We start from the raw sequence: 126,284 nt of genomic DNA on the forward strand, positions 1-126,284 counted from the left end.
TGTCTGGCCAAGCAAGCAGAGTGTGAAAGTGCTGAGATTATTTTTGTCATTACAGCCCGTTCTTCATCTTTATGCAACACTGACAGAGACTGGGTCCAATGGAGATCTCTGGGACCCACAGTGCCACTTGTTTTCTATTGTGCAAGGTAATTAAATGCATTCTCCTGGTATCTAGTGTCTATTCATTCCTCATTAAACAGCTTGAATGAAAACCATCAGTACTCCAGCTCCAGAGAACCAGAGCTAAATTCATGAGGTGGGAAATTCCCCACCAGAAATGTACAAATATATCTTAAAGCAGCAAAATACAGCAATATGTGGTGTGGGGGAGTATGCTTCCTTCTACTGGTTCCACAGGAACAGCATTACTTCAAAATTACCAAGTGCACTGACTTCCATTTATCAAGGCTATCCACAATTGGTCCACAGGGTGAGCGGCAGTCAACCATACATCTAGAAATGTCAGATGAGGCCGCATATACAGCACTTCTCTTACCAATTAGATCTTATTGAGCTTAGATACATACAGTATACGGGCAAGTCAAAGCAAAAAAGTAATCATGAAGCAGCCCCAGTTTCACACTGATCTCAACAGCCTCTGCAGAGAGTTTCAGCACAGCAGGGCCTCAAACTGATCTGGTTGGAAGGAATCTCTCCATCTCAAGCAGGATGGAGCTTAGTCATGAGACTGGAGTGGCTTCCTTTTTTATGTTGAGCAGTCTGTAAGGATCTCCTTTGCATTATAAATCCCGGTGTAGTTTTTGGGCATATATGGGGCTGAAATAAGAGGATCACAAACATGTGTCTGCTCCACAGCCACAGCAGGAAACTCAGAGAATGGAGCGTAACAGCTTTGTTTCCCCGCTGAGACTTTTGCAACTCCTCAAGAAATCCATATTTATCCTGTGTTCTTGTGACTGCATGTATGCAACCATGAGAGGATGGAAGGAGCATCAGGAAAGATGTCGACAAATCATATAGTGCCAAATGTAAAATACAGACATGACTAGAGTGTGTTTATGTTTCTGATAGCATGGATGCCTCATAGACCCAGGAGGGGCTGGAGGGAGGGTGATTTGCTTGTAAAGAGCGCCATCAGGTGGTTATAGGTGGTGCTTGCAGCGAGAAAACAATTATAATCTGATATTCAGCTAATAATAGTCGGGTGGAGCCATGGACAGCTGGGCGGACCTCCCGGTGTCGGTGTGTTAGCTGGATTTCCGTTGCTACACGCGTGTATTTGTGTGTGGCCAAAACAAACCATCTGTCACAATTTCCTTGCAGAAAAAAGCGATTTTACGCGACTTTTGTCCACACTTGTGACGCGTAAACTGAAATAAACGGAATATATATCACTGATCGGCGTACAAAGAAGGTAAGACGTTTAAAGTGTATCATTCTGACTTCTTCTTAAGTTTCAGTTATTTACCCATGTTGCACAGGATGAAGTTGTTAGTGAAAGTATGCACAGTGTGGTTGCTTCTCAGCCATGAGTATCCTGTCCTGGAAGTGCACATGGTCTGAGAGGAGGAATAACCCGTCCAGCTGATGCAATATAAGGCATGGTCGAGCTGCTGCTGTACTTCAGAGCAGAAGTTAAAGTAGCCCAGTGCGGCTCGAAGATCTTCACTAATGAAACATAGAATATATAAATGGATCAGGAGTCGTTCTGTGTGGATGTTAGCAGTTTGAAAAGCCTGAGCGGTGAGCCTAGGAGAGCATTGCCTTTGATAGAGAGTGCCATTTCCACTGCTGCTGTGCGTGAACTCACATGAACCCGCAGTGTAAATAAAGGACATGTAGTGCAGATTTTTCATCATCCTTCTTAGCAAGTTTCCTCTGGTTAAATAAACAGTTGAATTAGGGAAAGACGGAATTAAAGTCGGTTAAAAGACTTTGATTACATTATGTTTAAAATGCATTTAGTCACTATGAGGAGCTGTGAGTGTGTATCAACCTAGAGCAGTTGGCATTTTATTGCTCCAAACATCTTTCAAAATTGTAAAACTTCATGCAAGCCTATAGTTATGATTTGTACGTTTTGAAACATATGTCTTTATATAAGTTTAGCATGAATTGTGCAGAGTTAAGGGAACATACTACAGGTGAGTATGCCATGGTAAACATTTTAACTTATCACTATAACTTCCCTTTTTATTTGATTAAGGCACTTATTTGTTGTATTACAGGCTATACATTCAAATAAGAAATGTGGATATGTCGGACTCCTTAAACTACTTTCAACAGCCATAAAAGGTCAATTTGATCAATACTTGTTAAGAATAAAATGCTATATAAATCAGGCTATGGAAAATGTATACAAATACCCCCTCTGTAAAAGGACCTTTAGTATAGATGGGAATGCAACTGGATAGTTTAGTGCATATGTGCTACTGAAGTGGAGATATATGGCTCTGCAAATAAGACACAAACTAATTTTAAGAAAACTACATACATATGATTTTGCTTAACACAATGGTGACGTAGTGTAAAACAATGACCTAGGCTATCCCCATGTTCCTTCCACAGCTTAATGCCTATATTAAGACAATTATTTTTCGTCTATTTTCTGAAATGTTTCTTTTTTTCATGTGCAAACCACACATTGTGTAACTCTAATGTCTGGACTTAGGATAATTCTACTGAGACAAAGTGTAGTAGAATCAACTCAACTTAATGAAAACACGTTGTGAAGCAAAATATCCCAAACTCTCAAAATGATGTGCAATGCATTCAAAACGTATATTTTACTGTAGTGTCTCACCTTAGAAACAAACTAAATCCAATGAATTATTCTAATCAGTTAGTCATAAGAACCCTGAGTATCTTCATTCAATATTATGATTAATGTATGCTTTTACAAAGCTGATGTTAGGGATTAGTTTGCATTCATATTTTCCTCTTAAACAGTGTGACATGTTGATCGCTGTAAATAGTTTCCCCGTCTATCCTGGCTAAAAAGAGATATGTTTCTAATGCGATTACAATGTAAGACCCATACTTAAAGTCTGCATGCCTTGCTGTTGCTAAAGGCAAGTCAATAAATAAATAAACAAACACAGCAGGTACAGAACACATGAATAAAAGGCATACTGCAGTGTGAGTATGAACAGCTCAATTAAAAGCAGCGGCAAATAGATATGTTTTTAGTCTGGATTTGAAAATAGGAAGTGTTTCAGCGGACAAGATTCGGGCAGTTTGTTCCAGATTGTCGGGGCATAATAGCTAAACGCTGCATTTCCAGGTTTAGTTCTTATTCTTGGAACAGAGAGCAGACCCGACCTAGAGGACTTGAGACTCCTGGTGGATGGTTCATAGTTATGCAGGAGGTCGTCTATATACCTCGGTCCTAAGCCATTTAGTGATTTAAAAACTAGCAATAGTATTTTTAAATCAATTATTTGGTCGACTGGAAGCCAGTGTAAAGACTTCAGAACTGGACTGATGTGATCCACTCTCTTAGTGTTTGTGAGGACTCGAGCAGCATCGTTCTAAATCAGCTGAAGCTTTCTGATGGATTTTTTAGTGAGCCCTGTGAATACACTATTGCAGTAGTCGAGTCTACTGAAAATCAATCAATCAATGAATGTTTATTTATATAGCCCAATATCACAAATGTTACATTTGTCTCAGTGGACTTCACAGTTTGTACAGAATATCAGTATGACAATACGACACCCTCTGTCCTTAGACCCTCACATCGTACAAGGAAAAACTTCCGGAGAAAACCCACAGTTTAAAGGGAAAATGGGAGAAACCTCAGGGAGAGCAACAGAGGAGGGATCCCTCTCCCAGGACGGACAGACGTGCAATAGATGCCGTGTGTAAATTGAAAAGATAATACATTTGCAACATAGGTAGTCCAAATGTTTGGAAATGCATGTGTGTATAATAGGAAGATGACTCCACGAGGATATCCATCCAGGACTTATGATCCAGGAACACAGCCACGACTCAAGATCCAGGGCTCGCGATACAGGACACAGGACCGCAGCAACAGGATCATCCATGACTCCGGATCCCGGCGTATATAGACACCAAAAATAAAGACATTTGGGGAAGCTGGGTTAATCGGAACATGAGAGTACACAGGTATAGACAGAGAGAAGGAAGAAGTAAAATGTCCCCCGACAAACTAAGCCTATATCAGCAAAACTAGGGGCTGAATCTAATCAGCCCTAACTATAAGCTTTATCAAAAAGGAAGGTCTTAAGCGCACTCTTAAAAACGGATAGGGTGTCTGCCGCCCGAACACAAACTGGAAGCTGATTCCACAAATGTGGAGCTTGATAAGAAAAGGCTCTGGCTCCCATTGTACTTTTAGAGACTCTAGGAACAACAACAACCCTGCATTCTTGGAACGCAATGCCCTAGTAGGACAGTAGGGTATAATGAGTTATTTAAGGTAAGATGGCGCCTGCCCATTAAGGGCTTTGTAGGCGAGAAGAAGAATTTTAAATTCTATCCTGTGTTCTATAGGGAGCCAGTGTAAGGCAGCCAGAACAGGAGTAATGTGGTCCCTTTTCCTAACTCTGGTTAGTCCACGAGCTGCAGCATTTTGAATCAGCTGAAGCGACTTGACTGACTTCTTGGTACACCCTGATAATAAGGAGTTACAATAATCCAGCCTTGAAGTAACAAATGCATGGACTAGTTTCTCTGCATCGTTTTGAGACAAGATATGCCTGATTTTTGCAATGTTACGTAGATGGAAGTAGGCTGTCCTTGAAATTGATTTTATGTGAGCGTTAAAGGATTAAATCCTGATCAAATATAACACCAAGATTCCTTACAGTCTCACTGGAGGCCAAATTAATGCCATCCATAGTTAGTATATCTTTAGATAATTTGTTTCGTAGATTCTTCGGGCCAAGTACAATAACTTCAGTTTTGGTTGTGTTTAACATAAAAAAGTGTAAGGTCATCCACGTTTTTAAGTCCTTGAGGCAGTCTTGAATTTTATTTAGATGATTAATTTCATCAGGCTTGATTGATAAATATAGTTGAGTATCATCCGCATAACAATGAAAATGTACAGAATGATTCCTTATAATATTGCCTAACGGAAGCATATATAATGTGAACAAAATAGGTCCGAGCACTGAGCCCTGTGGCACTCCATGGCTAACTTTGGTTTGCGTGGAAGATTCATCGTTGACACGTACAAACTGAGAGCGTTCAGATAGATAGGACCTAAAGCAGTTCCCTGTATGCCAACTAAGTACTCTAGTCTTTGCAATAAGATATCATGGTCGATAGTATCAAATGCAGCACTGAGATCGAGCAAAACAAGAATAGAGACAAGGCCCTTGTCAGAGGCTATTAGAATGTCATTTGTGACTTTAACCAGAGCTGTCTCTGTGCTAAGATGTGTTCTAAAGCCAGACTGAAAATCTTCAAATAAATCATTGTTTTTTAACACAACTGTTTTGCGACTGCTTTCTCAATAATTTTTGAGAGGAACGGAAGATTAGAAATAGGTCTATAGTTGGCTGAAACCTCTGGATCGAGGTTGTGCTTTTTAAGAAGCAGTTTTATCACTGCTACTTTGAATGATTGTGGAACTTGGCCTGATAATAAAGACATATTCATAATATTTAATAAATAAGTGCTAATTAATGGAAAAACTTCCTTCAACAGCTTAGTTGAAATTGGGTCTAACATACACGTTGATGGTTTAGAAGAGAGAATCATTGAATTTAATTGTTCAAGGTTTATGGCTGAAAAGCATTCTAGTTTACTATCTAGTGTAATATTAGAACTTACTTTTCCGGGAGCTGTTGATAACACTATACTGGTCAAAGGCAAGAGGTCGTTAATTTTGTTTCTAAGAGTAACAATTTTATCGTTAAAAAAGCACATAAAATCATTACTACTGAGTGCTATGGGAATAGAAGGCTCAATCGAGCTATGGCTCTCTGTCAGCCTGGCTACAGTGCTGAAAAGAAATCTTGCATTATTCTTATTCTCATCTATTAATGAAGAGTAGTAGGCTGCTCTTGCTTTACGTAGTGCTTTCTTATATTCATTGAGAGTAATATGCCAAATTAAACAAGATTCTTCAAGTTTAGTAGAACGCCATATCCTTTCAAGTTGTCTCGACTTTTGCTTTATTTTGCAGGTTTCGGCATTATGCCATGGAGCTAATCTATGTTGTTTTATTTTCTTCTTTTTCAAAGGAGCAACAGAGTCTAATTTATTTCACAGCGCATCTGTAGCACTATCAACAACATGATCAATTTGGGGTGGTGTACATTTTGTATACGTTTCCTCCCTTACATGCAGACATGCTATCGAGTTAAGTATTGGTGGAATCTCTTCCTTAAATTTGACTAATGCTTTGTAGTCTAGTAACAGTACTTCAAAAGTTACTAAGAAATGGTCGGATAAAGCAGGATTATGCGGTTCGACTAATAGTTGCTCAATTTCAATACCATAAGTCAGAACAAGGTCGAGAGTGTGATTATAGCGGTTTATTTACACTGACGAAAACCAACATAATCTAATATAGAGTTAAATGCAACAGTAAGGCTATTTTTATCATCGTCAACATGAATATTAAAGTCACCTACGATAATTACTTTATCTGTTTTAAGTACCAAAGTTGATAAAAACTCAGAGAATTCTGATAAGAATTCTGAATAAGGTACACTGTAACAAATAAGATTGGCTGCAAAGTTTTCCAGACTAAAAACGAAGCTTTCAAAGGAGGTATAATTTAATTTTGGTAGTATTAGTATTGATAAGTAAACTTGAGTCAAAGATTGCTGTAACTCCACCTCCTCGGCCTGTGCCTCGGGCAATATGAGTATTGATATGGCTGGGTGGAGTGGCCTCATTTATGCTGACATATTCTTCATGTCTCAACCAAGTTTCAGTGAGACAGCATATATCAATATTATAATCTGATATTAAATCATTTACCAATATTGCTTTAGATGCTAGAGATCTTATGTTTAAGATACCACATTTAATCTTCCTGTTTTGTTGCACTGTATTTGTTGTTACATTTACTTTTATTAGGTTATTATGTATGACACCTCTATTAGGTTTTACCTTAAATTGTCCTTGGGCAGACACACACACCGTTAATATTGGGTATTTTATTGGGTTCGGGATTCCTATAGACAGGGGTGCACATAACTTTTTTGCCCTGGTTCTCAAAGGAGCACCTGGAGATGTTGCTTGGTGCTCATCCTTAAAATGAAATAAACCGTAACTTTTGAGGGGGTCTGGACTTTATTTGCCAGACACACGCGCTGAACACACATGCAGAGGTGAACACAGAACACACATGCAGAGGTGAACACAAGACAACATTAGCACGACCAGTAATCCTACAAGCTGTCATCACTACCCTCCTGACTGTTCTCCTCACTGTCTTCCTCTCTGTCAGACATGGTAGCTGATGATGTAGGCCTACTTCTTTCTCTCTGGTTGAGTCTGCGATTAGCTGCTTGCATCCACAAGTCAACAGCTGGTTTTGGGTCGAAAGTCTCTGTTGTCATCTTAGACAAGTGGATGTAATCAAATAAGTATGTGAACATAACCAATAACCTACCATAGCCAATAAGAAATGAATGTAACTTATTTTATTTGTGTTGTTCATTCATATCTACGGAGCCCTGGAGGGTTCATAGAGAGAAAAATAAATAAAACGTGGCCACGTTTTACTTTCTCGTGCGCACGCTTTAGTAACTCGTGCGCACGAGTTACTAAAGCGTGCGCACGAGTTACTAAAGCGTGGCCTCGTTTTATTTAAATTGAGGGATTCCTGTCCGTGACTCACAGTATCTGCTGCCCACAGCTGTTTTATAGAATGAAAACCTCCTTCACTTTATGAAATCTCTGCGGCACCAGTGGCCTGTACTACGAAGCAGGATTTGCTATTTACACTATTCATTCATGAAGTATGACGCTGCGCTGTCAGCACGCGTCTCCATGTTTGTGATTGGTCAAATGTTGCTAACCCCGTCCCTTTCACATGAACGCGCTCTCAGCCGGACAGAGAAACCCTGGTTGATTTACTGAGTTGATAACCAGCTTCGTAGGACCGCTTATCGACATCGCGTTTGTTAGGGTCAGTTAAGCCGGGTAAATCGAACATATCCAGGTCCAGGGTCTGTTGAACTGGCTTCGTCGTACAGGGCACTGGAGGCAGTAACGTGTAACTCAGCAGAATCTGAGAAGAGCAGCACCAGCTGCAAAGAGCTGTGCCTTTTACTGTTTACTTCACTGCGTTTCCCTTCATTAGAACCGCTGAATATAGATCGAGGCTGCTACGTTTAACCACACACACCTATACACACATCGAACTACCAGAGTATTCTCCCTCGTTTTATGAAGGAGATGTCCTGTCACCGGGGCGCATGATGTGTGTGTGCTCAGCTCCGCTCTGTGTGCGTGTTCGTGTGTATCCGACACCACCGGCATTTGTTTTCAAATTACCACGAACAGTACTTTACACAAATCTGGTTCCCCATAGTTAAGTGTATTCCCAAGTGAAAGAAATTTGTTTAATCTTAATCTCGATGTGCTATAGTCCTGCCGGAGTGCACCGGAACGAACGATACTATCATAAACAAATGCCCCCACACACACACACACAAAACGAGGCCACGCTTTATTAACTCGTGCGCACGCTTTAGTAACTCGTGCGCACGCTTTAGTAACTCGTGCGCACGCTTTAGTAACTCGTGCGCACGAGTTACTAAAGCGTGCGCACGAGAAAGTAAAACGTGGCCACGTTTTATTTATTGTTCTCTCTATGAACTCTCCAGGGCTCCGTACATATCTTATTTTACCTTAACATTTATTTATTTATGCATTTTTTTTTTATCTCCAGTTTTAAAGGATATTTTTGGTTACTGTCCTATAGTATATACATGGGAATGATTTCAAACCTGTTTATCCCAATAATTATAAAGGAGTGCCTTGGAAATATGTGTTTACATAAATTGTGACCAAACCGTTTGAACTTAGACAAAAGTGAACTATCTAAATACTCAGAGTACTTTACCTCACTGAGCTGTAGTTAACTTATCAGCCTCTCAGTCTGACTGGAGAGGACTCTCCCTCCACATTATTGTAGAAACATCTTCTTCTTATATCCGTTAGAGCAGCTAGCACGGCACCAGATTCTAATAACAACAGCGCTGGTACCGGTGCACCCTCCCTCTCTCCCTCGCATTTTGGCTGTGAGCTGCGGACGCCAGATAAGCCAACATCCCCCATTTTCATCACTTACAGCGCCCATCGTACAGGGAAAATGAAACGTGTAACCGGGGTGAAAAGGGTGTTACATTTACTTAATTATGAATATTGTTACATCAAGGCCGAAAATTAGGATGAGCCCCAACGGTCAAAATGTTTTTTTCCCTCCCAGAGCTGCCAGCGCAGCACCTCCCAGGTCTAGCGCCCTAGGCGAACATCTAGCCAGTGCTACTGAGTCCCTGAGTTCATATCATGGTTCATATGCAACTCGCAAATATCTTTCTCTCTCTCTCTCTTCTCTCTCTCTCATCTATCCTCTATTTTCTCTTTTCCCTTCTCTCTCTCCCTCTCTCAATGTTGGTACGCAAATGCGCTTTGTTTCAAATGACCCGGTGCTCTTTTTTTGGCGGAGGTGCGCACAACCCTCTGCTCACTCCTGTCTAGCCCCCACACATATGCTCCATCAAGGATGGTGCTACAGGCCGCAAGGCAGTGCACTTACCACTACAATAAACATGTTAATGTTAATCTAATACAGCTCTGGCGATGATAGGTGCTGCAAGCAGTATTTTAACCTTACAAGTTATATGGAGTGAACACCACAGGTAGCATATAGATATTAAAAAGCAAAGGTCCTAAGATGTAGCCTTGAGGAACCCCGCATGACATATTTGTCAGGGTTGATTTGTAATTGCCTATTGAGACAAAGTTTGTTCTGTCCTTTAAGTAGGAACTAAACCAATGTAGAGCTGTTGCTGAAACTCCCACACAGTTTTCTAGACGATCTAGCAATATGTTGTGGTCAACAGTATCAAAGGCAGCGCGGAGATCTAATAATACTAACACTGATATTCTGCCACTGTCTGTGTTTAAATGGATGTCATTTAAGACCTTAACAAGAGAAGTCTCAGTGCTGTGGTTTGATCGAAAGCCCGACTGAAACACATCAAAACCGTCAGTTAAAAACATGAAATTACTCAACTGTTGAAAAACAAATTTTTCAATCAATTTGCTTAAAAAGGGAAGGTTTGATATTGGCCTGTAATTATTCATTACGGTTGCGTCTAGGTTATGCTTTTTTAGGAGTGGTTTAATTACTGCAGTTTTCAGGGCCTGTGGAAATACACCCGAGTGGAGAGACTTGTTTACTATGTGCAGTGGCGAACCGTGTCTATCACAACTGGACCTTCTGTAGACACACACACCCCCCACCGCCGCGGCATTATAATGTCCGTCTTTTCACTGAATTTACGTCTTGAAAAGGGTACTCGCAACAATTCCGCAACAACTTCATCTTCACCTGGTGCACTTGTAATTTCAACGTTAAAAACAATAAAACGGCATGAATTGCTTCGTCGTATTCATTCTAGATCCTCTGTCTCGAGCCAGTTAACTAGCGGGCCTTCTAGAATACCCTGGAACCGAGGGAAACTCTGAAAGAATACGCCCATTGGCTACAAATCAATATATGATTCGTTGATCAAACTGTCAGTCCAAACGTACGCTCTCATTCAGTGCAACGGCCAGGGCATTCGATCAAGGATGTAGAATACCTTGGTTGAAGGATATTCTACCCTGAGACCCAGAACAAGATCTGATTGGTTGCTTTCTTTTCTAACACAAAACCACTGAAATGCGTAGTGCATGGTCCGAGAAGGACAAACAAATCAACGTAACACTGTAATATTACAGATCAACAACACAGATATGATTCTCATTTATTCATTTATTTTGTTTTATCTGAGTGTTCCAGGGTATTCTCTGAATACCTTGAAGGCCCTGACGGTTCGCCACTGACTATGTGTAGTATATCTGAGGCCAAGCAATGAAAAACAGTTTTGAAAAATCCTTTCGGGATAATATTGAGGCTACAGGAGGAGGATTTCAGATGTTGAATAATGTCTTCCAGGTCTTTAGCATTTAGTCTGAATTGACTTTAGGTGAACACAGGGACAACACATTTTCTGTACCTACCGAGGAACTGACTGCTTGTCTAATTTTCATGATTTTGTCAGTAAAATGCATCTATATAAATCCAAAGTTGATTTGAGGCTTCAGAAGTCTCAGTTGGTCTAGCCAAATGAATGTCTTTGAAAGTTGCTTTGTTTTTTTTAAATTAGAAGACATGAAGCCAAACACAATTCTGCATTTCTTTGATCTGGCCTCCAGTAATTTATATATTACGTATACAATTAAATTCCAGAATGTACTGAAACAGACCAAGCAATACGTTGAATTCAAGAAAATAGTGCCATATATTGAATGACAGAAAATTCAAAAACAATTTTATTCAAATCCTGTATTATCCTGGCCGCTGGTTTTTTATTTATATTTATACAACTTCTCCCCACATGTTTAAATCACAAAGTCAACCTGTCCATAAGTCATAATGTGCTTTATCTCTGCTGCAACAACTTCTTTATTTGTTTCCCCCTTATAAAAAACATGTGGTTTGAAGTGGAGTTAGTGCAGCATATTAAAGCACATTACACTGAGGACTGATTATGTGAATTCTCACATGCCTAAAGATATATTTGGTAAAACGGCAGTCGTGCATGCTTTGTTGTGGAAAGTTGTTGTGTAGAGACGAGAGTGTATTTGGTGTCCCTGGGTCTCAACAACCACAGAGTACAACCCATGAGGAAGCCACATGATGTAAACATTGAATCAGTGGGAAGCCTTCAAGGTCATGTCAGCTGATCTCCAACAGGAGGACTGCTCTTGACTCTGCACCTGGCTTTAAACGAGGTGTTAACATTTCTCATTTACATCATGGATAATCCTATTATTGGCTGTAGTGAGTATGTGTTACATTCAGGCATAAAACTGATACATAATTGTGAACTTTAGACCGCTGTGATTAATCTGCCTGTGTCATGAAAGGGGTCATTTTAGTTTGGGTTATTTTCTAAAGTTTTTTTACGACATTCACTTAGTTTTTCTTATTTTATTTTTTTAAAAGGTGAAGAAACAGTACCTCACCACCCGCTCTGGGTCTTCCTTTTGTGAAGGTATGTCGAACCTGTAGTTCTGTGTTCTAATGGCTGTTGTTACATTGTTGTTCTTTGTAGCTTCACTGTTACAAGGGCAATGTGACCATAGAGATGTCACTAAGGCCTAAATCCCTGGAAAGGAACGTTTGTTTTATGATCGCCCTCACATTGCACGTTGCTGTCTCCATCCCCAGTTAGACCAGAGGAGCAGGTGTGCTGTTTGTAGTGCTGCTAAATACCCTTCACATGCCAAGTAGGACTTCAGTGGTCCTTAAATTAGCTCTTTGCTTTTGTCAACTTTCAAATTCATGCAGGGAAAATTGTAATTAAGTCTTAAGACAATGTGTTTTCCAAGATACAGCTGGTTCTCCATGTCAGATTAAAAGGTCCAATATTGTTGCCTCAGTTAGAACATACCATATTTTAATTATGTAGTTGTAGCTCTAAAATGTATATACATAGAGAACCTTTATGTATATGTATGTTTTTGTATCTCCATGTAAAATCTTATAATTCTTTATATATACAAAATACCAGATCTATACAAATACTGTGCTGAGGTGGCTTGTCATTTGAGGTTAAACTAATAAGATTTGATTTTACTTTGTGTTTCATCAAAGATTTATTTGGACTTAGCTAACTCTCCATGCAATGTCACATGAAAGATGTTTGAAGTAGCAAAAGTATTTAGCTTGAGGCCAAATAGCAGAGAGCATTTGATTGAGTGTTGTGTGAAATACACCCACAAGCCCCTTGTGCGTCACCAGCAGGTGTTGTCTTCCGTGATTGGCTGAGAGGAGGGCAGGGCTCTTTCTGCCCATCTCCTTTTTTAGCTCAGCCACGACATGTCACATCTTGTGCATGCTATTGTGTTCTTCTATGGTAGTAAGTTGTTTTAGCCTCTGTATGTTGGTCTAAGCCAATTGAAATGTCTGGTTTTAAGTGTTCAGGTCACCATAACTTAGACAGATAATGCAAAGGTGTTCAGCAGCCGTCCTTGAATCTTGTAATCTAACTGTAGACAAATCTAGATGTATCATATCTCCCTAATATGCTGTAGAAAAGAACAAAAAATAACAAAAATGTAAATCTAACTTCAAATACAACAACCTTAGTTGTTGAGCGTATCTAAGCTGTTAGTACTAAGTGGTTATTTATGTAAAATTGCTGTTTATCTGCTAAAAGGAGATAAAAGAGTCCAACAAGTCACATTTTCCTTGTTTTACTATAATGACTAGAATGTGAGAGTGAGTCAGTCTAAACCCCGGGGGGGGAATCGTCACAGCTGCCATGTGTGTTTCTATTTGTGAGCTGGACACCTGAATGGTTTGTACAGGAAAAGGGCGTCTGTGTCACGTGTGAAACCAGCACTTGTAAACGTCTCTCTCAGCTCGAGTCATCCTTAGCTGACTGGAACTGAGTCTACTGCTACACTCTGGAGTGGTTGAGTGGATTTATAAACTGAAATATAAGTAACTGTCTGTGTATATCAGTACAGACAACATATCCTGTTTTTCTATTGCGTTGTGCAAGTGAGTACCTGTCTGGATTGTCTGTCAGATCCATATCTGCTGTGCTGTTTGAGAAGAGGCTCACATTGCATGCTAGGGTATGTCCGTGCCATTACAATTAAACTGTGTTGGGACTGTGGGATTTTCAAATGTGAATGTACAATAGGATTTAGGTTGTTTGATTTAAAAAAATGTAAACCTTGTGCAAATGTACAAACTGTGGTTCTCATATTGCATCAGAATTAGAATACCTTTATTCGTCCCACAGAGGAGAAATGTACTTGTTACAGCAGAAAATAGCTTAATGTTAACTAAGAAGCATGCATAACATTTGTATTTAATGTATCTATTCTATCAATACAAATTAGTAAGCAGTCTTCAGGACTACCATTAGTATGTACATTACTCTGTAATCATCAACAGATCAGAAAACGTAAGTGGATGACTGGAGGAATTTGGGTGTGTCTCAACCTTTAATTCCAATGGGTTACAAGCTTTGGTTACAGTGTATATGTATTACTTAACTAAGCTCATAATTCTAACCAGGAACAAAGACAAACTTGATCTGAGAGTGGGGCAGGAATAGTTGTCCTTCAATCAATCAACAACTTTATTAATCCTGCAAGGGGCAATTGGTTATGAGCAGCAGCTTATGTCATGTACACAGGCAGGAACATACAAGAAGAAAACACACAGATACACCCGGGAGCACAGATGTGGATAATTCCAATTTACACTATAAATAGTTCAAAGCATCACAATAATAAATAAATACATAAATAATCAAGTTAAAAGCCTTTTCAAGAATTTCAAAGTTTGAGTGCAGAAGGGATGAATGATTTAGAAAAGCGATTAGTCCTTTGATCAAGTAGAGCATATCTACGCCCTGATGGCAACAGACGAAATGCATGTGAAAGTACATGACCTGGAGAGTTCAGAATTCTCTCGGCTTTCCGCAGAATCTGTTGGTTACAGAAGGAACCTCTCTCTGTTTCACGCCGATGATCTTGGAGCAGGTTTTAACAATGCTGTTCAGGCTGTTCCTGTCTTTCAGTGTAAGGCTATGGAACCAGCAGATAAAAGAAAAACAAATAAGGCTTTCAATGAATGCTTGGTAAAAACGACAAAGAATGAAAGGCAGAAAAAGAGTTCAGTTTGCGAAGAAGGTGCATTCTCTGTTGACCCCGCTTCACAATACATTCAGTATTCACATCAAATTTGAGTTGGTCATCGAAAATGGTGCCCAAGTATTTGTATGATGTGACAATTTCTACCTTGTCATTGTGTATGATGCACTCCTTAGGAACATCCTTGTGACGTCTAAAATCAATGATCAATTCCTGGGTTTTAGAGACATTTAAATCCAGAAAACTGTCATCACACCAGGAAATAAAATCGGCAAGAGCACACTCGTGGCCTGATTCTGAGCTGCTAAGGAGGGACAAGAGGGCGGTATCATCAGAGAATTTAACCAAGTAGCTGTTGTCTTGCATGCTCCTGCATTTATCAGTGTACATTATAAAAAGTAGGGGCGAAAGAACGCATCCTTGAGGCGAGCCCGTGGAAGTGATGACAGAGTCAGAGAGGCGTCCATAGACAGACACCTTCTGCTCTCTATTAGTTAGAAAGTTTAAAATCCATAAAACAAGTCGATCGGCAGTGGCGGTTCTAGACCAATTTGACTGGGGGTGCCACTGGGGGGCCAGTTATTTTCTGAGTGGGGCACAATAAATGCAGGACGAAAAAGAGAACTAGACAGTATGAAGTAATTGCGCATAAGAAAACAATGCAATACAGTTATTGGTATTCGTTTCAGTACACTTATTTATTTCAGATTGATCTTATAGTTATTACTGTTAGCTTCAGCTTAAGTTATAGTGCAATGTTTGCACTAACACCATATTTATATAAAAATAAAGGCAATGAACAGTTACATCTCTACTTTACATAAGGGTGTCTGCTAGGGATGCACGATATTGTTTTTTTGAAACCGATACCGATACCGATAACTTCCTGCTTCTCAAGACCGATACCGATAACAAAAAAATGTTTACGCCACTAATTATTTTAACGCGATTAACGCATGTGTATTTTTTTTCCTCGGCCGCCATGTAGTTTCAGAGCGCATCGAGTTTAAAATACCGTCTACAAGCTGATGCTGACAGCCCCGCTCCTGTCGCCCGCTTGTGGCAGACCACACTTCCACGCTCACCGGCATGCACCGACTGGCCATCTGGAGGACCGGGAGGGTGTGTGTATGTGTGGCCCGAGCGAGCGAGAGAGAGACCTTACGTGCATTGTTGTTGTTAGCATCTGGTGCTAGCTAGCTGCGCTAACGGATATACGGAGCTGTTTAAATGAAAACAGAGGAGCGACATTTCGCCACAACTGCGCCGAGCACTTGACTTTATGCAGGAAGCCAGACAGTGGGACATTGTACAAAAAGTCAGCACACTCAGCACGGATAGTGCGCAACATGATTGCAGCGTCCAGGCAGCTCCGGTTCGAGCATATGCCTTGAGTTGCACATAGCTCCAACGCCCATACCACCGACGACATGTTTGTTTACTGTCCTGGCTTCACGGCCGCACACCATTTACGTCACAGCCAGGCATGAGTTAGGGAGCGCTGGATTTGTGAAAAACTCTCCTCTTCCTAAACCACTAATACTACAGTACTGGCAAAACGGGAGGAGCGGAGTGAAAAACAAGCGCCCCTCATCCCACACCGCAGTATTTTTTTCTTTTTTTTTACCCAAAAAATATATTGTATATTATCGGGGCTATTAATACTGGTATCGGGTTTATCGGGATGACGTCATAATTCCTAATATCGGACCGATAATTATCGGGCCGATAATTATCGTGCATCCCTAGTGTCTGCACAATCTCACATTACAGCAACAAAATCCTGCGTTTTTTTGCAAACCGAGTACCAGAAAATATACATTTAAAAAAAAAAAAAATTGTCATTGTTAGGGGGGGACTGGCCCCCCCTGCCCCCCCCCCTTAGAACCGCACCTGATCGGGCAGTTTAAAATGACATAATAGGCTCTCCACCAGGAGATGCGGCTGCATTAGGCGCATTCACACCGCAGTACTTTTCCCACAAAGGTTCATGAGAACTTAGTTCATGAGAACTCTTTTGTCGCGTTCACACCAAAAAGAGCCGGTACTAAAATTAGTTCATGAGAACCTTTTTACCCCCTTTTCAGTCCCTGCTAGAGAGCAGGGACTTTCATGGGAGAAAAAGGTTCCTATGTTTGATTGGCTGGGCGGATTGCAAACCACGCCCCGTAAAACTCCCAAAAAGTTTTGTGAAGCCGCCATTTTATTATCCTCGCATTAGCATTATTAGCATTAGCATTAGCCCAGCGCAGAAACGCAGAGAGACTAACTTATGGCAGCACAAAATAAAACATGGGAGCTGTGGAGATGAGGAGGTGTCGGCGTTCTGGCGATTTACTCGGAAGGCTTCAGTAGAAGCTGCTGGGAGTCCCAGCAGCTTCTACTGAAGCCAGTCCCCAACTCCGGGGACTTCCGGCCGGGGACTTTGGGCGGCAGTATACGCCGTGAAGTGGTTTGCGGCCTGCCATTAAACCCAAAGCAGAAGAAGAAGAAGTGACGTCAGCGGCTTAATTTGCCTAATCCACCCCCAGGGACTTATTCCGGTGTGAACACGATCTGTACTTAGTTCATGAGAACTAAAGAGTTTTCATGAACTAAGTTCTCATGAACCTTTGTGGGAAAAGTACTGTGGTGTGAATGCGCCTATTGTGTTAAATGCTGAAGAAAGTCAGCAAACAAAAGCCTGGCATGGGTTTATGGCTTTTCAAGGTGTTTGTGGAGGGTGGGCAGTATAAAAAGCTTTGCATCCTCTACGCCTCTCCCTGCCTGATACGCAAATTGTAGTGGATCAAGTTCACCACCTACTACTGACATGACAAGGCCTTTTTAACAATTTTTTCAAACATTTTCATTACCAATGACGTTAAAGCCACCGGTCTGAAGTCGTTTAGGACTTAAGGATGAGGCTTCTTAGGGATGGGAATTACAGTTGAGGATTTCCACATATCAGGAATTTGGCTATTCTCAAGTGACAATTGGAAGATATGCTGGAAAACACCACAGAGTTCACTAGCACAATACTGGAGTGTACGCCCAAATATGGTCAGGACCTGGGGCCTTCCTAATATTGACTCGTTTTAAGAGATTGCTAACTTCTTTGTCTGTTTCATCACATACTAATTTCAGTGCTTTGTCCTTTCTGTCTTGTTATGTCAACAGGTAAATAATCTTCTGTAGAGCTTTTGGTGGCAGCCAGGATGATTCTGGCAACATTAAAGGGCGTTGGGAAGCAGCTCCTGCGGGTGAAGGTGGTGGACTGTAACACAGAGGATTCCCGCCTGTCTCGATGCCTCAACACGTTTGATCTGGTTGCCCTTGGCGTCGGCAGTACGCTCGGTGCTGGAGTCTACGTCCTCGCTGGCGCCGTGGCCCGGGAAAACTCTGGACCTGCCATCGTCCTCTCGTTCCTCATCGCGGCCCTCGCCTCCGTCCTGGCCGGTCTGTGCTACGCCGAGTTTGGAGCCCGTGTCCCCAAAACTGGTTCGGCTTACCTCTACAGCTACGTGACGGTTGGAGAACTTTGGGCTTTTATCACAGGCTGGAACCTCATCCTCTCTTATGTCATTGGTGAGCCAATTTAAATGAGGATGAAAAGGAGTTGGCTGCTAGGCCTCATATTGTTCAGTTTACATGAATACTTTCCTTTAAACAGGAACTTCAAGTGTGGCCAGGGCGTGGAGTGCAACCTTTGATGAGTTGATTGGCAAGCACATCGAGGTCTTTTGCCGAAATCACATGACTATGAAAGCTCCAGGCTACTTGGCTGAGTATCCGGACATATTTGCGGTCTTAATCATAATCATTCTGACAGGTAAGGAGTTCCTCGCACTGTATTCTGTTTTCTTTAATTTCTCTTTCTGACTATATAAGCTCTCATATTTCACATTGTCTTTTTAACCGCTTGCAGGACTGCTTGCATTTGGAGTAAAGGAGTCAGCCATGGTTAATAAGGTGTTCACCTGCGTCAATGTACTGGTGCTGCTGTTTGTCGTCATCTCGGGCTTGGTCAAAGGAAACCTAAAGAACTGGAACTTGAACCCTGACGAAATCCTCAATGCCACCCGCAACTCTAGCTCCAAGTGGGTGAAATAAAGAGCTTTCTCCCAATATTTAAGTTCCAAATGTGTTGTGTATCAATTGACCAAATATTGTTTTCCTTTTTGCATCCAGTTCAACTGATTTCATACCATCAAAAGAAAATCTTGGTAAAGGCGGCTTCATGCCTTTTGGTATAAGTGGAGTCCTCTCTGGTGCCGCCACCTGCTTTTATGCCTTTGTAGGGTTTGATTGCATCGCCACGACAGGTGAGAGGAAATAAAATATATGAATAAGCAATACTTGTGCCCCTACCCTCTCAAAACTCCAGTTATGTTTCCTCCCCAGGAGAGGAAGTGAAAAATCCTCAGAGGGCCATTCCTATCGGGATTGTGGCATCACTCCTAATTTGTTTTGTGGCATACTTCGGTGTGTCCGGAGCCCTCACTATGATGATGCCGTACTACCTGCTGGATAAGAATAGCCCCCTGCCAGTGGCCTTTACGTATGTGGGCTGGGAGGGAGCCAATTATGCAGTTGCCATTGGCTCTTTATGTGCCCTGTCAACCAGGTAAGAGCTCTCCTACTTCCTCTCAGCAAGTCATAGAGGACTTGTAAATATGTGCATGCTTATTTTTGGAATGAATAATTCAAGTTCAATAGAATTCATATAGAATTTAAAATATGTTTTCCTTTTTGTTTAAGTTAGCTTTTTGTGGACATTTATTTTTAAATGTTTGCATTCTTTTGTTGACCTGTAGATCATTGAAATAGTGTGAAACCACTGTTAAGAATACAGAGAATGTATTGTGGACATTTTTGCATGTGTGTGTTTATTGTGTTTAAGAGCTAATTTAACAGCTAATGCTACCTTAATAATCTAATGGTTTTCAAAATCTAACGCAGGCATTACCAGCAAACTCCGAACTGCTTCATGGTACAATAATTATTACAAGAAAATCACACACAAAAAAATCGAATTGCGTGTGATTGAAGAGATAGTTCAGAGATGCAGTCTTTTTTTTAGGAATTTTACTTTTTTACCCACTTTTCCTGCCTTACAGCCAATGATTTTCTTTGGTGTAGTCAAAAGTAATGTCAATCAGTAATAGTTAACAAGGCTATCTTGGCCTAAATGTTGACTTTCTATTGTTATCAAATAACATCATCAATTACCTTTACTTATGGCATCTAGAAAATGTGCCTAAGTAAAATAAGAGCTTTTCTGATTACCTAATCTTAATCTTAATCTTAATGGTCATCAATTCCTACTTTTTGTCTATACTTTGTATTGGCTTTGGCCATGAGCTAAGTTTTTGGACATCTCACTGCAATAGCAAAAACCTTTGAGACAGCAGTGTGCTTCCAGCAGCTAGCCATCAGCCTTTCTAACTGTGTGCATTGACTTGCACGGCATGCCTTTTCTCTCTCTCCCCTACTAGTTTACTAGGCTCCATGTTCCCAATGCCCAGAGTGATCTGGGCCATGGCAGAAGATGGCCTGCTCTTCAAATGTTTGGCCTCAATCAGCCCGCGAACCAAAACCCCCCTAACAGCTACTGTAACATCAGGTGTTGTGGCAGGTGAGGTCATGATCCAAACCTATTAACTGGTTGGGGTCAATATACCCCCATAACCCTACCAGACACTTGTGGTACACATGGGCTCAACACAAGCACATGACCAAATCCAAGATGGTAATATTGCCTAAAGGTAGTCCTGCAAATGTTATAAATCTTCAATTATTGCAGTCTACAAAGCTGTCACAGAAACACCTTGAGTACAGCGCCCTGTGTACTTTATCAGGCTGTTGGGCATGGCTGCAGTTGAGGCCTTGTGTGAAACCAGAGTTCCCAAACCATTTTATTTAAAAAATATCTGCCTCCTCCTTCCCTTCTTCCTTCATCCTTGGATTAGTCTCCTTGGCTCCATGTTTCCACTCCCACGCATTATCTTTGCTATGGCTCGGGATGGTCTGCTCTTCTCGTGTCTGGCACGTGTCAGTGAGAGGAAGACGCCCACCGTCTCCACCTTTGTGTCAGGGCTTATGTCGGGTAGGTTCAGATGAGGCCAAAGACAACAGTGCCCTCTAGGGGAAGGAGGATGATGGAAAATCACATAAATACATAAAGCTGTAGAGTAAAAGTTAATACTTTTGTATGTTGTATAGAAATACAATATCTGCACTATATTGTGGTAAAAAGTCATTTTACATTGTTTGTCATAGTGTGATAATCTGTCTTCTTGCTGACTCGTTATTTTCCTCCCGTGTTTCCTGCAGCTGTGATGGCTTTCCTGTTCGACTTGAAGGACCTGGTTGACCTCATGTCCATTGGCACTTTGCTGGCCTACACTCTGGTGGCTGCCTGTGTGTTGGTCCTCAGGTAATCATCTGGGCTTATAATAATAATAATAATTATAATAATAATAGGTGTTGTAACAATACACACAAAATAATCAATAGTCGGGTATAATTCCTTTGTATAGCATATATATGTAGCATATATATGTATATTAATATAAGGAAAGAGAAAGAAGTTAATTAAAAACCCTGTGAAAGCATACTTTACCACACAAATATGTATTTAAAGGATTATGAGGGTTATGAAGAATCCTTGGTTATAGGCTAGTTAGGCCAAATGTGTGTGAACGTTTTTTTTTTAATTCTCACAGTTTTAATGAACATATGATACTGGTAGGTGATCAAAACTGATTTAAAACATGTAGTTTCAAATACAGCATCACATAGTCTTTGAGGATGAGAACAGTCACCTAGAATGTATCAAAGTTAGACATAACTTTAGTGATTCAACTATAAAAAACCTACTTAGATTACCGTATTTTATTCGCATCATGTATTAAATGCATATTGGACGACGGTTTTGAATCAACAAAATCATGTATAGCATATTAACCAGAAAGGAAACATTGGTTAACCCCATCATAATGTATGAGTTTTTCTTTACTTTCGCTAAAAAACATGATGGTGTGTTCTCAGCCTTAGTTTACAGCCTTAGGTTTTTAAGTCAGGTTTTGACCATGTGTTTTCCATCTGAAGGTACCAGCCTGAACAGCCCAGTAACGCCTATGAGATGGCCAACACTCAGGATGACCCTGATATGTCTGAGTCTTATAACGAGGGGAGCATTGACGTACTGGCACAAGCAGAGGATCGCCTCACCATCAGGAATGTGCTCTACCCTTCGAACACAGAGCCGTCCAACACGTCAGGGTTCGCCGTCAACATCTGCACCAGCGTACTAGGTGAGATGAATACAAAGCCCAGAGAAAACTAATACTAATACTGCAAAACCAATTACCTCTACTTATGGTTTTATTCTTCCCGTAGGTATTCTGGTCTTTGTTTTCAGCATTGTTGCTGTTCATGGAGGGCTGGCTGCCTGGTCAGTGTCTGTGCTCTGCATCATAGTGTTGGTCTGTATCATCGTCACCGTCGTGGTGTGGAGACAGCCGCAGAGCAAGACCAAGCTTGCCTTTAAGGTAAAGTGTGTTCTTTCACCAAAGAGTTCTTTTCACACTATTTCATAGTCACACGTACAAGATGACATTGTCAAAACGTGATAAGCTTGATGTAAATGACTCTGCTATTTGCAATAATGAGCATTTACAGCAATGTGCTTTATTGTTGTTTAGAATGAAACACAGAGACAGAGGAAACCACAACAAGCAAACAGTGGGAAGGGGAGGAGTTTGTCTTTAGATTGTACTGTTGCTCTTAACCTGCTAAACGACTTCTTATGTTTATGCAAACAATGTGAATTATGTGTACTTCTTAACATACTTGCCAGATATTTACAAAGTATATAATTAGTTATTGAATTGATTGCGATTTATTTACTTTGATTCAGGATTCAAATTAACTTGCTGAGAGGGGAAATTGGATATGTCATTTACATATATACTCAAATAGGATTTGAATTAAAGCCAATGGCTGCCTAGAAAACATAAACTAACTTTAGATTTATGGCAGGCTTTTGAAATAGTTTAGGCAACTTTTTTTTATTATATCACTGTCCGAGCCCATCCAGCTTACAGAAATAAACCATGCTGATGTTGTAAGAGTCTTCTACATGTGTATAAAACAATGCTAACACATGTTGCTGTAGCTTCTTGTTCTAAGTTTTAACAAGCATTGAGAGAATATATTTGGTATCCGGTTGTTTGTTATTTTAGTTTCTTTAGGAAATGTGTATCATAAGCACTATTTTGTTGAAGTCTTAGCTAATTGTTTTTAGTTTGCTTAGTTTTCAGTGTTGTTAAGAACAGATTGTCAGGGATTTCCCCGCACCATCACATCCAGACAATAGTCTTAAGGTCCATGTCACCCATTACTGTATGCGTTGAGTCCATATTTCTCTTAATATTTGCATTAAATAAACACACTCTCTCTTCACAGGTTCCCCTGCTGCCCATTCTCCCAGTCATGAGTATGTTCATCAACGTGTATCTGATGATGCAGCTCGGCAGAGGAACCTGGATGCGCTTTGCCATCTGGATGGTCTTAGGTCATTTGGATATTTTGCTAACAATCTGAAATATTATCTCTGCTGTTTTTGCTTTGACAATTAATTAATTTCCCTGCCACAATGTTTTTTTAGGTTTCTTTATCTACTTCGGCTATGGTATTCGCAACAGTGTAGAGGCATCAATGGCCAGGTCTGACGCCTACGCTCCAGCGTGCTCAATAAAGGGAGCCCCCATGGCCCCGGAGAAGGAAGCCTTTCTACACGAAATACCAAACGACATGGGAGACGACGATGAAGATTCATGAGGAGACAGGAGGTTCACTAAGCCACCATATTTCTGTTCTGTTGAACTCTCTAAAATAGCTGCATTGGAAATGCACGGAGACTTTTATGCCTCCCTCCAGTCAGAGAGTTGAGTTGTTTCCTTGTTTCTGCCAACATTTTTGAGTAAAGTAAAAGTAAAAGGGCTAGTTGGAAATAAAGATTAAATATAACTCCATTCATCTAAAAGAACAATATTTAAGTTTAGAGGAAATGATATTTTTATATATTTTGCACAATTAAATGTGTTAAAAAGCAGAGAACAAGTAGATTTTTAATGCACCTATTGTACATAGATCTATTTTTAACCCTAATTGTGGTTCCTTAATCCACAGTCAATCAGAAAAAAAGCCCCTTATTATGTTTTACTTCTGTAAAAGCATACTTGAACTTGACTTTTGACTTTTTTTTTCATTTATTTGACGGATATCTTTGCAAATGTTTGGCCCTTGTCATGCTGCATTAAAATACACAGTGCCTCTGTACCAGAGAAAATTAGTTTTATATCCACAATCCCTTATTCCACACCTTTTTTAAATTAATTGCATTTATTTAGATACAACCTTTTCAAACTCAGCTGAGAATGTTACTGTATCTTCAGTGCCTTTTTGTGTTGTTAGTTTCCCTCAAAGGTACACATTTGTATGCGTTGTTCTTGAGTATAACAAGTACAACTCTGTTACTGGGATGAACCATGTAGAAAAATGTGAGAAATAATGTGTAATGGGGCTGTGAATATCCTGGTATAATACTTTGTGATCAATATACCTCCATGTCAGATAGATGGTTTCGTCATGGCAGACTTTTACCAGAAAACAAATACACCAGTGTGTGCTCCATCAGGGAACTTTTTTAATCAGCCAAAGAAAGAAAAGCTGCTAACGTCGTGAAGTGATCTGTTAGATACTTCAGGCGATGTATTTTAAGTGCCTATTTCCCAAATGAATTTTAAACTATTAAGGAGGTATGATATTGCTCTTGTACCAGTTAGTGTGAATTGCATAATGTTTGTATATAATGTACTCTTTTTAAAAGCGTATATTTATAATATATAAGAGAAATGTCACCTTAGTTTTCTATTTTTAGTTAACATACATCAGAATGGGATGGAGTTTCCCATAATGATCAGAAACACCATACGTTACAGTGCTCCTCCATCAGTTGTTAACCCACAGTGTCTCTCACAGTCGGACATTATTTATTGATTATGGAGAGTAAAGCTGATTGTAAGTGTGTGCAGATTCCCACGGCAGCTAAAATTGGAAAACAAAGCTTTAAAGTATGTTTACTAAGGACTGAAAATGCAACAAGGTGAACAGTATTCTTATTGAGTCCTTTTTTTAAAGTGAAAACTATGATTTGTTTTGCTATTTATGTTCCCTTGAGAGAAACTAATGATTTAACCATGAGCCAAATTCTGTTACATTTATTTGGATAATGAGTTAAAACAATATTGCAATTAATCTATTTTGCAATTTTTCATCAATGACATTGAAATAGTACTAAATAGCTTTGTAAATAATTACTATTATGTCTCACGTTGATTTTAAGATATTGAAGCAGCATTGACGGATACGATTATGATGCAGAAAGTTACTGTTTTCCATCCACAACTAGCCTTATTTGATACTGGGAGATTTTGAATTAGTGGGATATTATCAAGTATACAGTTTTTTATTACATTCATAACAGTTAATGTCTGTTTTTGTAAATACTGTTTTGATTTTGCTTAAAGTTACTGCCAATGTTACATGTTTTTCCTTGAACCTCTACAATCTATCGTTGAAAGCATTGTGTAAAGTAAAATGGTGACAAACTGTGCCAACAGCTGTTGACTATAAATAGATTGAACATGTTCGATTGAAAGCACAAATTGAGTCAATAGGTTATACCATCAGCCTTAGTTTGTAATGGATGTAAACTTTTGCATGTTGCACTGTTTCAAAACTGTTGTGAAGCTTGAAAATCAAAAGGTATAAATGTGTTTACAGTGTATCAGAGTGGTGAAGTCAGCTGTTCAGCATGTGTTGTCTTTAATTGGTTGGGGTTTATATAGTTGCTGCTGTAAATAAATACTGCTCGAGGTTAGAGCCACAGACTTTGGTATCTTTGATTTTTGTGAAAATGATGTGCACACCCATAACAACAGCATGTTACATAATAGTTTGCCTCACATAGAAAATTGTACTATGTTTTTTCCACACTCTTTCAGTTCTGTGCTGATTGTTTTTTTAAATTTATGAATAATGACTTTAATTGTTTTGTTTTTGATTGACTACAACATTTAAGAATATAAAGTGCTCTATATTTTGTGGATAATTAACCCACCTCGAATTATAAAAACAAATGAAGCTATTATCCATCTAGATTTAAAAACCTGGAAGTGAAGTGTATTGTACATAAGTGGATTAGGGTGAAAATATTTTTGGGAATTTGACCATGAGTAAAGAAAACAATTATGTTCTGATTTCAAACATTTTAGGAAAAAAATTCAGAAAAAAGTCAGAATTCTGAAATTAAGGTTACATTTGTTTTACTTTTGGTCACATCCAACATTTTTGTCTCATGTGGCCCTTCTCCTCGTCCCTAACATTGCGACTGCTGCCAGTGTACTGTCGCTCTAAATATTTGATGGAGTAATTCACTAATTGACCAGCAGGGGGAGACCTGAGCCCGTGTTGCTATGGGCGTCGAGCCCTCCATGGTCGAGCCTCCTCTCCTCCCTGTTTTCAGCGACGGTGCAGTCTGTCTCCTCTTCATCACAGCGAGAGCTGGATGCGTCCCTCTCGCTTCTCCTCGTCCTCACTGTCGAGCTGTTCTCCAGAGGATTTCCTGAAACTGAACGGTAAGATCTACATTTCACACCGGGTGTGTTCTGCTTTCCCTCCCTGTCATCCTCAGATCTGCACCACTGAGAAGTAGATTTATTGACACTGCTGCATCTGCTGGAGGGAGACTGCGGATGGTCCTGCTGTTGGAGGTGTTTTTATTACCGATTTAATTTAAAAGTCTTGTTGCCATGATAAATTATCTTTGCTGTTGCATGCACTCGAGCTGGAAAGGGGGACTCGTTGTAAGTGGGCTCACCTCAGTATGTGGGTGTGTGTGTGTTTAGTGGGGTCAGCCCCTCTGATGTTTTTTCACCTCTACTGTATGTTTTTTTTCTCCCGTGTCTGTCATAAATGCAACAACGCCTTATGTTTTTCCTTCCTGTTTAGGGGTCATGTGTTGTTGATGCCCCTTATTTTTAGAAGCTGTAAGATGAGGAACAGGGCAGCGTGTGCATCAGGAACAGAGACATTATTTCTGCTGGTGTGGTGTGGTGTGTGTGTGTGTGTGTGTGTGTGTGTGTGTGTGTGTGTGTGTGTGTGTGTGTGTGTGTGTGTGTGTGTGTGTGTGTGTGTGTGTGTGTGTGTGTGTGTGTGTGTGTGTGTGTGTGGAGTGTGTGGTGTGTGTGTGTGTGTGTGTGTGTGTGTGTGTGTGTGTGTGTGTGTGTGTGTGTGTGTGTGTGTGTGTGTGTGTGTGTGTGTGTGTGTGTGTGTGTGTGTGTGTGTGTGTGTGTGTGTGTGGTGACCACAGTTGTTACTTAATGTAAGATGTGACAATGAAACACAGGAGCCTCCTTTTTTTGGGCAATAGCTGGTGATTATACTAATGTAAGGTGTTGATTTAAAATATCAACAACATAATTATTTTACATGTGCATGTCACATCAACATTTTTCCAGCATGTGTGTTGCCTCTTCACCCTCTGTGTCTTCACTTGTAGATTGTAGAGGCACACACTTTCTCTTGCTTTCTCAATGTGCTTAAGTCACAGAAGATCAGCTGTGAGCTTTTGTTGGTTACACAAAGAAGTAAAGGCCACTGAGGCGTGAAAAAGAGAGGGAGACCGGTGCCTCCATCTTCATCCATCCTCAATATTTCATGAGGATTCCAGATTAAGCATTTAGTGAAGCTTGATGGACAAATGAAGGCCTTGATCTCTGTGCTCTGCTACAGATGTATGACTGCTAACAACGAAATAGATTCTGTCTCCCTAAGAAAAACAAGTGGTTTGAGCACACACACAAGCACTCGCTCTAGAATGCACATATTTCATCAGAGGCCCCGATGAAAGTCCCGCCATCATGCTGCATATCAGGAGGCAGGTGGTGGCGGGGGGAGTTGCTGAACAATGGGGGGATGGGGAAACATGCTCAGGGAAGCATGTTGACATTATGAGCATACATTTCCTCAGTCTGCTTAATGTCACCGCAGGATCATTATCGGCTGTTGCCACCATGAGAAGAAAGCAATCAGAGAATGTCATTTAAAAGGGGGTACGGAAAAAAGGGGTGGCAGCGACAGGGCCAATGAAGGAAAGAGCCTACGTGCACTGTGTTACAGTATGTGCTGTTTGGGTGGATAAGGCAATGGGGTCATAAAGGAAGGGAAGAGTGTCACTTCAGTCACTCCAAGTATTATAACTGCACTTTTTCAGCCAGTGAAACCAGCAGCACCCTTTTTTTTCTTCATCAGTCTCCTCCAGACTCATAGCTCCTCTGAGATTAGTGAAGAGAAAGAGGTTGAAATGAATTAAAAAGTTTAATTATCTCTGTGATACTTTTAATTCATCCAGGATGAGAGACTGTGAAGCAGAAAATTAACAGATAGCCTACGTACAATGCAAACTCTACTCACAAAAAAAAGGGCAAGTTGGGTAAAATAAATAGGTGAACAAGAGAGGTTTTATGAGATATAGATGGTAATGTTAGCATTGATGTTATTTCCTAGCCACATTCAACATGTCACTCCCTGTTCAAATGAGTGTCATATGTACAGTACTTTGTCGGTACACTCTACAATGCACTGAATTGGAGATGGAAATCAATTTAAGAGATGGAGAAGCAATCTCTGCAGCAGCCGAAGAAATCCTGTTAGCGAACAGAATGCAGTTTTCTCTTGAAACAGGACTTCATTTGTCCAATTTGACATCTCTTGTCAGGCATGTACATGTAGGGATTTTAACCAGAGCTGGATCGGTTTAATAGAGTCACAGTAACTGTATAGTATTGTTAGAGAAATGATAGGGAGGCTGGGGAGAGTTACTGTAGGTGTAAGGGAATCTAATTTATTGGTGTCTGCAGTGCAGGTGCTGACACAGCATTTAGTGCAGTGTGTTTGCCTGTACTGTAAACAAAACATGTATGTCTTTGGGCCCTCTTTGCATCACTAGTACAACACATAGTATCATTATTTATGTCACCAAAGGAGTTTCCCCTCCTTACTCTAAACATGCAGCGAACTTTATTATCACACATTGGAAACTATTAGACATGTCCTGCTCTGTAGGCATTAACAGTAAAAGGACATACATGGTGATCGAAGAGATGAGGTGGAGCAGTAATCAAGGTTAAATGCCTATTGGATGATGAGTTGAACAATATAACAAACTGATAACAAAGTTATGCTTTGTTTTCTCCTTGAGCTGGTTTTAGGCAGGTTTTTGTTAAGCTACTGCTACTACTATATGACAAAAGCAACCCGGTATCACTGCAATATACTAATCGCGAATCCTGACGTCTCCCAGTGTGGACCAACGTGACATTTTCACATCTTGCTGTGATACCGGGTTGGACAAAAGACTACTTAAGTGGAAAAAAAGTGTTTTCATGGTACCTAGTTGAACGTGTTCCTGTGAGGGTCTGTTGAAGCTCTCTGAACTCTACAAGTGCAAAGCCACTATAGGTAAAATAGGTAAATTGCAGACATCCTTTATAATGTGCTTTTGCAAAAGACATGAAGGTAAACAGCTTAGATGAAGCATTGTACCACAAATTGATTATTCTGATTAATAGTTATGTCCTAATCTGATAAATAGAGAAGAGTGAAGACATCTGCTGACAGGTCACAATCGTTGGGTTGTTAAACAGTAAATACAGCTATAATAATCAGTAATGAACAGCCATACTGTGGTGCCATCTGCACAGAAACCTTACATTTATTTGACAGTCTTAAACTCAATAAGTTCCCTGCGATGGTATCAATAGTGAAAGTCAATCCCACGTTGTATTACAGATATATCATTTCAACAATTGTGTACCCATACCCATTCATAGCTAATGTTGAAAAACAGACGTAAATGCCCCACAGCACAGCATGCTGTCATAATGCCCCCCCCAAACACAGCTCCTCTGCAAGAATTACAAAAATATGCTTATTTTCATGTCAAATAGTGACATGTTGTTGTATCATTGTCGCCTGTTGAGAACATGATCTGGGATTGGTAACATTTATGAGTTTACAGGCTTTTTAAAGCATCAAAGGCAACCGTAAGCAGTGACGGGGGAAATCTAGCAGGCCAAATCACAGTTGCTGCAGAATGTAAATGTGGTGCTATAAAAAACTTGCTTGTGCCCTGAGACTATTCACAGTTTTGCGAGGGAAATTCATTGTTTTGGCTATGGAACAAATCCTTTCCTAAGGCAGATACTTCTTGCTCATTCGAAGGCAGTCCAGTGCTGCTGCAAAGATGATTATTTAAACAGAGGAACTCAGTTAGAATGGAAACATTAGGTATAATTGGAATGTCAGAATATACAGTAGGACACACGTCTTGCAGCGTTTTCTCCTCTCTTGTCTCTTGAATACAATTTTGTTGTTCTTAAAAACCTACATTTATTGTATTTTCCTGGTATGTTCGGCAAGCTTGAATTCAGAAAAGAAAAGCTTTTTTGGGGTTGAGCTTCCTTTTGTAAATCAACTTCTGAAGCTTGTCTATCAACATGTATGGCAGGAGAGCAGACAATTGAAATCCCATGTATTGTACCCTGAAAATGTTCAAGTCATCTTTCATTTGTTGATATTTAAAATGTAATTTATTGTCTTTATACAGGATAAGGACCACAGATGTCATGAAGATCCATCTTCCGAATTAGACATGATATTCAACATTCCGATTATTGATGTAATGGAAAGAGGTTTTGTTGCTGATGCCATGGATGATTGATTTTTAAAGTGCTCTTGTGGCGCTCTAAACTCAGAGTTGTTTCCAAAATGAGCGGTCGAGGAGAGCCCTTCCGTGAGGGGGAGTTAAGAAATAGCAACCAGCAGACTGACGGTGATGCCAACGCCAATGAGATCCGGACAGAAGATGGCCGGATGATGGCTGAATCTGGCACTATGACTGAAACAGTACAGCAGGACAAAGTCATCATCTGGGGTACAGACTCGCAGTGTGAGGACCCCGACCTGGCCGAGTTCGAGATGCTGGAGTGTCAGGAGCTGGAGGCCTACGTGGTGGAGGATGGCAAGGACTTTGCCGGGGTTGCTGAGCGAAAAAGGCGTCAAGACCCGAATACATCCCGTAGCAAAGGTTCAGCTGACCATGTGACGGATAATAAGAGCAGGGGAGAGATAAAGACTATTCTGCATGAAGCCGGTGAGCAGGACACCAATGCCTCTCAGAAATCTGAGAGCAGAGAGTTGTCCAAGGCTGAGTTAAGTTCAGAAACGGATGTCTTTGTGTCCTGTCTGTCCACCATTTCAAGCATGGACACTGCTATGGACACTACTGTCAGATCCCAGACAACAGACTCCTGGCACATTGCCTCTGGGCCTTACTCAACCATCTCAGAAGACTTGACTCTGACAACTGACAATGTCCCCGAGAGAGGCAAGGTCTCTCAGAGAGCTGATCATCATCCCCTCCTCTCAGGAGAAAACACAATTCACGGGATAGATGTGGACATGAATTTGAATTCAACAGTTCAATCTGAGGATTTGGTATCAGAGGCACAAGTCAGCAATGGAGTTTTTATGTGTAAGGATGCCTTTGATGAACACAGGAAGAACAATAACCAGATAAATAAAGTAGGCAATGCTATTGTAGAGGGAGAATTTGATAAAAGGAGAAGTACTGAGCACAAGGGTATACCCACAACAAAAACAGCACACGAACAAAGCAACATTAAAATGGATAAAAGCACACAAGCTGACGAGGCCCCAGATGTGAACTTCAGCCCGTCAAAAACAGGTACAAAGGGGAATCAGTCATCATTTGAATCCAAAGCCATGAAGAAACAAGGATCATTTGATAACTCGTTGAAAAAACAATACCCTCCTGAATGGAGTTACAAAAAACAGCCATCGTTTGAAACTACTTTAAAGAAGCAGCCATCCTTTGAAAACACCTTCAACAAGCAGGGCTCTTTTGAGAACACAGTACCCTCCAGTTCTTCAAGTCTGGAGAGGAGGAAGCCATGGGGAAGCCCAAGTCGACCAGCAACTCCTACTTCCCCTAAAATAACTTTTGGATCCCCCAAGAGACGACTGCTTGGGTCTCCAGCGAAGGTCCAGAGCATCAGGTCTCTGAGCTTCGAGCGCAGCGACTCCCCTCAGAGAGGTTTGGGTCCAACTGTCAGACCACCAGGTAAGACAGGTCTGAGCAGCTGCATCCCCAAACCTGTCTCTTCTCAGCAGAAAGAGCCTGAACCCAGGAGGTCTTCTCCTCCCCAGAAGCCTAAAAATGTCCGACCCAAAATAATCACCTATGTTCGAAAGAATCCTCAAGCTAAACCGCAAGGGACAGAAGTCCCAATCGAAGGCTCTACACTCCCACAAAGAATATCCTCTTACTCCAGCCCACCAGCTCAGAAAGATGCACAGGTTGGTACTCAACCTAAATCCTCGCCGGTGCTATGCTCCTCCAACCTGCTGTTTGACAAATATCGACAGGAGATGCCGAAGTCAGGTTACCATCCTCCAGGCATGGCTTCTGCTGGGGTAAAACCTCCAGGCAACACCGCTCCTCAAAGGTTGAGTGGGAAGTCGGGCAGTTTTCATGAGGATATTCCAGAAAAAACACTCCAGGAGGTGAGTCATTGATAAGAAGAAAGGGTGCTATTAGTTGTTGAAACCAATACATTAAAATAACATGCAAATTACAAAATATCTAAGTGATACAAAAGCTTGAAAAAGTAAACTTAAACGTATTTGGAACTCTCCTTAACCCTCTGAAAGTAAATAAACAAGTTATGTACAGTCTGTTACTATCTTACCAAGCAGTAATGCTAACGATAAATGTCACAGTTGCTAAATGCTGAAAAATCTCTTTAGGTTGCTTGTATCTTTTTTGATGTGGCTAACATTCATGCAGTCACATGTTATGGTATGCAGCACTTCTATGCAGTCTATGCCAACCCGGTATCACGGCAAGATGTGAACATGTGACGATTTACCATGCTGGGAGACGTGAAGATGTCACGATTTCGTCCCTTCAAACGTGACAGTTACACGGTATTGTTAACATGGCCCAACCAGTGGAGATATACCCGGAAATGCCAAGCAAATGCTACCCCGACGGTCGGTTGTTATTGTCAATTTTAATATAATAATGATTTATTTTTTAATAGTCACACTCGATTACGCCAATTTTCTTGTTGCCCCAGCTGGTCGACACCTCTTTTAGCAGAAACAAAGGCTACATTAATGTATTAAATTGATGTTAATCCATGTGTGTGGATCTTATATATACAGTCTATGGTGTGGATGTGGAATTAACGGACGTGACGTTGTGCGATTGCGTTGCCAGGCAACAGCTTCGGTTCATGTTAATTTACAAACTCTTCAACTACAACCGTAGTTATATTTAAAAACATGTTAGAAGGCCTCACGAAATACTTTAATGTAAATTAAAATGTAAATGTGAAGGAATGTGTGTATAACAAAATATATCCGTCATTAACAATACCGGAAACAGACGTAGGCAAGATCCTCAGCTCGGTGATTCGATGGTTTAGCCGAAATAAATAATGTTAAAAATAATACTTTATTCCGAGTGTGCTTGCTTTTCTCTTTGAAAGTCATCACATAACGGCATTGTAATACACGGTTCGGCTGCATTAAATATTACATATCTGCCGTAGTTCTCTATTTATAGAGCCCTGATGAGAAGACTTCTAGACAAACAGGAAGAACTGCCGCCAAAACTGAAAACTTGACGTGGATCATAAATATATCAGCAATTAAACAACTTCTTACATTTCTTTTCACACAATACGTCTCCTTGCAGTATCAACACTAATTCGGCTGACTTTTATATTTGATCCAATTGGTAGATAGGCTGTATTTACACCATAACGGTGCACAGCTGATAGAAAGGGATTTTTTTTAGAAATTATTTTATTATTTTTCACAAAAATGAAACCATCAATAGCAAAAACAGAATTAACTGTCATTAGTAAACCACTCAAATAAAAAGATCATAAGTGGTTTTGTTTTACATATATTTTAAGGATAATAATAGCAATGTAACACTGTCTATGACACTTATAACACTGATTTGAAAAACATACAGAAAAAATGTATTCACTGCCCTTAATAAAGTATTTAAATATACATTTCAGGTGTGCTGTTTTGTTTAGTAATGGATATTGAATATGGAATAAAGGTTTTGACAAGACCTGGTGTAACAATAATCACCTCAGTGTTTAAAGAGTCTAGAATCAACTTTGTATACTTTATTTTTGCAAAAACAGATAATTAACATCTGGAGCTCTTTTAATGTCCTTTTTGATTATTGTTACACCAGGTCTTATCAAAACCTTTATTCCATATCCATTACTAAACAAATGTTAACAATATCGTGTAACTGTCACATTTGAAGGGACGAAATCGTGACATCTTCACGTCTCCCAGCATGGTAAATCGTCACATGTTCACGTCTTGCCGCGATACCGGGTTGGTCTATGCAGCCTCATCTTTTGATTAAGGATGCCAAAATTGTTCACACATTTGCAATGTTTTCATGTAGTAATGAGTGAAATAATCTACTTTATAATTGCATCATAACCATAATATTTCCTGTCTGATTAAATATTTGATGTGATGACAGTGACATTTATAATGTTCCTCCTCAGAATGTTTCCCAGGATGGATGCAGTGTCTTTCGCTCACCCAGAGCTCTGAGGCCTCAGTTGGGGTTAGGAGCGGTCACCAGGCAGCCTGCAGCCAAGACAAGAGTTCAGATGGGTCAGAGGTCAGCCCCAGTCCCAGGCCAGTCTGCTCAGCCAGCCGGAGCATCCAACCAAGGCAACCAAGACCCTGCAGGTGAGACGGTGGTCTGCTGGCCAATTTGGTGGACATGTTTAACATAAAGACCATTGTGGGAATATATATCATTAGAGCTTTTTCATCTGCAAACATTGCTATTCTGTGCCGTCCCATCCTCCTCTAGTCGAGCTGCAGAGAAAAATGTTGGCACGCTGAGTGATTCACCCATTTTATTTTTCCCCCTGTGATGCGTTAGATGAGGCTTGGCTTTTTGCACCTAAACTCTTTGAAGTGCAAACCATTTGAAAGCAATGTAACAGACACATCCGACCCACTTGCACTGCATATTTCTACCTTCTCACATAAATAGTCAGCTTCCTGTGGCGACTGTGGCTGTGAGGGAGTGCGGTCGTCTTTCAACCAGAAGGTTGTGGGTTCGATCCCAGCCCATGCAGTCAACATGTCGATGTATCCTTGGGCAAGATACTTAACCCTGAGTTGCTCCCGATGGCATGGCCAACGGTGTGTGAATGTGTATGCATGTTAGGTCCTAGAGTAACATACACTGCTCTGTATGAATGGGTGTGAATGGGTGAACGACGTGTAGTATGTAAAGCGCTTTGAGGGGTCTTAAAGACTGGATAAAGCGCTATATAAGTACAGTCCATTTACCATTCCACATATGGTGTCTCTTATTATGTCCAATTTAATCAGAATGATAGTTGTCATATGTTTTTTTGGTAAATCATATTTTCTTCACTCACAACAATGAGAAAGGTCTTCTTACACCATCTGCATCTGTGAAAAATAATCCTGATCCCAAAGTTATGTCTGTCAAGAACTTTAGTAACACTAACAAATCAGGGATGGCACAAGTATTTAACCTACAATTGCCAAGTGTAATGTCATTCATGGAATATCAGTTTCAATATTGAATTTGACGAAATCATATTTCTAATTTTACTTCTACATTCCCTATGTGTAAGTTTGTAATAGACGCAGAATGTGTGTCCCATATCTCATAAGGCTCCCCCACTAATATTGCATATTTCCTCATGAACCTCCAGGAGATCAGAAGAGGTCTGGTCTCCGTCCTCCAGGCTTCTCCGCCCTGCCAAATTCCCGTCTGGCTACCCTCGGCTTTGTCCGTAGCTCCAGTGCCTCATCTGTGTCCAGCAATCAATCAAACGACAGCAATCAAAGCGATCCCTGCCGACCTTCTGAGCGTGAGTCACACTCAACATATTATGAATATGAATTAGAGCTAAACCGTTTTCACTACTTTATTTTAAAATGTGTGATCCACACAAAGACATTTCGGACGTCAGACAGTGCTCCGCCGGGTTTTCCAGGTTTAGGTTTTATCACGTCTACATCTCCTCGTTAGTTTACCAGAAGTCAAGGCTGCTTCTGCTATCCTCTGTTACTATAGTAACCACCGCTCACTTCCTTTAATTTTTCATGCATTTTATCACAAGTAGGAGCTGAAAGCTGCTGCACCACCGAGGCTGCGATGAACAAATATTGAAGTTGCTCTCCCCCTGCTGCACACTGCAGAATTTTATCCTTCAAAATACTTTATTCTTGATTTAGGGAAATCTTTGCTGCTCAAATGCACTGGATAAGCTTATAGGCCTATCTCTGAGTTTGACCGAGATGTAAGAAATGTGTCAAAACAAGCTGAAGAGTTTCCAGCTACTTACAGCTTTTAATGATTATATGTATAGGAGTCCAAATGTGTTATGTTACAACATAGAGCTACTGCAGAATCATTTGTTCATATTGCTGACTCATACTGTACCAAGCAATATCTGAAAAAAGTGTTTCCCTCCTTCATTTTTACATTCATCCCATGATCCCACACAAAGTGACACTTCTAACAGCGGTACTGATTCAATCTTTGCTTAATTACTGTCTGCTACTTTGGTTTTACTATGAATATCAAATGTACAAAGAAACAAGAACAAGAAAAAGTTTATTCAAAACATTGTCTAGATAAGCTTGCAATTGTTTAAGCTTAAGTGTCCCGGTAGCATTTGTACTGACTGTGCTGATATGATGAGTTATTGCAGTCATCGCTTGAGTGTCACCACATTTGTTTCAGCCTTAAACCGCTGACTGCTGCCATTCCTGCCCTTCACTTTTACTGTATAATTCTGAACTGCTGGATTCAGACACTCCTTCAGCTTCTTGTTCAGGTAGGGTCCTTACACTGGGAAATAAATATAAACTATGGTGTCTCATGCACGATGCAGACCCCTAGCCAGTAGCAGATTTCCTTATGTATAATCTCTGAAATTAAAATGTTTCGGCAGCAGCGGCGGCTGCAGTATGTGTCAAAAAGAGAGAGGCAGGGTATGACAGGATAATCTGTTAAAGCTGTTTTTACTCCAACACTTCCAACCTCTCTCTTGCTGATGGATCTCCTCCACAAACGTTCATTGAAGTCAAGTGAGATAATGGTCTTTCTGCTTTAGATTCCCCTCCGTAAAAGTCTCCAATGTACACTTTACTGGGTTATTTTCGTACTTTTCTAACACTGATTCGTCAGAAAACAAGCACAGCGTAAGATGATAACCTGTAGTCATGTAAATGTGGCCTACTCATTTTTTATTGCCATTGTTTTCTGTTTTATCTTGGGTACAGATTTGCTGTGTTGTTATCAGCTGCTTTAGTAAATAGATGGATGTACCTGATATTAGACTGGCAGCTTGCACGGCGGTGTTCCCCTTCAGGTATAGCTGCAGACTGAGATGCTTCATTATAATGCCACTGTATGCCTTGAATGAAGCCACATTAACTGGAGATGCACTTTAACAAAATATTTTTGACTGAGAGTGAGTACATCTGGCGAGAGTGAGTACATCTGGCATTATGAGCACCAGGACGCTGGTGACGTATCAAATGAAATGTTCAGTTAGCTCAGTGAGTGCAGTTACACTGCAGGCAAGATACAATTGTTATGTTGTCTGTGTTTGCGCTACAGTGTAGTCAGTGGTACTCAGTTGTTTTGTCACTGAAAAACAAAAATAATTGTAACTGACAACATGATAAAAACGACTAATCACTTCATATTCCTGTAATATCAGTCTGAAACTGCACGACACAGGCCAGACATCTCAATTAAAAAAAAAGCTTATTCTTAATTAGATTGAGAGGAATAATTGAGAAATGATAAATGAGAAGTGCACATACAGTAGATATAAAGGTAAGCATGATTGCAAATCCAAAGCAAAATGCCTGTATTCAATCCACTTAAAATGTCTGTTCTCACTTGAGTTAGTCACCAGCAGAGCAGAGTCCTTCTTGCTTCATGCTGGTGGTGTAACACTGATCTCAGGAGGCTTGCAGCAGGGATGGATTTGTACTGTATATGCAGGTTAAAAGAAGCATTCAGCAGTGTGAGTCAGCCTCCAGCCGTGTCCTTCAGACAAACCACTTCTTGGCTCAGCCTCATTTTAGTAATACGCCTTTGGAAAAAAGCATCATCTGAATCTCCCAGGTGAATATGCTGCAGAGAGGAGAGCTACAGTGATCCCACATGAGGTTTCACACAGGTACTGGGCATGTTGTCATCAAAAATGACTTCATTTATTTGAAGTCTAATTATATATTGCTACAACAGTGTATTGTTTAATCTGTGATTTCAGCATCATTAAACAATCCTATGACTTATTCATCCTTTGACAATATATATTTTATTTCAAGGGCACACACCTGTCCTTCCTTCCTCTTTGAGAGTGCTGAGGCACCTATACTGTAGGTGCAGCATGTGTCAGCAGCAGTGTTATCGATTGAGGAGCTGAATATTTCATGAAAAGTAAGCGATCCACTTTCACTTACTGACAAAGGAGAGCTAAATGCAGATTTTTTTAAATAGTACTTGAATCCAGAGTTTATCCGGAATGTTATAAAATATAACACCAATGTATGACAACAAGGATCTCCCTGTACTGTACGCGTGGTGGAAAGCTTTCATCTTGGTGATGTGTTTCTGTTGGACTTCTCCCTTGTACAGCCTCAGTTTTTCTACGAATCAAAGCCTTTCATTTTTTCAGAAAGCTTGGGGCGTGATAACAGCTGTTATGAATAATTGAGATGTTTGCAACATGCTGCTGCTTTGCTAGTCTTAATTAATTTCTGCAGTTAAGGAAAGAAAAACTCTCTAAGGAAAGTCGATAACGTGCCCATCCTTGATCCTGAAAATGTAAATGCAAGGAGTAAAGGTCCGATGATCCTGAATAGGTCAGTGAGAGGTGGCATACTATACAGGGGTGTCAATAGCAGTGACAAAATATACAGCATATATTTAAAATGTCCAAAATGGATTTACTTTAGGTAATTTACTGTATAAATTAATGCACATGTACAAAAAACATGACTAATTAATGCTACAATGCTTCCATCCCATGGGGTTTTCATTTTTTCTTGCAGTTTTAACAAACCAAGCTTTGTTCATGAGAATGTGAATAATGATGTGGATAATGCAAGCCAAGTTGCAAACATACATTTGATGTGTATTGTCACGTACCGTTAGAAGGAACATCTTTTGAGTATGTGCAGCCAAGTAATACTCAAAATGCTTCAATTCTCAGTAACGCACTGTGATGTCGGCTAATGTTGGTATAAAATATACCCCCATTTTCTCATGCACCAAACTGAAAAATGTAATGTAATTGGTAACTTTTAAAAATCCTGACTCTATGACTTAATTGTTCTGTTCTCTCACACCCTTCCTGCTCTTCAGATCATGGCAGTGGCATCGATGACACACCTCACCAACACGCCCCTCAGCCTCCCAACGCCCCCAGCCTGCAGCGCCGCAGTCTGCCCCCGCAGGGCTGCTCCCCGCTCGGTACGTAGCCTTTGGAAACATGGGTCCGCTTCTCAATTTGTATGTGTGTGTGTAGGATGTGCAATGTTAAAGATAACATCCTATGCTGCTGTTTCAACAACCCCCATATCAAGGTTATGCTGTCCTGTGATCACATGACCCTTGACAAATGATACATAAATGGCCTAGTTGACTTTTTAGTGAGTTTTTCCAAGGTCTCTTATCTGTATGTTATTTATTCTCAAAATACAATTGTGAGATTCTAACCACGAGGGAAAAGTAAATAGTCTTGCACCTTTTACGAAAATCGAACACACTTGGTCTTTGTCAGGGCATTTTCATTTGTGTTCATCATTTCATTAATTGCCTCCCTGAGAATCCTTCAGAGAATTATGGGAGGCTTGTGGCACAGTGAGTTAGTGCGCTGATCTTTGAATCAGAGGATAGCAAGTTTGAGTCCCACTGCAGTCAGCATGTCGTTGTGTCCCTGGGCAAGACACTTCACCCCACATTGCTCCTGTGGGGATTGCCCACAGTATTGAGTATGTAACACAAAGTGACGCAACTTCTGGTCCAGGCTCTCGTCATCTCACACCTATACTGCAACTCCCTCCTGGCTGGTCTACCTGCATGTGCCATCCGACCTCTGCAGCTCATCCAGAATGCAGCTGCATTCTTCAACCTTCCAAAATGTTCCCACACCACACCACTCCCTTCACTGGCTTCCAGTAACTGCTAGAATCCACTTCAAGACACTGGTACTAGCGTACCATGCTGTGAATGGATCTGGCCCTTCCTACATCCAGGACATGGTTAAACCGTACACCCCAGTACGTGCACTCGGCTCTGCATCAGCCAAACGACTCACTGCACCCGCACTGCGAGGGGGACCCAAGTTCCCATCAGCAAAAACACGTGGGTTTGCTATCCTGGCTCCAAAATGGTGGAATGAGCTCCCCATTGACATCAGGACAGCAGAATGCATACACATCTTCCGGCGCAGACTGAAAACTCATCTCTTTCGACTCCACTTTGAGCGACATAATTACTATCAAAGCACTTATATACACTGAACAAAAATATAAACGCAACACTTTTGTTTTTGCTCCCATTTTTCATGAGATGAACTCAAAGATCTAAAAAATGTTCTATATACACACAATAACCATTTCTCTCAAATATTGTTCACAAATCTGAAAAAATCTGTGATAGTGAGCACTTCTCCTTTGCCGAGATAATCCATCCCACCTCACAGGTGTAGCATATCAAGATGCTGATTAGACAGCATGATTATTGCACAGGTGTGCCTTAGAATGGCCACAATAAAAGGCCACTCTGAAACGTGCATTTTTGCTTTATTGGGGGGGTCTGGGGGGGTCCGAAAACCAGTCAGTATCTGGTGTGAGGGGTAGGGTTAGGGGTAGGGTTAGGGTAATGTTGTGAATCGAGTGGCCCATGGTGGTGGTGGGGTTATGGTATGGACGACAAACACAAGCCACTCGATTCACAACATTACCCTAACCCTAACCCTAACCCTAACCCTAACCCTACCCCTCACACCAGATACTGACTGGTTTTCGGACCCCACCAGACCCCCCCAATAAAGCAAAACTGCACGTTTCAGAGTGGCCTTTTATTGTGGCCAGCCTAAGGCACACCTGTGCAATAATCATGCTGTCTAATCAGCATCTTGATAAGCCACACCTGTGAGGTGGGATGGATTATCTCAGCAAAGGAGAAGTGCTCACTATCACAGATTTTTTCAGATTTGTGAACAATATTTGAGAGAAATGGTTATTTTGTGTTTATAGAAAATGTTTTAGGTCTTTGAGTTCATCTCATGAAAAATGGGAGCAAAAACAAAAGTGTTGCGTTTATATTTTTGTTCAGTGTACTAATAAAGGACTGGCTTATCTAAAGCCAGTTGAGTAGCACTTGAAATGTTTTAGCTCTATGAAACCTGATGTACTTATATGATTCTGTTTTCTTCAAGTTTTTATCTTCTTGGTCGAATGCACTTATTGTAAGTCGCTTTGGATAAAAGCATCAGCTAAATGCAATGTAATGTAAGTCGCTGTTACGTTCCCTCTAAATCTAGGGGTACCAAGGGAAGTAACAAAACACAACGTTGATCAGGCACGAGAAAAAAGAGAGGAAACCGTTCTCTGGAGTCACGAACAGGCCTTTTAATAGTCAAAAAAAGAACACAGGCTGCTCACCTGCTAACTTTCACATTAAACTAGGGATGGCAGTTTGACACTGAAGCTTCGAACGGAGCTTCAACCCTGGACTTCCTATTCCATAGAAGCAGGGTTGCGTTCCGATAATCCAAAAATCAGCTCCTAAATTCTAACCCTATCTCCTATTCCTTGACCTCTGAATGAAACGTCACGGGGTTAAGGGATAGTGGATAGGAGAATTCAAAAGGACTTAGGAGAAGAGACCGCAGTACTTTAGAGAATCCGAATGCACTTTCACTATCCGACGTGTTTATGATGCGCCAGCGGACGTCATGAATGTGCGTCTGCTGCTGTGGGGAAACTATGGAAACCACAGTTTTCTATACAGCGGACTACAACATGGATGTTTAATAAGATCGAGGGACTCATCTAGAGACTCTGCACCGTGCTCTGATGCTGTTGTTTTATGCTTTATGAACGTGGACAACAGAGAAACATATTCTTCATGACCAAAGTTGGAATTGAAATAAAAAAGGAAAGTGAAACTTATGCTCGTCACCCTCTCCCTCCGGTCCACATTAATACAAATGATCCCAATACGTATGATTGTATGAACTATGAAAATATCTTAAAATCAATACAAATGTATTTATTATAAACGTTAGTCCTTAACATATATCACTGTGTATATCACCATTCAAACATCTTTTAAAAGTTGAACAAACCCCACACAGCTCAGTAAAGACTGTGAGATGTTGACTTTATTTGATCATTTCAGTAAAAACTAACGTTCATATTTCTCTTTTTGATTATAATACTGATGAACGTTCAGAAAAAAGCAATTTGGCAACTTACCACATACGTTTTAAAATGCTTAATAAGCACCGTAACTTTCATGATATAATTTCTCCGTCATAATCGGTTGTTTCCATGAACGGCCGACTGTTGTGATGGCAAATGCTGCGGCTGCAATGTATTGTGGGGCAGCATTTTCTCCTCTCCTTTCGGTTAGGGAGGTCCAGTGGTTCCTAAGCTAAAGGAGGTTATAAAGGAAGTTTGAAACCTCCTTTCCTTTCATTTGGAGAATTGGAACGGCACTTATCATGGCTGCCAGTGACGTACTTCCGGGTCATTTCACTCCGTTAGGAAGGTTCCTAAGCTAAATGGACTATTGGAATGCAACCCAGTGCTTCGAAGTTTGCTTCAAATCCAACACACTCTCACTCCCTAAGCGTCCAGGAGCGACGTTTGGTCAGTGTCCGTGGCGTCCAGTTGTGACGCTCCTAGGCTCCTTCAGCGTCATAAAGGGACGCAAATAGCTTTCAACTGATTGCAATGTATTCCCATCTGCGGCGGGAATTGACGCTCATGGAAGCACGGCATTCGTTTGTGTCGGCTGCCCTTAAAGGCAATGTGAGCGTCCATTCCCATTGGATAACGGAGAATTGTACACCCGGAAGTAAGTATTCCTCTTACTGTCGATTGATTTTACAGTGATATCTGCACTACTCATCGACTAAAAAACACCAGATTATCCTTGTTAATTACACAACATTGATTGGTTTAAATTGTGTGCAATGCTTTTGTATTTTTCCCCTTCGATTCGGAGAAACAAATGTTTTTTCTGAGTAAAGGATGGCAGAAGACACTACACTACCCAGAATCCCCAGCTATCGTTTGGACTACACCATGTGCTCTGTTTGACAAACCCCGTGATAGTCCTCAAGCTCTGTGATTGGAGAGTGTGCTCCGAGGGTTACGCCGATTTTCGAACAGCACTTGAAATGGGATGGAACCATAAACGGCAGACTGTCCAAAACTGGATTTGAACGGGTCCACCGCGTCCCCCACCCCATTCCCAGAACTACACATGCTGGCTATTCTGTTTCGCAACATGTTCTGTATCTATGGCACGTCTCTACTGGGAGTTGTAGTTTTAAAATCGTTTTCGTATTTCCCATAATAAGAAGTTGCCAGTATTAAACTGTGTACATCCCTGGAGGTTTAGGGGATAGGAAACACTCAAATTTAAAACATATAATTAATAAATGGGTGAAAATTGCTTGTGCCCATAATGGGCAGCATTAATATATATACACACATGCCAGCTAAGGTCAGAAGAGCTTTATTTAACAGCTGGTCTTATGTTTGTGACCCCTGTTGTTAATTGATAACATTACATTACATGAATTGATAAGCCTGAAACATGCACTTGTCAAGGTTCAGAGGCAAATTTTGCAAATATGGCAGTAGCCATCGATCAGCTTAAAATAAGATATACTTTATTGATCCCAAGTTGGAACATTTTCGTTACATCAGCATGTGTAACAGTTGTAAATATGCAGTGGTATTTATTTGTAAATCATTTAGTATAATCACACAAATTCTGTGTTTTATATTTAACAATTCTGTGATCTTTATTTATTGATTGTTCAATACCTGACAAGGCCGGAGATGAAATATCTACATACATCTTATAAGAGTATAATACATTATGTATAATATCAGTTAAAATAAGTGCTTCAACATAGTTAACATTGCTGGAGGTATGCACAAATATTGATAGATGTCTTGTAATGCACTATTGAGGAACCTGCGACCCAAGTTTTTCATTCAATGCAGAACTACACCATAGTTGTGTAGGCCTATATGATATGTCAATAAACCTTAGAAAATCTTGAAAGGGCTGTGCAAAATAGTCATTATATACAGTCTTTAATGAACTATTAGTAGAGAATAACGAGTAATGAATATACTTTATAGGGATCCTATTAATATCTAATAATAAAAATAATGAAATTCAATAACATGCTTTAACCACTAGGTGTCCCTTTATATCAGCTGTGCACCTTTATGGTGTAAATACAGCCTATCTACCAATTGGATCAAATATAAAAGTCAGCCGAATTAGTGTTGATACTGCAAGGAGACGTATTGTGTGAAAAGAAATGTAAGATGTTGTTTAATGGCTGATATATTTATGATCCACGTCACGTTTTCAGTTCCTCATGTTTGTCTATAAGTCTTCTCATCAGGGCTCTATAAATACAGAACTACGGCAGATATGTAATATGTAATGCAGCCGAACCGTGTATTACAATGCCGTTATGTGATGACTTTCAAAGAGAAAAGCAAGCACACTCGGAATAAAGTATTATTTTATTTTTAAAAAAGTTTTCGGTCTGTTTCCGGTATTTGTTAATGACGATGTGCTGTGAGATGTGAGACTGAAATTGCACAGGGGAAAATAACGTAGGCAATCTTTAGATGCGGATTTTGTTAAACTAATATGTTTGCGCTGTGGACCAACACTATACATTGACGGGGAAGGGGGTAGCAATAAAGATAACACCATTAAACAGTTACACAACATAACAGAAATAATATCGATAGCAGCGTCCCTAGCAACCACCTTGGTAACAATGAAAACGTCGCGATTTCCTGAAGTAATCTTCGTAATAACTAGCAAACTAAAGATCATGGACATCCACTGCACACATAATCTGAAATAACAACTCATATTTCTCGCATCAAATGACATCAAAACGAATTTTAATGGCCAAACTAACTTTAAAATTGGCATTTTCCACCGAGAATAAAACGAAGTTCGGCCATGTTGTCTTTTTCTGCAGGGAGAAATTTGAAGATCACGTGACATAGACGCCAGCCATTGGAATGAATAGTGAAAAAAACGGGGTTTGTCAAACAGAGCACATGGTGTAGTCCAAACGATAGCTGGGGATTCTGGGTAGTGTAGTGTCTTCTGCCATCCTTTACTCCGAAAAAATATTTGTTTCTCCGAATCGAAGGGGAAAAATACAAAAGCATTGCACACAATTTAAACCAATCAATGTTGTGTAATTATCAAGGATAATCTGGTGTTTTTTAGTCAATGAGTAGTGCAGATATCACTGTAAAATCAATCGACAGTAAGAGGAATACTTACTTCCGGGTGTACAATTCTCCGTTATCCAATGGGAATGGACGCTCACATTGCCTTTAAGGGCAGCCGACACAAACGAATGCCGTGCTTCCATGAGCGTCAAATCCCGCCGCAGATGGGAATACATTGCAATCAGTTGAAAGCTATTTGCGTCCCTTTATGACGCTGAAGGAGCCTAGGAGCGTCACAACTGGACGCCACGGACACTGACCAAACGTCGCTCCTGGACGCTTAGGGAGTGAGAGTGTGTTGTCAAATCACGTGACATATGACGTCCGAAGCAGCAACTGCTTCAAATCACGTGACATGTGACGTCCGAAGCAGCAACTGCTTCATTTCCTGAATGAATCAACTCTCGATTCTGACAGGTGACAGGTTGAAACAGTTTCGAATTTGAGCGCTTCAACACTTTATCACCGCTCTAAACAATGCGCAATGTGTGCGTTGTTGCTGTTGAGTTGTTGTTGGTATTGCATTTGAATTGGATCGTTATAGAGCAAGCCAGGAAGAAAGATAGGTCGTTCTGGCTCGGGAAACACTTCGAAATGTGGAGAAGTTGTGAACAAAAAGACAATTATCAGTAATATAAAAACAGTTAAATATTTTAAGGAATAGATAGCCCAGTGGGTACAGCCGGAGGCCCGAATGCGGCGATGTCCTCCGCGCAGCTGGTTCAAAGCCTGGAATGGATGTATTTTAATCATTGCTTTTCAACTTTAATAACTGATAAAAGGCCCTCTCCTCCCAAAAAAATGTCCAGCACTCTCTAGTCTCTTCTCAATAACCCAATACACACAATTATCAATCTTTAATTGCAAATAGAACATGATATTCAGTCTTAGTGTGTGTGCATCGAATATTTTTCAAGGCAAAGATACGTTAAACCCACTGCAGCCTTGCACTTCGCCAGGAGAGGTCGCTGTAACTGAAGCTTCGAGAAATTAACCTATTTCCGACACAATTGTCCAAGTGGTTCGATGCTTCATTCAAAGCTTCATTTTGCCATCACTACATTAAACTAGTGTCCCATATCCAGGAGCACATCTCTTAATGATCTACAGAACACAGGTTGTACGCATGCAGCCAGAGGAGGAAAATGTGGCAATCACTGACACTGCAGTCTTCCTCCGGTCCTATATGGAGGCCCTGATTGGGAATTAGGAGCACCTGGGAAGAGGCTGCACCTGGGGACAATCAGGCTGCACCTAGGGAATCAGAAGGAGAGAGAGAAAGACACACACACACACACAAACACTACGGCACGTAACAGTCGCTTTGGATAAAAGCGTCTAACAAGTAACATGTAATGTAATGTAATTAGTAGCCTGGTTGTCTCTGCATGTAATTAAACATGATTATTAGAATTACGTATCTTAGCACAAAATAATCATTAAAGGACTTTACAGACAAAACCAGGAATCCTCTTTTTATTTCCCCCCATGTGTTTTGATAAATAAATAAAACCTCTAAAATGAGCTGGATGAATTTGAAGCTGAGGTGGAACCACAAAGCATCTTCATGGTGATAAAGATGTTATAGCACCACAGCATGATTGATTGTTCCTCCTGACAGGCGCGTCACACCCAGTGTTCATTTCCCTTTCCCAGTGAGAGATATTATTTTAGGTTGAAAAAAGCAATGCAACATGAAACATAATCAACCTATAAAAGTGAGCCCTGCTGTAATGTATTTTACTGTTGCTTTGTATTGCAACACGTCAGTGATACAGTATCATATAGTACTCCCTCTCTGCTGATGTAGGCGTCTTTGTTGTTGGTTGGTGCACCTTGTGGCCTGTGTTAGCACCATAGACTGTATGGTTAGCACCTTTACAGTGAATGTAGAGTATCAGCACCATCCAGTGGCACAGAGTGTGTTTCAGTATAGGAGCCAGGAGCATCTCAGCCTCTTGCCACAGAGCCTGTGTGAACAAGTGGAGCAGCGACTCCAGCTGGTGGTCACTGACTGTACACACTGCTCCTCATTCAGACCCTTCCCCAACTGTGGGTTACAGTAGTTCCCAACCTTTTTTGGTTTTAAACTTTGAGACAAAAGATTGATTTCACCTTCTCAGATGAATTCAATAGAATAATGTAAAGGCAAGAAGAATGTGTATGTTTCCCTGGTCGAAATCAAATATTTGGAAGTTTAAAAAATAACAGCTTTTTGTTTTACTATATCATGTTTTTCATCTTCATACCGATTTACAGTAATACATGAAATAATCTTGTGTGTACATTATGGCTACCACACTGATGGTAGCCATACAGTACCATATTATGATTATTACAGTACCATATTGTCCTCATCTTTATCTTGTTTATATACGTTTATGTTTATTTTATTTTTTTAACAATATCCCAAAAATATCCAGAACAATTATTTAAGATTTAAAGATTAAAGATTTTTTAAAAAGTACTTCAATTTTCCAAAATAGCACAAAAAGTACCTTGTTTTCATGTTTTACTGAATAACAATTATGTGTGGCCCTTTCATTTTAAGCAACATTTGAATTTCTGCAGCAGATCAAATGGAACCTACTGTAATTTAATCTTCTTTGAAAAGGTGCAACAAATAATCGTAGACATAGGAAACTATTTATTTCATTTCATTTCAAACCTTTATTTACCCAGGTGTATCCCATTGAGATCATTGATCTCTTTTTCAAGGGAGACCTGCTAAAACCTTCATGTTTTGCATGTTATCTTAAATGTGAGATAAGAACTAAATGTCTACGGCGTCTTATAAAAGGGTGTTCATGAAATAGAAAATACTATAATGATGCCTTTAAATACCTCAACTGTAACTCGTGACAAATAATCTATGAAAAAATCTTTATGAGAGAAAACAAGTGTATTTCTCCTTTTTCAAATATATGATATAACATATGAACCTGTCTCTTTACTGCACAGCCTCTAGGAGAGAGATGCAGAAGGACATGGAGGCTGCACCAAAGTCCTCTCCTAAAAGATTTGCTGTGGTTTCGCCAAAGCCACAGTCCCCTGGTGAGTCTTACAATAATTAATGTTAATGTGAATACAAATTGTATGCTCATCCAGTATGTATCTGATATGGTATGTTTAGTTTAGTGCTACATCGGGAGTAAAGCAGCAGTCGCAATAATGCAGCACCATCAGTTGCTACTGTACCTTTAAATTGTACAGTCTCTCTCTCTCTCTCTCTCTCTCTCTCTCTCTCTCTCTCTCTCTCTCTCTCTCTCTCTCTCTCTCTCTCTCTCTCTCTCTCTCTCTCTCTCTCTCTCTCTCTCTCAATGCTCAATACAAGACCCATGGCAGCCTGCTGTTGTCATAGCAACAAGCTTCAGGAGCAGTAATGCTGGGATGGCTCTTTCAGTAGAAAACCCTGCTGGGTCAGATTACCACAACAAGTCAGCATTTGTCCTTTTCCCAGAGAGCACATAGACAGATTATCAGCTGGGTAGAGTTACAGTTCAATTTCTCTACTGCTCACATGATGCACTCGTGTTTTCTCACTATGATTGTTAAGATATGAGGAGGAAATGGCAGCTCATTGATGAGCAGTGAGATGACTTGAGTAACAGAAAGACCATTTTCCACCAGGTGGGAGGATATAAACCACTGTGGCTCCAACCAATCAGCGCTTTATTGCTACAGCTACGAGAGTATACCAACTGCTAATAGTATCTGCAGTATAAATCTGCTTTTTAGTATTGCTATTGGATATTGATCAATGTTAATGTTGTTTTTGTCTATTAATTATTTACTAAAGGTAACAAAATAAGAGGTGGAGTATTAGTCAAAACAAAACACAATATTTCAATTGAATGTGATATAAAACTGAGACAATAACACAACACTCTGAATGAAACTAGCTAATAATTGGCCTTTACATGACTTACTTGGTTATTATGTCTGTATTTCATTAAGTTTGTTATGAGTGAAAATATGTCATCATATTGTTTTTGTCCTCCTGCTCTTTGTTTCTTTAGTTCAGGGGCGGACGGCAGCAGTTCACGGCGCTGTTCAGACTGATCGGGCCCAGGAGATGGACCGGGTTCTGATCCAGCAGCTGAGGGAGCGCTGTGAGCAGCAGGACCTGCAGGTTCAGAGCCTTCAGGCCCAGCTAAAGAAAGCCTCTCTGTGTCTGGACGTTTTCAGCATCACTACCCAGCATTTCTGTATCAAGGTAGGCTACAGCAGAGCTCTGTGACCTCCACCAGGTTGACCTGCAAGCAATATTGGTCTTGCCATCACTTTGAAAGCCCCATTAAATGTTTTAAAGTCCAAATCTGAATGAATCCTACATTAAAAACAGCCAGTCCCCTTCCTTCTTAGCTCTGTTTAAGGAAGCTATGATGAAGTCATTCATTCACAGGGCTATAAGATATTAATCAGGCTTTCATTTCTGAAAAATTAACTCATTAATGTCATGAATTTGATCAATTCCAAGATTAGAAAGTTGGAGATTCAGAAAGGATGCATTTTGAGAGATTTCAAGTTATTTAATATCAATTATTTTGTAATTAGCCGAGGTCAAAACAGGCCTTGTTTGCATTGACATTTTGTGGAACAAAAGCATAACTTGATAAGTTGAATTTGACATGCATCATGATGGATGGATGGATGGCTGGTTGGTTACTCGTTGGTTTTCATGCCACGAGGAATAACAGTAATAGGGGTTCACTGAAGTGAAGCTTCTAGAATAAAGAATAAAGGAATGTCTTATTTACAGAGGGTAGAGAAATGTCATGCAGTGTCATGCAGAATCCTGTATTTATATTTTATCTTTTGTCCATATCAAAAATGTGCATGCTAGTTAATCCTGCTGTTGTAGACATGTTCCGGGCTAATACACGCGGAAGGGAAAGCTGTTGCAAGCGTCAGAATGCAACTACAAAGCACTACGCACCAAGTACACCTGAAGCATCTAGCTTTTGATGTCAGCTTTACTTTGTTCACATAGCCTGTCACTTTGAATACGTTGGGAATACCTACAAAGCAGAAGGATGTGTCAGTAAAATGTGTGAGGAAGATGAGGGGAAATACAAATGGTGTTTTCCATTTAATTCAAAGGGAAATTATGTTTGATGTACAATGGCTTCTCATATCTTCATTGAGTAAATTAGAATGTATTCAATAGAGCTGGCTGGCCTTTCATGTCAGGTCTGTCCTAAAACTGCTGAATTGTCTAGTGAATGGGATACAAACACATTTGTTATCCATTTTAAATATCTGAATTGGTACGTCTCAAGTGTATTTTGCTGTTGTATAAGATGATCTCTGTTGTTGGTGTGTGTTGTGCATCTAGAGTATGGATGAAGCTCTTGTTTATTGCCCTTTCCTGGTCCTCTGCCTCCATTTCCCAGCACCACCCACGGGTTCTGCTCTACAGTAGGAGATGATATATGAGATTAGAGCTACCAGCCTGTGCCTCGCGGTGCTATGACTGAGAGTGATTGTCTAATGGAAAGAGTACTCTAAGGTCGGAGGGGGAAGACAGCTAGGCTCCCCTTTAAAATGTTCTTTTAATTGGATTTTGAATCCCTTATAATGATTAAAGGGCAGTGTAGATGCCGGTCTTTTATATGTATTGACCTTAAATACTGTCCAATGTCTTCCAATGTATTCAATGTCTTCCTGTAGCCTCTCCTCCAGCACCACTGTTTATCAGTACTGGTTGACTCTGTTCAGGATTTTTAGAGCAGTGATAACATATTGATGAGGCTTTAGAAGGTTCAGTGTGTAAGAGAAATAGAATACCAAAGAAATAGCTTTATACTCTATAGTATCAAATACATCAAATACCTCAATATCCTTTGCTTTCACAAAATACTAACACAAAACCATTTTCATTGTATTTATGTGGATGAAATGACTAAGTGGTTAAAAGCAAATGATATAACAGCTAGGACAGTATGTACAGTTCATTGTATTACATCACTTTACTGTAATGCAGCTTTTCAGAGACACTGATATCCGAAATGTAAGACAACATTCAAGGTGGGGTCAGTGGGGTATTTAATTTTGGAGAAACCAGCTCGAGTGTGCTAGAATTTGAAAATACACAACCGGAAAAAATCTGCTACTTCCTTACCGAGCCCCTCCTCCAAAACACACGAACGCGCACATGACCAATGAGGGCACGAGATAAGTTTGTGCACAGATGGAAGGCTGACAGGCAGGTAGGCCATCCAGTTATTTTAGCCGGGCCGGATAAAATGATTGGTCGTGCTTTTTACAGTACTACGGCTTCCACAGATTAAATTGTTTTATGTATTATATCAAAGCATTTAATATGTTCATTGCTATCGGGATGTTAAGAGCATTCCATGGAATATAACAAAAAGTGTTTCTGAAATAAATTACATACCCCACCTTTAAGTCTCATATCACACTATCATTATAGTATTGATATGTTGCTAATACATGGGAACTGTTCTTGTTGCAACAAAAACATTTCATCCAAAGCTACACTTTGCTTCAGTCCGTACTTTGATATTCATTAAGCCAAGGACATGTTTTCTGTATGTATCCAAATGTCTGTGTGTAGCTGTGTTCTCCAATCTGAGTAACAGTGCAGATAATTGGTCACTTATTGATCATCTCCCTCCCCCTGCTTCTCCGGCTCCACTCTTTTTTGTTTTTTTCTCAAAGATGCAAAAGCCTGTGCATGTGTGTGTGTTGCTCGCTGCCATGAGAGTAAATTTAATTCTGGGCGTGTTGGTGGGGGTTTGAGGGGAGGGCAGGCAGATCTGGGCAGGGCTGGCAGTCTTTGTTCCAGCAGGGATAAACGCTGGTCGCAAACCAGGACACGAGGTGAGGCTTCGGTCTTCCCTTCTCTCCTCCCCTCCCCATCCCTTGCCTGGTTACCTCCCCTTATGTCTCTCTTTCTGTATCTTTCTGGCACTCACATCTGCCACTGCTGCCTCCTCCTCACTGGGCTCAGGGATGCTGCTGTCTGCTAGCCTGGAATGGGCCATTGCTGCTGTAGGCTCCCTATCCTCCCTCTGTGCTTCCTGGACCGAACGGTAAAGGCAGTACATCTTCTGCAGGCAGCAGGCTAGTCTCAGCACCGAGGATTCCTTTCTATATTTGCGGTTGTGCGCATGTGTGTTTAGTGAGGGGGGGATCTGAGTGCGTCTGTGTATGTGAGCGTTACATTCAGTTGTTACCTAGAGACAGAGCTGGAGAACAGAGAGTAAAGCTGTGCATGATTATGCTGAGTCAAAGCAGGCTTGTGTGTCACACTGTCCCTCTATCTTTTCCCTCAGAGTTTGAGGCATTACATAACATGTTATTAATGCTCTGCTATAACCTTACACTTGTTTGCTATTTCGCCGTGTACATTGTGTCTTAACTGTATGTGCTGGAGTAGTCTGGGTGATTACATGTTATTGAATGTATAGGAGTGCTCATCCTCTCGATGTCTAAGTGACATGTTTACCTAAAGTTGCTGAATTTATCCTCTACAGGAAATCATCTTTCAGGTTCTCTTTTTAGAATAATGATGTAGTTTCAGCTTCCTGTTTGTTCACTGGAGCGAGCCTGAATTTTGTTAAGTCCAAACAAAAAAGCAAATGCACTTTTGGGATGCTTTTTATGGTTCCACTGAAACTGGATCGATGTATTAATTAACTCATGACAGTATCTCATGGAAAATGAGCACCGTTAGAATAAAAAGCCATGTTTATTGCTGTCCAGAAAGTGACACTCAAATCTCTAGACAATAGACACAAAAAGATAAACATCACTATTGACAAGCCATTTATAATTGGTGATGAATCAAAGAAACATTAGCTAGAACATTAACTAACCTAACAATTGATCGGGAACCACACAAATAATCAACAAGATGATCGATAATGAAACAATAATCTGTTGCAGCCTTGATCATTTATTTAGGTACCTCTTTGAGGGCTGAATATCAGATGGGAACATTTGAATTCATGTCACACAACTCCCTGGAGAACTAAATTGGAGGGGCGTTGCAGACAGAGGGAATGGTGGGTAGGAGCAAAGGTGGAGCTGAGGAGTAATACATGGAAAAAAACCTACTGACCATCCTTCATCCCTCATGAGGTCATGGCATTTTCTCCCTGATGATTGTGTGCTCCAAGTAAAACCTCTTAAAGGATGACATCATTACTGCCGAGATATACTGTGTAGTCTCTCATACATATTTTACCCTCTGCTCTCTGTGTCTCGCCTTTCTTTGTTTCTCGTATGCACTGCTATCTGTCACTGAGCAACAGTGTGCATAACTTAAAAGATCAATAGCCATTTAGTGTATGGTGTGTCTTCCTCTGTGAGTAATAGGTGCTCTGAGGGTCTCACATATTATGAGTGAGGTGCAAATCATGTATAATAGTTTTTTTCAGAGTATAATTTTTCAACAATGTTATAGTTAACAGGCATTTATTGTAAGCACAGGGGAATAGTTTGCATGTTTTGAAGTGGGGTTGTATGAAGTATTTTTTACACAGTCAGTACCAGAAGATTACGATCGGCACGCCCCACAAACCAAAGTACGGTTTCAAAACAGCATACTGCTGTGTACACTAATTATACGCTATATTTAGAATATTTTCATTGCTTTATATTGGTGTTTGGAAGTCATATCTGACAGGGAACAGAAGCCATGATACAAAATAGTAATATTCCTTCAAAGAATACTAAACGTCCACGATCCATCAATCCATTTGTGTGTGTGTGTTATTGTGTGACATTGATTCATCTGAAGTAACGCTTTAAAACACCAAATTCACAGAATAACAAAGAAAATAACCAATTGAGGCAGCAGCAGACCAGCAACCGTGTTCCGGCTGCTAGGCTTTCTTTCTGGTGATTTCCACAATAGTGCATTGCTTCCCTGCTCCTACTGTCTGCTTCTTCTAACATGCCAACTGTCATCTACTGTATTTAATACACTTACTATGGAAAAGTACTTTAAACAACCCCACTTTTAACAATCCTAACTTGCCTTGAATTATGAGACCCTTAACTGTTGTGATCCGTTGTGAACTAGATGATACACTGATGTCAAATTGTGGTGTTTCAGAGAAAGTCATTTGTATGCAGGTCTCATTATACACATAAATAATACAAACCATGTTGCTGTCATTACTCATGGGTCTTGCTCAATTATGATTTGCGAGCACCAGGCAGCACAACATTGTTAATTATCTAAATCTTATCAAAAGTACAGTAGACCGGAGTTGTATACCTTTAGTCCTGTTTAATGCACATGTTCCTGCTTACATATTGGGTTCCAAATACCGTATCTCAGACTCTCTCTTTTCTTCATGCTGGATTATTTAAAGTGTAGCACAGTGGCTCTGTGTCCAGCAGTGTTCCTTTCGACAAAATACTACACACCTCTCAGTATATTGGAATACAATTAACTAGTACCACAAACCTGGTAACTAATTATAATCAACCAAAACATTTTTGTTAATTATGTTACATACATTTTAAGCTGTCAGGCTTACAGTGTAACTGTAGGTGTTCGTACATTTATTCATACAGTTCTGAGATGTTCAATACTTTATGTGTTTCAGAGTGAGAGTGCCGTTGTGAAGGAGAGGGAACTGTCCCTGGAGCTCGCCAGAATCCGGGATGAAGTGGGTAAGTGGGATACAGCAATGACTCACTCACTGCTCTCTGCATGGCGTGTTATACAATATACTAACACAGGGAAGGGAGGAATTAGCTCTGCTCATGGAAGGCTAACCCATAACTCCATAAAACAGACACTGTGAAATATAGCCCTGTTATCATTGCTTCATATCAAACGTTAAACAAACTCTGAATGCTACAGGATTTCAATTGAATTATTTTACCAACATTTTTCAAAAATGGGCAAACAGAGAAAACATTTGGAGGAATAGCACAAAATGAATAAATTACACATTTTACAACTCTAATCTATTTTATATTCTTGTCACTTGTGATCTGAACTTGGATCTGGTGAAACGAACTGAAGCTCTATGTTGTTTTCCAGCTTTCAGTGTTGCACACTGGGAGCAACTGCAGCAGGAGAAGGAGAAACTGGAGCGCCGCTTCAAATCTGAGCTGCAGGGATTGCGGGCTCAGCAGCAGAAGGAGCTGGGAGTGCTGGAGGAGCGGCTGAAGGCGCAGCACCAGGCCGAGGCCCAGAGCCTGCAGGCCAATCAGAGGGCCGAGCTCCAGGAGCTGCGGAAAAAACAGCGAGAGCAGGTGTGTGTGCTTAGATAAAGACTGGATATCAGATGGACACTTGTGTCTAAATGTGATGTGAAAACCTAATCTCCAAAATAAGATAATTCCTCATGTGCCTACTCTAGATTGAGGAGATGAGTGAAGATCACGAGGCTTCCTTGATGGAGATGGAGACGGCTCACGACGACACTCTTGCCACTTTGCAGGAGGAGCATGCCAGGACTGTGAAGAGTAAGTGCCACGTTTTAACCCTGTTGATCTCCTCTACTGAATCACACTGCTGAATGAAATAATATCATACTTTTTACTTAACTCAGATCTGAAGATGGCCCATGAACAGCAGACCAAATCTCTAGAAGAAGACTTTCACAAGATCAGACTGTCACTGCAGGTAAACAGTCCTCCCTAAAAAAAACGTTTGGGAAAATACATAATTTATAGTAACTAACCTTTTCATTTGTGTGTGGTCACCAGGATCAGGTGGACACGCTGACGTTTCAGAATCGCAGCCTGAGAGATCGAGCTAAGCGCTTTGAAGAAGCTCTACGCAAGAGCACCGATGAGCAGATATTGGTAACCGCTGCATGAAACAGTACAGGGCCATGTGCTGACTGCTTTGAGCACATTTGCTGAATAAGAGCTGCTGGTGTTGTGAAGTGGTTTTTAAGACTGGTATTGGTTTTTTGACTCATGTTGTCTGCTGTTGTCAGGATGCGTTGGCCCCGTATAAACACATTGATGAGGACCTGAAGAGTCTGAAAGAAGTGCTGGAGATGAAGAATCAACAAATCCATCAACAGGAACAAAAGATCTCAGAATTGGAGAAAATAGTAGGCTTCAAATTTGATGTCTAGCTTCTGTTTGATTTAGCTGCAGTTATGAATAACACATCAAATGTTGTTTAAGATAAAGATATCAAATGACGGAAAACATCTTCATGACATACTCTGCTATGACTTTTTTGTATATGACATACTATACTATATATATACCATATACTGTACCATATTTAAAGACATTGAATGGTATACTATACAATGACTTTGTATGACAACATTTTATAATACATTGAATGACATAATATACTTGTAACTTTATTTATGACATACTACACTATGACATTGTATGGCCTACTATACAATATAATGATATTATTATATATATAATATAATAATATAATATAATGTTGTGCTAATATAGGCTGTTAGTCTACTATAAACCCAAATATAAATGTCTCTGTCTTGAATTGTCATTTCATCATGTTACACCTGAAATATAATGTCATACCTCATTTAAAGAATTTAATGTGGTGCATCTTTCTCCTGTGTTTTCGAGCAGGCTGAAAAGAATGTGTACCTGGAGGAGAGAGTACAAGTGTTACAGCAGCAGAACGAGGACCTGAAGGAGAGAATTGACAACAACCTGACTGTGTCCAGGTCAGATAAGCATGCCAGTGCACATTTAAAACCAGAGGTGGAAGAAGAACTCAGATTTTGTACTTGAGTAAAGTAGAAGTACCAGAGTGTAGGAATACTCCGTTATAAGTAAAAAGTCCTGCAATCAAAATGTAACTCAAGTAAAAATACAAAAGTATTAACAAAATATACTTAAGGTACCCAAAGTAAAAATACTCATTATGCAGATTGTTCCATTTCAGAATAGTTTATATTTTATCTTTTGATTATAATTATTGATGCATTAATGTGTGTATCAAAGCTGGTAAAGGTCCCGTTTCTTTTACTTTGTATAGTGCAGGGTAGCTTGTGAATTTACTCCAGGTGTAACTAAAGTATTTTTAAAGTGTTGAATATATTTCCCATTATTAATCCAAATCCGAGAAGTAACTAAAGGTACACAATAAATGTAGTGGAGTAAAAGTAAAAGATTTACCTCTGAGTTGTTGTGGAGTAAAAGTACAAAATAGCATAACATGGAAATACTCAAGTAAAGTAAAGGTATCTCAAAATTCTACTTAAGTACAGTACTTGAGTGAATGTACTTAGTTAATTCCCACACATGTTTAAAACTAGTTCTAACCTGTAGAAGTGAATGTAGGTGGACTTAAGATGGCACATTAATACAATATAAAAAGTAGTTACAGAAATCTTTAATTATGCTGCCAAAATTCAGCATCTTGTCATAAAAACTGTTGAACTTCTCCAAATGTTACTTAGAAATATGTATATGTACAATATAGTGCTCAAGGGTTATACAGTCTGTGCACAGAGAGAGAACCTTTTTAGACAAACACAGCAGTGGGAAAAGCTGTTAAAGCTGTGACCTTGCAGTTGGAAAGTTCTGACTCCTGCATTTGAAAGGATTGCATTGCTAGTCATTTGTATTTTGACCTTTTCCTACCGCTTTTCTTCCTCAGGCAACTCTCTGAGGATAATGCTCACCTGCAGGTGAACGTGGAAAAGGAGAGCAACGAGAAGAAACGTCTGAGTCGCAACAACGAGGAGCTGCTGTGGCGTCTTCAGACAGGCGAACTGAGCCCTCACATGTCCCCCAGCGCCTCCCCCCTCCATCGCCCCCTCTCTGGACCAGGCTCTCCGGCCCGCCCTCACTCCTACCATCAATGACACCCTCCAGGGAGGCTATCGTATCAAACGCTTTCTTGTTTCTGGTATCGGAAACCATGATTTTTTAAAACTCTTCCTGAATGTTTAAAGGATTTACCAGTATGTTGATGGACGGACATGATGACACGTGTGGTGCATTTCCAAAGTCAACCCCGAGGATTTTTAGACCTAAAGAATTGTATAAACGATCAGAAGGGAATCCTCTTTCTCTATTCCAAATGACTGAACAGACGTGCTGTGGGACTGCAGGGGATTTTAGTCATTCTAGACTTCAGAGAGCAGGATCAAAGTACCCCCCCCCCCCATCTACATCACCACCTTCTCATCCAGCGCTCAGGATGATGGATGTACAAGGCATTTCCAACATCACAAGTGCAAGGACAAACACAAGAAGCGCCTTCTCCGTCCATTCTCTCCCACCAGCAACTTCTATCTAGGCACAGGCAATACTTTGAGTAAAATCACAGAACTACCTGGTTACTCTTAAAGTGTGGATTCTTCTCTGGGGTATGTTAACATTTTCATTCTGAAATATTTCATATATCAGGAGTGTATGAATGACTACCAATCCTACCTTATCTCTCTCTCCTAGAAACTAGATATCAGTGATGACCCTGAAATGTATGACTACAACTCATAAATCCATTGAACTGCCAACTATACTATTGACTATAAGTTTGTAGAAGTGTGTAAATGTATTGCTCTCTCTAAAGCATGTTCTGTCTTCCAGTTATGCATTTTATTTTAAGGTTACCATGTGTGACAATATGGCAGGAAGTGTGTAGACGGCAACACAAGTAACCTCTTATTCTTAATAAAACTCACCAGGATGTATTCAAATGAAGACAGAAAATAACATATAAAATATCATGGTGTTATACACATTTTTTTGAATGTGAGATTGGCTTCAGTTAGGTTAAGAAAAGAAAATGATTTCCCACACAAGTGCAGGATCTGCAGATACCACCAAAGAGGAAGCCGTTAAGCACAGCAGTCCACCTTGTATTGTGGTCTATAATTGATGGCTGTCAAAATGTACAGTATTGACCTGAACACATATATCCATATATGTTCATTATGTTGAATTTGTACAGTTCTTTTTATTTCCCTTTTGAATTGTTGCTGTATCTGTTGCTGTACACTTTTTTGCAAACAAATACTGTATAAGGTGAAAATCTAATTTCTCTTTTTGAACCTTCAAAATTGGCAAAAACCCTATTGAGAGGTAAAAACCAACATTTATCTAGGGAGCAAATATATATCTAAAGTAGTTAGAACAATCCTCGAAAACTGCAAGCGGTTACCTCATTTATTATTTTAGATTATAATCTCAGGTATTGTGGAGAATAATTAGTCAGCAAAGGGAAGAAACTGCCATATCTTTTTCTGTTGGTATTAATCCCATTTTTATTTTTGCTCATGTTTACATAATCACCAAGCTCAAATGTCTGTTTTGCAGGAAGTCCATTGAATGATATGATTTGAATGTACAGAATATGTATAAATATGTTATACAAAGTGCAATCAGCAAATATGTACAAATACATTGAAGAAATGTTGCTTTAATACTATAATATACTACAAAAATCAGATCCCCTAGGACCCCAACATGTGGAAATATGATCAAGCAGTGATATGTTTGCAGGTGACTTGTGTTATGTATGAGCAGCAAGGCAGATATAGATTTAATTTGACTGTGTTCTGTGGAGTGGAAATGGCCTTCCATCAGGTTCTCCGATTGCACTGATCGCCTCTGTGTCCCGTGGACATGACCTTTTACTCATTTACTGAATGTTTGTTTGACACTAGATATGAGGTTTTGTTTACAGTTTACATCCAATATCAGAAAAGTTGGTGTTTCACGTGGATGTGGGTACTTCTGTTGATTGTTTACGGTTAAGATTGTATTCAGTATATCAGAAACTGAGGCTCTGGTTTATATGAAAGCATGTCTTTATAAGGTCATTGTTCATAGTTCTTTGTTTTACTTTTCTTGTGCTTTTGTTCTATTTATTTATTTATTTATTTGACCTCCTTCAGAACCGCAACTGTAGCTTAGCTGGTTAAAATATTGTGGTTAGTGATGAGAAATGTATGTCTACACTGTATATGTTGCACTTTGTATTTAAGTATTAAATCACGATAAGAACATAATTTGTTCAAAAATTATTTCCATTGTGGATACATCTTTGATTGCATGACGTTCTTTTCTATATTTTGCCAATCTTAAAGGGAACATTTCAATGGGAAGTAATAACGAAGTGTACAGTATCTGAAAGAGATACCACTAAAGCTTATAACAGTCAAAATAACTAGAGTAGTGATATAAATATTACTTCTTCATGAAGTTCTGCAGCATATCTATGGGCACAGGGAAGATGATGGTGGAGTTCCTCTCCGCTGCGATGGTGTTGAGGGTCTGCAGGTATCGCAGCTGGAGACCAGAGGGTGACTCAGCGATTATCAGGGAGGCTTCTTTCAGAGCCCTGGAAGCATTCATCTCTCCCTCTGCAGAAATGATCTGAAACACAGACAGACAAGATTAGTTCTACAAATGTTTTCTATCAACATCCATCCTATTTCACAGTTAGAGGAAAATTTGAAAATAAATCTTCCGCCTGTTGACCTTGGCCCTGGCCTCCCGACTGGCTTCTGCCTCGGCTGCCATGGCTCTCTGCAGCTGCTGGGGCAGCTTCACATCCTTGATCTCCACTCGCTCCACCTTAATACCCCACGGGTCAGTGGCATCATCCAGAGATCCCTGCAGAGGAATAAAGAATAATAAATACTATAGTGACCCACGTTGCTAAATATTGCTAGCTCCAGAAATTAGTTGTTTAATTATTTTAGTTATGTTTTTTTATCAACTTTTTTTAATAACATACTATTGTACTGATTGTTTGTATTTAATGTATCTGTTATTTCAAAAACCATTTTATGAAATAATATCCTCTGACTTTATGATTTTTTAAAGGCAAATTGTAAATTTTTAAAGGCAAATTGTAACCTTTTTCTGACTTAAGTCAGAAAAAGGTTACAATTTGCCTTTAAAAAATCAGTAAGCAGTTTTTAAATATATATTTTACGACATACTTTATGCCACTGTACATTTTTTGATATCCTAATGATATTTTAAGTATGTTTTATGATTTCATTAATGGCATTTTTTTTAAATACTTGAAATGGCCTACTTTGTCTCTTTTACCTAATATAGGGGCCACCAGAACATAAATGACTATTTTCCATTTCTTTCAACCATTACTTTGATATCTTTTTAGAGTGACTATGTAAAATCCTCACTCCTCACCTGCATACTGAGTGATATGCCCTCTCTGTCAGATAACAGTTCTGCCAGGTTTTTGGTCCCAAGTACATTCCTCAGGGTGGTCTGAGCCAGCAGCCGTGTGGATGAGTGTGCGTTGCTCACATTGGCCACAGAGGAGATGGGGCAGTGTATGCGGAAGTACACCACACCGTCCACGGACACTGTCACTGAGTCTCTGGTGAGGATCTGAGAGGTGCAAAGCTGCAGTTATGATGCGGCTACTAAGTTGATCACACAGGAAGATGGTCGTCAGATTTCATTAATGATGGAGAGGAGCTGTGATACAGGAGAGACACAACTGATATTCTCACATTTGGTCATGAGTGGAACAAAACAACGTACCTCTTGTGGGGGGATGTCAAAAGACACTGTTCTCAGATCAACCTTCACAAAAGTATCAGTGCAGGGTAGAACAAAGAACAGACCTGGAAGGAAATAAAGACCATGCTCAGTTTGAAAGGTTGTAGATAAAGTATATTAGATCATAGCAAGGTAATTACTTTTTAAGAATGTTTTAAGAACATTTTGCCCATATTGTGTATTCATGTAGTGACAAACCTGGCCCTTTAGGTTTCCTGTCTGTGATCCGTCCGAGTCGGAAAATGACGGCTCGCTCGTACTCCTTCACTATCTGTATGTTAGAAACACAGCCATCCATATAGAGAACATAACAAAGGGAAAAACCATTGGCGTAAACTTCGTAAAGGTAGAATTGATATCTTATCAAATCATGATTTCTCCCGAGCTACAGTAACACATACCATCTTCACATTTTATTCATTTTTTTTTTTTTAAATATGCTGTTGGTCAGTCACCCTGTCTTAGCTAGTATATGTATTTAGGTGCCCTCAGTGTCTGTGGTATACAACAATGGAGGAGGGATATTCTGAAATTACACATTTACTAGAGTTGTGTCAACAACTAAGCATTAGCTTTAGGATTTCTGACCTTCCAACATTTTTTACACAACTGACATTTTCTAAACTAGTGTACATTACTGATAATATGCTGTACCTTAACACACATGAACAATGTGATTGGGAAGGTTGCTGTAACAAAGAGGAGGGATATGAGGACCAACAGCCAGCCGAAACATCCCAAACCTCCTGAGTTTTTATCTGTACAGAGAGAAAAAAGTAGGAGAGGAAAAGTGTTTTGCATAGTTGTCATGGCACCTTGGTTCCTCGTGTATTGTTGTAATTTCCACCCTTCTCATTTTTCACTAACAATGTAATTAATATCTGAGGGGAAGTCATGTTACTTCTCATCTAGCGGAGTGACAGGGATAAGCTGCTGAACTATTGATGTACCATCCTGATAATCACACTGTGGTGTAGTTGTCTCATTTAGTTACAGACGGGATATTACAGGAAGCATTCAAAGTCTGAGGGTAGATTTTTATCAGTATAGGGCTGGAACAAACACTCATTTTATAATCTATAGTATCATGATTATATTGTTCTTGATAAATAATTTATTAATTTAAAAGAAAAAAACAGTAGATGCGAAAAAAATTCAATTGCATTCAACATCAACATTTTGCAAATTTGTGCAAAAAGACAAAATATAGAAACACCAATACACGCAAAGACTTGGAATAAGAATGGGAAATGGAATTTAACTTAATTAAACGCTTTATAAACAATTGAAGTTAGTTTTGTGCCAAATAATTGTGTCATCTCTGATTATCTGATAAACAGTGACATCCCTCCTTGATCCCTATACAGCACAATATGCTATCCCTGGCATTTTAATCCTCATTTAATGACAGTCACAGACTCATTTTTTGATGGATCATAAAAAGTATTTACCTTCCACATTCTCCACAGCAATCTGAAGTTTACCCTGTGTAACCATCTCCGCTGTGCTGGATGTTGTTGAGGTCATTAGTGAGTTTGTTGTCGGAGTGATGGATCAAGTGAAACAGCGCAGCGCCTGTTTACCTGTTTGTTCTCCCTGCTGGGTGTGGCTTGGCCTCATCATCTGACACATACGTAAACTCATACCCCCTACTTGGTGTGTGACTCTTGGACTCACCTTGTAGTGCCAACTGGTAACATGAACCACAGAGCCAAACCAGTCTATGGCTCCTGTGTTTGAAAGTTCAAAGTTTAGCTCCTGTGCTCTTCCATTATACTCTAACCTTCACGCCCAGTCTGAGTCGGACACCTGTTGAGTGCGGCTTATGAATAAACAATAAGTGGCATCGAAGTCGTGAAACATGAGCGCATGTACAGGCACAAGGAGATGTGATCATGCTCTCCTACTTTCTCATGGTTTTGTTGTTTATTTATGTTTTGTAGTTTTAAAGGTCTCCTATCGTGCTATTTTTAGGCATATATTATGGTTCTCAGATATATATACAAATATATTAAAAAACATGTCTATGATGTGTTTTGCTCATAATACCAAACAGATCATGCATTTTAGACATCCCTCATATCCCTGTATTTCAGCCCTGTTAGAGAAACGCTGATTTTGGGTCCTTAGCTTTAAAGAAAAGGGGAGCTTGTGCCTGCTCAGAATTTTACGAGATACAGCTAAATGCTGCCGTGATTAAACGCCATATCCAAACCACATTATTTCTGAAACAGTATGGAGCTCAAATGCTTTCTCTCTTGCAGGTTTACCACAAGGTGAATTCCTTTTTTATTTCCTGCTTTTTATAGATACTCTCTCCAGTACAGGTTAGCTCTGAGTGTTAGCAATGCTTGCTAATGTAAACAAAGACCATATTACGTCCAAAAAAAACGTTGGGCATTGTTTCTGATAGCTTAGTTTCTGATAGTGTCGTGGGACCACATTTCCGATATTACGTCATATCGGACGCAAATCTATATCAGCTCCGTTGTACCCCCCTTTGTTAGAGATTTGGGGACACATATTTATGTATAAAAGACATCAAAAAGTGCATTTTTCATGATAGGATTAGGTCCCCTTTAAGGTTTAAATAATGTAGTTTATGTTTTGTTAAGTTTCCTTTTCGTGGTGTAAGTATAAGTTTAAGTATTGTTATTTAAGGTGAAGGATATTACTGTATGACATTATTCTTAAGATGTCACATATTTGATTAATTATTTTGTTTTTAATCAGTAACGGCAGCCTCAGTCCAAAAGTCTTTATTCCAGTTTCAGCCTTCAACAGCGACCACATCCACCAGCAGCCTCCAGACGGTGTCCAGGCTGCAGGGATGACCAGGTGACACATTACATTTTTCTAATTGTTCTCAATGCACTCCTTAAGATCCTTTTATTTTTGACAAAGCAATCCTCTGCAGAGTATCTGATGTAAATGCTCCTCTTTTGAGATTATAAAAGTATGTTAATGATGTTTACTGGAACCTGACTTTTTCTCATGTGTTGCTGTCCTTCTCCAGGTGCCAACTTTAACCCAAAAGCGCTGACGCCCTGCTGCTGTTGCTGCTGCAGAGCTTCCCCAGAAAGGGAAGCAGAACTCTGGAGCCCCTCCTTCCATAATGTCTATATTTAAATAAAGGATGTTAAACAGCCAGACAAAATAACTTATTTCTCTGATGTAAAGCTGTACTGTACTAATGGATTTTGAGTTGTGGAGACATAACAACTGACATGTGAGCTGCTGGTTACCATCATTTCTCAGTGAGGTGTCTTTAAAGGACCACCACATGATACTTCATCACATGACAGTTGCACACTGCAGTAGGCTTCATGATGAGTCCATGTGAATCTGGTTCAGTTGTTCACCACAATAGACAACAGGCTCACTTTGACCTCTTGTAAAATGTATGGAAGTGTATGGGTTTGGTGCAATCTTGATCAATTTGTGAGTTTTAGGAATTGTAAATGGGAAAAAATAACAAAAGCTGAATAAAGACTATGTTAGAGCTCTGAAGCCAAATGTGTTATACTGTAGATTTCACCATCATTTCTTAGCAGCTGCATTTATTTCCAGAAAGAATATCACTTACTCCTATTTTTCATAGTTTTACTGTTACGAAACTTCATGTCAGACCACTGCCTCGTTCAAGAGCATTTTGTCTTTATTCCAAATTCTAAAATACAACTTAATATAATTTACAATTAATGTAACAAAGGTATGGTTTTGAACAGATATTTGACATGCATGCATGTTTTTTCCTGTTGCTAGAGGTCTCCATGTTAGTGCAAACAGTACCCTCTTGTGGTGAGGAAGTCTTTTTAACAGAAGGTTAAAACAAGAAGAAATGCTAAAGAGGTTGTGTGGTTGCACATGCTTTCATAATCTGGTTGTTAGTCAGATTTGTATTGCATCTCGTTTTTTTGCTCGTTTAGTATTGAATTCCAACTCAACATTAGGTGAAAAATAATGAGCTTTTAGTCAGGTTAACAGAGTTATTCTAGAGTAAATGTAATCATTAATATGGCCAAGCAGAACAGCTGAACTGCTTGAACTGCCTTCAGGTCATCATGTGTGGTGATGTATAAACCAGGCCTCACTGAAACATATTCACAGGGAAAGTACTACATTAATACTTGTGGATATACTGATTAAAGCTTTATTTTTTTAAATCACTGTGGCCAGCACTGCACAAAATGTGTTTATCATATTCAAATACATCCATTCCAAAAGTATTTTCAGTATTTTTAAGTGACATTTAATCAAATATTAAGACACAATCTAAGTCATTTCATTTAAAAAAAATACATAAGGACGAGAGAGTGTTTGAGCACAATACTTTCTGTGTGTGGAGACACATCAGTAACCAGCCGTATCCATCATAAACTTGCGACTGAGCTCGTAAGCCAGGAAGAGGGCTCCGTTGGCAGGGAAGGTGCGTATCATGGTGGGAGTCAGGCCTGAGTACAGAGCAGTGAAGCCTGTGGGACAGGAGAGAGAGAAGCAGCCACACGGGTCATTCCCCGCTGAGGAGTCAGGCCCCCAGCTCGGGCCAATTAGAAACAAGATTCATCTACAGTGTGTCAGTTATACCAGCAGTTGTGCATTCAGAGCCTTTCTCTTCAGCGCTCCTTTTAACACACTCAGGGCTAGTTTTATAGTTTTTGCTTACAAAAAGAGGCTTGAAGTGTAAAAGTTTGCCACTATTTAACTCTCCTGTTGTGTTCGTTTCACTACCCTTCCTCTGGGGGTGACCGGTCCAATTTGACCGGTCCGTTTCAACTGCTCTTAGATTAACAAAAAAAATAAAATAACCATCCCTACATTTTATTTAACAACCTTTAAAGCTGTGAATAATGTCTCCGACTACTGGTTTACACGAACAACTGCAGTGAAAATACATAGAATAGACACTGAAAATGTATTCCAAAATGAACATGGTTGTCGATTTGTGGGTGTGTACCATCTGATTGATGAACATAATTTAGGGTTACCCATTCATTCCCTATGGCTGTCATTTCTGACACAATAGGATTAAGAAAGTTGATTTAACCACTCAAAATTCTGTGAAAGTGGTGATCAGCAATTGTGCATGTCCAATGGCCTAATGTGGAGGACATCATAAGGCCTTTAATCGATTAAATGTAAAACACAATATTTGTATGATTGATGAGAGTAGTAAAACGGTCAGATTTGACCTGAACAATATTGCAAAAACCCACTTAGAAATTGTGACATTTGATTGAAGTGCCCTCCCTAAGCTCCATCCATGTGATTGGTAAGGGTAGTTTCATTTGTGACATGTCAATAATCATGACAGTGTCAAGCTTTGGCCTTTTTAATGTATTGTCTTCTAAATGTACTAAATCAATTATTAGACGTGTTTCATACACTCTGACGCCAAGTTTTCCTCCACATCATGGCAACAGATGGTGCAGATGGTAGTGCATGTGGTTGTGACTAAGTGCATTAAGCATGTACACTTCCTTCATAAATCTTACCTTTTTATTGCTTCCTTGTTTTTCACTTTTTTACAGCTTTAATGTTGTTATCTTCTTATGCTGGACAACCTTTATTTTATACATACTAATATTCATGTATTACGACTTGTTATGCAATGGTGTCTTCATTTTTGTTTTGTGTCAATTGGATGATTTGAATATTTCCGGATAGCTTTTTTCTTATTATGTACATCTACTTGCAACATGAGACAGTACAGCCATGAACAGATACTGCGTAAATAATTTGTAATACTTTCAGATGCCGGTCACTCCGTCGTTTCTCTCAAAAATGCCAACCTAAAACAACTCCCTGAAAGGTTTATTCTATCAGTATAGAAAATAAAGTGCATATTGGAAATGTAAAACCACAAGTCTCACTGTGTTTAAAGAACATTGTTTTTCCCAGATGTACTGTATAAGAGAATGAAACAGCATTAAAACAAAAGTTCGATAATCCTTTTTTTGTCCTCTTAAGGGCAGAATTATGTATCTGAAGAGGTTGTTTCTGATTTGAATGTCTAAACTGGTTATGAACCGAATGAGAGAAGAGTCTAGAGGCTGTTTTGTGTTTGAGTCAATACTTTTCTCTACAGAACCGGTAGTTCACAAAAAGCCAAATGATACAGTTGATTTATTTTGCACACTGATTATAATGATGTAAAACAGTCAGCTTTGCAACCTATTTTTAAGAAGACAACAGATCAATGGGAGAATTTAATAACTTTTCAGCCATTCAGAATCATACCCAACTTGAAGGATTTCTATTTGAGTATGTACGTTCAAAACTTACTCTCAGTTCGTATAACACCCATGAAGGTCTTCATGAAGCCCTCTTGCCTCCCAGCTAAAGAGTAAACCTGGATCCTGGTCTTCACACAGTCAATGGGATAAACCGTCAACCAGAGACAAGCTCCTCCAAATCCACCGCTGAACATGAGGGGAAGAATACCTGCAAAGACCAATGTTATTTTCGTGGGGGCAGAGCACAAAAACAAAAGGACATGCAGCAATAATGAAACAACTCATGAAAGATGAATGACCAATAATTATCATACCTATGCTATCTTTGTCCGTGCCCTTATACTGCGCAAATTTAGTCCGACACATTTCATAGGCCCCAAAGAAGCAGAAGTAACCTGGTATCTCCCTCACTAAGGTGGATGTGAGTCCTTGGTAGAAACCCAAGGGGCCATCAGTCTTCAACACAGTCTTCACTACTGTCCACACAGTGCTGAAGTCACACCAAAAAAAACACTCAACAGGGTATTGGCTTCAAATATATGTTGTGCTCTCTACAATATGTCATTTTTTTCACACCAACCTTTTCTGGCCGATTGCTATCTTGCCAGATGCCTCCATTTCGTGCATGGCCTGCAGGCGACATTTCACCAGCTCACTGGGGCAAAGTGCCATGGAGGAAAAGATGGAGGATAAAGACCCTGCGCATGCCTTCTGAATATCACTGTGAAAATAAATAAAATAAGACTAATAAACAATCAACCTTGGTCTTCAGGATAAATCAGGTCCTTTTAAGATCAAATCATCTGTTCATACACAGTATGTTTTTGCACAACGTGCATTAAATGGAGAAGGGCCTTAGGAATGTACCTAAGATAATTTTCTAAGAGGGTTACATTTACTTGTCGAAGAAAAGTGTCCAGCACACAAAGTAAACCTGTTATTAAATATCAAGGGATTGGCTACTGGGTACATGCCTGATATGACTTTCCAACAAAGTTTCTGAGAGTAATATTGTTGTATCCAGTTACAATGAGCACTGAATTCCTTGTCATATTATACTATCTTTTCTCATGCTGCTCACAGTTTGACATGGAGAGTCGCAGCAATCAAGAATATTAAAGTGGTTTGGTTAACAGAATAAAGAACAATGTATTGGTTTAAAGGTTAATTGTTAACATTTATGTTTGTACATAAAGTACCACTGTTATGAAGTTATTTTTTAGTGTGCAACCAAGGATTATCTTTTTAGAGATTATCTCTCAGTTAATTTTCAATAGTACAAGGTGACATGCAGGGTGTAGCTGGAGGGACCACTGAATTATAGAGGAGTTGGAAATTCAAAATATTGCTCACCACAGAGAGCGGTGAACACAAACAAATAGACAGAAATGTCAGTGTCAAACCTGAGATGGGCCTCTTTCTCCATACTGGACACAAATCGGATCACATCCTGGCAGAGACCATAACTGAGGAAGAGCACAGCGTTCTCACTGATGTTGGCTATAAGGGCTGGGGATGTTCCTTTGTAGAGACCACGTAAGCCCACCTGTCTGAAAGTGGATGTGAAGCAGTGGATGAAGCCGCGGTACAGGGTGGGGAAGGTCTGCATCTTCACCTTTGCTGTGTCAAAGGGCTGCCCGCTCAGCACGCAAGCTGTACCCCCTGGGGAACACATTATGTAATCAGAGAGAAGACATGACTCATCAGAGCAGGGTGTTGTAGCATTTTGAACACTTTGTTATTGTCATGCATCGTAGTGTCGAAGCACACAGACCCACCAAGGGTAAAATGCACCTTCAGAAATGTAACTACCATACCATCACTACTCTACTATAAATAATAATTGTATTACCATGGATCACAGTTAAATGATGATGTCAAATAAATGAAAGGATACAATTATTTGAAAAACACACACACACACACACACACACACACACACACACACACACACACACACAGCATGTTTGATTATGCAGAAGATACATTACCCATTGCTCCAGCTGAGAAGTCGATGATGGCCTGGATTATAGGATGTGGAGCCATGATCATTTATATGATTCTGTAAAACTGAAAATTGAATCTATTTATCAACCGTGGCATCATCTCTTCAACATAGAAATTGATTAACTGTAATCATTTAGCCAGAGGGAAGTAACTAAATACATTTACTCAAGTGCTACACTTAGAAAATGTTACATTTTATATAAGGGGGGACCGTTATCAAAAAAGTATAATTTTTATAAGGGGGACACTTATCAAAGAAATTACATTTTATAATAGGGAGGACCCTTATCAAAAAAGTATAATTCTTATAAGGGGGGACCCTTATCAAAAAAGTTAAATGTAATATAAGGGGGGACCCATATCAAAAATGTTGACCAATCCCAACAGAGCCGGCCAGCTAACCAATCAGAGCAGACAGTGCTCTAGTTTCAGACAGAGGGTGAAAAGAGGTGCTGCAGCACAGACAGTATGAGAAAAATAAAGAGCTTTTTGAAAAGCCCCTTTAAAAAAAGTAGCAATACTATAGAGTAAAAATATTGCATTCAAGATCGCAATCAAGTAAACGTACAACACTTGAGTAAAAATGACTCATTATGCAGTATGGGCCATTTTAGAATATCATGTATATTACATTGTTGTATTATGTTAATATGTTTTCCTCACTTTAAGTCGGAGAAGTTTAAAAAACGTATTAAAATATTTTAATATTTTACAAAAAAGACCATCGTAAATGTGTTTGTCGACTCTACAACACAAAAATTATACTTGATGCAACAATATAATCTAGAAATGTCACATATAAATACAATTATATACACACATGAAGGCCATTTTTCTGCACGATGACTACTTTCACTTTTTTATACTTTAAGTACATTTTGCTAATTATACTTTTGTACTTAAGATTATAAAGATTATAAATGCAGGACATTCACTTGTTATTTTGACACTAATGCATTGGTAATATTACCCAAGTAAATCATCTGAATACTTCTTCCATCACTGAATTTAAAATGTGGGTTTGAAGGAAGAAAGAACATGTCACATTTCTGTGAAGCCAATCCAGACAGACATGCATACTCACCCTTAGTCTCTTAATCTTTGTTTCTCTCCAAGACAGCAACTTTGAAAATATTAGTTTGCACTATATGTTATAGGCGAGTCCAAGTGGGCACAAGATGAGCCTTTTCTTATACGAGGTATTTTCCCATAGACCTACACCCAAACAACCATCTCAATTCGCAAAATGAAACCTGTTTCCGGGAAGGCAGGACAGTGTTCAGAATCCTTTCAATTGAGTAATACCAGGACGTTGCACTGGGAGTTTAATATTTTACTTTACTTCCGCACTCAAAGCAACATCTTGTTAAATCCATTGGCGGATGCAACTGGTCGACCCTGCTGTGCGTAAAAGTGTGCTTTTTACGCAAAAGGAGTTGCGTCTAGAGGACGGCACAACACAACAGGAGAAATACCCCATAACATTAAAACATGACAAGTATGTGTATCATTAGACCATTACATCGATGTAGGCTACTTCCTGACTTTAATATAACTTACAATCTGTTGGCAATGCTGAACAGTTTTAAATGTTAAAAACCTCGGACTTGGTTGACACTGACTGTTGTCCTGTTGGAAGAAAAAAAAAGTAACTCAATATGTTTTAGATAGATGATACATTTAGGCAGCTAATAAATAAATGCTCTCTATGAATACAGTTTAACGCGGAAGAGATGACATGCTGGCTGATGCATGCAGGCTGTGTCATGCTGTCATACCTCACAATAGCCACAAGATGTCAATACAGCCCATAGTTGGCTGAGAAAACCAAAACAACTTCTGGCCCAACAAGATCCTGCCAGAATCATTTCATTTACCAGAGGAAAACACCTTTTCCCCTTCTTTAAAAAAGACATATTCTTATATATTTCCCTTTGATATTATACAAAGTTGATATCCGTATTTTTTCAAATGTTTCCCTATTCATCTACGCATTATCCTTATGTTTGAGAACATTTTAATTTGGTATTTGTTTTTACTTTATAGGCTTATAAACTATACTTTAGATTACTACACTTTGTGATTATGGGCTATTAGCAGCAGCAGAAAGAATGAAAACAAGGTATTTTTGTATTCCAACTCTTTCGATGCCATTCATTGGCGCTCTCCTGGTGTCAATCCAATATGGGCGGCGTCAGCTGATACTTCCAGTAAGTCCTCACATGTACAACGCAGAGAGTCAACAGGCTGTACGGGGCGCAGACGTAATATCACTAGTACGACTGGATAACAAAAACAAAGCAGTAGGTTAACACACCGAGGACACTCAGAGAACTTTTGCTCAACGGAAAATCATTTTTAGAAAACATAACTTTGTATTATTTTTAACACAAATTTAACCGGCTGGGATGTGACTTTCATGCAGACTTTGCGCCTAGGCGGAGGACTATTTTCCCGGACAGATTGATCTGTATTCGATCGAATTTCATTGGCAAAGTTGCAACTTTTTACAGGCGACAGGTTCGTCACATTTACATGACATTGTAACACTTGGCTCCGTCACCTCTCGACCATGGCGGAAGCGGCCCAGCAGCCACACCTGGTGGAAATCGACCCGGATTTTGAGCCCCTGTCGCGGCCCCGTTCATGCACTTGGCCTTTGCCCCGGCCGGAGTTCATCAACCCGGGCGACTCCAATACGTCCTCCCCGGTGCCGTCTGTGAAGCAGGAGCCCACCGGCAACGACTTCATCAACAACCTCAGCCTGCTCGAGGAGACCGAGGACTTCACGGAGCAGAAGCCTGTCATCCTGTGCAGCGATTTCCAATGTCAGGAGAACTGTGTCCACCAACAACCTCCACAGCAGCTCCATCATCAGCAGCAGCAGCAGCAGCAGCAGCAGCAGCAGCACCAGCAGCAGCACCAGAACCCACAACTCCCGCATCAGCAGCAGCAGCAGCAGCATCAGCAGCAGCAGCAGGTGCCTCTGCTCTCCTCCCCGGTAGGCTCCTCGTCCTCGGCCGCCGCAGCCGCCGCTGCCGCCGCTGCCCAGAGAAAGAGCAGCTCCTCCCGGCGAAACGCATGGGGGAATATGTCATATGCAGACCTTATAACCAAAGCTATCGAAAGTTCCCCTGAGAACCGACTAACTTTGTCTCAGATTTACGACTGGATGGTGAAGAGTGTGCCTTACTTCAAGGACAAAGGAGACAGCAACAGCTCTGCAGGCTGGAAGGTACGTTTCTCTTTTTTGGCACTTTTATCCAGGAGATACAGTGTGCGTAAATCTTTGTCATCTATAGCATGAATGGCGAATGACTGCTGCTTGTGCCTGATAAAACAGCAGCCTGTGCCAGTTTATGTGTCTGCAGTTCTCACAGGGTATTGATTGTTCTTTATGCAATTTGTTTCGTATCTACTATGGTATCACTGTAATATTCCCCTAGGGATTGCTGGCTTTTCTGTGGCGTTGAATAGTCTACTGTGAATATATAGCTTTTTTTATCAGAGCTTTATTGTTTATCACCATCATCTATGGTTGTCACTGTTATTGAACAGGGTCTTCCCCACAAGTGTTTTTACAAAAAAGCATTCATGAGGAGTTAAGTATCTGTAAAGTTGCTAATCATTAGCTCCAGCATGGTTTTATGAAACCATGCCCCCCCCCTTGCATTGTCATCCATCCAGTTAATAGCAATTTAGACTAAACTGGCCAGTTGCTACCATGACCTGAGAGTCATCTGACTTCTCCCTGCAGTATGTGATTTATATGAGTCTGCTGACTCAACAGGGTTTTTTTCTACCCTCTTTGCCTCATTGCTTCCCTCGTGTGCTTTTCAAAACTGCTGTGAGTTTTGTGTTCAAGAAAGTTCCCCTCTGTCAGCTGTCACTAGAAAATGTATGATAGATTTTAAGGCTAAATCACAGTTTTCCACATTAGACTCTTGAATGAAGTTGTGTTTGGACGTCTATGTCGTAAGGAGATACCAGAAGCATTCATGTTCCCTGGAAACAGTCCAAAGTGTTACATAAGAAGGGACTTAAAATGTCTGATGTGGTGTGGCAGGCCCTCCCACTGAACACTATTGAAGGGCGTACACCTCCCTTTGGAGACAAATAGTTTCAGTGGTGTCTGACAATAAATTGATGACAGTCTATTCTCTCAGCGGGAAATTATATTGAGCCTGTAGTCACACATTGAGAGATTTATTACGGCTTCCCTCTGTTATAGTCTGTCTGGGTTGCCGATGAAATGTAAAGCAGTTGTGGGGGGGTTATGTCTTCCCCTGTCAGAGCAGGCTCCCATGGTTGAGTCATGTGCTGAGAGGTGACACATTCATGTCAGACAGGATTTCAAGTGAGACTTTTTTTTTTACATTGAATAACATAGATAGATTAAAAAAACTATAAAAATAAGAAGCTTTTTTTTTACACTGGTTTAAAGTTGACAGAGCACAACAGCAATGCCCACTCTGAAATCATCAATTTGACTGCAGTGTTTACAACAAGCCCAAGACTCATGTTGAGCTGTCAAACCTAGCCCTTTCAGAAAAATGAGAGGAAAAAACCCTTGAGTGTGGTGAAATACCCCACAAAGTGTGTGTGTGTGTGTGTGTGTGTGTGTGTGTGTGTGTGTGTGTGTGTGTGTGTGTGTGTGTGTGTGTGTGTGTGTGTGTGTGTGTGTGTGTGTGTGTGTGTGTGTGTGTGTGTGTGTGTGTGTGTGTGTGTGTGTGTGTGTGTGTGTGTGTGTGTGTGTGTGTGGTGTGTGTGTGTGTGTGTGTGTGTGTGTGTGTGTGTGTGTGTGTGTGTGTGTGTGTGTGGTGTGTGTGTGTGTGTGTGTGTGTGTGTGTGTGTGTGTGTGTGTGTGTGTGTGTGTGTGTGTGTGTGTGTGTGTGTGTGTGTGTGTGTGTGTGTGTGTGTGTGTGTGTGTGTGTGTGTGTGTGTGTGTGTGTGTGTGTGTGGTGTGTGTGTGTGTGTGTGTGTGTGTGGTGTGTGTGTGGTTGTGTGTGTGTGTGTGTGTGTGTGTGTGTGTGTGTGTGTGTGTGTGTGTGTGTGTGTGTGACTACATTGTTGACTAAACTCCAGTTAATCATGGTGGACGGCTTGTCCAATTGAGGATAAAAGCCAATTGTGGGTCAGTGATAAGGGTTAGGGTATGTTTAAAAGGGAAGCGACCTTTATCCCAAGATGTAGCTTGTGGTGTACAGTTTCACAATTGTCATCATGATACCATATTAAATTGATTATTTGGACAACAATATATTTGCTGAGTTCTTAAAGTCAAAATGAGATTCTATACCCATATCAACTCACACAAATATAAATGTACATTTTATCACAGGCAAAAAACACCTACAGAGGGTTAGTAGCGTCTGAGGTTGCAGCATATAAATAAAATGTTAACTGATGTTGACTTTAAAAATAGGATGATTATCCTGTACTCGTCATTATTATTATATATTATGTAGACCATTAACTGTGAGTCAAGCTGCATTATTATGTACACTAGTAAATATTTATATTTTGCCAAGTATGCAATAGATTCAAACACTGTGAACATGTTGGTTAGTCTTCATTAAGGCCTAATTAATGGCTTCCTTAATAAACAGTGAAGTCTCTCAGTATTGTTCAATCCCTTGATAGTTATTGTGTGATTGGCGGCTTGGAGAGAGGCGCTCAGCCACCGCCTGGGCTCACTGCTTATCCTGCCATGTTGGGGGTGTAGACTGAGTAATACTGTGGGAAAGCAAAGTGCCATTCATTGCTGCGAGGGGAGTTATTCATAGAGCTCCCTTCGGTTCCACACAGGGGGGCTATCACACATTGTCTCTTCGGAGCGATTTACTTATGAGCCGGGCAAGAGAGAAGGTGAGGAAAGATAACAATGTGAAATGGTAATTTAGTGGCCAGACATGTGTTTTTGGTTGAGTTGTTTCTTCTTGAATGACCTCCAGACAGTTAATCAATCAGTAGTAATATGCTTAAATCTCTCCATTTCAAATTTGATGAGACATCTATATTCTTTGAAATTCTCAAGGATAGATTGTTTACATCTCTGACTGCATTGTTACATTTTGACTCGACTAAGACAACATGACTTATTGGAAACACAAAATGTGACTTCATTCCAAAGACAACTTTGCAAAAATGACAAAAATATTCGAAACCAAAAAAACAATCCACCTTTGGTTTTAACTCCATCAACCTTCAAGACGACAAAAACAAACAGAAAGAGAACCATACATGTTCTGTAATTATTATGTGGTGGCTTCTTCTGTGCTGTTACACGGTAATCAGGATGACAAAAGTCTTAACACCAATGCTTTCTAGGTTTCCAGGCACCTCTGACTGTTCAACAGTAAGTTCAGTCTTTTTGAAGTTAACCAGGGATCATTTGTCCATGTGACTGATCTCTCTGAACAGATGGGTCTCCTTCTCCTGAAGGGAACGGGCTAAAGCACATGTCGTTTTCATTAATCTATGATTAAGGCTGTCTGCTCTGTAATTGTTTGAGGCAGTCCTCCGCAGTCGGTCGTGTCTGAACTGAGTCATGACAGCCTCCACACTTCTCAGGCCGTCTGCGACAGTGTGAATTTTGAGGACAGTTGTGCCAGGTGGGACCAGCTTGGAGAATCTCTCAAAGTGGACTGGACAGAACGCCCGTCCAACTGGAAGAAGAATAGATGGCCTAAATTCTGTATCATCAAACCTCTCTGCGGAGCTGTTATTTATATTTGTCCCATTCCGGTTTCTTCCTTATTTCACTCCATAAGATGGCATTACTGTATGTGGTTCAAATATCACCCTTGCATTATAATATACTATGCACACTTCCTTGCATAGCTTCCAAAAATCAGTTCTTCCTTGTATTTCTGTAGTATACATACGTCACCACAAGATAAATATTTGGTTTCAGCCAGTGGAGCTGGAAGGCTCAGGTGCTCTTTGATGTCAGTGTCGGGATCAATTTTGGTCGGAGGTTTTTCTCTGTACATGACGCTCTCTTGACCTGAAATTCCTCAATCTACATTGGTAAACACTCCCACGGGTCTCAAAACAAACTGTGCCGGTGCGGACAAACACGCAGGTCCGAGCTGATTGTAGAACGAGTGACACCGGGGTCGTTACCATGTAAATGCACCCGATGACTCCAATCCCTTTCAGTCTTACAGTAAACACTGCAGGTATCACCGAAAGGGTCCGGATACGAGATGGGTGTGGGATACTGGACAGGAAATGGCTCTTATGATTCTCTCTGGTGATTTATATTCAGAATGCAAATCGTGTTGCATTAATATTTGTGAGAAATCTTTCTTGTGCTATGGCATCAAAGATAGCGCCACATCGCTGTCAATAGCGTAGCTTAATTATTTTATTTCTGTTGCCTCTTGGTAAATATTGCCCAGCCCTACTGTATCTGATTATTCCATTGAAGGTATTTATAACTGCTTTAAGCTTAATTGATCGGTAATTAAGTCTTTGAGTCACATAAGACTACTGTTTTAGTTTTATTAGCTTATTTTTGATATGGTGTACCTTTTTGACACATTGTTGTTGTTCTTTATACATGTGGAGGTGTAATTGCTGTGTGTTATCTTAAATGTTTTTTTGCCTTTAAACCCTAGGAATAAAGCTTAAAGAAATACAGAAGCTGAGACGTTTAATTCCTTACTTATCACAAAGCTGGTTGTACTTAATTACCGATCAGAAACTGTGCGTTTCTCTGTGTCTGAGTGTGTGTATAAGAAGGACAGGGAACTGAAAAGAACATCAGTCCTCCTGTTCCTACTCGTCCAACACACACACACCTCTCACCCCCCTCGAGGACTCTAACCTTGGCATTGCCCCAAGACATGAGGGGCAGCTGTGTTTCTCAGGCAAAGAGCTGGATGAGCACTCCTCACCCGCCTCCCCATTTCCTGCCTCTCCATTCCTGGTGTTCTGCCTGTGCCCAAAGCAGGGCACACTTAGTGTTGTGTAGAGTCACTGCTTCCCCCCCCCTCTCAGTCAAACTCCAAGGAGCTAACCACTTACTGTCTTCCGAGAAAAATTAAGAGATAAAGAAAGAAAAAGAGTGAGAGCTGCAGAGACCCAGAATGCTCTAAGTTCAGACTGGGTGACACTTGTTAGGAGTTGCATAACACAACATTTACTGGAATCAAGGAGCCGCAGGCCAAAGTCTGGTGCCACTGGTTAGTCAGCGGAACTGTGAGGCACTGTGTGAGAGATATGTGGGACGCTAGTCTCCTGTGTGTGTGTGTTTGTGTGTAACCTGGGCCTCATAATTAAAGCCCTGCTGCTGGCAGATGCATAGACACGATGGCAGACAGACAGACAGGCCAACACAAGGAACATTCCTGCACAGGCTTTTATACTTTATTTTAATTTTTTTATGCGGTGTGATATCATGACTTTCCTTCTCTCCCCATCTGATTTTAATCCAGTATCTCCTTACAAGTGTTAGTGCTGTCGTTCACATGTGATGGAGCCTGAGGCAGAACTGTTGGGAGGCGGGGTTGAAGTAAACGCCAGTGTGTGTGCTCTATGGGTTCTTGAATGCGAAACACTCTGGTCATTTTATACTCAGAAGTCAAAAATGTTTGGCTTCATGTGCCAATGAGCCACTGCCATAGGGATGAACTAGGGCCCTGCCTCCTACACAGTGTTGTACAGCAGCTGTGAGTATTGGTAAACTCTCTGTGTAAGACTTCTTGATAGACACTTGGACAGCAACAATAATTTCTTATTATTAGTAAACATATTGATTATTTATTTCCTTAAATGGACACATTTTGAGTTGAAATTCCAAAACCGAAAGTGACATCTTCAAATTTTAAAACACATAGACTATTACATTTTCATTTATATAAAACAAATACATTTCTGGACTTTGCGAAGTAACTTTAAATGTTTGTCTTTTTTATGAATTACTCAAATAATCATCATGTTATGCTGATCCATAAGCTGTTACACAGCCTACAATTGTTGTCATGTTTGAAGTGATGTTACTGTGCTCCTCCAAACTTTGATTTGGCAATCGTGTGAAACTAATAGCCCCACACATGATTTCACAACGTCATGTTGTCCTTCTGACCCGCTCCACATTTGTTTACGTCTTGTCTTTGTCTGTCTCTCATTCCCACTGCCAAGAAAATGTTAGAATATTAACGACTCAAACCTCAACAGACTGAAATAAAAAAGAGGCAAGAAGCAGGTCAACGTGGCTCAGCTGAGATATCAAATTATGTTGACGTCTGCTTGTGTGTGGCACACGTGTATTTACGGATCTAGCCACGTCGTAACTATAAAGCCACACTAATCCAACTTCAAACAAGTATTGACTATTGATTCCATGTGCCTGGGCTCTCTGGTTCATTGTTTCACAGTAAACCTTTAACAGTATGGTCCAGAATGCCATGGGACGAAGCCATCGGGCAACAACAGAAGCTGTGGGACACATACCACACACAGGGGATCATGTCTGTCTGTCTGTCTGTCTGCCTGTCTGTCTGCCTGCCTGTCTGTCTGTCTGTCTGTCTGTCTGTCTGTCTGCCTGCCTGCCTGCCTGTCTGTCTGTCTGTCTGTCTGTCTGTCTGTCTGTCTGTCTGTCTGTCTGTCTGTCTGTCTGTCTGTCTGTCTGTCTGTCTGTCTGTCTGTCTGTCTGCCTGCCTGCCTGCCTGCCTGCCTGCCTCCACCAATCTGAGCCACCAATGATCATTTTTAGACAGCTGAAACAAGAACACCTTTCATTCATACGTTTAATGATTGTTAGAAAGGCCTTGTAATGACTTTCAGCACTTGTTATTGCAGACAAATAACATTTAGTTCCATCATACAGCTGTTGAATGTTAATCTTTTCAGAGTTGATATTGATCATTCTTAGCCACACTATTCTACATTCTCAGTTTAATTTTAAATTGCTTGGATCAGAGCTTGGGCTTGGAAACAAATCCCAAATGCAACACACTGTCAGATCTCTACACTATTTCTCTAAAACAGATGAAAATGAAGTTGAACATACTTTTTTAACTTAGTGTCACAGCTGGTTCAACAGCTGGTTACTTCATCATTAAAGAGCCTTTAACTGTCGGGAAAGAACCCAGGATAAACCACAATAAAGTGCCTCTTTCATTTAGTGAATTCAAACAAATCATGTCAAGAGTGTACACGGGTGTTTTCCACCCACCTCAAATACTGGCATCACACAACCGTGCAGCACTCCTGCCAGTGTTTTGTCGGTTCTTTTTCTGGCTGTGCAACAGAGGACAGATCATTCAGTGAGTTTAGAGTCCAGTGACTGCACAGACGGTGGAAGTGATATGCAGAAAAGCTACCAGCAGAGAGTAAAGCCTAATTTAATAGGGCAGATGAGAGGTGCCCACGCAGGCTCTGGAGTAGAAAACTAAATTGAGTTGACATCCAGCGGCACGGTCAGGTAAACAGTCGTTGGGGATGAGTCAGATTGTTTTGTTTTCCTCAGTGTGGATTTGGTAGTAGCGAGCCGAGAGCACGTGGTGGTCTGTTTTGGCAGAGGGTTTGCTCAGGCGCTGAAGTTTGTTTCACAGAATACGCTGTTGCTCTCTCTGCCAACACAACTTCCTGTCAGTCAGAACCTTTTGAAAATGGTCCCTTTGGGATTAACAGGAAGAAGGCAGCTTTGTTTTACAGTGTGAGAAGACTAACTGTGTTGATTTTGAATCATTTCGCCATTCAAATGAGAAGTGAAAGAAAGATTTTTCTTAAAAAACGAGGGAGTGAGTAGAGAAAAACTTTTACGGGACTGCTCACTGTCGAGGGCCCCAGACCACAAGCATTACCCAGACCCACATTGTTGTGCAAAAAAGCCAGTATGCACGGTGCCTGTCAGACTGGCCGGGCATTATCACACAATCACACATGCATTCAGGCATGTGTGATTGTGTTCACATCCATGAGTGCTCACGAGAGCCCTGTAGCTGGCTGGCATGGGTGGAAATTTAAATGCGCACTTTAATCAGAAGCACGGTAATGACTGTGCGTCAAACAGCAGGTCCCCTGCTCCTGTTGTCACGGGAACTAATAGTTTGTTTTAAGGTCAAAGTGCGTCCCAGTGTAAGATAACTGCTTCAGCCTGGGATGTTCTTATTTTATCATCCTGACTAATAGCTGGGACAGACAAAATGTAGCTTTCCTGAGATTATTTATATTTCTTCGTGGTACTGCTATATTGTCCTGTACACTCAGGGATCGGCATCTTAAGTTTCCAAGTGGCTGTGTTGGATTCTTGGAAGTGCAGCAGTACCAATCCGGAAGATCGGACATGTAACTACATGTAATCTCATTTTTCTCTCAAGGAGTCTTTCATGTCCTGATTGAAGTAATAGACAGGCGAGATAAAGAGCTAAAGAAATACGTCACTGGGTTTTTTGAGGTCATGTTGAGAATGCATTCATCAATATTCTCATTTAAACATACTGGCATTGGAATTTCATTCAGATTAATCTTAACCTGTAATTATCACAGAGGTTTACCTAAATGTCAGAAATATTACAATTAGTGACAATTTTGCATCGCCATACTGTAGCTATCCCAACTCTTACTGATACAATCCATCCTTCTTGAGAGAAAAAACCTGAATCATGGGATCTCAGGAAAAATTGTTAATTTAATGTAGCACATTATGAATGTTATAAACAAATGGTCCTTTGCCTTCCCTGTCTAGTGTATTAGTTATGTTAATGATATAATTGTCTGCCATCATTGCTTTAATTATCTCTTCTCTAGAATCTATTACTTCTCTCTTCCTCCACTTGCTACACACACTTTCAAGAGATGCAAATATATGCCCATGACTGACAGGAAGTGGGTGCTTTGAAAGCAGTACAAGGTATGCAGCAGAAGGGTACTGATGTCATTAGCGGAGGAAGCAACACTGAGCATAACGGCAGATTCTGTGGCTTCTTCCTCTTTCAGATATCCTTAATTTCTTGAAATTCATCCGCTTTGCATTACTCAGGGCTGGGAAATAAAAGGAATCAGTGTGATTGCTTATCGTTCCTCTAAATTGTTCTTATATATTCTCTGAATTGTCATTTGAAATATTGTGGTTTTCACATGACGTTATCAGCTAAATAAAAGTGCATGACGTCAGATGAATAGAGCCAAAGTAAATGCTGGAGTTAGACTTTGGTTTACTCATGTGTGGCTCCTGCAGGTGCCAGCTTGATAGTAGCGCCTCTGGGGTGCCAAGTGCAGGTCTTGGTGCCCTTGTATAATGTCACACTTCATATCTACTGTCCTTCACCATTGATACGTTTTTTTTCATTGAATTAATTTGAGGAGATATGGATGTTGTGCGGCTCATACAGCTCAATCTACAAGTTCAAAATCATAACACCAACAACCATTTTGTTATCTAAGTAATCCCTGGACTTGTTTAAGCCTGTAAAATAATAGATGGATAGATATATAGATAATACAGTAGCCCAATGCAGCTGTACTGTCACAAAATACGTTTTATTTAACATTGTAACACACTAACAATATATTGATTGTGTGACTTGTGATAGCAACAATGCTATACAACAAGGACACGGGCGATAATATTAAAAACAAAGATATGTTAAACTATTAAACAGAATAATATGCTTTTGCTAAACAAACTGTGTTTTGCTAATCATTTTGAGATACATGTGAAAAAGGGAGCCAAGCCAGTCGACAGATTCTGTTAAAACACTAGTTTACTAGAATAAAGTCCCCTGGCACTCCTTCACATATACAGTATATCTTTGTAGTGATGATTGATGTTATTATCTTTTTTAATGAGCCCATCGAAGGAGAAAAAAACTACTTTGTGATAAAAGGACTGTAATGGCTCTACTACGTCTCATAAGGTTTTATTTTAAGTTGTTTTCTCCGTGGCAGAGCGTGAGTCATGCTAGCTCAGAGCCGGCAAACAGGTAAGTGCATTACAGCCCAACGTGCACACGTACAAATGGCTTCATGGACATCATGCATATAGCGAGAGTTTAAAGGAAAGAAGGTTGTTCCTATTTCTTTTTTGAACAACATGATTATTCCTAACTAGTACATGTACATTTGAATTGAAACAAAAAAGATAAATAATATCATGTGGATTCATATAGGGAGGATCTCAGAAAAAGGCGTTTAAGAGCTGCACGAAAACAGTCCGTATTCAAAGCGTGGGTGGTCGTTTTTATTCAATTTGACAATTTTAACCAATTACAAACAGTGTTGGACGTTTTTCATGAGTACAGTTTATAATTGCACTTATTTATGTCAGTGCTTTGCAGTGTAATAAAACACATCAAATAAATGAACTAATGAGAAATGTTCTCAGCTCTGAAGCCATATGGAGATTTATTGATGGAATCAACACACAACCATAAAAACAGCCCGGGGATATCCCCATGTTTGCCAGGTTGAACTGGGGTAACAGGCGTTTAAATATAACCCCTCTAACACTCCTCCCATGGTGGGCTCAGGCCGTTACACAGGCACCCAGCAGTGCTCCACACACTGCATCTTTATCCCAGCAGAGCAGGCCCAGCCCAGCCGCTCTGCTGATCAGAGGCAGAAAATACCCCAGCTCCACAGACACAGCTCTGTGCACTTACAGACTCACATTGTGTCGCACATAGCAACACATGCACATATTTCAGCATGTTAAGCTTAGCCAGCACAACCCGGTCCCTGTCTGTACACATGAGCTGTGTGCTGCTTAATTCTGAGTGAGGAAATTAGCGAAATTAGTAAACACAGATTGCCGTTAGCATGCTGCTGGGACATTATTTGAAGGTATGTGTAGTAGTTATCATAAACAGCATATGCATAGTCTGAAGAAAATAGAAAATGTAATGTGAATCATTCAGTAGGTCACTTGCCACTAATGCAGCCAACCTTTCGAGCAGTGTAGGTGACAGTAAGGAGAGTGCAAATCCATCAATATAACAACATGCTTGTTTTTCCCTTTAGCATTTAACAATATTTTCCTAAAGAGAACTACTAAGAATCCTCAAATATCTTTAAATGTTTTGAGAGTTTTAGTTGAAGATGAAGTGGTGTTTGAAGTTTAAGCATTAAAATAAGTTAATGTTTCAGGTGAGCAATGAAACAAAACCTTAAAAAACATATGTTTTGAAGACAGGAGTTATTACATCCCACATTTTCTTGTTTCTTGTACAAGAGTGCCATGAAAAAGGTCACATTTTAAAAATACAACTTGGCCGTTGTTATGAAATAAACATATATCGTTTTGTCTAGTTATGGTCAAGCTTACCTAGCCTGTCAATAGCTTGAGAATAGGATAAATCAGCGATAAACTCTTTATTGTTTTGTTTTTCATAACTACTGATGCCTACAATTCTCCTGCAACACTCTAGTAAATGGTAATTGCCAAGGAATGTTCCTTCTCTACATGGCCTGGTGACACACAAAAGTAGAAAAGCAAAAGCCATATTGGATTTTAAGGTTTGCAGCTAACAAACACAAACAACTCTGCCTTCTTTATTCAATCAATAATAGCAATGTTTTCTCTGAGCAATTACTCCAAATGTCAAACCTTGGCCCAACCAGAGGAAATGACGATTCATTATTCTCTTACCAAGTTGTGTTTGCTTGGATACATAATGAGGGCAAATCATAAGTGGGGAACTGTACTAAAATGTACAGTAAGAACATTATCCTCCATTGTAATCCTGCTGGAAAAGCCTACCTGGACAAGGGCCCCCTCTTTCCTTTTTCCTTTTGTTTGCCCAGTCAGACCACAGAGTTTTGATTAGGAAGTGGTGGCTCTTAACCCAATGTTTGCTTCAGCCAGTCCCTTGCATTGCACCAAGCATGGCCTCATTCTGCTGTGTTTTGCACCAGAGAAACCAAAGGCATCAGTGGGATCAGTATCAGGACTGGCCAGCTCTTCCTGTGCGGATACAATGCAGCAGGAAGTTCTCTAATAGCCCCTCCACTCCACCACTCGTCTCACACTATCATACGGCGATGAATGATCCTGGAGTGTCAGTGGCTTTGCTGCTTCTCGCCTTATGCGCTAAACTACTCGCAGACTATTTATCATTTGTCTGCAGCGTTTGTGAGACCGCGCAATCTTAAGCTTAGCCAATCATCATCCGCTCAGGCTTCCAAGTTCAGCAGTGTGTGTGTGTTCAGGGGGAGGGCGGTTGGTTGCACTCAGATTCCTTGCAAAGGATTGTGAAAAGGAGTCCTGCCAAGAGGCCGTCAGTAAATACATTTGCAGACAGATTTGCTTCTGCATGACGGGTGTTTTCTGCCTTTCCATCTGTGCTTTATGATGGTCATATAACTCAGCGTGTCACAATGGTCATTTTGGTAAGGTACTTTCTTATAGGTCAAAGACTCCTAGTTGGGCTTATACAGTAGAACTCTAAATTGAATTTGAAGGACTCCACTCTAAGCGCTCTGCATGTGTCCTGGCCTCCTCTCTCAACTCTCTATGCCATTTTAAATGATTGAAAGTTGACGTCAGCGGGTAAGAAAGGGACAGTTTTTGCTGCAACATGAGTGTGTGATCAGCTGTGGCCAGAAGTGTATGTGCACAATGTCCCAGAGGAGCATGTGAAAAGGACAAGGGAGGAATAGAAGACTAGGAATGGGGCGGGATGGAGGGAAAGGGCAGCGATGGTCTATTTCTGGTTGAATCATGTCAGTTTTTTATTTTAATCTGGGTCTGCTTCAAAAAATTAAAATTGTGGTTAAAGAGGCTTATTTGTATACCACTGTTAACAGTGACACATTTATCCGTTCACAGCCAGTACAATCTGCGGCGCTGTGCTGTGTTGCTCGCTGCTACGCAACATGAATGACAACAATCATTTTCTTTTTTCCGGACTCTTTTAATGGTGTCCTAGAAAGACACAGGTAAACTTAGCTAAAGTACTTTTAAATGGTTTGTGGGTCAAACTAGAGGCCAGTTTTATTAGTTTCGGAAAAAACTAAAGGATCTTATAGTTCGAGGGTGGATTATAGGGTACATTTTCTTAGTTTTACTAAAACTATTGTGAGCTTTATAGTAGGATACAAGGTACGACTATTTTATAGTGGGTTACTAGGTACGACTATGGGTATTTTCTTAGTTTTGGGGAACACTTTGACAGTCTTTTAATGTTTTTTATTTTATTTTTAATGACTGTTTTTAAATGCCTTTGTCTGAATGTTTTTCATTTTTGTAAAGCACCTAGAATTGCCTTGTGTTGAAAGGTGCTATATAAATAAACTTGCCTTGCCTTGCCTTGCCTTGCCTTGCCTTGCCTTGCCTTGCCTTGCCTTGCCTTGCCTTGCCTTGCCTTGCCTTGCCTTGCCTTGCCTTGCCTTGCCTTGCCTTGCCTTGCCTTGCCTTGCCTTGCCTTGCCTTGCCTTGCCTTGCCTTGCCTTGCCTTGCCTTGCCTTGCCTTGCCTTGCCTTGCCTGCCTAGCCTAGCCTAGCCTAATGAACCCAAGGGTATAAATAATTTAATAAAATGCCCGAGGCTTCACATTTCCTGTGCTCTGCTCTTTATACCCACTGCCTTTTATGATCATTGCTGTATTGACTTTAGTAAATAGGTCAGTGATTATCCCCGACCAGTTCAATATTGGTGCTGATGATAACTTATCAAACAGCAAACACATGAAGTCATCACAATCTATTCAGATTGCTCTGTGAATTTGGTAATGTGAAGGTGTAATGCTATATTTTCTGTGTGTTTGTTTGTTTGTTAGTATACAACAGTCAACTTTCATTTTCATAAAACACAACACTAAAACAATCCCCCTGTATAAATACTGTTATTTATGCTAAATCAGCTTCAACCATAACACCCAAGTCTTAACATCCTATGATTCGGCACATTTTGGGAACTTGGGTCAGAAAGTCCTTTGATCTTGTCTTCATTGACCATGTATGTCCAATAAATAAGAAATCCCCACCATTAAACAACCAGGCAGAACTGACAATATAAAATATATATGACATCCTCCCTCTTGCCCATGTAAGCTTTCACTAGCTGGAGGTGTTATCACTTTGATCGGCCTCTACTGCCAGTTAACCTCAATGTGCCACCTTAGGTAAACCTGCTTTCATAATCTATTGGAATCTATTGTAATCGCTCTCTGGATCACAGAATACTTTGTACATCTAACATGAAGGGGAAAACCCTGCTAGTGTGTGTGATCCCAGTGAGTAGTAGCTCCCTGTCACTTGTCGCCTCACCTGGAGCTGTGTGCTCAGCCTTATGCTGTTGTTAAGCTGGCAGACCTGCTGAGCTAGTGTTAGGCTAATAACAGGTTTACAGGTTTTCTGTCTGAACCACATTGCTCTAACTCAGCCAGACTCAGCACAAAGCTCCAGACATGACCATGCAACAGCTTTAGGGCTACTTACTTTAGTGGTTAGAAATGCTGTGCCTTATGCTCTATAGGTTGTTCTCTTCATAGCCGCAGACATTACACAGAAAATAGCTAGTTACAGTGCTAGAACAGAACACCTACCTAACTACTTTCAAAACATAGCTAATGAAAGGTGAAGGAGTGTGTTGAGGACAGCACCGGTTCTCTAATGAGTTCTGTGGAAATAGTGCAGGGAAACCACATTTTTCACTTCCACCGGTTCCCTATCTCTGGTAAATGTTTGTGAAACCTCGTAGAGAACTGCTGCCGTGTGAGTTTAAACCTGCTGCATGCTTTCAGTCTGTGAGGATGGAGCATTGTTGCAGATGCTTCATACCTATAGCTGTACAGGCTGTGCAGATGAGGTTTCACTTGTGGCTTCACTCGATTCAAAGCAGCCCTGCAAGTAGGAGGTGTAGCTCTCTTTTGGGGGATTTTTTATCCAATTTGACATTTAAGAGACAACCCTGCAGAACCTGCGTCAGTGTGTCGACATCTGTCTGTTTCTCTAGTTTTCTGCAGGTACTTTGCTACGGAAAATGTGTGAGGAGAGGATACTTTAAGGAAGGATGCGAGGCTAAGGAAACAAGATGAGGAGATATACTGTAGGTGTTACAATTGGTAGAAGACAAGGAAACAAGATGATAAAAGGAGAGGAGAGAATAGCAGAGAGGAGATGAAAGGAGGTGAAAAAAAACAGCATTAATAGAAGTGGAGAAGGAAGGAGAGGAGAGGGTGATGCACTGAACACTGTGGCCTTTCAGCAGTGCTGCCAGTAAGGGACTTTATACCAGCACAGTGTGTACTGACCCATGCCCACTCTGTCACACACAACCTCTCTTTCTCTATTTCTTAAATAGCCTAGACTCAAAAAACACATTCTCCTTCTGCCTAACACACCACCCAGACGTCCATACTGCAGCCACTTGTTGAGTCATGACGTATCCAGTCACGTATTTCAGTTTCAGCAGTCCCCCGGAAAAGCGAACATTACTTCCATTTAATAAATATAGTATGCATGACATCAGAGATAAACATAAACTCTCTGGTAGTGGGGGGCGAGGGAGGGGGGTTGAGTTTGTGGTGTCCATTTGGCCCACAGCGCTGCGGCTTTCGCATTCCATGCCTTTTTACTCTGCCTCACGACCGCCGCGTTTCCTGTGAGGCAGGAAGTCAGCTCTGTTTCCTGTCACAGTCCTCTTTCATGTGGTCACTTCCTCATGTTTTCCCAGCGCCACTCTGTTCTATTGACTCAGAATACGGAGCTGCTGCTCCTGGTGGTGGGTTCAGGCAGAACAGAGCAAACATTTTTTTTATGGCCTCTGGCTTTCAGAGACAGAGTAATGTCAAGTTACTGCCTGTTTTCACAACATTTTTTATGATTACATTCCTCAGTGCAACAAAAAGTTATCACTGTCTGTCCACAATCTTCTGTTTTCTTTCCAACACTGTATTACTGTCTTTTCTTTGTTTAAAAAAACAAAATAACTCTACTTTTAAGATGGGACAATGTCGTCATATTTTTAGACAACACCAGATAGGATCCTCGAGCCACGGTAGAAGGGGATTTTGTAACCTGCTGAGGAATGTTGATTGTGATGGCTGCCTGGCTGGGAATCCTGCCTTTACTGTTTCCTAAGAGATACTAACAAGTCGGCTCTGATTACGATTGAACTTTGCACACAGTGATTAGTTGGAATGTTAAGATTCCTGTGTACTGTGGCCAGAGATATATCAATGTCACATAAAGTCGCCGCATCCAAAAGAAATAAAGTATTTTGTAGAAGAAACTTTTAAATCATATATTAATTTAAAGAAGCACACAATACAATAGGCCTATTATCCTAACTTTTCATTCATACATGTTCAAGAGTGTGTTAGTGTCACTCAGTGTATGACTGTGTTCATGTGCGTGTGTTCATTTCAAATCGCGTGTCGATAGGACTGGCTGCAGTAGAGAGAGCAACAAAATCAAAACCATACTCCACTGCTGCCATTGATCTAAAAACATGAGCTGGCTCTTAAACACACGCACGCACACACACATACACACACAGTGGGAGACGAGGCTTTTCCATTGGCCCAACTAGACACGCTCCGCCACACTCTCCACACGGAGTTCTGCCGAGGTTTTGGTATTTCCCATCAGAACAGTTTTGATGACCCTTCATGTGTACTCCTACACTTAAATAAAGACTTTAACCAGTTTTTTTAAATGTTCTGCATCATCACAACAACCAGTGACATAAGCCATAGAAAACAGACCCTCTAAAGTGACTTTAGCTGCAAGTTTCTCCTTCCTGTCATCAGGAAGATATAGGGCCGTTACAGGACATCCCGGCGTCTGCTCTCACATTGCAGTCATTCCTTTTTGCAGCACAGCTGAAATTGCCAGCACTCTTAGCAGTCATGGGAAAGAGAGGCTCATGACCAGACTTTTATCCCCGCATTTTGTCATAGCTACCGATGTGCACGATGCTGCAAACCAGCCCCGAGACGATTGGCTGAGGCAGTCAGGTCATTTGAGTCAGAGTGTCATTCATTTATGAAAGTCCAGTTTTCAGACAGCCCCCAGGTGCCTTAGTGCCTGAGGTCCTCCAGTGACAAGCAGTAAGAGGTGGAGGAAAGTAGTTGCAGCACACAGTAGGACACATGCATCCACTCATGGTCCAGATACTCGTGACTGCTCTCCTCAAACAGTTGTATAATGTCCTCTGTGACTCAAGAGGGAGCTTTCCATAGTTTGAGAAAATGACCCTCATCGTCATGTCACTAGGGTTAAATGACACTTACAATTGACACACACAGAGAGGTTGTGGGGTATTAAAAGTGTCGTCATTAAACAGGGGGATATGATAAACTACAATATTAAGCTCTATTATTGAAAATGTAGGATGTCATTTCTCAAGAGTTTGAATACCAGAGACTTGAAAGCTGGATATCCCAGTCTCTTCCTCTTTTTAAATGTTGTATAGTTGTCTCATGCAGGTCTACCAATGTTATGGAAGTACAGTAATTCCTTCTTTATTAGGCAAAAAGGCTACATTGCCACCACTGTTTCCATCTTTTCACGTGTAAGAATTTGAAGTTTGAACAAATTACTTGGAAAAGTAGGCTATAAATAAACTAAACAAACCATTAAAGTCGAGAAATAATTATCAATGAGAGGTGGTAGAGTTGAAGAGAAGCAGAGGTGAAGGCAGAGCAGAGGGCAGACTGGGAACCAGATGTGAAGCAGTGACTCACAGCAGGAACAGGCCTGATGACGTTGGCCACTATGCACGCTCTGCATGTGTGTGCACTGGGAGTTCCAGACTTTCTTCCAAAACAACAAGCTTTACGCATGCACAGTAATGTCCTGACAAAGGGCTTATTACTTCATGTTATGGCCCTGACTCGATACAGAGCCACAGTGTAAATTACTTTATGAGGGTAAATAGTCAGTTTAATAACACGTTGTTCTGATTTGAAAATGATAACAAATGAAGTGTGAAGTGTTCCAGTAAAGTAGGACAGAAATAGTGTCTCACTTTCTGTGGTTTGCTTAGCAGACGTTTGCCCAATATTCCCGCTCTTGTTTGCCGTGTTTTAATAATGCTTCACTAGCTTCCTGCACAAAAATTAGTTTTTCCACTGGGGGCGTCACTAAGCAACGTTAGAGCGCACTATTAATGTGTCTGTAAGGAGGAAAGATTAGTCTGTTTCCTCCCTTTGATTCAGTCCTGGTTCAGACAAGACACGTAGTCAGGTGGAATGTGAGTGTTGGTTTAATTGTGTTTTACAATGGGCCCCTCTGTTATTGTAAAGGAAACAAAGGCCCACATATAGAGTATATTTGGAGATAAGATTATACTTTACTGTAAACTGTGTTCTTTCTGGATGTATTGCTCATGGAGTAAAAGTACTGCGTATGTGAGTGCACATGAGTTTATTTGGCTTTCGATTGTTGAGTGACCTTAAATTCCCCCCTTTCTTAACTGTCAAGCCACATTTTTTTTTTAAAGAGAGCCACCTGTACTGATGGATTTGCACTTGTATGCTAAAGCAGATCTGAGGTGTTTTTGAAAAAGGGCACACACACATCTCCCTGCTTGTACTCACCCTGCTTCTCGCTTTCTCCCTTTCCTTCAGAACTCCATTAGACACAACCTGTCACTGCACAGCCGCTTTATTCGTGTCCAGAATGAGGGGACGGGAAAGAGCTCGTGGTGGATGCTGAACCCGGAGGGGGGGAAGAGCGGCAAGTCCCCGCGGCGCAGAGCCGCCTCGATGGACAACAACAGCAAGTTCACCAAGAGCAGAGGAAGAGCAGCTAAGAAAAAGGTAAAGACATAGAGAATCCAGCGCAGGCTTTTGTGGTACTACATAGCTGATGTTTACATTTTTTAACCAGGATTTAGTTTTATTTCTGTCTCCACACTCTCTCTGTCTATTTAAGATTATTTTTAGTATGTATTTTTTCAAATTACGTCTGACACACACATATGTGACACTGCTGACACGTCTCTGGCATATAAAATACAGCATGTCTATTCGGTACACTGACAGCACTCCCTGTCCCCCCCCCCCCCCAGCTATCCCTTCAGGGAGGACCTGACGGAGGCGCAGACAGCCCCGGCTCCTACTCCAAGTGGCCCGGCAGCCCCAACTCCCACAGCAACGACGACTTTGATGCGTGGAACAGCTTCAGGCCTCGGACCAGCTCCAACGCCAGCACTCTGAGCGGCCGCTTGTCGCCCTTCATGCCCGAGGACGAGCTCGGGGATGCAGATGTACACATGGGCTACCCAGGAGCCACCGGAACCAAGATGACCGCCACGCTGCCCAGTCTCACAGAGATGACGGGCTCTCTGGGACACAGCTCTGCGAACGTCATGGAGAACCTTCTGGACAACCTTAACTTGCTCTCGCCCAACAACTCTCAGGTTGGAGGCGGGGTGACAACCCCCGGATCCTCCCAGTCCTCCCCCTCTCCGATGATGCAGCCGAGCCCTGGGTACCCCGCCTACAGCTCCCCCAGCATGGCCGCGCAGCCTCAGCAGGATTACCGCAAGTGTGTGTACGGCCAAGCAGGAATGAACAGCATGTCGTCCATGTCTATGCAGACGCTGCCTGAGAGTAAGCCCAGCTTCGGGCCCAGTATGGGTCAGTACAGCTGCCCCGCAGGGCTCCTGAAGGAGCTGCTGACGTCAGACACAGACCAGCACGGAGACCTCATGCCGTCAGTGGACACCGTGGTGTCTCAGTCCAGCGGAGGATGCATGCTGCCGCCGTACAGCAGCAGCCAGCATGCAGCCAAACTCATGGGAGGAGGGAGTGTACATCCGCACGGTCACTCTCACCCTCACCCCCACAATGTGCACAGCCAGGCCCCGGTAACGTCACAAGCTATGAATGGCCGGTTGCTCATGTCCCTGAGCCACGGTGGGGGCAACACACGTTTGCCTACAGTCAAAAGCCCCATGCAGATGCCTTACGGTCTCTCCAGCCACCTCAGTGTGGGAGGCATGCCGGGGGGCTTCTGCCCCCTCAACACCAACGGATACGGCCGACAGGGAATGCCACAGCCCCTGCACCCGGAGAAGCTGCCCAGCGACCTGGACGACATGTCCATCGAGAAGTTTGAGTTTGACATGGAGACGGTGCTCCATGACACTCTGATGGATGGGGACTCCCTGGACTTCAACTTCGAGCCAATGGTGACCCAGCAAGGTTTCCCCCACGGAGTGAAGACCACCACACACAGCTGGGTGTCAGGGTAGATGTGCTGTTGCTCTTTTGGTAAAAGGCACACCCAGAACTAATTTGACACAAAACAAGTGTATGTCAGGATGTTTCATCCTCAGCCTAACTCCAGCCGCTCTACCATCAACATTTCTGTTTTTCGAAAAACACTTTTGTGATAAATTCTGCAGACTGACACTGGCCGTGATCAGCGTGAGAGCCCCGGAACTGGTGAAGATAATATCTGAATTATTTTTTTGAAATATAAAATATCCTGTACAAACTAAGTGCCAAACATGTTTTGCCTTAAACTAAGAGCCAAACTGAAACACACCTCTCTAGTTTACTCAAGGTCACAGATGCTATACTGTGGTTGTGTCTCTGTCACTGCCAACTACATCTCATCAGCAGCAGCACAATCTGTAGAAGTGCACAAGCTCAACCCATGATGTTTACTGTGTTTCCACAATCAAACTTTTCTATGTACAGTGTAGTGATAATTAATAACCATTACAGAAGAATTATGAAGGTAATCTGGATCATGGGTTTGTGGACTGAGAGAGAGACTTCTCAAGGATGATGTTACAAAATGACTCACTTTGTTATTGCCTGAATATACTTAATGTCATCATACAGTTTGTAAAATCAGGCCTCTTATTTTAGACTGTAAATATTGTTTACAGAGCGGAAACAAGTCAAGGCAGCAGAACGTTGAAAACGTTGAAAACTGGATCGGACTCTTTCAAACACATTGTGTGGACAGATCTGTGCTTGAAGATTCTTCTCTATCAGGCTGTAAAAATGATAACACACTTTTTAGATTTCTTGTACATACATTAAGAATGTATATTAAAATGATGTAGTGGATGTTTACTGGATTTAGTATATATTTGAGACCTAAATTATTTGTGGCTATTATAGATATATGCTGGTGCAGAACCTGCACTTAGAATTGTTCTGAGTCTCTGTCACTCTGAACCTTAATACCACAGGGGCCTATTTATTGTGCCTAACAAAGGAGATGTCGTCTGCAGCTTGAAGGGTTTTATATTGTAAATGTCTACGGTCCAGAAGATACTCAAATCCAGCAGTTTTGAAGAAAAGTATGGTGCATTCTTTTTTTTTTTAAGCTCCCACTTTTCTGATTTTAAAAGTCATGAAGAAACGAGGGACTGTACATTGTTATCGCTAAGGTTTCCTGAACGCTTCGCAGCTCTGTGAATGTTTAAAGGTCAAGGCAGGTCGCTGGGTAAAATGTTTTGTCAGTGCTGCTGTTGTTTTCATACCGCGGCTGAGTCCAAGACTTGCCAGAGATTGTCCTCAAAGACAGTATCCAGCCTGTCCCCTGTTCATTTTCAGAACTTATTTTGTTTTTACATTTTCTGTCTCATAAGGTCAGTGTGACTGATTTAAAGTAGTGGAATGTGATTCCTTTGTGTCCAAAAAGCTGTCTGATGCTATAAGTTGGATCAGCTTTACTGATTTTTATGAGACTCCACTTTCACTCTGCCCCTCCTACCTCTACCCATCTACAAGTCTCATTACATAAATATAACATGTGACTTCATAGCTCAAATCATCTTAACAAGTCTATTTTGATTGTTTTTTGCCCCTGAAAAGCGCCACTAAGTGTTAAGTATTTTATTGAGCGTGTATATTTGCATTTTCTGACTTGCTTTTCCCACTTATTGATGTACTAACAATGAGCTTGTCAGCCTTTCAGTGAACTTTTATGCTGAGTCACAAATTGTGTACAAGATCGTGGCTTACCTTTGTGAAGATGCTGTCTGATGACATGAGCGCTCCTAATGAAGTCTTGCTGGTTTAAAAATAACAAACTGAATCTGCCTACTCTATATTAATGCTAATTGCATTATTTATCCAGAAACCACATATATCAGCGTGTGTTTGATCACGTCGCCAAGGGCTCTTGAGTATGCGATTTTTCATTCAAGCACTAATGACTTGGAGTAATGACCAGGGGAAATCTCTTTAATTAGTTTGAGTGTTTGATTGAAATGAAAATGTGTGTACTCCAGAGCAGTAATGGCACCTGATCTTACACTGCTGACGTAGATTTCTAAGAAAGCTAGCGAGCGGGGCAGATTTAAGAAGAAAAAATAGATATTCTTTGAAACATTTCAAAAGGCTGTTTTAAGAAGCTGCTGTTTGGCTTTGTGCCAGGTGTTGCCTTTTCTTACCCAAACATGCCATAATGTACTATAGCCAAATTTGCCTTTGAAGTCATAGTGATATATTGATCATTTTTATCATGTGATATGATTTATATATATTTGTGCCGGTCACTCAAGCCAGGATAAACTGTAATGAATCCATGTAGTCAGTATCACAGGATTCACTCTAAAGTTAAAGAGCTGTACTAAGTAAATTATATCTTTACATTTTTAAATGATTGAATCTATGCATTTGTATTCCTTAATTTTATGTTGCTATTGTTATATTTTTCATTTTCTTTGAACTTATGACAGAGATATTTTATTGTAACATAGCGCTGTGAGATATTATGGTGTTGTTGTTGTCAAAACTCTATGTTCCAAATAGTTATATGGGAAAAAATGAAGTTTATTTAGAAAATAGATGATGCAGTAATTAATATGCTAAGCTTTTGTAAACTGACATTGTTGTATTTCTTGTATTTAGATAACGTTTTTAGAAAATAGCATCAAAAAGCAAATTACTAAAATAAATGGAAAGAGATATTGAATTGTTTAAATGAAAAACAAAACATTTACTCTGTCAGAGAAAATTCTGGACAATTCTTTTTGTAATTTTATGATAGAGATATCACACTTTCACTTACATATCCTCGTAAAAAGAGGAAGAGTTCCCAATACATATTCTAAAATAAAGCTCTGTTACATTGAACTCATATACAGGAGTAAATTGGAATTTTGCTGTGTGATTTGCAATCAATAAGAGTATGTAACTTGTTCAATATTAATGTATTAAGACCTGAATAAATGTACTTCTGTGTTAAAGATGCGTCAGATTTCTCATTCAAAAACAACACAAATAATGCATGCAAAAGTTTCTATCGGTCCATTGGAGTTTCAATTTGCTACAAATATGTTCAAGAGATGATACATACATATATATAAAATGTACTTTTTCTATTTAAAGGTGGGGTAGGTAATTCACTTCAGAAACAGTTTTTGTTATTTTCCATGGAATGCTCTTAACATCCCGATAGCAATGAATACATTAAATGCTTTGACAATAAATACATTAAAAAAATTGGTGGTGTAAAAATATGGACTCACTCAAAACAGTCTCATAATACACACATGCACACACAGAAGGATTCACACTTGTATTTCCGGATCCACACTTGTGTTTTTCAATGCACACACAAATGTATTCCGTTTCATATACATGTAAATAAAATCCAAATACAGAAGTGCGTAGAAGTGTATCTCGAGCCGGTTTCTCAAACTTACCTACCCCACCTTTAAAGAAAAAAGATATTATTTATAAGTTCAAGTTAAAAAAGAAGAACGTTTTCACATTTTATGAAAGGTATTAAACTTAAAGGACAATTTACTTGAGCTTTAAAGGGTCATTCCACTGACAAACACATTTTCTTTGTAAAGTATAAGTGATGTAATGCCTTTCTAAGCATATTTCACTACATTTAAGGTTTATTAGTAACAAGCTAAATCTTATTCTTGTTATTGTTATTTTGTTGTAAAGCTGAGGTCAAGTTAAACTTGTTAATGAGTGCATACATTTGATAACCTCACTGATTACTTATTTATACATTCAGAGATCCAATTCAAGCTTAGTAGTTACATATGCTCTATTACAGTCGGTTATAAGTTATTAAGTCATCTCAAAATGTCAGAAGCAGGGACTGAGACCTGCCACAAAAATGCCAAATCATCTGCTCAACTTGAAACAACAGAAACAGAGTTGGCAGAAGAAGTGGAAGAGCTACGAAGAAGTGAAAGAAATCGAACACTAACAGAAAAAGGAAAAGAACTCCAAGCTGAAAAGTTGAAAAGTGGACAACGTCACTACAGAGTCGTCTATGAGAAATGGAGGTACCATGTGAGAATAGGCAAAGAAATGCTGAATGATGACGCCTCCAAGGATGAATTGAGAGAGCTTATTGCAAATATAAAAAGCACTTGCTCAGATGTAAAAGCCATGTATGAAGAGTGACGTTTCATACATACTCCTGAACCGAACCTGCGACGCAGAGTTGATACATGCATATCACTCAGGATTCATTATTTCGAATGGCAGAGAGACAGCTTGAAGAGAATACAGCAGACTTAAAGGAAGAATCTTGGCCCGATGTTGGATCTGTTCTAAACTCAACTGACTCTTCATTATCTCCACTGTCTTGTCGATCAAAGTGTAGCTCCGCTCATTCTTCTCAAAAGATTTGAAGCTGCAGCTGAAGCCGCTGCATCTCAGGAAGTCCTAGCAGTTTTAGGTGAACAAGAAAAGGAAGCAACAGAACTTCAAAGGCTGGAGACTGAAGATAAAAAACAGATGGCACAATTTGAGTTCGAAAGGCAAGCCAGACTTCAGGCAATGCAAGAAAAGCGCAGAAAGCTTGAACGCCTAGAAGAGGTTAAAAAGCTGAAAGCCGCAAGAGCTCGAGTCAAGGTGTACAATCGAATGGAAGAAAATTGTGAAGCAATCGACTCATTTTATGATGTTGAACCAGCTAGAGAAACCCAAGCTCTGTACTCCACAACTCCACCATTCGTGTATCAGTCTCAGCCAGTAACAGCACAAGTCATCAATGCTTCAAGTCCTCCGTTCATACCTCAACCTCTACAACCTGCAAGTCAAGCTTATAATCTCCACAGTCCACAGCAAGTACCACAAGCTACCAACCTCAATGCCCTTAGCTCAGATGCAGAATAGTGCTGACTTGGTTAAAATACTAGCAGAAGCAATAAGTGCAAATCATCTTCCAACACCAGAGCCTGCATTATTCACAGGAGATCCTTTGAAATTCAAAGACTGGCAACTATCCTTTGAAACTTTAATAGACAGGAAAAACATTCCAAAGAATGAAAAACTGTATTACCTAAGAAAGTACATAGGAGGTGCTGCAAAGAAAGCAGTAGAAGGATTCTTCCTGTTAGGCACCAAAGCAGCATATGACTCTGCCTGGCAGCTGTTAGAAAAACGTTTCGGAGACCCATTTATTATTGGGAAGTCCTTCAGAAACAAGCTACATGGATGGCCAAAGATAAGCTCTAAAGATGGCAGCGAAGTGATGGCTATTTTATTTGATGGCTATGTCTAAAGCCAGAGCTCAGGGCCACTATAATGCTGAAACAATACTTGTCTACCCAAAACTCCAACATTCTATTATCTTTCTTCTTTAACAGTGAGTACCTAAACTCCATAATAGCTTTTCAAGAGATGATTGTCAGAGGCTGTCTGGCCTGAAGTCACTTTCATCCCAACTAAAAAGCCGACTGACATTTCCAGGTCAAAGTGACACATGTAGAGGAAGCCCTTGGTGTACAAGACAGAAACCATTGCCAATTAACTCAAATTATATATTGAGAATGGCTATGCAAAGGAGTTTATAGAAATGTGATGTTGAGGAACATTTAGAGTTTAGTAGGATTTGACAAAGCGTGGCTTTGGTTATATTTGGAATAGGAAAACAAACTAGTCGTGAGCTAGATGGAAAACAACAGCTGTAGATTGGCAGCTATCAACCTATGGTCTTAAAATGGAAGTAAACACATAGTAAAATAATTATATTTCCTGCCTGGTGCAGTCTGCACACTTTACTGGAAAGTATGCATTGTCACAGGAGGGTAAAATATCCCAAAACAGGAGATTTAAGCCATATGCAGAGGGTTTGTTTTTATAAAAGACAAAAAAATGTCTACTTGTGTGCTGCACTCCCAGTTCTGGCGTCTCATTTCTTCTCTACAATGATTCCTCCTAGATTTTCCTTTCAGCCACATTCCGCACCGTGCACCCCCTACAACTGAACCCATTCACCCCAGACAGCAAACTGCACAGCCTCTCTGGCCCCAGTGTCTTTGACTTTGAGTTGTGGGTGAAAGATAACCTTTCACTAGACAAGCCACAGGGGACTATAGTCTCATAAAAAAGGCCCTGTCTAAGAAGTTGCAGTCTGCACTTGTTCACACGTTCTACTGCTATTTGTCTTACTTCATTTTTTTGTTTCTTCTCCTTCTCGCCTACAGGGCTGGATTTCACACATACGAACATGTCTGTGAAATGAGTAGCTGATCATATGAAAACCGCATGAATAACAATGAGTTGAGCCACTTCTATGTTGAGGATAATTTGGAAGGCTCCACATAGTTTAAGAATCGGCACATTGTATGTTTCACCTCCCTGTGTCCTTTTAGTGTTTGCATTGCTTTACAGTACACAGCAATGTGGGCCAAGGTTTTGGTGTCAGAGCAAAGTAGGAGGGAAAGGGAGAGGGGGGCAGAGAGGACGCTTGTGAGCACATAGCTGAGGAATGTGGGTGTGGACTCCTGCCAAAGGCATATGCGATCCTTATGTTCCCCTGGGTGAGAGAAGGCAAAATGCGAGTAAACGTCTGGGGCCATGTCAGGACACAGACGCAGTGTGAGGACATAGTAAAATGTCATGGAGTTCACTCTCTTTGCTGTGTTTCTGTTTTTACATTCCCGTCCTCAGGTGAACTTGTACTTTCATGTGTTCATATATCGGATTAAAGACAATCAGTCAAAGAAAATAAATTATTTATTGGATGAACAAAAAAAGAACTGGGACACTACATGTTACTTGTTAGACGCTTTGATCCAAAGCGACTTCCATACTCAATACTCTGGGCAACCCCCACAGGAGCAATTTGGGGTGAAGTGTCTCAAGGACACAACAACATGCTGACTGCAGTGGGGTTTGAACCTGTGCTCCCCTGATCCGAACACCAAGACTCTATCCACTGCGCCACACGCCTCCCACACAGTTGGGTTATTCTTAATTTGCAAAGACAAGACTCTCAATGCGATAATACTTGGCCAACAATCAAATCAGCAACTCCCTGGTTTTCCTTCTTGGTTTTATTAATAATAATGTAGTTGTTTGATCCGTCATATTCTGAAAGCATTCCTTTGAGTTTAAAGAGATGCTCCCTCCGAGTGTTTGAAACAAAAACAAAATTGATAATTACAAAAATAGCAACGGGCATGTGTGTTCATGCAGAACTTCGTTAAAATGTTTTTCCGGCTCAATACTTTTCATTGGGTTATAGCTCTGTCCCTGTCATGTCATTACACTGTGTCAAAATGCTCAGAAACAGGATAATCACATCCAAATCCAAAGATGTTTGGGACTAGTTTGATCTTGATGTAAGATAGCTTTATTGTGAAAAACATCTTTGAATTTTAAATCGGAATGTATTGGACCCTGGCTGTGTAATTGGGTTTGAAAATAGCACAAGGACTTTATTAAACGACTAAATATCTTTTTTAACTGGACTAATTTAAAATGTAAATAGGGCCATGCAAAAACACTTTTTGGGACTAACTGTATCTACTGTATGTTATCACACTTATCTTTTCCATCTATCATGCAAGCCTGAGCATGCACAATTGTGTGTGTGAGTGTGTGGGTGTTGGAGGTGTGTCTCCTGGGCCCTGTAGGTGAAGCAAATGAGTCTCAGAGAGACTTTGTGCCCAAAAGACACAAAGCAATGGGGCCTGTAACTAGTGAAGTGCCTATGTGAATGGCAGACCCATGGGTGGTCACCAGCATTAGCTGAGCCCTCCTGTTGCACTACACTACAAAAAGTCTTGTCAAGTATATGTGTCTAATATCTAGTCAGAATATCTTTACACCTGATATAAGACATAAAACATAATAACTTCAGAAGTAACAATGCAGTGAAATATCGGGTCTTGTTTTTGGACAATGCATCATCTTGTTAAGTCAAACAATCTTATTTTGAGTTGTATCTCAGATGAAACACATATTATTTTTAGGGCCGGGACTTTAACGCGTTAATTAAGATTAATTAATTACACAAAAATTAACGCGTTAAAAAAATTAACGCATTTTAATCGCACTTATTTTTGCACCGTGGAACGTTTCTCACTGGATGAGTTTCAGGCGTACCGATTATACTGGAGCACCAACTAACGTTCATGACTTCAGACAACAACAAACCACAGTGAACAACAGTGGGAAATGTTGTTTTAAAAAACGGACGGATGGAAGCGTTGATAAGAGCACGGTTGTGTGCAAATTATGCAAAAAGGAATTCGCATATCACCGCAGCACATCAAGCCTCAAGTATCACCTCAATGCAAAACATATAGCAGCTAGCGTGGAAGCCAGCGTGGACGTTAGCCTCTTTTATCGCGTTCACACCAAAAAGAGCCGGTACTAAAATTAGTTAATGAGAACCTTTTTACCCCCACGAAAGTCCCTGATAGAGAGCAGAGAGCTGCTAGAGAGCAGGGACTTTCGTGCGGGTCTCTTGTGAGAAAAGAGCTATATTTCTGATTGGCTGGGCGGATTGCAAACCACGCCCCGTGAAACTCCCAAAAAGTTTTGTGAAGCCGCCATTTTATTATCCTCGCATTAGCATTATTAGCATTAGCCCAGCGCAGAAACGCAGAGAGACTAACTTATGGCAACACAAAATAAAACATGGGAGCGGTGGAGATGAGGAGGTGTCGGCGTTCTGGCGATTTACTCGGAAGGCTTCAGTAGAAGCTGCTGGGACTCCCAGCAGCTTCTACTGAAGCCAGTCCCCAACTCCGGGGACTTCCGGCCGGGGACTTTGGGCGGCAGTATACGCCGTGAAGTGGTTTGCGGCCTGCCAGTAAACCCAAAGCAGAAGAAGAAGAAGTGACGTCAGCGGCTTCATTTGCCTAATCCACCCCCAGGTTCAAAGAGTTCTCATGAACTAAATTCTCATGAACCTTTGTGGGAAAAGTACTGCGGTGTGAATGCGCCTAATGGTATACTAAAATCCATGTGAAAAAAAATTGCTTCTCACTGTTCTTAGGTCAAATATGTATATGCGATTAAAAATGCGATTAATTTCGATTAATTAATTACAAAGCCTCTAATTAATTAGATTAATTTTTTTAATCGAGTCCCGGCCCTAATTATTTTGTATATTTATTATACTAACTTGCCATCACGCAGCTCTGGTTAGTTCAGGTACCCTTCTGGTTGTCCCAAATGCCCCAATGGTTAGCCAAATGTACCTAATTCTTGGTGCCAAGGCGCTTCCACTTGGCCAAGTTTTCTTTAAATTGCCTCAAGCTTTTACTGGTGGCTTCAGTTCCCCTCTAGGTGTCCCTTTGGTTGGCCCAAATGCTCCTCAAGGAATTGCAGCTTCAGTAAACCTCTGGTTGGCCAAGTTCCCCTTCTTGTTGGACCCAACATCCCTTTGGTCGGTCAAAGTCCCCATCTTGTTCGCACCAATGTCCTCCTAGTTGGATTTAGTGCCCTTTTTGTTGGACCCAATGTCCGTCTAGTTGGCCCAAGTGCCCTTCTTTTTTACCCTAATATCCTTCAGGTTGGCACAAGTCCCCTTCTTGTTGGCCCCAATCTCCTCATGGTTGGCCAAAGGCCAATTCTTGTTGGCCCCAATGTCTTTATGGTTTGCTCAAATGCTCCTCTGACTTGCCCAAGTGGCCCTCAGATTGACCTAAGTGCCCCTCAGTAATCCCTTGCACATGTCCCAAGTTCACACAGTTTTTCCACTTGCCCTTTTGGATTTTCCAAGTGCTTCTATGTTAAGCCCAAATGACCCTTTGGTTGGCATGAGTTCCTTTGAGGTAGGCCTAAGTGCTAATCTAATGATAAACAAATAAATACATCTAGTTAAAGGCTACCCCTGAGTACCATAAAGGGGGCCCATTTTCTCCCTTGATGCCACAGAAAAAAGCCTGTACAAAGCTCAGATCAGATGAAAAGTTGCGCTCCTTCTACTCTGTGACCAACAGACGTCACTGTGAAACAAAACACTTTTGGAATGGGAAGAAAAAAGAGGGAAAGACGTAGAGAGACAGAGTGAGTAAAAGAGAAACAGATGTAGCTAAACTGTTGTGTAAATTGAGACGAGACAGCCAAGCTTGGGGGTGTGATTTGTGTCCTGACTTGACCTCGCCAGCAGCACTGATAAGACAACCAACAGGCGGGACACATACTGATCTGATTCTCTCTCTCTCTTTTTTATCTTCACCGTTTTTGACCCTGCTGCTGACCGTCACTGCTTCGCCCCCTTGGTAAGTTATGCTTCACTGGAACCGATTAGCCCCATATGACTTTAGCTTCCAGGTTGGTTACATTCCACATCAGTCTTTGCTCCTTGTAGCCTTTGTACTGTCACACATTCTTGCACAAGGAGTCCTAATTAACCCTCTCTTACATTATTATTGTATATATCATTGAAGCACCAGATATATACCCAAGAGCTCCATTTATGCCATTTGATGTAAGCAGTTTTTCAAAGTACAGCTTGACGGAGCAAAGTATGTAAGTGTTTTGTTGAAGACGAAAGCGCGCCAAAGCCGCCGGTCCTTGACATCTGAAGTTGGGTGCATTAAGGGAGTTTTTTTCCCTCCAGTGCTGGGAGGAGAAGACTTAGGTGAAAATTCAGAGAATTTTAGGCATTCCAAATAGAGCTATAGGTTCACTTGTACTGCTTTGTGGATTGAATGTGGCAGCCTCGTAATATCTTATGACCAACTCTGCAAAGCAGCAGAAACAATCAAAGCCCTTTCCCCCAGCTATACCACAGGCGATGGTTACTACAGTCTGCCTTTGTGTTGCTCAAATCTGTCCCTATGCAATTGGAGTCTATTTATGGCTGTTCCCTCGCCTGGCATGGCTTGCTTACAGACATTTTCCATGATTTATATGAAAAATGCCCCTCTCCACCCAGCTTGGGTTTGTGGTTAGCTGAGACTGGCACGCGGCTCATGGTATTTCCTCCAGAATAATAGTAAGAGAGTCACACACGGGCACTCTCAAGAATAAACAAGATCTTCTTGAAAGGCAACCATGATGTAAACAGAGGGAAGAAAGAAGAGAAAATAAGTAATTAAAGCATGTATTAAAACCTATGATTAAAACACATTATTTCAACGTGTATTTACAAGACAATAAAAGGAAAGAAAAACAAGCTGCAGTAGGATAAGATGAATATGAAAAAGATAATAAACACCCAACAAATCTTACATCTTAAAAAAAACAAGACATTGGAAACAGCGTTAGAAAAAGATGAAGGTAGCCTACTAATTAGTTATTTATCTTACAGTAATTTAAGTACTGTAAGTTATGTAAATAACGGAATGTTTCCTGTTTCACACTTACATATTACGTACAGTCGTACAGTATACCACTGATTCACTGAAACAAGACAAACTTTGACTTTCAGATTTTAAAAAGGCTTTCTTTTAAATCACCTTTTTCCTCAAGAATAGTGTGTGTTCTGACAATAGAGACAAAAGAAAACAAATATAAATGTTTGATTTCACACATCAAAACAACCCTTTTGTTTTGTTACATCAGGGTGAGTAAAAACAACATGAGGCTGTGACTGGACTCTTCTGGGTTGTGGCTCGTGGTACGGTACATTGTCTGGTTTTGGAACAATATGGCTTTTCTTGCCATTTTAAGTCCCAACTTAATAGCTGTAAACCCACAAATAGTGTCTACTCTCTCTTGTGGATGGAGCTTCCCCCGGACATTTTTTATGACAGAAAACTAGTTGTTGTTTATAGTTTTCCGTTGAAAGAGCTGTTCATCCTAACAAATGCTGAATAGGCACTTTAGCCTCTGAGAGACAGATGTTTTCTTAGGTTTGTTGTTATAATTTTCTAATTTTGGTTTAGTTGGAAGACACACATGTTAGTATTCATTACTGGGTGGCTTTACCTTGCTGTAAGTCATGGGTTTTAATGTTTTACTCATCAATGGCAGGGGATGGGAGAAGGTGCATAAGTAGGTCATTCAGCTGTGATGAAATTATTCACCAGCGTATTAGATTCTGTGTCCCCTTCTGTGTTATAAGGTATTTCACGCTTGTTTACGTTTTATCCAGGGACATATAGGTAACCTGAGCCCCGGCCTCATGATCTGCATCTAGGGTACATGTGGGCGAGAACCAAGTGTCAGCAGGACATTTGAAAACAACACTATCAACAACACACCATGGGGCTGACAAACAGTGATCGCTGATCCTAACAAAGCACTGTATGTTTATGAAAAAGTCTGGCACTGCATTGCAGGTGGAGGCAGTGCTCTGTGCTCAAACTGCAGGATTTGTGCCATTGCTGGCGTGGTCAAAGATGTGTCTTCTGAAAGCGGAGTCAACAACAACAACATAATCGGCTCAATTTTTGTTTGGGGTGTTTGTTATGGCCTCTGGCCTGGTCAATCACTGTAACACAACCTTTTTAATGTACATGATTTAAGCTTATCAATGCAAGGGAACGATAAGAGAAATATTACTTCAATTCAAAAGAAGGAGGCATAGCCATCGCATTCTTAGTGACTGCTTTTTAACAAATACTTTTTCTGGACAAAGCTGTGAAGCGCACATTCTTATACAGTAAGCCTATTTTCTATGCAAGTCACCTCTTTTGAAGATGAATTCAATTCAAGCTAAAACATATTCTGTACTGGTAAATGAAAATGGATCATATTCTAGCTCATCTCTCTAAACTCTCCCTGTGAACTCTCAACTTAAATAGGGAGATCAAAGAGAGGGATTTTACATTTCCTGCCACCTGCTATGACACAATCAAATGGTGAAAAATAGCAACAATAAGCCATTAATTGTTCATTTTAAAACAGTAAGGAAAAGAAAAATGACCAAATATATATTTAAATCAAGATAAAGTTAATAATTATTATCGTTTTTTTCGTGACAGCGTTTTGCATTGGTGCCACTTACATTAAAGGAGCTTGATATGGGAATTCCGAATGTAACCCATCATGTCTGTGTTGATCTACCTTTCACTTAAAATGCTTAAACAAAATAAAAACACATTACGTGATGTTTTCTTCTAATTTTGTTATCTAAATGTGTGAGTTTGGTTTCCTTGGTCTCCAAACAGATCATGGCTCTGTCTAGCACATTTTTGGTCTTGGGTAGCGTCGTCATGATTGTTGGTCAAACATCCAGGATCGCTGACCAAATTATCACGAAACATATAATATGAGTTGATTAGCACTATCTCCTGACATCAATAAGAATTATTTTTAGAGATAGCTAACTTTAGTGCAACCAATGTGCCTTCCCATGCTAAACAGTGACGAAATGACCTTGTTCTTCTTGGATGCTGTATATAGTTCTACTAGCGATTTAAATTGAGCTTTTGACCAAATCTACCATTCTTTGCTGAAGAATGAGGCCATAATACAGGTCTAGACACCAACGGTTGCAGTGTTGCTATGGCAATATCATATTTGCTCTTAAATCTTTAAACATATCCAAAAATAGCAAAAACACATTACTTTATCTTAATGGACAATTTCACAAAATGGATGCAAAAGACAATACGCTGGGAGAAGCATCCCCGCTTATCGCAAACAAATATCTTTCAGTGAATGCTGGGTAATAATACTTAATTATAGAGATTAAAACAGAGAAAAAGTTTTACAAAATAAAATAAAATCTTTTGAGAGAGCAAATCTTGAAGACAAGAACATTGGTCCCAGGGACCCAAAAGGCCAGAGTGGTTAAGTCTCTTTTTGTTTTCAGTCTAACCTGCAGAGGAACAGAGACCCTTGTTCAAGAAACACACTCATGGCGATGACACAATACAGAATTGGATAAACCCTTGATTCTTTCTGTGTATAACATCTGTGCTGTTGTATAAAGGGAAAAACAATCCTGCTAATACCCTCAATGTCCCTTTACTATTGCTCCTAATAATGTTATGGAGTGAGGCCAAATGTGTGTGTTCTGTGCTACTCAGTTATTGACTTAGAGAGTTCAGGGAGGAGCTCATGTCAATAAGCTGGCCTGCCCCATGCTGGCTGCACCATATGGAGAGGTCTGGTTATAATTCGTGGGAAAGGCCAGGGCATAGTGCCAGGGAATTAGAGAGGCGGGCGGCAGGATACATTTTAATTTGTGCTGCCATGTGCAAAGGCATGCACCTCCAGCCCGGGTCGGTACCTGTGATTAGGCCAGGCAGCGTATTCTTAGAAGAGGGGAGGAGCACCACAACATGGGGGAATAAAACAAAACCTAGAAAATACTATTGATCATCCAACATGAAGGTTCTTTATACATTCATGTCACATGGGCAACATATTGACAAACATATCAACAGCGATTTATCATCACAAGTATGTTTCATCTATAATAAACAGATTCAGACAAAATAATCCAAACCATTAAAATCCAAATAAGGCAGACAAAGATTAAGCTCAACTAATCACATTTGTTATATTAACTCTAGATCCAATGAAAGGGGCCGCTCATAGCGCCAAATATCTGTAAGTTCTCATTTGAGTGTCTTTGAGCACATTGTTTTGGTTGTATATTGTTGAGCCTAACCTATAACCAGGGGTGCACATAACTTTTTTGCCCTGGTTCTCAAAGGAGCACCTGGAGATGTTGCTTGGTGCTCATCCTTAAAATGAAATAAACCGTAACTTTTGAGGGGGTCTTGACTTTATTTGCCAGACACATGGCACTGAACACACATGCAGAGGTGAACACAGAACACACATGCAGAGGTGAACACAAGACAACATTAGCACGAGCAGTAATCCTACAAGCTGTCATCACTACCCTCCTGACTGTTCTCCTCACTGTCTTCCTCTCTGTCAGACATGGTAGCTGATGATGTAGGCCTACTTCTTCCTCTCTGGTTGAGTCTGTGATTAGCTGCTTGCATCCACAAGTCAACAGCTGGTTTTTGGTCGAAAGTCTCTGTTGTCATCTTAGACAAGTGGATGTAATCAAATAAGTATATGTGAACATAACCAATAACCTACCATAGCCAATAACAAATTAATGTAACTTATTTTATTTGTGTTGTTCATTCATATCTTATTTTACCTTAACATTTATTTATGCATTTTTTTTTATCTCTCCAGTTTTAAAGGATATTTTTGGTTACTGTCCTATAGTATACATTGGAATGATTTAAAACCTGTTTATCCCAATAATTATAAAGGAGTACCTTGGAAATATGTGTTTACATAAATTGCGACCAAACCGTTTGAACTTAGACTTTACCTCACTGAGCTGTAGTTATCAGTCTGACTGGAGAGGACTCTCCCTCCACATTATTGTAGAAACATCTTCTTCTTATATCCGTTAGAGCAGCTAGCACGGCACCAGATTCTAATAACAACAGCGCTGGTACCGGTGCACCCTCCCTCGCTCACTCGCATTTTGGCTGTGAGCTGCGGGCGCCAGATAAGCCAACATCCACCATTTTCATCACTTACAGCGCCCATCGTACAGGGCAAATGAAACGTGTAACCGGGGTGAAAAGGGTGTTACATTTACTTAATTATGAATATTGTTACATCAAGGCCGAAAATTAGGATGAGCCCCAACGGTCAAAATGTTTTTTTCCCTCCCAAAGCTGCCAGCACAGCGCCTCCACAGATCTGGCGCCCTAGGCGAACATCTAGCCAGTGCTACGGGCCGACCCTGAGTTCATATCATGGTTCATACATGTATGCAACTCGCAAATATCTTTCTCTCTCTCTCTCTCTCTCTCTTCTCTCTCTCTCATCTCTCCTCTCTCCTCTATTTTCTCTTTTCTCTTCTCCCTTCTCTCTCTCCCTCTCTCAATGTTGGTACGCAAATGCGCTTTGTTTCAAATGACCCGGTGCTCTTTTTTTGGCGGAGGTGCGCATGCGCACCTGCGCACCAGTTATGTGCAGCCCTGCCTATAACCTATAATCACAATAACCTTGTTTCTTGCAGCAGGAAACAGGAAGCTTCAGCAAAAATATTACGACTGATAAACCAACCATACACCAAATGGTTAATAAAACAAAGTTGGCTGCTAGCTAACTGCTGTTAAAGTGGAACATTAACAGCTAAGGAACCAGTTAGACGTCAGTGGAGACCAAAAGAGAGCTAAAAGGAAGAATCGTTTATAAATGGTTTTTGTGTTGAGTTTTGCACCCTTACACTGCAAAGGCCTACTATATGCCAGAGTACAAGTTGCAAGAGAGAAACATATGAAGTGCAAAAATATCTTCTTGCTTAAAATTGTGTTATTTTATTCGAATGGTGAAGTCTTGGGTCCTTAGCAATACTCCTGCCATGACATGACATCATTAATTCATATTTTTGTTCAAAGTTAACTTGGTCTTTAGTATTTTTGTGATTTAAATTAGAAGCAGATACAGTGTGATCGTCACGTAACAGTGTCACATTAAGCTCCATGTCTCTGATTATCTCATCATGAAGAGTCAAGTGTAATTCTGAGGATAGATATGGTCCGGTGGGACGGCCGTCTCTCCTGGCTCTGGCAGGCACCTTCAACGTATCCACGGTGACAGATTCCCATGAAAGGAACAGAGCAGCCCTCTCAGCAGCCTCTGAGAATATAGAGCTTTGCTCTCAAACAATCAGGATTTTCAGAAAAAAATGCCTTTTGCTACCATTGTAAAATTGTTATTAAAAGTGGCTAATTTGCTTTCACCCTAATAAAAACAAAATAAATGCCATTCAAATAGAGGGATTGAAATGGCCCATTTAGATAAAGATACATCGAGTTGAGCTGCATAGTGATGTTTGAAACTTTACTTTGCTCTGAGCATTGATTTATGTTCAGTAATCCTATGGCAATCAAATACACTGGAGAACGGTCAGGTGTACAGTTTTAAGCATTCCTCTGTTTCCTAGACAATTAAATAGGATTATGGGCTATAGACAGGGACATAGGTCCCAACCCCCCGAGGCAGCCTGGGTACAGGGAATGACCTCGCTCTCATTAGTGAGCGGGGGAGAAGATGGCAATTACCACTCTGAGCCCCACAGGAAGACACTGGCAACTCTGAAGGGACTTGTTAGGTGTGAGATACACTGTGCTTAAAGGTGACACCTGTTTCTACAGGTGCCAGACAACTGTATGGATGTCAAATAAGCACTGCTATCTATAATCTGGAGAAGTTAACAATACTTTAATTTGGTTGAGTTCTAAGTAATAATTCACCAATATGAGGATTGATTATACAATGTCATACAACAGATGTATGAGGGGTTAGATATATCCAGGAAATATTTAATACATTATGTATTCATCTGATTGATAAACATAATGGAAAGTTAAGCATAAATGTAGAATGCGGATAACACTTGACGATTTTTTTTTATTGCTTAGATACAGGATTGTAGCAGTTAATCAGTCATTTTAAAACAAGGTGAAATCAACTTCTAAAGTTATAAACACAATAAAAACAACAACTTTATTACTTAAATACAATCTAATTTGTCAATTGTTGACCTACTGTGCTAGCATAGCTATGTGCGCATGATGTTTAAACATGCCATAAATGAAAATAATAGAATAGAATAGAATTGGAGGGATGAAACCCTCTTTAATGGTCACACATGCAGAGCGCACACACAGTGAAATTTGGCCTCTGCATTTAACGCATCCTAGGAGTCTAGTAGGAGCAGTAAGAAGAAGTCTCTTTTGGTTTCACTATCAAATAAATGGCAAAGATTAAGCTTTTAAAAGTATGTGTGGTTGTCTGACCATTTCTGTTGCCCTTTTGAACTCTGCTGTACATCAGCAAAGTTGTCAAATCCCATAGAAAATGTATGTTTTGCTCTGTCACTGACACGTAGCAACACACAGTGAGAAGGAATTACAGACTTGTAGGAGACAGAAAAGTATTTAAAAGATTGTTTATCATTCTAATCAGCCGTTTCTTTTAGATTATATCTAATGTTTTGACGGAAAACAACAGAAACATTTATTAATGTAAGATAATCTCAAATCACAACTCCACAGATGTTAATATCAAATGATAAATCATGACATGAGTGTCTTGCTCGAGGGCGCAAAATGATATATATTAGTCTACAGTCTAATACAGTAGAGTCAGTGTTACTCAGGGATGAAAAATGTGTGCCAGTGTGTGTCTTCATGAGAAATAAAAGAAAGAAAGAAAGAATGAAAGACAGAAAGAAAGAAAGACAGAAAGAAAGACAGAAAGAAAGACAGAAAGAAAGAAAGACAGAAAGAAAGAAAGAATGAAAGACAGAAAGAAAGAAAGACAGAAAGAAAGAAAGACAGAAAGAAAGACAGAAAGAAAGACAGAAAGAAAGAAAGACAGAAAGAAAGACAGACACAAAGAAAGACAGAAAGAAAGAAAGACAGACACAAAGAAAGACAGAAAGAAAGAAAGACAGACACAAAGAAAGACAGACAGAAAGAAAGACAGAAAGAAAGACAGACAGACAGACAGACAGACAGACAGACAGACAGAAAGAAAGAAAGACAGACAGACACAAAGAAAGACAGAAAGAAAGACAGACAGAAAGAAAGACAGACAGAAAGAAAGACAGACACAATGAAAGACAGAAAGAAAGAAAGACAGACACAAAGAAAGACAGACAGAAAGAAAGACAGACACAATGAAAGACAGAAAGAAAGAAAGACAGACACAAAGAAAGACAGACAGAAAGAAAGACAGAAAAAAAGACAGACAGACAGACAGAAAGAAAGAAAGACAGACAGACACAAAGAAAGACAGAAAGAAAGAAAGACAGACAGACACAAAGAAAGACAGACACAAAGAAAGACAGACACAAAGAAAGACAGAAAGACAGAAAGACAGACACAAAGAAAGACAGAAAGAAAGAAAGACAGACACAAAGAAAGACAGACAGACAGACAGACAGACAGACAGACAGAAAGAAAGAAAGACAGACAGACACAAAGAAAGACAGAAAGAAAGACAGAAAGAAAGACAGACAGACAGACAGACAGAAAGAAAGAAAGACAGACAGACACAAAGAAAGACAGAAAGAAAGACAGACAGACAGAAAGACAGAAAGAAAGACAGACAGAAAGACAGAAAGAAAGAAAGAAAGAAAGACAGACAGACACAAAGAAAGACAGAAAGAAAGAAAGACAGACAGACACAAAGAAAGACAGACACAAAGAAAGACAGACACAAAGAAAGACAGAAAGAAAGACAGACAGACAGAAAGACAGAAAGAAAGACAGACAGACAGAAAGACAGAAAGAAAGACAGACAGACAGAAAGACAGAAAGAAAGACAGACAGACAGACAGACAGACAGACAGACAGACAGAAAGAAAGAAAGACAGAAAGAAAGACAGAAAGAAAGAAAGACAGACAGACACAAAGAAAGACAGACAGAAAGAAAGACAGAAAGAAAGACAGACAGACAGACAGAAAGAAAGAAAGAAAGACAGACAGACACAAAGAAAGACAGAAAGAAAGAAAGACAGACAGACATAAAGAAAGGCAGTGCATGTGTGTTGGGGGAGAGCCGATTCACTGTTTCTAATGACTGCCTTCCCATGAGCTTAATCAAAGATTTGTACATTTAATTGCTGTCAAGTCAGCGCTCACCACCTGCCATGTCTTGCCACACATGTGCTCACCCCCTCTCCGGGAGCATTTCCAGCTCCATCTATCATCTGAAGGCTGAGATAACACAGCCTGCTGGTCAGCCTGCACTGCGCCGTCCAGCCAGGCCCCACCAGGCCCGCGCACCGTGGCCCCCCTCCCCCCCCCAAGGGCTCGCTCAGCGCGGTGGGAGCTCTGTCAGCACCTGGGCCGTATAGTGCCAAACCATTCCTCACATTATTAAAAACAGACTAGCCTAAAACTGACACTGAATAAAGCCAAGGAGATGTATGTTTTTGTTTTCTTCTCTGGCAGAGGCATTCACATGACGCGTAACCTGGCCGTGACATGAGATACATATCAAAGCAGAGCGGCTCTGTGAAACGCCGCCAACCGTGCGCCTCTGTAGGCCTCACCCTTACTCCCACGCTAATCACTATCACCGTGTGAGAGAAGCGGTGGTCTGCTTTGTCCCGCGGCACGGCTCGGGATGGAATGTGGGTCTGATCTGTTATCAGTCTCAGATTGTTTTCCCAGCTGATGCCCACAGGCCCGGTGTAACGCCACCACACTCGTTCTGCTGTGTGAGGATCTTTCAAGACTAGTGGCCTCTCATATTTTGGATTTCTGGGGCTAAAGTGTGCGTGACAGCAGTCCCCAAATGCCTGAGGTACACCACAGTAATGCTGGATCAAGTGGATTCTAAATGAATCAAAGAACTTACACAGTGCAGCAGCTGTTTGGTGGACTGGTGGTCCATAAGTGGGGATACCATGATCATTTCAGATGCAGTGCCATTCACCTTTACAGTCCTGTACCTGAAACTCAATTTTGGAGAGCAAAATCCATTTATTTGCAGAAATAAGCAAATATTAAAAATAAATCATGATGAGCTTCATGTATTCAACCACAGGTTTGAAGTTATACATGTAACATGTGAGGAACGCTGTGCCTCATGAGTGACATTTCAGTTTTTTTATTTTAATTTCTTTAATCATTTTGGCTTTATCAATGCATATTCTATATATTTTTGCAAGGGTGGGATTTTTCATTTTTATTTTCGAAGTTCAACTTCAGCACCTATAAGTCTTTAATAAAACTGTTGCTGTAATACAGAAAATCAGACCTGGGCAAGAATGTCCAAAATGAAACCCATCATGCATTCTATTATATCAGCCTTCCAATTATTTGTTCTTGTTTTTTGTGGACATGTTTGTCCTAGATGTCATCAAGGCAAGTAGAACACATTTGTAATTTGTTTATTCTAATCTTATAATGATTGTAAAACACCTTAACTTATGGCTTATAATCAGGGGTGCACATAACTTTTTTGCCCTGGTTCTCAAAGGAGCACCTGGAGATGTTGCTTGGTGCTCATCCTTAAAATGAAATAAACCGTAACTTTTGAGGGGTCTTGACTTTATTTGCCAGACACACGGCACTGAACACACGTGCAGAGGTGAACACAGAACACACATGCAGAGGTGAACACAAGACAACATTAGCACGAGCAGTAATCCTACAAGCTGTCATCACTACCCTCCTGACTGTTCTCCTCACTGTCTTCCTCTCTGTCAGACATGGTAGCTGATGATGTAGGCCTACTTCTTTCTCTCTGGTTGAGTCTGCGATTATCTGCTTGCATCCATAAGTCAACAGCTGGTTTTGGGTCGAAAGTCTCTGTTGTCATCTTAGACAAGTGGATGTAATCAAATAAGTATATGTGAACATAACCAATAACCTACCATAGCCAATAACAAATGAATGTAACTTATTTTATTTGTGTTGTTCATTCATATCTTATTTTACCTTAACATTTATTTATGCATTTTTTTTTTATCTCTCCAGTTTTAAAGGATATTTTTGGTTACTGTCCTATAGTATACATTGGAATGATTTAAAACCTGTTTATCCCAATAATTATAAAGGAGTGCCTTGGAAATATGTGTTTACATAAATTGCGACCAAACCGTTTGAACTTAGACTTTACCTCACTGAGCTGTAGTTATCAGTCTGACTGGAGAGGACTCTCCCTCCACATTATTGTAGAAACATCTTCTTCTTATATCCGTTAGAGCAGCTAGCACGGCACCAGATTCTAATAACAACAGCGCTGGTACCGGTGCACCCTCCCTCGCTCACTCGCATTTTGGCTGTGAGCTGCGGGCGCCAGATAAGCCAACATCCCCCATTTTCATCACTTACAGCGCCCATCGTACAGGGCAAATGAAACGTGTAACCGGGGTGAAAAGGGTGTTACATTTACTTAATTATGAATATTGTTACATCAAGGCCGAAAATTAGGATGAGCCCCAACGGTCAAAATGTTTTTTTCCCTCCCAAAGCTGCCAGCGCAGCGCCTCCACAGATCTGGCGCCCTAGGCGAACATCTAGCCAGCGCTACGGGCCGACCCTGAGTTCATATCATGGTTCATACATGTATGCAACTCGCAAATATCTTTCTCTCTCTCTCTCTTCTCTCTCTCTCATCTCTCCTCTCTCCTCTATTTTCTCTTTTCTCTTCTCCCTTCTCTCTCTCCCTCTCTCAATGTTGGTACGCAAATGCGCTTTGTTTCAAATGACCCGGTGCTCTTTTTTTGGCGGAGGTGCGCATGCGCACCTGCGCACCAGTTATGTGCAGCCCTGCTTATAATCATGAATAAAGCCATGTGTAACAAGTTCTAAATCCTCTAATTGTGGCCTTTTAAAAATAAATTACCAGTATCTTTTAAACATTCTTCCTAATATAAGTTTGAATTGATTTGAAAGAACATCAACATTTGTGATTTACCTCCCTTTTCCAGTTATACAAGTAGAATTATTAATTAATTTACAATATACTAGTAGAAAATGATATCTGGAAACAGATGTCAGACCGGTTTCTCACAAAACCAACTTTTGACGTAAGATCCCAGAGTGTACAGCATGGAGGTGGCTCAGGTGCTACAGTTAACCCATTGTGACACTCATCCCTGAAAGTTTGCTAATTATCCCATACATGGCTCCAGGCTAGACAGAAGAAAACAGGCCTGGCCTGTACGCAGGGAGTTACTTTGACTGTGCGCTAGCGGGCAGGTCTGGACAAGACCTTCTGCAGCCTGGCATCTCCCGGGGCAAGGCCCAGCATGCATGGTGTGATCCAGACCTGTTCCCAGGGGCCTGAGCCAGGGAGCAGGTGGAGGCTGCAGCCGCCTCGCTGAGCTCATCAGTGGCCGTGCCTTCTCACTGTGTAGAGGAGAGACAGAGTTGATTTGCCTCCAAAGGCCTTTCTTTCTTTTCTTTAGATGGAGAGATAAGTTCTATGTGCATTACAGGAAAACACAGAGTTTGTATGGTTACCTTTAAACCCACTTTTGTTGCTCTTGAGGTTACCAATTTCAAATCGGAGTTTGCCTTGCTGTATTCAAATACAGTTAATTATAACAGGAAGTACAAACCAATCACCTTAGCTGATTATTCATTTAATTTTCTCCTGACTAACGATTGTTGAATTGAGTCATTCTGGATATTTTGGGTTACTTAGGGAGTTTCACTCATACTCTCGTATTTGATTATAGATGCTTGATTCATATGTTTTTAACAATTGCAGCTTTATTTTCTAACTTTCAGCAAGAGGAATACGTCTTATTTGCATAAGATTGCAACATTTTCCATCTACTTATTCTGCTCTCATTGGTCAAGCCAAATTTAATGAATCGATAACATTTGCAACTTTTACTTTTTTAAGAAAGTGGACTAGATTATACTAAATTATATTCTCAGATATTTAAAAAAATAATGAAATGATCTGAAAAGTGCCCAGCCCCACCAAATTGTCTCTTAAGGACAGCTTCATGAATACTGCATGGCTCTAATGGATGGAACCAGAAAACTGAACAGACATCCCCATGCTCAGCTTTTATTGTAGAGCTTTATGATTATACCGATACTAATACAGAAAATGATTTGTATGGCAGCAATACATACCAATTGTTCATTCATACTGTGCTCCTGATTCATTTGTCATCCATGTTTCCAAACCAGGCATTCCAGTTTGAGGAGCAGCAGAAAAGAGGCTGGACCATATGGCCTCTCGTCGTGGAATAAAAAATAGATGTAGTTCACGATCTCTCATATCGTGACAGCAGATGCAAACTGAGTGGTCTGTTTCGCTGACTCACATGGTGGGCCACCCACGTATGAGAGCGCCAAGCTAAAATCACACACTGTTTCCACGACAACCATAATTTATACCTCCAAAACAACTTTTTCTTTCATCTCACACAAAAAAAATGTAATTAGAAAGTAGCGTCTGGAACTGTGTCATACAAACTGCATTTTTGCAAAGTTTCAGCAAAAATAAAACCTTTCCTTGGTCGGAGAGGAATTAAAGCTAAGCTAAGCTAACTCCAATGAAAATAAGGGTTGTGAATAAACAGTTCTTGTCATAATATTGGCATATTGCCTTGAAGGATGTTGAACCCAGTCAAAGGCAAAAGCAAATCCCCGTAAATCACACTGCAAGATAAGTGGAAATGTGTTTTGTGAAAGCCCGATCCTCCATTCTTGAATATTATCTTACTTCCTACCATGATTTCCTATTTCAGGTCAAACACAGCTTCCTACTTCTTGATCAATCCAGAGCATTTCTCATATGTCGGAGCCAATATCACTTAAGGGAAAGTCAAGACCTTTCGGCGTAAGAATGGGAGGAAACGGCTGAAGAGTTTACCCAGCATGCCAGTCTTTCAGAAATAACACCCTTTCTTTGCTTCTGTGCACTCAGGTTAAATACCAACGGTTGTTTCCTCTGCATGGATTTGATTTGCTTCCATGATTTGAAACTGACTGTTTAAAAAACATTTGGTGGAAAGTTTTCATATCTCTCTCTCCTCTCCAACCCCCCCCCCCCCCCCCCCCCCCCTCAGTGAAAACAGGGCCTGATCTGGCCCCGGCTTGTTGGGACAGCTGCTCAGATGATCTGGGCTCTCTGCAGGTTCCATGATTCATTTTCTGCGTCAACACCACCGACTTGAGATGCAACCTTAATGCAGTCGTGATGTTTGATGAGATTTGAATGATTACTCACTTTGATGTTTACAGCGTTAATACGTAGTGTGTATCTCACATAGTGGTTGTGTTAGGAAAGGCAGCAAACTAAACAATGACATTAATTGTTCCAAAATAAGAAAGATTTGATAAACAAAAAGGATGATGCCTCTCTTTGCCAGCTGGCCTATATGTCCTACTTTGCTTCTTGTAAGCCGTCACAAGACTTGAGTTTTACAAATGGAGTTTTCTGCAGTGGATAACTATTGCTGCTCTTTTTGTTGAGAGAAAAGCAGCTGAATCACAGCTGACCGTCATGCATGTGAGTTCTATTACCTAGAAACTGGTGATTTCTGAGCTCTATCCATTTTGTTTGTTTGTCTCCACTACTGCTGCCCTTAGAGGAACTTTTGTGGTAGTATTTTTTTAACTTCTCCAAAGGTATTGTTATGTTGATTTGATCATGGCTATCACATTTTTTATTTAGTATCTGTGGCTAGGTCAGATTGCATTTCTATGTTTTTCTGTGTTTGACATTTTGTGTCTCGTCTCACAGCTCGATTCCACTACTTTAAGGAAAAGTATATATTTCCAACTGGGAAGTTCTTTATCGGAGGATATCTCAGAATCAGCTCTAATGGCAAAGTTTGTGTATACATAAAAGGAATGTGAGTATTTCTGTAAGTTGTCAACCAAACATATAATTTCAAAGATATGAATAAACAAGGACATCCAAGGACTGGATGATCATGTGTAGTGTGAACATTTACACATTTCTATATAAAAGGCAGCGTGCATGGTTTGCGTGTTAAAAAAGGTCTACAATATGGGTGCAAGAAGTGGATGTTTTGGTGTTACAGTGTTTTAACAATTGTACATGTTTATCTGGAAGTAAACTACATAGCAATGCATATGAATGAGAGCTCCTTCAACAGGTTGATTCACTGCCAAATCATTCCATATAATATATTTAATCGTTTCATATTTTGGATGAGGTATAATAGGTCAAGACACTATTGTATTTCTTAATGAGTATTTTGTCCTTAATCCTATTAAAATTGCTTGAAAATGCCATTAACAATGTGAACATTACAGTTCTCTTGCCAGAAATGTGGTCCTTTGACAATGTGATTAAGCTCTAATTATGCTTAATGTTTTCTCCGAACTCCAGGGAGTCCACTGATGTATTCTCAAAATACAGATCACATTCCCATTATACTGCTAAAGTGGGAGGCGTGTCTCCCAAAGGGGACGTTTTCAGGGGAGTCTCGTGAATGGAGGTGACTATAATATTAATTATACAATAACATAGGATATGTGTCTGATTTCTAAAGAAATGGTTGAGAAATACAGCCGTTTGGGGGAATAACATAGATTTCCACACATTCCTAGAATCAGAATCTAATTGTACTGTATGTTAAACCGCAATATTAGGCTATCTTGGCACAACTGTTGCATATCTATTGGATCAAAAAATGATAATAATCATGATCCATACATCCACAAAGTAGCTAAAGGGACAGTATTCAAGCTTTATCAATCAATCAATCAATGTTTATTTATATAGCCCAATATCACAAATGTTACATTTGTCTCAGTGGACTTTACAGTTTGTACAAAATATCAGTATGACAATACGACACCCTCTGTCCTTAGACCCTCACATCGTACAAGGAAAAACTTCCGGAGAAAACCCACAGTTTAAAGGGAAAAATGGGAGAAACCTCTTTATCTGATGAGGCCTGCCGTCTAACACTTTAAAACCCTGCTAAACTAGTGTTTTTTTGTTTTGTTTTGTTTTTTTAGATTTGGTTGAGCAGGGTATACTTGTACTTGTACTTTTACTAGTCCTTTATTAGAGATGTGTCTGTTGTTTGTGTTTATTTTTAGTGTCAGGATGGAACCCTTGTCTTTTTCTCTGCAAACAGAATCTACCTACGGGTACAAATAAATAACCTGAACCTGAACCTGAACCTAAACAATATGGATACTTTATCACATTTTCCATCAAAAATAGTAGTGGATTGATCGGACAGCTGATTCGTATTGATGGGCACTAGCCAAATTGTTTAAACATTAGGAAATACTACTACTTGATCCCCATTTTTTTCACATGCTTGACTCATTAGTCATTCAGGAAACACAAAGAATGCACGTAATCCCCTGGATATACGCACTCTGTAGTGTAAGACAGCACACTCCTTTTTTTCTTTGAGACAGGGCAGAAAAGCTCCCAGCCACACCCATGTGATGAGGGACCGGGTGAAAGCTTCAGTGTGGCTGATCTGGGTCGCTCTGGCTCTGTTCCTCACCCTGGACTGAATTAGCGTTACCTCCCTCACCAGTCTGGCGTAGAGAGTGTGTGGGCTGACATGGATTAATGATGTCAGGCCAGCAGTTCTGTCAGAGCCACTCCCAGTCTGCGTATAAAGCCACTAATCACCAATCTACGTTCTGCAGACTGCTCCGAGCCCCGCTCATGCTAAATATTATTGTTGTGAGTTGTAGGTCTAGTGACTCATACTTTCCATTGACATCTTACTCACTCAGCTGCTACAATAGGAGGGAGTGGCTTTGTGCTGACACACATTCCTATGCACTTTTTCTCCCCGTACAGCAATATTTACTGCAGTTTATGCTCCACTAAGTTCACTTGTGTGTTGCGTTAAAGCAGCATAAGCTCTTTAGCTCTCAGTTACTGATGATTTGCAACAGCACTATTCAGTTCCTTTGCCTGCGGTGGTTAAGCAACCGTGTCAGGTTTGTTAATATTTATAGCTGTAATATTTTTAGATTTTCATAGTCACTCATGGCAATCTGTCAGCCAGGCTGAATGAGCTGCAGATGCATCGCCTCGTTCCTTCTGTTTAAAGTTCCACTTTATCACAGCAAATGCATGTACATTCTGTGCCTGCAAGGTTAGTCAGTAATCACTATGTGTCATAAAGAACATTGCAATAGAAATCTGATGAAAAGGCGAACCTGGTGAAATTAATTTCGTTTTTCAATGGCCTAAAGTGAAGGTGAAGGCATATCATTATGAAACTGACAGCTGAATTCAACATGAATTAAAAACACAACATTTGAGCCAATTGCACTGATTGCACGGCAAACAGTTGAAGACCAAACATGGCCCAAAGGCACCCAACGGTATAGCGTGTCAGTAAATCCCAGCACAGTGAATCAAGCGTCATAAATACTCATTTGAACAGTATATTGTGGACATTTTGTGATGGTTAAAACGACACATATTCCACCTTTAAGCTGCTGCTTGTTTCTGTCAAGGGAAACTTAAGTCTCTTGTGAGTGTGTGCTGCTGTGATTCTTGGTCACTGTGTGTGTGTGTGTGTGTGTGTGTGTGTGTGTGTGTGTGTGTGTGTGTGTGTGTGTGTGTGTGTGTGTGGTGTGTGTGTGTGTGTGTGTGTGTGTGTGTGTGTGTGTGTGTGTGTGTGGCCTAGCATTACTATACTTGTGGGGACCTAAATCTGTTTACACAGTCACGTGTGGGGACTCGCCTCCCTTATGGGGACAAATTGGAGGTCCCCATGAGGGGAATCATTAATTCTAGGGTGAAGACTTGGTTAGGTTTAGGATTAGGGTTAGGTTAAGGGTAAGGAGGGTTAGGCATGTGTTGGTTATGGTTAAGGTTAGGATAAGTCTCCAGGAAATGCATGTAAGTCAATGTAATGTCCCCTGAAGTGATGTATACATGGTATGTGTGTGTGCGTGTGCGTGTGCGTGTGTGTGTGTGTGTGTGTGTGTGTGTGTGTGTGTGTGTGTGTGTGTGTGTGAGAGTGCACACTATGGGGAGTCAGCACACAGGCCCACTTCACGTGGTTCGGAAGGTGAAGGGCTATTAGGGGAAAGGTGAGTATGGGACTGCTGCTGCTCTGGGTTACTCAGTAACTGGGGCTCTCTCCTTTCCCTCTCAGGCCTCTAGTGCTGTTACTGTGCAACCTACCGCACACCTCCTACCAAACACACAACACACAACACACAACACACAACACACAACACACGACACACACACACACACAGCAGATGTATCACTGGTGTCTCCTGATGACCCTCATATGTCGTCCAATAGACTACTGAGATGAGCCTGAACGGCCTCCAAGAAAGTGAGATGTCACAATATCCAACACAAGTGTATTTAAAGTTTCACACAAACTGGTCCGATTTGACAAAATATCAAAAAATGAGAATATCAATAGGAAAAAAATGCTTCTACCATGTCGACAATGCTCAGAATAAAAAAAGAAATAACACTTTAGACTGTAAAACCAAAGGAAACAGGACCAATTTAAAGTTTACTTCCTGGCTGACAACAAATCACCGAATACAGCAGCCGATTCTTTGCGATATAACTGGACCACAAGATCAGACAGAAATACATCCTATCAACTTTTATTTAAGGACTTTGTGTACGAAATGAGAAGGATTGGACCAATCAGCATCCTCTGTGCCTGTGAGGAAAGATAAAAGCAACGTCGGCTCCTAAAGAGGTTAATACTTTCTTTTTTTTTACTCAACGTTTAATATAGACTTGAATTAGAAATACCTTATATGTTTATTTCCAGTGTAAATGTTAGTTTCTCAGAAATGCAATTATTTTAGTGTGCGAATACTACTTGTAATACGAGTTGATCTAGGATGCTCTGAAAAAAGATGCAATTTAATCCTGGGTAATACTTTAGTCATTAAATAACAATAACAATAATAATAATAATAATAATAAATGTTATTTGTAAAGCACCTTTCATTGCTAAAAGCAATCCCAATATCACAGCGGATATGAGACCTGCATCATTGATCCCATGACTTTACCAGAAACATGTGTGATTGATCTGAGGATGAGATGTGGATGCTCAACTTTCAACTAACACTGACGGAGTGCAATTGTTGTAACCATTGATTGTTTTGGATCACAGCCTCCTACCGTTGCATCATCCTCCAGGCATCAAAACAAAGTTGTGTGTAATGCAGCTTCAGCTTGAGCTCACAGCCATGTTTGTTTACTGTCCTTGACACATGACAGTGGGGTGAGCAGGTCTGTGGCCATGACCAGTGACAAGAACAACTCTACCCATGTCATCCCTGCCTTTCCTCCTGTCCTGCGCCTAACAAAGCCCGGCCCTGGTCTCTCGCCTCAGGAGTCACAGGGCCGTGCTTTGAAGAAGAGAACAGCAGGGACACATTCAGACCAATGATAGGGGAGACAGTGCTCTGTGTGTGAGTAATGATTGACAGCATGTTGGATTACTCAGAGGCATTAGTCACGGTGAATTTGTTACATGTTCTTGTTCTCTATTCTGTTAGTGTGAAAAGGTGGAAACCTGGTCGTCTTTGGTAAAAAACCTGTACGTCTTTCATGAAATGACTCAAAATAAACAATCTAGTGATGTCTAAACACATCTCTGACTACCACTTAGTCTGAATAAATCTTTATCATAACACACAATTTAAGAAACAGTTCAAATTGTTCAATCCAACAACAACACAGCACAGATCTGGTCATTAGTGAAACAAACGTGCTTGGCTTGGCCGGCCAAGGACTCTGTACAAAGTGTTCATACAAGCAAAAGCAAACATGTTTCTGCTGGGAGGAAAAGCTTACACAATGAAGTACCACAGCCACACGCAATACTGTACAAGCATTCTGGGGCACCATCAGGGGGTCCAACCTTTTCCAACAGCGTGAGGGCAAGGCAGCTCCATCATTGGCTAATCTTTGGCAGGAGAGAGCCAGTCATCTCTGCGTTCTCCTCTCATCCCACAACTAACCAAACACTGTGCTGTTAGTACCTCTGATATGCTTTGTTTATCAGGCCACCTGGACCTGCATCTGGTCAGCCAGGGAGTACGCCTGTCAATAGCACAGCCAGATGGACGTGCATTAATAACTGGGTCTTATGTGCCAAAATCACAAGCTGCACATGCTGACTATTCAGGCAGTTCTGAAGTTTCCGAAGCCCTGTATTCAGTGCTGAGTGCGCTGAAGGAAATGCTGATTAGGGTGATGGGAACAGCAGAGAGTCAGACATTCTTTAATTACTTTGCACTAGTAATTCAGGTCAGTACTTCAGTGTCCCGCTTCCTGTGCTAATAGACATATTACATAATAGCCTCCAAAGAGAAAGAGGTTTGACACGATGTAACCTTTCCGAATAATAAAAGAGATGTGGAGAAATAATAATGAGTCCCCTTGATATGAGACAGGAGATATTTGAGCTTCATAATAAGGCGGATGGCCATCCCCCGTGATTGAAAGGCAAGTGCACAAAGCATGGAGAGCATGTTACATAATGAATGTCTTTATTCAAATGGGCCTAATAGGCTCATGTTAGCGGCTCTACACAAACTAAGAATTTGGTTGAGATGATGAAATCTAAAAACAGTGTTTTCCAAGTATTGACTAAGGCCACGCTACACAGGATAAATTAGATTTCCGGGGATAAACACATCTCCTCTTGCAGAATTTGTGTTCAAAGTTTACCAAGGCAACAGGCTGTGATGCAACTGTACATAATCTGCATGTAGAGCACAGTTTGAGGCACAGATAAAATGTTGATATTACACACCCTGCAGGGCTCTAACTTTGTAGTTTACGTTACAAAGTCAATTATTTCGTCATTCCTTCTGTACAATCTCTTATCATTTTAGTCCATCTGGGGTTACCAATTTAGAGTATGTATTGACCTATTTCCTCTTCATACCTTACCAATTTAAGTTCTTATATTATGTCCCTTCTACTTTTAAGTGTTTGGACACACATATCTATTCAGAGAGTTAACACTATGGAAAACCTGACTTTAGTATTTGACCTGGGTTCTTCAAATAAATGCGAGAAAACTGTGTCAGCAACATGATGGTAGCCTCATATAGAAGGACAGGGTCGGCTCTAGAACAAATCGAATGGGGGGGCAATCATTTACCAAGGGGGGGCACACACTGCCGTCAACAACCAACACACAAACACCAACGCAACTTCAATTAAAAAAAACATGCTGTAAAGTCTATTGTCTTTCACACACATTGAGGGGTGTATGTGCTATTTCCTAGCGCACCTATGACTTGTGCATACATGCACGGTTGTGGCACGACCACCAAAACAGAAACATATGGACATAGGCCACCATATGAAAAGTGTGCAAATGTATTTTGTATCCTATCCATGTGAACATGTTTTAGGTGGGGGTGGACCTAACCTCCTCTAGGAGGGTCTGGGGGCATGCTCCCCCAGGAAGATTATTTTTAAAATATTGAAGTTAAATGCATCAATCTGGTGCACTTTGAGAGCAAAATGAAGAGATCAATGGATAGCCTACATCTCTCAGCATTCATATGAAACAGAACTGTACACAGATTTATTTGTTCTTTATGGATATTTTACTAATCACTCCCCTTTTAAACTGTATTCTTGTGTTACTGTCCTATAGTATTTCATACCCGTTTTTCATTTATTCTCTTATTTTTTTAATAACTAGGCTATAGGCTAATGATCATATACATGTGTTCCTCGCAAATACTTGTTTACATAAATGGTGACCAAACCGTTTGAGACCCACTGAGATAACTTACACTAAAGTGAACTATCTAAACACTGAGAGTCCTTACCTCACTGAGCTGAGGTTATACGATCCTCTCAGTCTGACAGGAGAGGACTCTCCTCCACCTTGGTGTAGAAACAGCTCTTTATATCTGTTAGCATAGCTAGCTAACCGGATGCTAACAACAACATTCCACGTTACCGCTCGCGCACTCACAAAATGCGATCGTGCCACACACACACAGAGCCGAGCTTGAATGAAACACAGAGACCCAGAAGTAGGCTACTTGTACTGTACTGTATATCATATTATTTTCGATGGCTTTACTGTATAATCAGTGTAACAGATGAACAGATTGCCACCGGCTTTCATCTAAAACACACAGCCACGTAATGATAACAAAACAAAAGTCGGGGGTCATTGGTCAAGCAACACACCAATCAGAGAGCAGCAGTGAGCACACCTCAGGCTGTGTTTTATATTTGTATTCTTTATTTCTGATGTATTTCACACAAAAAACCTTTAGTGGAAACGTTTTCACTTCTATGATTAAAAAAAAAAAACGGCAAAGTGGCAAGGCTTGCCCACCCTGCGTTGGGGGGGCACAGTGACTCATTTGGGGGGGCATGGCCCTCGAATGACCCCCCATGACGCCGACCCTGT

At 40.5% G+C, this 126,284-nt stretch overlaps 5 protein-coding genes across 12 annotated transcripts; 3 read left to right on the plus strand and 2 right to left on the minus strand.

Annotated features, from left to right (window-relative positions):
- Positions 1-1,176: 1,176 nt before the first annotated feature.
- LOC117540498 (high affinity cationic amino acid transporter 1-like) lies at positions 1,177-25,785 on the plus strand. 4 transcript variants are annotated; one of them, XM_034207226.1, is made up of 12 exons: positions 1,177-1,375; positions 18,004-18,411; positions 18,497-18,655; positions 18,752-18,923; positions 19,015-19,148; positions 19,228-19,450; positions 20,322-20,461; positions 21,160-21,262; positions 21,937-22,142; positions 22,228-22,379; positions 23,296-23,404; positions 23,498-23,670. In XM_034207226.1, the coding sequence occupies exons 2-12, from the start codon at positions 18,042-18,044 to the stop codon at positions 23,668-23,670; spliced, it is 1,941 nt and encodes a 646-aa protein (XP_034063117.1). In that variant the 5' UTR covers positions 1,177-1,375; positions 18,004-18,041. The 4 variants fall into 4 exon arrangements, with proteins under 4 accessions (XP_034063117.1, XP_034063120.1, XP_034063119.1 ...); XM_034207229.1 differs by lacking the exon at positions 1,177-1,375 and adding an exon at positions 13,630-13,738; XM_034207228.1 differs by lacking the exon at positions 1,177-1,375 and adding an exon at positions 13,692-13,815.
- A 624-nt stretch (positions 25,786-26,409) lies between these two features.
- On the plus strand, positions 26,410-60,605 carry mtus2b (microtubule associated tumor suppressor candidate 2b). Of its 5 annotated transcripts, none has more exons than XM_034207233.1 (15): positions 26,410-26,531; positions 30,563-32,541; positions 34,587-34,776; positions 35,787-35,945; positions 39,467-39,574; positions 48,589-48,681; positions 49,647-49,843; positions 55,215-55,281; positions 55,658-55,872; positions 55,980-56,085; positions 56,172-56,245; positions 56,329-56,427; positions 56,565-56,684; positions 57,190-57,290; positions 58,229-60,605. In XM_034207233.1, the coding sequence occupies exons 2-15, from the start codon at positions 30,724-30,726 to the stop codon at positions 58,434-58,436; spliced, it is 3,555 nt and encodes a 1,184-aa protein (XP_034063124.1). In that variant the 5' UTR covers positions 26,410-26,531; positions 30,563-30,723; the 3' UTR covers positions 58,437-60,605. The 5 variants fall into 5 exon arrangements, with proteins under 5 accessions (XP_034063124.1, XP_034063126.1, XP_034063125.1 ...); XM_034207235.1 differs by having other exon boundaries at positions 57,193-57,290; XM_034207234.1 differs by lacking the exon at positions 26,410-26,531 and adding an exon at positions 26,547-26,666.
- On the minus strand, positions 60,572-63,648 carry stoml3a (stomatin (EPB72)-like 3a). The gene is made up of 7 exons (XM_034207238.1): positions 63,573-63,648; positions 62,776-62,879; positions 62,320-62,392; positions 62,104-62,186; positions 61,744-61,947; positions 61,063-61,197; positions 60,572-60,957 (listed from the first exon to the last, which is right to left on the minus strand). The coding sequence occupies exons 1-7, from the start codon at positions 63,646-63,648 to the stop codon at positions 60,769-60,771; spliced, it is 864 nt and encodes a 287-aa protein (XP_034063129.1). The 3' UTR covers positions 60,572-60,768.
- A 2,606-nt stretch (positions 63,649-66,254) lies between these two features.
- slc25a15a (solute carrier family 25 member 15a) lies at positions 66,255-72,046 on the minus strand. The gene is made up of 7 exons (XM_034207115.1): positions 71,449-72,046; positions 70,349-70,427; positions 69,761-70,019; positions 68,938-69,078; positions 68,672-68,847; positions 68,407-68,565; positions 66,255-66,596 (listed from the first exon to the last, which is right to left on the minus strand). The coding sequence occupies exons 2-7, from the start codon at positions 70,407-70,409 to the stop codon at positions 66,475-66,477; spliced, it is 918 nt and encodes a 305-aa protein (XP_034063006.1). The 5' UTR covers positions 70,410-70,427; positions 71,449-72,046; the 3' UTR covers positions 66,255-66,474.
- Positions 72,047-72,566: 520 nt separating this feature from the next.
- foxo1a (forkhead box O1 a) lies at positions 72,567-96,483 on the plus strand. Its single transcript, XM_034207113.1, has 3 exons — positions 72,567-73,599; positions 91,892-92,083; positions 92,335-96,483. Exons 1-3 carry the CDS (start codon positions 72,937-72,939, stop codon positions 93,520-93,522), a joined length of 2,043 nt encoding a protein of 680 aa, XP_034063004.1. The 5' UTR covers positions 72,567-72,936; the 3' UTR covers positions 93,523-96,483.
- Positions 96,484-126,284: the final 29,801 nt, after the last annotated feature.

This window comes from Gymnodraco acuticeps, unplaced genomic scaffold (assembly GCF_902827175.1).
Source record: "Gymnodraco acuticeps unplaced genomic scaffold, fGymAcu1.1, whole genome shotgun sequence".
NCBI lineage: Eukaryota > Metazoa > Chordata > Actinopteri > Perciformes > Bathydraconidae > Gymnodraco > Gymnodraco acuticeps.

Coding starts and splice junctions, on each gene's coding strand:
- LOC117540498 (XM_034207226.1), top strand. CDS start 18,042: ATGATTCTGGCAACATTAAAGGGCGTTGGGAAGCAGCTCCTGCGGGTG. Junction 22,380..23,295: donor AGACCAAGCTTGCCTTTAAG/GTAAAGTGTGTT, acceptor CTCTCTTCACAG/GTTCCCCTGCTGCCCATTCT. Junction 23,405..23,497: donor TGCCATCTGGATGGTCTTAG/GTCATTTGGATA, acceptor ATGTTTTTTTAG/GTTTCTTTATCTACTTCGGC.
- slc25a15a (XM_034207115.1), bottom strand. CDS start 70,409: ATGATCATGGCTCCACATCCTATAATCCAGGCCATCATCGACTTCTCA. Junction 70,020..70,348: donor CTTCTCAGCTGGAGCAATGG/GTAATGTATCTT, acceptor TGTGTTCCCCAG/GGGGTACAGCTTGCGTGCTG. Junction 66,597..68,406: donor GGGTGTTATACGAACTGAGA/GTAAGTTTTGAA, acceptor CCTGTCCCACAG/GCTTCACTGCTCTGTACTCA.
- mtus2b (XM_034207233.1), top strand. CDS start 30,724: ATGAGCGGTCGAGGAGAGCCCTTCCGTGAGGGGGAGTTAAGAAATAGC. Junction 34,777..35,786: donor AGGCAACCAAGACCCTGCAG/GTGAGACGGTGG, acceptor ATGAACCTCCAG/GAGATCAGAAGAGGTCTGGT. Junction 56,685..57,189: donor TCTCAGAATTGGAGAAAATA/GTAGGCTTCAAA, acceptor TGTGTTTTCGAG/CAGGCTGAAAAGAATGTGTA.
- foxo1a (XM_034207113.1), top strand. CDS start 72,937: ATGGCGGAAGCGGCCCAGCAGCCACACCTGGTGGAAATCGACCCGGAT. Junction 73,600..91,891: donor ACAGCTCTGCAGGCTGGAAG/GTACGTTTCTCT, acceptor CCTTTCCTTCAG/AACTCCATTAGACACAACCT. Junction 92,084..92,334: donor GAAGAGCAGCTAAGAAAAAG/GTAAAGACATAG, acceptor CCCCCCCCCCAG/CTATCCCTTCAGGGAGGACC.
- stoml3a (XM_034207238.1), bottom strand. CDS start 63,648: ATGACCTCAACAACATCCAGCACAGCGGAGATGGTTACACAGGGTAAA. Junction 62,187..62,319: donor CAGGAAACCTAAAGGGCCAG/GTTTGTCACTAC, acceptor ATTTCCTTCCAG/GTCTGTTCTTTGTTCTACCC. Junction 60,958..61,062: donor GTCGGGAGGCCAGGGCCAAG/GTCAACAGGCGG, acceptor TCTGTGTTTCAG/ATCATTTCTGCAGAGGGAGA.